The sequence below is a fragment of the Mytilus edulis genome, chromosome 5 (assembly GCF_963676685.1).
Source record: "Mytilus edulis chromosome 5, xbMytEdul2.2, whole genome shotgun sequence".
Classification (NCBI taxonomy): Eukaryota; Metazoa; Mollusca; class Bivalvia; order Mytilida; family Mytilidae; genus Mytilus; species Mytilus edulis.
The window spans coordinates 35,002,567-35,130,372 of NC_092348.1; the positions used below are offsets into that span (position 1 = coordinate 35,002,567).

The window sequence follows — 127,806 nt, forward strand, 5'->3', positions numbered from 1 at the left end:
TATGATGACATCGAGGGCTTGTACATCTTTGCAATGAATATGTTGAGACGTGACACACAGCATGCAGCAAAGTTGTAGGTGATCAAAGCAATATGCCTCGATTACTTTGGAACTGTGGACGGGACAGGCATCCGATATTTTACACAAATCGATTTTATTTTCAGTTGTCTGAATACTTTTGATATCTACAACTTTGTGATTCGTTAAAGATGTTATGAAACTATGCGTCTCGCAACAGTCGTCGCAATAGGCTTCGATACATTCACGGCACCATTTCGTCGCGGAAATGTTTTTCTTTTTTCTTTTACATATATGGCAGTCATGGTTGTGCGGTTCTTTTGTAGTTTCCATTGGAGAAGATGTAGCACCGTTACGTTGTAAGGATTCAATCCACTGTTTGGTATATATTTCTACATTTGGGGGCGTGACAGTTGTTCGACATACAGGACACATATAATGTGCGATTTTATGCCCGGCACGTCGTTCAGTTGACAGAATATACTCACTGATACATTGAAAGCAGAAAGTGTGCAGACAAGGTAGCCTTCTAGGTGATCTCACTTGCTCTAAACAGATGGAACATGTTAATATCTCTTCTTCTTTCACATGACCTGATGTGGCCATAATACACTATATTGCTTGATTGTACATGTGTACTTAATTGATATTTTGTTTGATAAAACTAGATACTAGAATTATAGATAATAAATCTCAGTGATTTTAATGAATATATATTGGAAATTAAATAGGGACTGAAAATAAAGAAGACGTTTAAACGTCCATTTAGCAAGACACCTAGCACATATGATGGACTACGATAAGGAGTTTCTTTTAGCATATATTTTACCACCCGACTGCCCTGTTAATCGGGGCCAGGGGTTACCTAGCTTAAGCGTAAGTCACATCTAATGAACTTCTTAGCTTTCTGTTACTCGTAATTGCTAAACGTCCAAATATTCCATGCATACTTAGTTTGAGATCAGGAAAATAGTATTTAACTATAATAACCTTTTTTTATAATATACCAACGAGCTCTGTTCTATTCTTAACGTCCTAGCTCACAAGGTCCAAAATACGACTTGTCAGCTAAACAGGATATATTATTCTGAACAGGAGCCAGTCAGTCTTTGCTTTGAACTTTATAACAATTTTGTTGGTTCGGTGATCCAAATTATGTTTTTGTTATTGGACCAAGTAATGAGTTCACTGGGTCCGTAGGGTCAGGTCCGTTCGACTTAAAAGATCTTTAAACTGAAATAAACTCATCATAGATACCATGATTTAAATTGTGTACGCTAGATACGCGTTTTCTTAATACATGTACAAATAGTATCTTGTTACCAATATCTTGGTCTATTCCTGACAGAATATCTCGATTATAATGAAATGGGTAAAGCTGTAGCAAGGTCTGCAAGTCGAGCTCTAAGTTTATTAATTGTAAAATGTAAAGCACATGGTGGTTTCCAGCACAGTACCTTTACAACATTATTTGATACTCTGGTCTGGTCAGTCATAAGCTACGGTGCATCCATTTGGGGTACTCGTTCTTTTTCTTGTATCAACGCTGTCCAGAACAGAGCTATCAGGTTTTTCATGGGTGTTGGCAAGTATACGCCAAATGATGCAATTAACGGGGACATGGGCTGGAGACCACCTAGTGTAAAGCAATGGACATGTGTCTTCGGGCACTGAGCAAGATGTAGTGTCATGACCAATAACAGAATAAATTATAAAGTGTTCAAATGGTCACATAAAAATGCTGTAAACAATAAGAAAAACTGGTGTAATAGAGCCATGAAAAAACTTAAAGATTGTAATTTTGATTTGTATACTAGTATTGATTGTGTGCTGCATAAGAATATTGTTCGAGAAATTGAAAATGTTTTATTTAATAAATATATTGTAGAATGGCAAACAAAAATTTTGTCACAGAGTAATGGTAACAAGCTTCGCACTTATAAGCTATATAAATCTCAATATTGTACAGAGTTATATTTAAAACAAAATATGTCTATTAAATTTAGAAGTGCTTATGCAAAATTTAGATGTGGTGTTGCGCCACTTAAAATGGAAACAAGACGTTATGAGAATAAACCAATAAATGAAAGATGTTGTTTTATGTGTAAAAATGAAATTGAAGACGAAAATCATGTATTTACTTTATGTCCTTTATATGCAGACCTTCGAAATATATTGTATAGTGAAGCTGTAAAACATAACGATCAATTTTATAACTTGTCTATTGACGAAAAGTTTATATTTTTATTCAGAAACGAAGAACTATGTCAGGTAGTTGCTAAAACCTGCTATAACATTTTATGTAGAAGAACAAATTATTTTATTTGTATATAGCTGATGATATATTTTACATCTTAGATATATGTAGTTTTAAAATTGTATAAATTTTGTATATAATTAATCTTTTAATATTAGTCTCTCATAATTCTTAATAGAATGGCACTTGTATATGTTTTAGTATTTAAGCTAATGATATTTTACTGTTAGTTTTAATATACAATATGTTTTATAAATGTTATCCAATATTTCATGTTATACGCAATGTTTTATATGTTTATTGGAATGTATAATGTTATACAAGTGGTGAGACTTTAATAAAATATTGAATCTGTATTATAAGCAATGTGTCGGCATATAAATCTCTTAGGGAGGGATAAATCCTACTTTGTGAAGAATCACTCCGATTCAAATAAAAAATTCTCTGAAACTGACATTCTCAATATACTTGATTTCTTGATTGACAACATATTTGTAACGTTTGGAGGACGTCTTTTTCAACAGACTGGCGAAATTCCAATAGGAAAAAAATTGTGCCCCTCTTCCTGCCGACTTGTTTCTTTATTATTACGAGACTGACTTCATACAGGAACTTCTTAGGAACGGAAAGATAAGTTAGCGATATCCTATTTTACTTTCCGCCATGTAGATAATGTTCTCTCATTATATAATTCTAAATTTGGTGACTTTGTTGAACGCATCTATATACCATCGAACTAAAGATAAAGGATACTACAGATACTGTTAGGTGTGCCTCATATCTTGACTTACATCTAGAAATTGATAATGAGGGTCCGTTGAAAACAAAACTTTACGACAAAAGAGATTACTTCAGCTTCCAAATTCTATGTAACTACATTCCTGCAGCGCCTGCAAACGGAGTATATATCTCCCAATTGATTCGACTTTCCCGGGATTATATTCCCTATCATGAGTTCCTTGATAGAGGATTGCTGCTCACAAGGAAGCTATTAAACCAGAGTTCCAAAAGTTGAAGTTGAAATCATCACTTCGTAAATTTTACGGACGCCATCACGAGTTGGTTGACTGTTATGTAATAACCGTTTCACAGGTGATATCGGCTATGTTCATTATGTCGTAACTATAATCCACTTCCCTTTTGCCGAATGTGATTTACCGAATTATTTACCGGATGTGTAATTACATAAACAACACGACAGCTGCCACATGTGGAGCAGGATCTGCTTACCCATCCTGAGCATCTGAGTCACCCAACAGTTTTGGTGGGGTTCGTGTTGCTTAGTATTTAGTTTTCATTGTTGTGTCTTGTGTACTATTATTTGTCTGTTTGTCTATTTTTCTTTTTAGCAATGGCGTTGTCAGTTTATTTTCGATCTATGAGTTTGACTGTACTTTGGTATTTTTCGCCCCTCCTTTATTGATACTTTGTTATTGTTGGCTTCTACCAGATGGTGTGTTCGAATAAGATTATAGAATTTATGTCTACAAGGTAAAGGTCGTCAACATAGTTCAACTTAACATTCACTCGAATATTATATATACATGTCACTCAAAACCTTTGAATACCTTTTATTTAAAAAAAAATGATGCTGCCGTTTATTAATATTACTAAAGTTTAAGAAAAAGTATGAATTTGTTAAAAGGGTATGCATCTGTCTGTCAGGATTCAACTTCCCTAGATTTTAGTGAGTCAATAGTTAACATTTACTTATAATAATTAAGTGTTTTTCGGATACAATAGATAAAATGCAAAATCAATAGTTGTATAGCTTTCGGAGTACGGGGTACGTAGTAAGTGTCTTGTCTGACAAGGTTAGTTTGACATTAACCCAATTTAATGTTTCATGTGTAAGCTTAAAAAGTTTGTGGTATCAACATATTCTGTAAGGCATAGGTATATCGCAGTTCAATCATCTTAACCAAAACTTAATAAGGATTTGCTTCCTTACAAGTAACATGTCTAAGTTTGTTTTCATTTAGAAGATACAAGGGAGCCAAAATTGTTGGTCCTTTGTCTTGTATATGATTGCACCTGTCAATGTAAAAGTGTGATATTGACTGCAAATCTTTTGTTCAGTTATCTGTAGAATACGTTTCGATGTACTCCACCAAGTTTAAAAAGGTTTTTACTGCCTAAAAAAAATACTGAAAAAATTTAAACAAATTAACCAAATTTAGTTTCACAGCTTTTACTACAAAATAGCACTCAGTGCAAAGTTGACAACTCTTACACCACTGATTGGTTAAAATTTAGATCGGAAGTTGGGATTTGTCAAAGATACAACAACACTACCAAATGGCAGAAAACCGCCAAAGGCCACTCATGGAAAATCCTGCACCTGGAGGCTGGCTTCATCTGGTCCTAAACAAAATGTGTACTAGTTCAGTGAAAATAGACATCACACTTAACTCCAAAACATATAAATGAACTACAATTAAAAAGGCATACAAGACTAACAAAGGACAGAAGGTGTCCCAACTTGGGACAGGCGCAAAAAATGCAGCAGCGTTAAGCATGCTTTGAGAGACCCATCCCCTATACCTCTAGCCAATGTAGAATCAACAAACACAGAGCAATACACACAGTAAAACTCAGTTCAAAAGAGGTCGGAGACTGATGTCAGAATAGGTAACAAAAGAAAATAAGCAAAATGACAATATAACATAAATTAACAAAGGACTACTAGAAGTTACTGACATGCCAGCTCCAGAACTCAATTGAACTGATAAAACATTTTGTATTCATCATATGAAAATCTATGATCAAATGTATGATCGCTAGGTTGATAAAAATCAAGACAAAATAAATCAGAGCGCTGCAAGCTCTGAAGGCAGTTAACCAAAAACCAAGACAAACGTAATTATGAAAACTGTGGCAATCAGGGGCGGATGCAGGAATTTTCGAAAGGGGGGGTGCTAACCCAGGGCAAAGGGGGGGTGCAGGGGGGTGCAAAACATATGTCCCGATACAAATGCATTGATCGGCAAAAATAAAGGGGGGTGCGCACCCCCGGAACCCCCCCCCCCCTTTGGATCCGCCACTGGGCAATGTTGCTTCAACATTCATGTATAGTACATTTATGTTTATCTAATGAATTAATTATTAAGGCAAAAAATGTATATGTTATCAAGATTTCAAAAGCAATGCATATATCAATGTATATTTTTTATGGTGATTCTGCAGTGGTACAAGTTCGCAATGATTGCAGTTGTTCTACTTGGTAGTTGACGTTGGTTTTAGTTGACTGCTACTAGTACAAGTTGACTTAGTACGAACATGTAATTGTATGAATGGACTTGTTTCCCTGGAAAGAAAACTGAGTTTGTGTTCTATAGTACAAAAGTTTTGAGACACGAATCAGACAAATGTTCACTACTACAGGGATCAAAGGTGAGGTCTGACTGAACTGCCCATAGTTAATGTAAATTATTTGTTATTTTGTCCCATACATGAATAAATATGGTTTAGGGGTGGGGATCTCGACGGTTTTCAAGTTCTCAAACAGGAAGTGGTAGGGTGACCCTAGGACTTCCCCTACATTTCATTTGATTTGTTATATTGTTCAATACATGAATATCTATGGTTTAGGGTCGGGGATCTCATCGGTTTCCAAGTTCTCAAAACAGGAGGTGACCCCCAGGAACTCCCCTATATTTCATTTAATTAGTTATATTGGCCCATACATGAATATATATTGTTTCGGTATGGGGATCTCAACTGTTTCCAAGATCTTAAACAGGAGAGGTGGGGTGACCAAAGGGACTTTCCCTATATTTCATTGTTATATTGTCCCATACATGAATATATATGGTTAAGGGGTGGGGACTCTCAACGGTTTTCAAATTCTCAAACAGGAGGGGGTGGGGTGTCCCAAGGGACTCCCCCTGTATTTCATCTGATTTGTTATATTGTCCAATACATGAATATTTATGGTTTAGGGGTGGGGATCTCGACCGTTTTTAAATTCTAAAACAGGAGGGGTGGGATGACCCCCAGCGACTCTCCCTTTATTTCATTTAATTTTTCATATTGTCACAAACATGAATATATATGGTTAAGGGGTGGGGATCTCAACCGTTTCCAAGTTCTCAAACAGGAGGGGGTGGGTGACTCCAGGGACTCCCCCTATATTTTTTTTTTATTTATTATATTGTCCTATACTTGAATATATGGTTTAGGGTAGGGATCTCGACCGTTTCCAAGTTATCCACCAGGAGGGGGTAGAGTGGCCTAAAGGACGCCACATATATATGTATGTATGTATGTTCTGTATCTTCCTCCTTTAGTAGGAGCACCACCATGGGTTATGGTGTAAAAAGGAAGACATTTAACACACTGTATCGATACAGATTTAATGTGAGCATTTGCCTATCCAGTTTCCCAGCCTGGCCGTGACGGGTCTTACTACCAGAAAGTTAACTTTCCCCAAAACAATAAGTACAATGTAATAAAGCATACGAACACACCCACTCACCTGACTCGCTCATCCTCAAAAATATAAAAAATGCATAATATGAAAAAACATTATATACAAAATAAAGGATAAGGTCACCCCGGATGCCGCACAAATGCTTAGACAACGAACGGGAAACCGGAGAGGACATACTTGGAATCCAAACCGATACCGCTAAATGCCCAGCTGTATTCCTGGTAGAGGAAAGCCGAAAATCCTATGATAAAGGATCTCGGAAAGAAACTACCGATCCATTAGGGGAACAGCTAAAACCCTCAGACATCAAATAGATATCATATGATTTTCTTACATTCAGGTATTATATATTATAGTTGCATTATTTGTGAAAATAAAGTAAGAAACCTCCAGCTACTTTAATTGACCCTTCAAAATTGAGGAAAAAAATACCCCTTCAAAATTGCTGTAATATGTTTACACTTTAAAAGCATCATACATGCATAATCATCATTTATCACTGATAAAGAAAATGTATACTGTGACCATGAACATATACAAGGGGGGAATCTACGTCATCACGCAGGGTGTCGGCGATTGAAATTGGACCACCATCTTGTCGCTTTGTCAACATATATTTGTTCCACCTAACAGAAGTTCCAGTGGAAACTTTGTTATAAACAATGTCATAATACCTGTACCTGATGGAACAAATATTCTATACTATTTATTCCGTTAGGAACATCTACTGTAATATTTATTCCTGTGGAAATAATATTCCAGAATATTTGTTCCATTTGGAAATTATGTTATGAAGGAACTTCTGTTCCGTGACAGCTTCGATGTAAGAATTTTACTTATTATGCCAGTTATATGAGGGTTATGATTATACAAAATAGTCCACCAAAGACTATATAAAGTAGGAAAATAAATGAGCCATCGCTCAATATTATTGGTTATCTCAATTTTGCAAACACTTCGATACTAGTTTTAGGAATTAGGTCAAACATGCAGGATATCGGCAAAAATATTCATAACAACATCTTGATTATCAAGAACAGCCTATTTTATCAACAAATGAACATGTCCGAATTCTTTATTGTACTCGGGGAAAATACTTGTTACTCACAAATATCCGTCATTATGGTCTAAAAACGTCTTATTTTTTAAAAATGGAAAAAGATGTCGGCAACCCACAACACCTGATCAATCTAATCAAGGTTTTTTATGAAAATTTCAAATGTACAGTCGGAAGTGAACAACTTTATTTTCCAATTAAAACTGCAGTAAGACAAGGATGTGTAATGTCATCTACACTATTAATAATAGCCATTGACTGGGTGATGCGACAAACAACTGCAGATATCCCAAGAGGCATAAGAAGGGGAACTTTCACCATTCTTGAAGATTAAGATTTGGACTTTGCTGACGACATTGCCATGCTATCGCACACTCATCAACATATCCAGGAAAAGTCCAGTCGAATAGAAAAGTATGCAGGACAGATAGGTCTCAAAATAAACACTACGAGAACTGAAGTAATGAATTTAAACACTAACAACCCAGCACCAATTATAATAAAAGGGAAACCATTAACACAGACCGATATCTTCACTTACCTAGGAAGTACTGTAAGATCAGATCGTGGAGCCAACACTGACATCAAACAAAGACTGTCAAAAGCTAGAGCTGCACTTAATAACCTGCAGCCCGTATGGAAATCCGGTCAATACACCATCCGGACAACAGTTGTATACTACCTATCCTGTTGTATGGTTCTGAATGTTGGCGAATGACAGAGGCAGACCAACAGAAGATCTCTACATTCTATACCAAGAGTCTGAAAATCCTAAGGATATTTGGCCACAAAAAAATCACAAACCAGGACCTCCTCATTAAATGCAAACAGGAAGAAATCAGCATACTCATTAGCAGGAGGAGATGGAGATGGATTGGCCATGTTTTACGTAAGAACCCTGAAGAACTTAGAAAAACAGCAATGTTCTGGACTCGGGAAAGAGACGCAGAGGACGACCTAAAATAACATGGCGGCGCACAGTTGAGTCTGAGATGGCAAATTTCCAACATACTTGGGGGAGCTTGAAGAAGATGGCACAAAACAGACAGATGTGGAGAAACTTCGTTGCTGACCCACACGCCAATGGGCGTAGTGGGCAGTAATTAAGCTGTCACATTGAATTGGATTTTGACATTAAAATTTGTCAAAAAGTAATTTTGAGTGTCTGTATAAAATATTTTCTGCTTTTTCTTTCTTTTACATATATCTTTCGGTTTTCAATTCTAGTTTTTATTTTCATCTATCATGCATAGATGTATTTTGGAGGGGGAGGACAGGGGGTACCCTTCTCCCTTCTCCCACCCCTCTTCTCCTTTCTCCTACCCCTGTTCTCCTTTCTCCCATTAGAATAAAACATCTCCTTTTGAGATAATTTTTCTTGAAATATTAGAAATTTTTTTAAAAGGAGAGATATTTTATTTTTTCTCCTTTCTCCAACTTTTTCTCCTTTCTCCCAGCCTTCCTCTCCTTTCTCCTACCCCCTTTCTCCCTGTCTCCCTTACCCCTGTCCTCCCCCTCATTTTGAGTGTGGATTTTTTTGTAGTTGATCGTCAAAACCCGGAATTACCCTTATCCGTTTCCGGAATCGGATCCGATATTGTAAAGTTTTGTCTTCACGGCAGCCATTGTTATGTGTTTAATGTTGTTTTTGACAATCAGATACGATTTTACTCGTAATTTACACATTATATGTCGGCGATTTTCTGTATAAAGCTAGCGGTTGAACAAAATGGACATTGCTGTCATGAATTATAATGATGAAAATAAGTTTTTAGATCGTTTATTTGGAGACTTTGGTAAAAAGGTCTTATTTTTTTTCAAGTGGAAGGTGACTCCGTCGGGCGTAGCTAGAAACCAAGTCGAATTTCCTCATACAAAACTTGAAGGTCCCACGGACCACCGCTTTTTTGCAAACCTCGTCCAAATTAAAAAGATATGAAAATTTCGTCTTCTTATTTGAAATTGCCACCAACAGCATGAACAGTTAAACTTATTATATTATCTACTGACGTAGTTGTACTACTTATTGATGACAAACAATATTCCTACGACTTTTGCCATTTTGGAAATCTAAACTACTTGTCTTAAGAGATATTCGGCGATTAAATTTTTCATATCATTATTCTTTGACATCTTAGCTAAAAGCACAGGTCGTAATAAACTACACAAGGATTCCTAATGAGCACTACTTCTTATGTGCAACTTCAAAACTTTTGGGTGATTCAATTATCATTTAAGGTTTTACTGGTCATATTTTTTGTAATCCAGAATAAAAAGTATTAAAAAAGTGTTCAATTAGTTATATATAACATAGTAACCAGCTAGATAATACCAATGGCAAGTATTTTAGCATTTATTTGGGTAGAACATAAATCTAGGGTGCTCGTATAATGCAGCTAAACTGCATAAAAAAATAAACTTAGCCACATTTTCATGTGCCTGTCCAAAGTCAGGAACTTAGTCTGTAGTAGTATAATGTCCTCTTCTATTTATTATTTCAATTTGAGGAATTTGGTGTTATTGGCAAAGTTCTATTAAATTTATTCACAACTTTTTATACTCGTTTAAACTTAAAAGTTTGACATATTGTATAGACAACTGCCTATTTTTAAAGACTGTATTGTATATAGCTCTCCAGATGCCAGTGTTATTTCAATTTTGTGCCACTGTCTCATTGATGGTATACCGTACTTCTCCTTTTATCAATATTGTAAAGGGAACTCATAACAAAAACCACATTGTATAAAATATTTTATTTTTTTCATTACAAGTAACACAACAAAAATGAAGTCAATTTAAAAATAAAAGAATAAATATGTATATTTAATGAAGTAAAATAGATGAACATAAATTCAGCAGATTCAATTTATTCCACATATTGATTCCATTACAGATGATATCTTATTTAACATCTACTTTAATGTAAAATGAAATGACATGTATCTTAATGACCTTAAATACATGTATGCACTTTAAAATGAAATAGTTCTATAAAATATGTCCATATTATACATGAAGCCATTAATTAGCTTTAAATGTAGGAGAAATTCATAGCAAAAAAGCCTCCCTTTTTAGTGCAAAATAATTCATTGCTGAAGTCAAACTTCCAATCTAAAGAACAAATATGTTTATACCTACTAATTTTATGCTTATTTGTAAAAGTAAAATGTGAATTTCATTCATATTTTTTTCTAAACTAAAATCCTAATTTCATGCAAGTTTGTTTTTAGACTTATGCTTGTTTGGAAACCAATGTTGAAAAAACAATATATTTTCAACACAGATTTAAATGTGTCTTACATTTAGGTTACCTAATGTCACATGAAATAATTCATTTATTATCCATTATTGAAAAATTACAATTGAATTACACTTGTTTTAGTTATACCTTTAATACATTCTTGTTATATCATAATTATAAAATGTTTTAATCTACAAAAATGCTAGCACATTCCGGACAGAATAATGACTTTCATCACTGATGATGGAATACCTCACGGCAGCAGAATCTTATCAACCATAAATGCCATAAACATATCACCTCCTAACAATCTATGTGATCATAAAACACATATGATTAACCCTCAAAGAGATATCTTGCAATATACCCATCTGCTTTTCCCCTTGATTTTCAATCATAAAAAGTACCACTTAAATTTTCTTTTTAAGATACCATATAAAATGTACATGATGTAAAACCTATCTGTATGTTATTTGCTATGCTAATCATGAGTTATCTTCTCCTATCTCTCATATCAGGTAACATTCTTCGTTCAGGTGATCTTCGTCTGGGCCATTCGCCCATTCTACCTCTAGGTGGTGGCTAAAAATATAAATTCAGTAATCATAATAAAAAACTCAAATTGTATATATATATATAGATTAAAAAAAAATCCTTTTGTGGCATACTTCACATTTAAATTTGAACTTCAGAATTTTATTGTTTCATTTTTGTTTAAATACTGAATTTCCCTGAACATGAAGGCTTAAATGAATTTATGTGACAACAAATACACATCTTTATATCATACCAGAAATGTTTCATATTAACTTTTAAGACAAATCTTACAACTAGTACCTTCAGCTTAATGTTTAAAATGCTAGTTAACAATCAGCAAAAAAACAAGTCATTGCACCTGGACACATTATTCTGACTCCTGATTGACATGTTTTTGCTCTCACTCCTAGATGCTGAAGCATTTTATAAGTAGAAACAGCAATATCAAATTTCAAGCCTTTGGTCGGATCCAGATGGAACCCAAGACCAACTGCACTTGGGGTCAGCACACTATGAGGCAGTTGTCAACAAAATGAAATTGACAACACTTTCATATAATAATACAACTAATTATATCTAATAATAGTTTGAACTTACACTCCTTCTTTCTCTATCTAAGTTTCTACGAGGTGGAGGTGTTGGATCTGATTCTCTCCTCTTTTCTCTTTCTTTCAATCTTTTTTCTCTTTCTGCCTCTCTTTGCTTTGCCTTTTCAGCTGCCTAAGAATCATAAAATGAACATTAAATATAATGCAATGAAAAAATAAATTGTAGTTATTTTTTAATATTTAAGACGTTTCACCATAACCCTTCTTAAGTTACTTAGTTTTGCTTTTCAACTACATGGTATACATTTCACTATCATAATAGCTATTAAAATATAAGGAAATATGTTTTCACTATTGGATTTTTAATAAAAAAGCAAAAAAGTTACTTTAAAGTTAGGAACCTTAAAAGAAAGAATTCAGAAACATGGTTATATTTGCCAGTCATGTCCTAAAGGAGTAGGTGCAGAATATTAGGTCCATAATTTCAGGATAAAAAGTGTTTCCAGTTAATGCATAAACTTGTAAGACAGTTGAATAGAATGAATTTGTTGAAACTTGAGTACTTATAAAGAATTGACATTAACACACAACACAAGTAAAAGCATTCTTAGTTTCATTCCACATTAAGTCCTGTTTTCATAATAATTTCAAGGAAAATTGAAATCTATACTAATTTTAAATGCAATAAAGAAACACTGATAGATAACTTTTGAGCAGTAAAAGAAGTTTTCCTTGTGAACATTATTCTATTATTGGCAGATAAGGGTAAAATTTTATGGTCAAGACCAGTGTCTGGCAGGGCCATACAAATTCTGAAGAAAACATTTTTGACTTGTCTGGCCATACCTGTGCTTCTGTAAATGGTAACCAGTATATACATGGAGTAGTTTTTGTTTTTTGACTGCTCTGGCCATACCTGTGCTTCTGTTAATGGTAACCAGTATATACATGGAGTAGTTTTTGTTTTTTGACTGGTCTGGCCATACCTGTGCTTCTGTTAATGGTAACCAGTATATACATGGAGTAGTTTTTGTTTTTTGACTGGTCTGGCCATACCTGTGCTTCTGTTAATGGTAACCAGTATATACATGGAGTAGTTTTTGTTTTTTGACTGGTCTGGCCATACCTGTGCTTCTGTTAATGGTAACCAGTATATACATGGAGTAGTTTTTGTTTTTTGACTGGTCTGGCCATACCTGTGCTTCTGTTAATGGTAACCAGTATATACATGGAGTAGTTTTTGTTTTTTGACTGGTCTGGCCATACCTGTGCTTCTGTTAATGGTAACCAGTATATACATGGAGTAGTTTTTGTTTTTTGACTGGTCTGGCCTTACCTGTGCTTCTGTTAATGGTAACCAGTATATACATGGAGTAGTTTTTGTTTTTTGACTTGTCTGGCCTTACCTGTGCTTCTGTTAATGGTAACCAGTATATACAAGGAGTAGTTTTTGTTTTCTTGAACAGATCATCCAATAACTTGGCAGGTGGTTCTTCATCTTCTTTTTTATCTATAAATACAGAAAAATAAATGTTATTGTAATAATGGGCAAAATAATCAAAGGCCAAGCTACAATACTTGTGGTTTGTAATTTGAAAGATAATGGCAATAGCAATTTGACATACATTATTTTGGACGCATATATTTGAAGGTCAGCAAGGACAGATATTAAATAACAATCAGTACAATTTAGCAAAACAAATGAAATTTAGTCTTTAGGGCTCATTACTGTTGACAAAATTCCTAAATGTGTGCATATAAGAGGTTCACATCTTAAATGTTTATTCACTTATTTTAGAAGAGTTGGGAGGCTCACGAAATGGTTATTTCCATTGGAAATGGGAAATGATCCTAAAAATTAACATTATTTTTTTCTTCTCCAAAAAGCTGTCAAAGTTTTCTGATTGTGCAAATAAAGTGAAGTGCATATCTTCAATGTAAAATTTATCATTCAACAAGAATGTGTCCCCAGTACACAGATGCCCCATCTGCACTATCATTTACTATGTTCAGTGGACTGTGAAAATGGGAGAAAATCTCTAATTTGGCATTGAAACTAGAAAGATCATATCATAGGGAGCATGTGTACTATGTTTCAAGTTGATTGGACTTCAACTTCTTCAAGAACTACCTTGACCAAAAACTTTAACCTGAAGCGGGACGAAGGGAACAATGGACGAACGGAATAACGGACAAACAGACGAACAAACGGACGCACAGACCAGAAAACATAATGCCTATAAAATGGGCATAAAAATGTCTAAAGACTCTAGGTTAGGTCTTCAATGACATCGTACAGACAATTGAAAAAAAATCAACTAGATCAATATCAAATTCACAATTTGTTATTTGATAACAAAACACAATTAAAATGAGCAGTAACAATACCTGTTTTTTCTTTCTTTGCAGGCCTTTCCTTATCTCTTTCTTTCTCCCTACTTTTATCTCCTCGTCGTCTGTCTTTAGTTGGTGAACCACTTGACGGTCTACGTCGTCTTTGAGGATCTTCCTTTTCTTCTGACTGTCTGATCTTATCCCTGTCCCACTCTCTGATTGGTGGAGGTCTATTCTTCTTTGCCTCTTCTTCTTCTTTTTTCTTTGCTAACCTCACTTCTCTTTCAGCCTTCCTTCTCTTTTCTTCCTCCTTTCTGGCTTTAGCTTCTTTTTGAGCTTTTTCTTTGGCTAATCGTGGTGCCTCCTCCTCATTTTTGTGATAGTCAATCTGTTATAATAAAGCAAGGTTTAAATTTAACATGTTTTCATTAAAATATTTGTTATGTTATGTAATCAGTTAATATTAATGCCTCGTCTCCATTGCAGCAATAACTGTTAATAACTGTTAATAACGCTTGATTTTTATCTCAGCATGTAACTGTTGTCAATTTTTTTTTTCAGTAAAACATTATTTTTTTTAAATCTCTCTAGATGAAATTTTATCTATGAACATCATGCTTGTAGCAGCTGCTTAAAGTTTCTGTAATAAGTTGTTGCATTTCACCAATGTACAAGGTTTTGAAACTAGATATATTATTTTTGTGGAACCAATTTCCTGGGATTTCATGGGTAAAGCGGAATCCTCAATTCAAATATTCTATAGGCTTGTATGCAGACTTTTGCAATACCACAAAAAAAATATCAATAATATACATTCTTAATCCATGAAAATTGTTTCCAATTAAAATAAAAGAATCAGCAGTAAATTAAAAACAACTGAAAACATTAACTAGTCAAATGTTTGTAATTATAAATAATTCAATATGAATGGAAAACATAAATTGTGGTAAACCATGAAGAAAACTTGGTAAAAACATTAACTAATGAGTTTTCCTGTGCATATTGCTGTGTGTTTTTTTCTTTTCTACATCAGCTAGCAGTAAAGGGGCATTTTGAGATCTCACAAAACATGTCTAACCCAGCCACATTTTTGAACCTGTCCCTAGTCAGGAGCCTCTGCCCTTTTTTAGTCTTGTATGCTTTCTAATTTTAGTTCATTTATATATTTCATTGTTAAAGTCATATGAAACCTCAAAAAAAAAAAATGATGATGCATGGTTTTTTTTTTATAACTAAATGGATAATTTCATTATTAAACTTATGAACATATACTTTTTTCTGAAGAACATTCTATAATTTGTCAAAATTTAGAAGAAGTTTACTTGTTTTAATTGCTTGCTTCCAGAAGCAATTCGCAGAAATATTTTCGGTATGCAAGTGACCTCAGCGTGACTCTTCTCATTAAATTGGGTGATCGCAATACACATGGATCTGTCATTTAAATAAACTATTTTCAGATTGTACATGTTATACACATGATTAATATCTATGCTTCTTTGTTGATTGTTTACTATAATTTGACAATTGGTAAACTATGACTTTAAAACAAGACAAATAAGCAGCTGCCATATTTTCACACAATAACAGACAGAGAGAAAAAATAATTGACGATTATACAAAACGTTTGTGAAAAAATGATAAAATGGTGCACAGAAGACTAAGTTTATGATATTCATGCATTGGTTCAAGAATTAGATAAACATTATTTTTCAACAGTCACTTGTTTCATATGACTTTAAGTATGATTCCAATATCACTGAACTAGTACACAAGTTTGTTCAGGGGCCAGCTGAAGCACGCCTCTGGGTGGGGATTTGCTCCTTGTGTTGAAGACCAATTAGTGGCCTTGGGCTGTTTTTATTCTTTCATCCGGTTGTTGTCTCTTTGACTCATTCCCCATTTCCATTCTCAATTTTATAGACATAATATGGCCTTCAGTAAACTAACCTCATCTGGAGTGGCATAATCTACTTGTAATATTTTAGGATTAGATGACGGCCATTTTTTCCCATGTAAAGCTTTCCTAGTTTCTACAGCTTGATCTTCAGTCTCAAACTACAACAGAAAATAATAGATACAAGTTAATAAAATCAAATTTTACATGAACATTGATGTTTATTTCCTTTATACAAAAAATTATACATGTAAATATAAATAAATAATCAATTTTACCCTTTAAGTATAGCATATGTTATATGTTATTCAGGTCTCAGACAGGGTATATAATGTGACATTCCCGGCTTAAGAATTAGTATCCCACGAGGCAAAGGGTCAGGGGATATAAGCCTTAAGGCGGGGAATGTCACAGTTTATACCTTGTCTGAGATCTGAATTACACATGTATTACAGATTACCCCTGTCGTAATATTTTTTCCGGTGCAGGAAGGCCTATTTGCATTCACAATGCTGCATGTATAAAATTCATTACATGTTTATTGTTTCTTAATATTTTGAGTAATCTATTTAAATGCACCATATTTATCTTCACAATTTTTATCCCCGTTAAAAGAGATTTTTAGATTTCATATTTTGTGTTTGTATGCGAATGCTGCTTTGTTTTTTTACATCACATATATTGAGAAACCCAACCATATAAGTTTTGCATAAGCATACGTAAAGGATTTTAAAATTTTATACAATCAAAACCTGGACACATTTGCAATCTGTAATATACATACATATATATACACCATAAATTACTTTTATACTTTTAGCATAATCTACATCATCTTTTATTTTTTTAATAAGTATAGCTTAAACAATCATTATTCTTTTACCAGAGCCTAAATCAACTATTTTCTTCAATCAAGCTTTTCTACACCGTCTCATTCTGTATGGCAATATGCAAGCAAGATATAAAAATTAACCTTGGAATATTTTATCATCTTTTCAAATTCAATCTTTAATTTATGAGACAAAAGAAGGCATGTTACTTAATAATTCTCTAAAAATCATTTTTGAAGAAAGGATAAGGTTCTTTCTAATTGGACAGGATGCCCTACCCCTTTTGCATCCTCCATTGATTATATTATTTTATAACTTACTGTAGCATAACAATGTGACTCAATAGAATCTATCCAGAATTTATCATCTGTCAATGTCCCTACCCCCACTGCAGCCCCCTTGGATTATATTCTGACTGACTGTAGCATAACAATGTGACTTGATAGAATCTATCCAGAATTTATCATCTGTCAATGTCCCTACCCCCACTGCAGCCACCTGGTTTATCTCATTACTTACTGTAGCATAACAATGTGACTTGATAGAATCTATCCAGAATTTATCATCTGTCAATAACCCCACCCCCACTGCAGCCCCATTGGATTCTCTCATCACTTACAGTAGCATAACAATGTGACTTGATAGAATCTATCCAGAATTTATCATCTGTCAATGTTCCTGTTCTCCTCAGTAAATCCTTCAGCTGTAGTAAGGTGAAAGGTCGTACAAGATTCCTCAAATGAACAATATTAGTAACAGGATTCCTTGCTGGTGATGGTGACCTTGATTTGACCTGGGCTGGTTCTTCCATTTCAATAAGCGGTTTCTTCTGACTCACTCTTCGTATAACTACTTGTTCAGCTGAAGAAATAATTTTTACATTATTATTTTATTGCAAATTATATGTAAAAAAAAATATTCAGCAAACAATGATTGACAGCTGTGAGTACATTCAAAAGTTGAGTTAAAAATATACAATTTTTGTAGTAGGCAGAAAATAAGGATCTATTGAGGATAAGTCAAAAGGACTGTAAAATCTTAAAACATCTTAGAGTAATTTTCTAACTTGTTTTATAAGGAATGTCCACAGTTTAAGACATCTGATCCTCTTACCCCTAGGGAAAAGACATCTGATCATCTTACCCCCAGGGAAAAGACATCTGATCATCTTACCCCCAGGGAAAAGACATCTGATCATCTTACCCACAGGGGAAAGATTTCCCACAGTGAATTCTAAACATGTTTTGTTCTTTCTTTACCCCATCCAGGATGAAACAATATTTTTACAAAATAGACTTTGCCCTAATGGTCTATAAACACAAATAATGAACTGTGCCTTTCAAATTCATGTGAGATATTGGCTGTGATATCCTTTTACATACATGTACATTTCATTAAAATCAAATGAAAACTGTTGGCAAAAGGTCAGATTGAAAAACAAACATCAAGGTCTAATACCCCTCTTTATGGTAAGAGAGATGAATATTTATATAAAAAAAAATGATAATCATGTACAGAAAGGCAAGTTCTAAGTATCCCCTCCCCATGTGTGTAGATTAAATTTGGAGCAGTCACATCAATGATAGTAAACCAACAATAGCATGAATAAACATTATCTTACTATCCGTATTTTTTCATTTTTCAACATTGTTTACCTTTTTTAACTTTTCTTTTATCCTCTTGAACCTCCATTTCATTTTCTTCTTTTTCTTCTTCCACAGTCTCTCCCTCTTCTGGAGAATCAGGGGTTTCCCCTTCCTCCAAGTCCTCTTTAGCCTCATCATCTTTAACAACCTACATAATAGACAAATGTTTATGTTACTTAATGCAATATGCTTAAACCTTAATTAGGATATATATGACGTACAAAAATCCTACTTCTGAATAAATTTAGCATAGATCAATTAAAATTCAACCACCTCTGTACAAAATTTGGACTTAATAAATATGTTTCACTATCATATCACGGTAATTTATTCCTACAGACCTGTAAACTCTTGAGAAAATAATCAATTATCAAAATTTCAAAATAATTCCAAGAGATCAAGTGTACAGATATTTTACCACAGTTCTCCTAATTGTCACATCTCTTTTGTCTTCTTCTACATCAGAGATCCTGTCATCATCATTACCAAGGTCAAGGACAGGTTCTGTCATCTTGATTTCTGGAATCAATCCCTGTTAAATACATATCAAATGTTAACCAATATTTATACTGATTCTAATGTCTTTATGAGGTTAATGAATATTCTTTTCTCTTATAAAATCTGAAAATGACACAGTATAAAATGTTTTTTTTTCTTCTACATTTAAAGATATAATCATTATATAAATAACACATTGCTGAGAGGGTGATAGAGAAGATTGTTACCCCGAGAAAACATTGTCCAATGAGACGAAGCCAAGGTTGACAATGTTTTTATGAGGGTACATATCTGATCTATCACCCTCTCAGCAATGTGTTATTTAATTTTTTATACTGAATGTCCTATCATTATTGTCTTTTACTGTTTAATTTTAAATGTTAAAAACTTAACTTTCATTAACAATGGCACATGTAACCTTAGTTTCTATGATTAATTGTTCATATCACTCTACTGTGCTGAGAAAGTAAATAATCAGTCTGACAGTAAGATCAAAGGAAAATTTCGTAAAATAGCAATTCAGAGGGATATAATCACTTGTTATATATACTTTCAATTAATCAAAAAAAGTTTTTATTTTCTTGCCATATATCTTTTAATTTCACAATGACTATTATTTCTTCTGTGTACTTTCTTTACCTTCAGTGAGTCTGTAGATATATTGTAACTAGAGATCCTCTTCGCTCCCTTTGGCTGCCCCGTCTTAGATCCCCATTTCCTCTTTCTCGCAGGTTTCTCTTTCACATTCTCCTTTTCTTCTTCTTTTTCTCCTTCTTCTCTGTCAATACCTGAATTCAAAAGTAGCATTCATGGTTAATTTTTCATTCACAAATGAATTTCTCATTAAACTATTGTTAGTTTCATTACAATAATTTTGCATTAAAACTTTTCAAGACACCACCAAATAACAAGAAACAATTTGACTATTATGATTATGGGATATGTTCTTGTAACATAATTAAAGATCAGTTACTGTCACTTAAAAATATAGGATTACCTTTTAAGCAAGATAATAATGCCATATTCGTGTAAAACCATGCCGTTCCATGGGGTTGTTTCGGTGGATTTTTCAAGTGAACTTTGTTCAATATTGTTATTTTGTGAAGTTTTTGTTTGTTTTGTTTCATACTTATTTTATTAAATTAAACTTTTTACTTTATTTGTTCAGTGTATGTTCACTTGTGTTAATTTGTCTTTTGATTGAGTTAAGTCATTTCAATTGATATTTCATAGTGTGTCTTTCTATACTCTATTGTTTCAGATAAGAGTGAAGGTTGGTACCTATTAAAACGTTAAAACCCACTGCATTTGTTTGCACCTATCCTAAGTCAGGAACCTGATGATTAGTAGTTGTCGATTGTCATTTGTTGATGTGGTTCATAAGTGCTTGTTGTTTCTCATTTTTTATATAGATAAGATCGTTGGTTTTCACGTTTAAATGGTTTTACACTAGTAATTTTGGGGCCCTTTATAGCTTGTTGTTTGGTGCACATGCGAGCCAAGGCTCTGTGTTGAAGACTGTACATCCGACTTATAATGGTTTACTTTTACAAATTGTGACTTGGATGGAGAGTTGTCTCATTGGCACTCATACCACATCTTCTTATATCTATTAGAATGTAGCCTTTGACTTTACAGGCAAGTGTACAGACCTTGAGACAAGATTTTCTTTTTCATCTTCTCTGGTGATACATCTGATTCCATTGTTGTCTCCCCTTCTGTTTCCTACAGAAAACATATCAACATATCCCTTTTCAACAGTTTGTCTATGTATTTCTTTTATAACATTGTAAAGTTTAACACACTACATCAAAGTTGATATAAACCTCATTTTGTTTCATTCCAATACTATCATTATACATATATAATACTGTAATCAGGTAATGACATTTATTAGATACCAAACTTCATGTATTTATTAATGTAACCTTAGATGGAGAGGTAATAGGGTAATGACGATAACAGTAAAAATTCTTGCCAGATGACTTTAACGGTAATTTTTGCTGTGTGACGATAAAATGCATATTTTCTTTTGGACGATAAAAAATAAGAGTGCACACGCTGAAATGTCTCACCTTCTTTACTACTCATTGTTATTATGTTGATAGTCCTAAACATAAAGCTTTATTACAACTGTCATGACTGTCACATAAACTTAACATTAACCAAGAAAACTAAACATTGACCAATGAACCATGAAAATGAGGTAAAGGTCAGATGAACCATGCCAGGCAGTCATGTACAGCTAACAATTCTTCCATACAACAAATACTGTTGACCTTTTGCTGATACATGTAGTTTAAGAAAAACAGTCCAAAACACAAAAACTTAACACTGAGCAATGAACATGAAAATCAGGTCAAGGTCAAATAAAACTTGCGCGACTGACTTAGGTCCTACTTGTTTCCGGAAAAAGGTGTACGCCTTTTGCCGGTGTCGAACGCCCGGTGCACTTGTTTCACAAAATTTTGGATGCGCACGCAATAACGGCTTAAGCCGCCCTCGCCTATCTCAGGACTCAGGCGAAGGCGGCGCATTTTCATTTCAAGATGGCGGAAAGAGTGTAAGTGAGAAAAACTAACGGTTACAAATACTGAAAAACAACCAGTAAACGAAAAAATATTATTGTTATGTGCAATTTATCTTCATACTTCGAAGATGGTGAAGAGAAAACGTTCTTTTTTTAAAACATAATAATTAATCTCTAAACCTATTACGAAACAGAAAATTTCTTTAAAAACAAAGCAACAGTCAGGGGACTTACTGAAATAAGTGATTTTTAAATCACTTATTTGAGTAGCAAATTCGAGGTTTTGTTACAAATTGTGATTATGTAGTTTTTTAAAAATTTTAAACACATAGGTTAAAATAATATCTTTTAATTAGTAAAATTTAAAAAAAATGAACTTTTTGCTTCTTTTAAGTAGCTAGGTTTATGACTTTGATGCTATCATTTAGCTGAAAATTCTATTTTAGTTGAAAAAATGCTATAATAATGGCTTTACATAATGAACTGATACATTCTTCAAAGATTTTTCCCAGCAGTGGGAGTATTTTTCCTGTGAAGTTCAAGGTTTCATCTTTCAGATTATGTAATAAAATTCTACTGTTCGCGATAAAAATTTCACTGTTCGGGGGTGTTGAAATTAGTGGGGGTTATTAAAAGAATGATACTTAAAGAAGTGATTTTTGGGAAGGAAATTGAGGTCTGATACTTAAACAAGTGATTTTTATGTCAATATCCTAGATTCAGTACAAGGTCATCACCTGAAATGACCTGGTCATCCTAGACAACACAGATGTTGGTTCTGATAAGTTTAGAAACATAATTAGTCCCTGGATCATTAGTATTCTATATTTAAAGCTACAATAAAACTTAATCACTTCTTCTAGTGATTAATTTGTACTACTTAAATAGGTGATTATTAAAGAAAGACAACTCTAACTTTCAACCTTTATGGAAATAATGTTACTTGAATCAGTGATTTAGAAAATCACTTATTTAAGTAAGTCTCCTGACTGAGCAATGACAACCTAAAATACAATTAAATTAAGATAATAAAAATATTAAAGCATGAATATTTTTGTCAATGTTTTAATAAAACTCCTTAAATATGTAATTATGCAAAAATGCAGATTTAAAGGCTAAATTATTATTTTCCTATTAATGTTGGATGATATGCCGGTTTACTTGTTTTGAGTCAAAATACGGCGTACGCCGTTAGCCGTTCGCCTATCCTTTGTGAAACAAGTTGGACCTTATAGATCATAAAATATTTCCATACACCAAATATAGTTGACCTATTGCATATAGTATTAGAAAAAAAGATCAAAACTCAAAAACTTAACTTCAACCACTGAACCATGAAAATGAGGTGACGGTCAGATGACACCTGCCAGCTAGACACCTACAAATGTACACCTTACAATCATTCCATACACCAAATATAGAAGACCTATTGTATATAGTATAAAAAATAAACAGCTGTGCCATGAGCACATGATACACCTGTCTTCTTGTGTGGAAGTTTTATGCAATAATCATAAATAGTTTCTGAGAAAGTTTTAAGCAATAACCATATATTGTTTTTGAGATACGGCGGGACATGTGAAACCCCCCCTCTTTTTTTTTTTTACAAAAACTAAATATCACTAAAATAAAATTTTGAATCAAAACAATAATGAATCAATAATGATAAATTGTTTTTGAGTATACAGATCTTTAGATTAATGCAACAAAGAAGTGTGTAAAGTTTTAAGTAATAATCATAAATCGTTTTTGAGATACAGCGCAACATGTAAAAATAACTTCCCCCTTTTTTACAAAATACTCAATTACTTAAAAATGAAATTTTGAATCATCACCAAAAAGTATACAGATCTTAAGATTAATATAACTACGAAGTGTGTAAAGTTATAAGCAATAATCAAAAATCATTTTGAGATACGGTGTGACATGTGAAAAAAACAGACCCCTGTTTTAGTTACAAAGTGCCGTAACTCAAAAAGTTTTAATCTTATTTTCACCAAAATGTATACAATTCATTTGACCATCATAAGAAACAACTATATTAAGTTTCATGAAATTTGGATAAGTCGTTCTCAAGTTACAGTGAAACATGTTTAAGTCGGACAGAGAGACAGACGGAAGGACGCCAGACATTTGTATACCATAATACTTCCCATCAAAATTTTGACGGGCATATAAAAACACACCAAAACACAAAACTTAACTGTAACCACTGAACATGAAAATGAGGTCAAGGTCAGATGACACCTGCCAGTTGCACATGTACACTTTACAGTCCTTTCATACACCAAATATACTAGACCTATCGCTTATGGTATCTGAGATATGGACTTGACCACCAAAATTACCTTGTTCACTGATCCATGGAATGAGGTCGAGGTCAAGTGAAAACTGTCTGATGGGCATGAGGACCTTGCAAGGTACACACATACCAAATATAGTTATCCTATTACTTATAATAAGAGAGAATTTAAAATTACAAAAAATCTTATCTTTTTATTCAAGTAGTCACTGAACCATGAAAATGAGGTCAAGGACATTGGACATGTGACTGACGAAAACCTTGTAACATGATGCATTCATATACAACAATGCACAAAGTATGAAGCATCCATTCTTCCGCTTTCTAAAATATAATGCTTTTAAAAACTTAGTTAACGCTGCCACCAGATCACTATCCCTATATGTCAAGCTTTCTGTGACTGTCGGTCGCAGGCTCTTTTGTCGCAGGCTCAACAAAAATCGACTGATTTTGACTAATAACATTAACATGATTAATTTTTTTCCAAAAATGATGGTAACGATAATTATTTGAGACGTCTGACGAAATCAAAATAAGAATAATTTGACAAATCATTGAAAAATTTTAACCAATTTCACTCTAACAGCAGCCAGAAATGACCATTTGAAGCCTGACGGTAAAGGGCATTACTTCCCTCTTAGAACACAAAAATATCATGAAAATATTCAACTTCCAAAAAATGTAACATGTGTAATTAGTTTCTTTGAAAAGTTTGTAAATATAACTTAAAATAACCAGTGAATTATCGTCATACACAAAATTTGGTATCCATGAATAATATATAACGATGTAACAGGATACAAATGACCTTAATTTGGAGATACATGTACGTAGCTTACCAAATTTTATTTGCTCAAAAAAAATAATGGTTTGTGGTGTCAAATGTATTGTTATGCATTGAAACCCAATTTTATGTAATAGCTGACCCAAACAATTGCTAAAACAGTGTCTTTACTTTTAAATTTTTTAAATTAAATGGCGGCCAAATGTATAAAGCCAAATATGCTACAGTGTAAATTATTTAGAGAAAATATGCTCTCACTGAATATTTCTACGTTCCTTTTTATAAATATGTACATAACATGCTGATGTATGGTCTTATTCTCACAAAAAAAAAGGTAAAATTATAGTCTTTTTCTGCATGAAAGATAAAATTGGGACATATAGTTTTAACCTAAATAGTTTATTCCTTTTGTTTTTGAAAACTTTTTTGGTTTCTACATGCATGTACATATAGCATCTGAAGAATAAGACATGAATTAGTAACAATATAACACATTTATCTTGTACAATCACATGTTAGGTTTTAGAGAGATAATAACAATTAAATTTATTGAACAGGATGAAATAATTTCCAAATTTGAGTCCTAGATTCAAAACTATTTGAAGTCTGACTTTTTCTAGGATAATTTTTAATAAATTAATGATTCAAATTATTTCAAAGATTGCCAAAACTGTTGAGTTTGACTGAACATGTGACTGCATGAATTATTAAAACGCAAGATGATTAACACAAATTAACTTCTTTCAAACAAACCAGGTGGTTACTGCCTTTTCTGCTGCTCCCGCTGTATTTAATGTTAAACAGGGAATGGGGTGAGTCAGGGAAAACCCATGTTGTCACTTAATTAGATCTGCCTTCTAACAGTATAAAGCTTCAGGTAAAATAGCTTGCTCTGAAGTGTTCATATGATCTCAGATTCAGTATGATCTAAACTGTTCCTGAATTTGCATTCATAAGTTTCGTACAAGTTTTAAATGACTAAGAACTGTAGCTGACAGTACTTAGCATGTCCCTATGCAATGTTTATACTGAATTACATCTTGGCAGGTTACATTTGACTTTCACGTATAACGTCACAGCATGATCTATCATCTTAGATGCTAAATGTCAAATCACAGCTGATACAAAAATAAGCCTTTTCATCTTGTAAGTGTCACATGAAAGAATTCCTAAAAGTTTGTACACAAATTTGGCATAACTCATACAGTGATCATCAGTTCGAAAGAAAGAGCACCATTACAGTTTAGTGCTCATCTATTCTATGTTGTGGTGGTCTTCAGAGCAGATTGCAAGTTTGAGGTTAACAGTTCTTCACAGTACAAAAAGCTTGCTGAAAGAATATCCATTCCTGTGCTACTGTTGCATGTAATTATTTGGCTGTGTTGAGAGACAAAAGAAGTTTTTCAGCTGATGGTAACAATATGACAAGTTACTGATTGTTCATCTTTGAAATTAGTAATCAAGGGTTAAAATCCACATCTTTTTTTCCACTTCCATAATTAATACTGAATAGTATATAACATGTATATTACAACACTCACTACAAGGTTTTAATGGGTTGCGGCTTCAGAGTCAATAAAACTTCATGATTCCTAGTCCCTAGTCCAGTAATGGCTTCTTCGAAAAATACAATGATTTATTCTCCAGAAAGTCAAAATAAACTGACAATACTTTCTAGCATGTAAAACTTATGCAAATTGTTAGTTTGAGATTAACGAATGCATACTAAATGCAGTCCAAACAAAATGTTACTCCAGCTTCTCAGAATTGCACAACCAGAAAGTTTTCAATTAACAAAAGGAATAAAAAGCAGTTTTCTGAAAATTTTACTTCAATCCTTTAAGAGTCAAGTGACATGTTCGGTCCAGACTAACAGATGTCTTTTTTTACAAGTCCAGATAAAATATCCTTGTCACTAACAGGAAATATAAGATATACTAGTGCAATCCTTGCAGTTTTCATAAAGATACACTCCTTTATCCAGCCCAGATAATTATACACTTCAATGCACTTAGAATTAATTCAGCAAACTGTTAGTTTGAGACTAACAGCTGCCTACTTTACACAGTCCAAAATCACTTTACGCAGTGCAAAATCACTTTATGAAGTCCAAAAAATCACTTTATGAAGTGCAAAATCACTCTTTTAAGTCCAAAACTAGATTTTATGAAGGATTCCAATACGTCACTTTCCATAGAAGGAATTTTCACTTCACACAGTTCAAAATCAAAATTTCGTCCAACTACTTGTGTAAAAGTTTTCTTTCAATGTCAATCTGAACTTTCCTACATAGCAGTCTTTGAATTTTCATTTTCAACAAAGAACTTGATGTGACAACCTTGACCGTGGGGCAGGGGTTCGGGAAGTGAAGAGAAATTCCTCAGTTTGGTCCTTGTTCATCCTTGTACCATTCGTCTTTGGCTCTAGTGAGTTGTGAAAAATTTATTTAAAAATTGTATTCTAGAGAAGGAGTTTACTCAAGTACAAAATAATATTTCAAATTACTAGAATTTACGTAATTCACATGAAATGGCAATAGTCTATAAATAAAAGAGAAACAGGCCTTATCTTTTTTAATTTCAATTTTTGTTAAATAAATCTTATTAGAATAATTGAAATTGTGCAGTTACATATACTGTGACATCTGACATTTTCATTAATATCTATCAAATGATTTGCATTTAAAAAGCAGCAATTAATTTTTTTAGAAAACTGGTAGCATACCTATTTTCTATCTTTAAAGAAGCACTTAATTCATTAAAAAACGAGTAGACATTTTTCATACTCTTATTCTTCAAGTTTTTATTTCAGTAATTATGCATAGTGTAAACACATTTGTAATTCAAATTAAGAATATTGAAATGATACTTTTGTACTGTTGAAATAAATTTTCAATATACAATACTTAAAATTGGGGTCAGGATTAATAATATATTTAACAATTATCTTCAGGTTCAAAGATGTTTTAAGTCTGAACTAAAGCAAGAATGTGTACTACTGCCATTGTCATGAGTGGTCCTTAACTTTCCATGAAATATTTTGTGAACTTTACATAATAAATATTCACCTATCAAAATATGTTTTTTTTCACAATTCAATGTTTGTAATACTCCTTCCCTACTTGTGTACAGCTGAACAGATTAACATACCTTTTCAAATACTGATTCTACAGTAGTATCTGGCTTAGTGTCACTTTCTTCTACCTCCATTGCTGAAGAGCTCCTAAAATCATTTTTTTTTTTAGAAAATAACATATATATCATGTATATTGGATAAGTATAAAATTTGTTGCAACTTGTCATGATTTCGATAGCATCTTTTTTAGTATTTTCTCATTCTGATTAAAAGGAACTTAAATCATTCAAAACAACTATCAGTGGATGTCTTTGGTTAATGTCGGTCATATTTGTTTTTTCGTAAATTGTTTTAAAATAGGCTGTTAGTTTTCTCGTTTGGATTATTTTACATTTTTCATGTCTGAGACTTTTTTAGTTGACTATAAAGAATGTTTTTTTACAATGTTGAAGTCCTTTAATTGATTATATTTACTTCATTTGAGTTTTGGTGGACAGTTGTCTCATTGGCAATCATAACATATCTCCATATTTTTATACTGATTCAAAACCTAGAACATATATATATAATATATATTTCTGTTTAATCTTCTCCTGGTTCATCAAAATAATTGTAGAAATTTTGTCACAGGTAATATAAAAGGTGTATTAGAAATTTCTTCTCCAAAAAATTGGGTTGAAAATATGAAGAACTATCATATGTTTTACAGATCAGATTTTTATCTGAAAAGTTCACTTTTGATGCTAAGTGGGTAAAATAAATACAAGCTGCAGCTCTTATGCCTATAGGTCATGATATCAAAGAATTCTTACTCGTCTTCCTTTACTTCCTCGTCCTGTGTTGATGTTGTTGACACAGCTTCCTCAACTTCCATTTTTGAAGGTATCTGAATCTGCAACAATAAATTATATGCTTCAAAAAATAAAAGACAAGTTCTTTCCAAACAGATTGTTGTTTATTAGGGTTATTGACAGGTGTTATATACTTGTTCCTTACCATAGCAATCAGTTTTATTATTAGGAGGCAATATTATGGGCAATCCCACAGGTAAAACTTAATTTTTTCTCAAGACTTCAATTTTTCCCCAAGATACTTACGAATGATAAAATACTGATTGACTTTTCTATTAGATAATTTTTTTAATAGTCTCCTTCTAACCCAAAACAGAAACTAACAACTGGTTGAAAGCTAAACTTTACAACTAAAGATGTGTTGGTGTTGTACATGTTTGTCCTTCAAGCTACGATTTTAATAAATATTGAATCTGATATCTTTATAAATTTCAGATACAGTATAAGAACACTTATTGGCACGGATAAATACAAACTGTACGTAAAAATATTAACCTTTTCAGGCACTGGTGATGGTGACCTTGACTTGGAACTTGATGATCTGGATCTTCTTTTGGATGGTGGTGATCTTGACCTTGATGATGATCTATTACCTGGTGATTTTGACCTAGATTTTCTTGGCAATTTTGGTTGGGTTGCTGCCCCTCTTGTTGGTGACTTAGATCTAGACTTTGACCTTGAACTTGAACTAGAAAAAAAGTAAAATAATAACTGATAGATTTATTTTTTCTGGAATTTTTGCATGTGGTTTGAAAGCCTACGAATATATTACAGAATATTCTTAGCATTAAAAAACATAGAAGTTGTAATTGCTCCAAACATTAAATACCATTAATCAATAACACCTCTTCATCTAGCTAAACAATTTTTCTGTTACCTTGAAGATGACCTAGATTTCCTTTTCGGTGGTGATCTTGACCTACTGCTGCTGCTGCTACTACTACTAGATGCCCTTGACCTTCTTGGTTTCTTTGACTTTTCCCTGTCACTACTGCCACTTTCAGATCGGCGACGCCCACTGGTCTTTTCCCTCTCCCTGCTGCCTTCATCTGATTTCTCAGCGGACATACTTCTTTCTTGTCTTTTCTTATCTTCAGGAGATTTTGACCTTGACTTAACAGGTTCTGCAAAAATGAGTCATTATATCTGCTTTTAATACAAATAACAATGAAGTAAGATTTTCAATATACATCAATTAGATAGCAAATCAACCAAAAACATTATTGTGTTAAAGGTTAACCCAGAAAAGTGCTTCAGCTACAGGAAATTTATAAGCTGTTGATTTCAATTAAAGGACTTATGTTAGTATTGTGTAATTGACTAATAATTCCTATTTCATTTATAATGCAGCTTATACAGGGGTTATCTTGTTCAATTAAAAACAAGGATTTCCCTTGTAATCCAATTAATATGTTCATATTAATACAAAACCATAATGCAAACAGTTAATAAATGCATTCTTAATAAATGTTTTTGTCTTCTAACCTTTAATCATGCAAAATTCTAAAAGAAACAACTTAAGTTTATTATAAATATTTTAGAAATTACAAAACCGAATGTGTTTAAAATGGTTTGCATATATATTATATCAGAGTTTATTACCCATCACCAATATTTTATATCAATTGAAATCATTACCATTTGAAGTTTCCTTTGATTCTTCAATACATATATTTTTGATTTCTGTTTTAATTTCACCTTTGCTTTTTTCTACTATTTTGGAATCCTCTGTTTTAGGTTGATCTGTATCAACAGCTTTTAAACTGATACTTGAATCCTTAGGTGTGCCTGATTCTGCAACTTTTTCAGTTATACCTGAATCTTTGATTTCTTCAGCAACCTTGACTTTGTCTGTGATCTTATCTTCCTCAGCAACCTTGACCTTGTCTGTAACTTTATCTTCCTCAGGAACCTTGACCTTGTCTGTTACGTTTTCTTCTTCAGCAACCTTGACCTTGTCTGTAACCTTATCTTCCTCAGGAACCTTGACCTTGTCTGTTACTTTATCTTCCTCAGGAACCTTGTCCTTGTCTGTGACTTTATCTTCCTCAGCAACATCGACCTTCTCTGAGACTTTTTCTTCAGCAACCTTGACATTGTCTGAGACCTCATCTTCCTCAGGTACCTTGACCTTCTCTGTGGTCTTATCCTCTTCTGTAGACTTTTCTACAATCTTAGCTGCTTGCTCGTCTGGTTGTGTTGCTTCTTCCTGTGGAACAGGACCATCTCTAGACTTTCTCCATCCTCTTTTAGGCCTTGGTTGAATTGGAGACGTCACCTCTGTCTGTGCTGTTTCCTCTGTATTGCTGTGGGTACTTGACCTTCTCCTTGAGGCCCTGGAATCACCAGCACCATCTTCTGAAGTTTTCTGAGAAAAAAAATATCTTACTCATACTTATATGGTCACAATATGGGGCTTATTATTTTACCTAAAACAGACAATTGTAGCAAATGTTATGGTTACTATATGATGTTTCTATTTCTAAATGAATGTTTACTACTGCATTGCTATCTCCCTTTCTTTGCAAATATAATGCATCAGTTGTTATCTGAATGAATATACTTAGTTAATTATTTTATTGAGAAAAATATTTACAATTCATCTCCCTCATTTTTTTCTAGCTTACTTTACAGTATAGGTTTTGCTCATTGTTGAATGCTGTAAAGTAACCTGTCTTTGTTACATCCTTGTTCATTGGTCTCTGGTAAACATTTGTCTCATTGGCAATCATATCAAATCTTATTTTTATATAACAAGACAAACAAAGTTTATACCAGCAAGCAATGATAGTCATGATTTAAAATATACTTGTCTCATTATGTCATTTTGCTTAATTAAAACATGTATAACACAAATAGGAGAAAAGTAAAGCCTCCTCCTAATACACATTGGCTCGCAGTAATTTATATCATGTTTTTTTCCTGAAGCTCACTAAGAATTGAAATTTAAATTCCTGACAAAACTCAGAAAAACAAAATTTTAGTCTCTGGTCTAACTGTGCAAACCATTCAAATTCAAATTTCAATGGCTACAGATTTTTAAAGAAAATATGCACAATGTGCAAGGCCTATGATCTCTACACTAAGTGCTCAACTTCATATGTTGAATTGCTTTTTTAAGAAACTATCATTTATATAGAATTTGTGTTTTATATTTTTTAAGGTCATTTTATCCCCTTTGAAATGATGACCTGGGGTCTTTTTGTTGATGATATTTATAAGTTCTTCTATTGATTTATAAATTCTAGCACTCAGTAAAGTTATAACAGTCATGGGCATATGAACAGATGTTGTAGGTTATATCACCTTGAATTTGTCTACGGTGCTAACCAATTACAGTAACATTTGTGTAAGGTACAAAAGATTAGCTTTCACCATGACATCACAAGTTTTGACATGATAAAAATACCTTTTCTCTTCAATAGACAATATCGAACAGTATCAACCACTTTGTCATTATGCATAAAATACAGTTGTAAAGTGTTAAAACCAAAGGAAGAGAATATTGCTGGTTTCGCTCTATAATAAGATACCTTTTGTTCTGGAGTTTTTCTAGCAGAAAGATCTGGTTTGTCTTTTTTGGTTGGACTTTGACATTCTTCTGATGCACTTTCATCTGTAAAATGCAACACAATTACTTAAATTACTAGTAAGAAATTAATTTACATTCTGTCATAACATTCAGTAAGGATTGGCTATTTGAATTGCATTTGTTTTCTTTCAGATTTTTGAAGTATTTTCTCATAACTGAGTTACTTATCTATTGAATTGTTGTACAATATTATTGAAGAAATTGATTTTTTGTTCTTTTCATACCTGATAATGAAAAATCTATGACATTTGTCGAGAAGGACAAGTTGGATAAAATATTTATTACAAACACAGTCTTTTAATCTCTAATCTTACCTGAAAATCTTCTTATTTCTTCCTGTCTGTCTGCTAGTAACTTTTTCTGTTTTTCCAAATACAATTTAATAACATCACTCTTTTCTGATTCCTGTGAAATATATAAAGAGATATTTATTTTTTTGTGTATTAATAGTCTATAGTTTTTGTTTCGGGGCCAGTTGAAGAACGCCTCCAGCTTTGGGAATTAACAGCTGCATTGAAGACCCATTGGTGGTCTTCTGCTGTTATCTGCTCTTTGGTCAGGTTGTTCAGGGGTTGACACTAACTTTTGTAGGTGCATATTCAATTAGCCCTGTTCTGTGTCAGGTAGCCCGGTGAGTGGGCCAACGGCCCACGAGTGAGCTGGCCGTAGGCCAGCGAACTTGCTAGGGGGGTCTGAGGGCATGCCCCCCATAAATTTTTTGAAATTTAGATGCAAAATCCTGCATTCTGAGGCATTCTGAGGCCTTTTAAGAAGATGTTTTTAGTCTGAAAAATAACTATTCATACTTGTTTATATCTTCATAAAAAAAAAAAAAATTAAAAAAAAATTAACATGAAAAAAATCTAACGGCAGGAATTTGATGGATATTTTTCATAGTCATGTCCAAATTGCATTAAAAGTCTTGTCTAATACCAAATAATTTAATTTACAAAAATTAATAAGACTAGATAGACATTTGTTTTTAAATATATAGTAGGAATCAATGAATTGTTTTAACATTTTTTTTATTGTCATTTTTTAACAAGAGGTCTCATTAACCCCAAGATTGCATCCACTCTCGTTATGGAATAGGTACAATACCTCTTTCAGTTTGTCTTTATGAATAACAAGTTTGAATGTTTTCTCCAGTGTTTTTTTTTTTGTCAACATGTATAAAACATTTCATTGTTTTTAATTACAAATTGCTTGGCCTGCCTTCTAAATGATCTTCTTTCATTATTATAATATCAAACTCTAGAGGGTATTGACCATCACACAAAAAGTCATATAGCTGTTTATATTCACCAATTTCCATTTTTGTTTACATCTCTGTTGTCCTGATTTAAATTTCAATTTAAAAATGTGTTATTCTGTCCCGTGAACGAAATTTCACAGAAGACACAATTTCATGGGACACTTTTTTGGCTTACAAAAAACTCATCAACTAAAATAATCAAATTAAAACGATGTTTTTGTTTAATTTTATTTACATAAATAAGTTGACTTGTCCCCTATTTTACTTTTGGTTTCTGATGCTGAGTCATGTTCCAACTGATTTGTCTCATGACGAGTATTAACCCTGTTCTTGTTAATGCATTATGACATGCATACATCCCGGTACGTGCAATGGACGCTTTCTGATACCAATGCCTTAGTCTTGTTATCATCATCACCCCTCAGCTCTCAAAAAGAAGCTAATCACATTTAATATTATTACCGGAAATTTACTTTCGTTTCAGTCCATTGCAACTGTAATGATAAATCCCGAGCAATACGAAAAGAATTATGACGACATGACAAACGCTAATTCTATAAAGACAGAGAAGATCGAAAAGTTTTCATCACCACGTGTACCTTTGGAGTAAAGGAAAATTTCAACAGGGAACCTTTCAATGCTCTATTTTAAGAACGAAAGGGCATTTCCAATTTAAACTATTTACACGACGACTATGTAATAGATAAGGCTAAACTATGCACACGATTTATCAGGATCTCTGATGTGATTATTAATAAAATATAATAAAACCAAAATGTATATGCTGTATAATTAATGTTTATTTCAAAACGGATTATCTTGAAACGTGGTGCATTCTTACTTTATGGGCCGAGTAATCTTAGGCCGAGTTGACTATATATAGCGACTGGTTTACGGTAGAAAATTTACCCTCCAGTATCTGTATCTGTATGTAAATAAAGAGGTCATGGAACCAGTGTAGACAAAATTCGACGAAGTTGTCAGATATGACCGGCGTTTGGACTGTATTTGCCGAAAGTACAACAGATTGATGTTCAATGACAAATAAATTTACTAGCCCCTCGGGCTACCGCGCCACGGACATTTACTAGCCCCACACAAAAGTAACTAGTCTCGGGCTGTCGAACCCTGTTGTTGTCTTTTTCACACATTCCCCATTTCAATTTTCTATTTTATGAATTTTTTTTAAATGTCATATATATAATGGTTATTAATTAAAATGTGCAATCTCCCCATCCATGTTTGACTCAACACCAACTTCAAGTCAAGAAAATTATTTTTAACTAAATCATGTTAAGAGTATTCCATAAAAAGATGATTGGAATCAGTTTGTGCAAATCAACATACATAATTTGTTATATTTCTGATATTACAGTTTTGTAGTTTTCATCTATATTTGATAATGAGAAAAGATGAACGTGTTTAGTCAGTTCGTTTGTTGATAATCATTTGTTTTTTGCAGTTATTGTTGTGTCTATGATTGAAAGATAGATCTGTTTCCACAAGATGACTTTGCGTGAAATAAATGAAAAAGTATGTTTGGATTTTCTCTATATTTTAGCTCTATCCTTCAGACTTGTACTGAATTTGTTGATAATTGTTTTAATGATTATTAGAATTAATCCATTCACATCCACAACCATTAATTTCAAGGCAATAATAAGATATGAAGAATAAGTCCTTATGGTAACAGTAAACTTGTAGTTTTATTGGAGTACTGATTTTTCTTACCACTGCATTTATTGGCTCATTATCATCTTGATCTAGAAAGAAAGAAAACAATACTTAAACAATATAATACATGTGGCATTCAACAAAATATAAATATACAATAAGAATCTGGATTTATTTCTGAGATTCTTATCATTGTACTGTCTTTTTCTAGAGGTTTCATTCCAGGACCTTTTTAGCTTTTTATTTGTACATGGCAAAATTTATGAACACTGTATGGTGATATTTAGTTTTTTTACACCCTTTCCTGTGATGGACTGTTTTCTGATTGGAATCATCTAGTTATCTTTATTTTGGATAATACATTTGATGATCCATCTCACTACATATTGTACATGTTATATGAGTATTGATTTGTGTAAAAGTAATAATCTAATTGTTGCTAATTGGTTCTGGTAAAAAAAAGTTTAATCAATGGAGTAAAATTTACATAATATACTGTATAAATCTCCTAATTCAAGCTGCCAGAAAGTTATTCTAAATGTTCTTTTGTATGCAAATAAAGAAAAGTCATTACAAACAATCATTCTACCAGTTACTTACTTTCAGGATTTTCATCTGTCTCCTGTTCTTCTCGTAGGAACTGAAATAAACGAAGACAAATGAGCATGGTAGTAAACCATATTATAAAGTGATTGTCACAAGTTCTAAAACCAAGAAAAAAACAACAGAATCAAGCCGACATTGTTAGTGCTTTGACTTTCTTTAAAAGAGATATTTATTGTTTTTTTTTCCATTTTTTAGTCTATAATTTAAGAATTATCTCCCTTGGGTAACAATTTTGGCTTCGACTACAATTATTACTGACATTTTAAACTGTACTTTAACAAGGTAAAAGTGTGACAGATATAGAATGATGAACATAGCTTTTTGAAATACCAAAAACTACAGGCTAGCCGCTACAGCAAATTATATTTTGATTTTTTTAATATTTTGTTTGAATCACTTTGATACACCTGATACATTTTTCAGATGCTATATTCATACGGTTTATTTTGCATTACCGTTCTGAGTCTCTCTACAATATCTTCCTTTTTTCCACTCTTAGAAAGACCCCTTTTATCACATTCTTTCTTCAAATCTACCACGCGATAGTCATTTATGTCTTTTCCCCTTAAAGTCGGAGCATCAGTGTCCGCCATTGTTGACATGTGCTGTCGTTGATTTCCGTAATAGTGAAAATTACTGTTATTTTTTATTCATTATAAGTTTCAATTAAATTAAATAAAGTAAAAACACAGTGAATTCTTTATACAATTGTGCCTACTTAGAAAAAAATACTACATTTAAATTTCTTTTGTCTGTCGATAGTTTCCGTATCCCGGAAGTGACAAAAAGCTGTCTGCAAAATAAATGAAGCTGCAGGTGCCCTAAAACAATAATCTGTTTAAATACAAACGAATATTGAGGATGACAGCTGTAAATACGACAATCACAACAGTGATGAGAACAGTAGCAGATGCGTTAAAGCTAGATGGAGACGGAAAAGTTCAAGTATATATGATAACTGTGAAGTTTGTGATCATTTCCAAAGTTCAATTAGTAATCACAAACCAACTGTTGAACAGTTGAATGATTTATGAGGAAACATGTACATTGAATTTACAAAATTTAAAGTTTCTTTAAATTTCTGCCATGCTCTGTCAGTTTCAACTTGCCCCTGTTACTGCTGACACAGTCTAGACTATGCCATTCAAACCTTATGGCTTCAACAATAATAGTGGACATGGTGGAATATTACATATTCTGTTACACTTGACCATCATGACCATTGGCCTCATACAACAGCCAAAACTTCTTTGTGTCATCAGACATCTTGTCTTGTTACTTGAAAATTCTAAAGTCATATGAAACAAATTTCTGGTGATTTAGCATAAAGGTTTAGGAAAAGTGAAACCACAAAAATGCTGAACTTCGTGGGGATTGTAGAGTGGTCAGTGGTCCAGACATACTTTTGATACAATTATCTCTGTGATAACATCTTACATTAATTTGTATGATCTTTTACAATAGATAAATCAGCTGTCAGATCTGTAACAATTCCATCTTCATGCCTTTTATATCATGTACTGTGTTACGACGCTAGATTAAAACTGACAAGGAAAGGTAACACCATGCCACCAAAAGCTTTATTATTTGTAGAGCCTAGGTGGTTGTGTGGTCTAGCCCTTATGGCATAGTGCAAGGCAAATTTGGTGCCACAATATCTCAGTGGCATGAATTTCGAAATCCTGGCAAGGGAAGATAAAAAAAATTGTGAAAGTTAAATTTACAGATCTAACATTATTGGGCTGATGTTAAGAAGAGTTATACATACTTATACATAAACATTTATATATTCATCATGTTCATTTAAAAGTATCAATGATTTTTTTTTAGGAATCATATATGAAGTATTTAGAATGTGTTTTGAGAATTAGTACAAAGTTGCTACAAGATGCTAGACTTGGAGGTAGAGTTGATATATATGATCCCTGTATTCTATTTTATAAACTGTGATATGACAATGTATGATTGTTGAGTGTTACAGTATGGTTAGCATGAAGGCTTTACTAATATGCCCACCTTAGTCACCTAATCATATGGAAAAGAAGGAATATAATTCATGACATAAGACATTTGAAAATAAACAAAAGTGCTTTTATAAGTGTCCCTATCTTTAACAGGTCGAGAACTCTAGATTTCCTGACGTCCAAATATATTTGCATAGTAATTTCCAAAACACAAGGCCAATACGGCCTTGAAAAACTGACCAATTGACTCAATGAACTACAATGCATTGTGGGCTACTATGAGTCTACACCATTTGAAAACATGTGGAATTAGTGGAAAAACTGTCCACTAACATAGTGTCTGGGACTCTGAAAATAAATGTTTTTGGTCTACGAATATGTTTATTGTAAAATATATAACATAATCTTCAATTTGCATGCTCAGATTAAAAAAATATTGTTTACAGGCTTCATGATTCGACTTTCCTTTTCGCCTTGTAAAAGTAGTTGAACAGGTTTTTTCCATTGTTATGCATTGTACTTGTGCAATAATTTCACGGCGTGAAACAGTGAAATTTTAGATGAATTGACCACTGTCTAGTATGAACAATTTTTGAGCTCTTTTAAACCTGTATAATGTCATTCCAAAAACATTTCTGTGTAGAAAAACATGAAAACTGGCACTGAAACACTTCTATCTGTACTGGATGTGTAAACTTTTTTTTATCAGGACCTGAACTAAAAGTAAGAGCACCATAATATTCAGTATGCTAGATATAAGTGTTATTAAAGCGGTGACGGTAAATAACTTAACATACATGTACTTTGTATAGTTTCATCCATCGATAATGTCTGTCTGTTGCTTATTTAATCCCAAAATATACCTCAGAGGTATTCTTATCGTTTGGCTGCTGTCCAAACGACGTCAAAATCTCCAATTATTTAAATCCTCTGGATCATAGTGGGTTCCATATTACCTATAAGTTTTTCTGAAACATGCCGTGCATATAGAACTAAGAAGATGAGGTATGAGTGCCAAATGAGACATCTTTCCATCCAAGACACAATCTAGTAAAGTAAGCAACTATTGGTTCAATGTTGAAAAGTAAGCTATAAAGGGACCAAAATTTACTTGTGTAAAAGAATGCAATTTTAACAAAACATATCAATGCTTCCACTTTGTCGCACATAAAATGAATAGCATCATTAATGGTTTTAATAAGGTTGGCAAATGTAAGAGTCCGTTAAAAAAAATCCAATGTTGCTATTAGAAAAAAATTGAACTTTGTAAAGACGAAAAACAAAATGAAACTCAGTTGCTGCTTCACTACCTACAGAACAAAAGGAAAAGTTTGAAAGTCCCAAATACTGAAATATGTCAAAAATCAATTATACCTATAGTTTTTGTTAAAACTGTCAGACAAGAATTTAAAAAGATCTTGTGCAGTTTTAATGAAATATGATGGATCATATAGGTTTTGTGCATGTTCTGTATCGCTAAAATTCTCAATATGGAAATATTACTTAAGTGTTCTACAGACGTCAGTAAATATTTCATAAGGGAAAACCGAACTTTCTGAAAAATGTTTGTATACAAAAATAAGGAGATGTGGTATGATTGCCAATGGGACAACTATACATTTAAGCTCAAATGAAATGGATGTAAGTAGTGATGGGCATCTGTAATGCCTTCAACAATGAGAAACACCCATACCGTATAATTGGTCCCTATTCGGCCTATTGATGAATATTCGTTGTTGTTTCTTAAAGACAAAGGAATAAACACATGCTTTTCCTCGATTTAAATTACTTTTTAATCATAAAAGAAGGTACAATATCATAAAATAAATTTTGTGAAAACTTAGAAAGTTTTGTGATCTCATCAGATCTTTGACAAACTCCTAGTCTTCGCCTTTTTACGAACACAAAATTCAAGGATCATATATTTTTCTTTAACTATCTTCCAGTATACAAAATTTGCTGCCCTCATGCATATTAGCACCGGCTAGTTTTGACGGCTTACTTTATACTAGTAAGTTAGTCTGATGGGTAATTGTGTTTTTCACTGTTGTTTCGCTGCTGTCTGGTGGACGAATACCTGAAATCTCGGTGTCATCATCAAACATATTAATGGCTGTACATCGGGTAATTCAAACACTTGTTTCTTGGCATAGAAACAACTCTTTGTTAATCTGAGCATTGAACGAATACTTTATATCCTGAACTATAAATGTGGATACAAAAAATGAAAAACTAAGCGAAATTGTTAATCCCACATTGAACAAAAAATAAGTTGTATTTTAATAAATAACACGCATGTTTGGTTGATTGTAAACACGTAGTAGTCCATCATGCATTGTTACTCATTTAGTGGATTGGTCAAAAACCCAGGAAAAAATAAATTGCGTCACACGTAAATAAACAATAACATTTGCTGCGTATTGCAAGGACATAAATATATATTCTCCGGGTGTGAGAATTTCTCGTTGCATTGAAGACCTGTTGGTAACCTTCTGCTGTAGTCTGCTCTATGGTCGGGTTGTTGTCTCTTTGGCACATTCCCCATTTCCATTCTCAATTTTATGCTAATTAATTCATTTCTGTATAAGGTAGTGTTCCTGACCTGTTAAAGTCATTGTGAAAATTTCTTAAAATCATTATTTTAATATTCTATCTATGAATTTTGTTGAATGTGTAAATACAGTCTCATTTATTAAAAGTCAAACTGGGGATGTAAGATTATATTTATGAGGGATACTAGTAGTATGGTATATTCTTTGGAAGTTTTAACAACCATAAGGAGTTGTGCAATGTTCTTTAGATAAACAAAAACCAATATAAACAACCAATCTTTGTGCATCTATTGGACTGTGCTGGATGTATGAATACAGTTGTGTCAAATAAAGGGGTTTCTTGAAGAGCAGGCACACTTCATTTAGGTTGAAAAACATTGAACATCTCAATATAGGTTTCTGTTTTCTAGTTTTTGTTTGCTTCAACCAAATGATATGAAACATATACAAAATGCTTATTTCCATAATCACAGAGCAAGTTTAAATTTGGGGGATGTCACTTTTTTCAGTTTTCTAGTTATGTCCCTTTATAATTTTGTATGAACACAAACAATTTTTTTTTAGGTGGGTGGGGGGTGTAAATAGATTTCCATAAATTCCATGTGACAATAACTTAGCCTCAATCTTAGTATCATGATAGTTTTATGTTCAATTCAGCAGTTTTTTTTATACAAACTTTATATATATTGATACTGTTTTTGAAGTTAGCCTTAGAAGTTTTGAATATTATCAGCTTTGCTTTCCTGTTCATATTATCTTAGAGAATTAAGCTTCACCTAGGCTGTATGCCCTTTGTTCTTTGACCACTGGGCAAATTCATTGTGAAATTTACCAATAATCACATATAATTTTAGGTAACTTGAATGTCATCATTGGAAAAGACACAGTGAAGATGGTAAGACTTGGTCAGCAGTGCATGGAAAGGGTTGCTGCAGTTGTTACTCAGATTGGTAGGTGAAGTATGTTGGTGGTTTATTATACTGGTCCACAGCCTCTTTATATGGTCTGACTTTATCACAAATTATTGTGTCTTTTTAGGTGCAAATATTAATAGTTTTAACTTTCTTTGACCATTTACACATGTTAGGAAAGGAATGTACATGTAATTAAGATATTGATATTCAGAATCAGATTAAAACTATCACAAACAATGATGAAATCAAAAATACATGTATAACTTCAGATGACATCAAAACATTTTTATTTAAGAGTAAACTATATAATGTTTACTACTCTTAACATTCATCATACACATTATTTTTAAAGAATTGTTAAATATCTTTAGTTATTAACATGATTAATGAAATCTCCTTTACAATTAATTAAAAAAGAATCATTCAAGAATGAATATTGACTAAAAAGACTTTACTACTTCTTTTCATTTTAAAGGCAAAAAAGTCTTATGATGTGTATTTTTCAAACAATTAAAGCAATGATTAATTTTACAGATGCACAAAGCAGTTCATTAGAAAGTATACAGATACAACCATCATATAAACCAAGTGGTACCAAGTCTGAACCTTGTACTCCATCAGATCAATTCCAATCTTCTAAGTGTAACATGTTCCCTGATAATGTTCTTATGTAAGTAATTTGAAAAGGATATGTTGCTAGATTTAACATTTGGTTTCAAATAACTATAACACAGCCATTAAAGTCCCATGAAACCTTATTTTTATGCCCCACCTACGATAGTAGAGGGGCATTATGTTTTCTGGTCTGTGCCTCCGTTTGTCCGTCCATCCGTCTGTGCCTCCGTTCGTCCGTCCGCTTCAGGTTAAAGTTTTTGGTCAAGGTAGTTTTTGAAGAAGTTGAAGTCCAATCAACTTGAAACTTAGTACACTTGTTCCCCATGATATGATCTTTCTAATTTTAATGCCAAATTATAGTTTTGACCCCAATTTCATGGTCCACTGAACATAGAAAATGATAGTGCGAAGTTCAGGTTAAAGTTTTTGGTCAAGGTAGTTTTTGATGAAGTTAAAGTTACATCAACTTGAAACTTAGTACACATGTTCCCTATGATATGATCTTTCTAATTTTAATTCCAAATTAAAGTTTTGACCCCAATTTCACGGTCCACTGAACATAGAAAATGATAGTGCGAGTGGGACATTCATGTACTATGGACACATTCTTGTTGTAATTTTCTTTTAAACAGTGAGTATTATTCTTATTCAAATATCTTTATGCTAATGCTATAAACAACATTTTTCAAATATAAGGTTAAAATACGTTCAGCTGTGGATATGTTTTAACAGTTTTTACTGTTTTCTGCTTTAGAACATTACCACTCAGCATTAAACATGTTAAAAAAGTGGCCATTTGGGAACTAAGGGATTACATACATGATTAAACTTATTTGAAACTTGTGGGTGATTTAAGACCATGCTTTTCAAACTGTTTTGCTTGTGACCATTCCGTATTCTCGTAATCTGATGTTCTATAAATAGAAAAGTTATATCATTCATAGGATACCAATTTTAGTGGATTTCAAAGATACAGACAAACCAAGAATTTAAATATTTAATGAAGTACAAACTTTTCTGTTTGAACTATTGGAAACAATGACTTTACAATTATCATGATTATACTTCAATCCATGAACATTGTCAATCCACAGTACTTGATTTGGCAATGTATGGATTTGGAGTTTAGTATGGTGTTTATTATCACTGAACCAGTATATATTTGTTTAGGGGCCAGCTGAAGGACGCCTCCGGGTTTGAGAATTTCTCGTTGCATTGAAGACCTGTTGGTGACCTTCTGCTGTTGTCTGCTCTATGGTCGGGTTGTTGTCTCTTTGGCACATTCCCCATTTCCATTCTCAATTTTATCCTATTTTAAGAATGACATACAATAAGTCATCAAGTCACCCAAGACTCTGATGGACACATCTGTAGTTTGAATACAAAATCTTTTCACACATAATGTTTTCTTCTTCAATTTTCTTTTCCTTGAAACTTAATTTGATGATTTATTACTGTAAATTCAGAAATTATTGCGAGGTTTTTATTATTGCGAAAATTGCGACAGAGTTGTAAACGCAATAATTTAAACTCGCATTTTGAAATATTTTATAGAAATTAAACAGGACTTTTCTCAAAATCGTAAAAATTAAAATCGCATTTAAGTCTAAAATGACAAAATCACAATAATAAATGCATGCAATAATTTGTGAATTTACTGTATATCACTGTTCATCATAAAAAGTGCTATAACAGGTGTATAAGTTATGGTTATAAAAGTGCTATAACAGGTGTATAAGTTATGGTTATAAAAGTGCTATAACAGGTGTATAAGTTATGGTTATAAAAGTGCTATAACAGGTGTATAAGTTATGGTTATAAAAGTGCTATAACAGGTGTATAAGTTATGGTTATAAAAGTGCTATAACAGGTGTATAAGTTATGGTTATAAAAGTGCTATAACAGGTGTATAAGTTATGGTTATAAAAGTGCTATAACAGGTGTATAAGTTATGGTTATAAAAGTGCTATAACAGGTGTATAAGTTATGGTTATTATTTGATAAAATGGTTACTAATAATATTTCACTTAATTACAGTCCAAAGGAACAGTCTCCACTAGAATTAGCCTACAAACAGAACCAACAATTAATGATGGCCTACAAAGCAAGGTTGGCTAGATTGGACCCCAAGAGAAGAATGGCCACTGACTATGTAATTCTTGTTTACTAAAGATATTAGTGGAAAATATGCATCAGAGCTTTATATTTTCGAAAACTTCTGTTTTATCTTAAATTTTCTAACAACCCATTCAAATTATACATTAAATACCAGATTTTTAACAGACACCAGTGTCAGCGTACCCCTCGTATCATAACCTTTTTCTTGCTGTTGATTGCAATTATTAAAATGCCATTGTCAGATGTAAAAAATATTTCTTTGAATCCATATGTAATAAATTTGTCGCCCCTTATTTAACATGTTTAAGATTCTACCAACTAATATTCATTGTAAAAGTGCCATCTTCGGGTATGAAGTATCTTTAAATGAAACAGGATGGCCGGTTTTATTTGTGCCATTTTATATATAAAATATATCATATGAAGTAATGTTGGGGTTTTTGTTTCAGAGTTTGACCGTTCAAAGGAAAATGGCCGAAAATTTAGCAGTTGCAAAAGTACAAGAAGAAGCAGTATCCTTGTTCTACAAATGTAAAATTAAACACATTACGATTGTCATAGCAAGAAAAAGTTTTGCATATAATGTTAACTGTTAATTCAGATATTAATGTGAGCATTTATTAATGTAAATAAACAACAATCAACAGTAATGCAGGATTAATTGTGTGATTTTTATTTCAAATTTATGAATTATTATTGCATTGATAATTATTTTGAAGCATGTGAAATAATGTTATGTTGTCACTAAAGTTACAAAAAATTATAATGTAGTAATTATTGTTTGCTTAAATATTTCATGGAATTTATACTTTTTTATGCTCTGCCTACTATAGTATGAAGGACAATCTGATCTGTTTTCCAGGTTAACATCCACCTGTTGTCTGTCAGGTGTCTCATAAAAGATAAGGTTTTAAATAGTTTCCATGCTGATGAGGTCACATAAACTTGAAACTTTTTTGTTGTCAGTTCAGGGCATGGTGTCCAAATGGACATATCCCTTTCAAGGAGGCTCGAGGGTATAAAAATTTCAGAAAAAAATCAAACATTTGTTTTTCATTACAAATTTTATTTATTTCCTTTTGTAGTTGTTACTTTATCATATGGTACAAAAATCATTCAAAACAATCAATTCTTGTTGGCCCCAGATGACTTTCAAAATGTATACATCATTGAAAAATTTCCAAATTATCTCCCTTTGGTGGAAAAAAGGCCATTTTTTTGGCTCTAAAATTGAAATATCTTTTTCAACTCATCGGTGACCTATCTTTTTTAATATAATTTCCATATAAGCTGTACTTAAACTAAATTATTGTAAAATTTTAGCGATTTCTGTAATAAATTTCTTTTTTTTATTTCGATATTACCTTTATTTCTCCTCTTACTTCAACAGAAAAAAAACACCTTTACAAAAATGTATGCTTCTTTCGAAGGCAGATTGTGAGCGCAAATGATCGGTGACCCCACTTTTTATTTTATTTTTCTATTAACTATAAGATAAAGTTCATTTATAGAAAAATATAGAGAAATCCTATATAAATGATTTAGACCCGCGAACCCCATTGAGGCTTATTGTTTTCTATTATATAAATTTTAGTTGCTTTACTTTTTTTATTACAATGATACATGTATTTAGCCATAACTTTGCATAGCTGAAGAAGAAAATGAATGAAAGACAACAAAGATTAGAAGAACAAGCTGCAAGGTATAGCTTGATTTTTTTAATAAGTCGTCCATGTCCTTTAACTACAGGTCTGTAGAAATCTACAGAAATAGTTCCACCTTATTTCCTGTACTTGGCATAGTGGATCAAACAATTTTATGCTACATAAATGTTTAAAATCTTTTTAGCAAAGAAGTTTGCCACAAAAGAAACACATTTAAATGTCTATTTTGTATTAAAAAAAAACAAGGAAAATACAAACACATTGTTTTATCCATCTCTGTTGGTACCAAAGTACAGGGTAGTCTCCTTTCAGATCACAAAACACTTCCCTTTGTTTGTCTGCGCTCTCGACCTTAACATTGTATTGATTCATTCATTTATGTACTTTGAGTGTTTAACATCTAAAGAAAAGACTGGATCTCACTTTTTGTTTAAACATATTTATTCATCAACATACAAAAATAAGTTAACAGTAAAATTCAGAAACTAGCTGTACATAACTTATGTTATATAAAAAAGAAGATGTGGTATGATTGCCATTGAGACAACTCTCCACAAGAGACCAAATGCTACAGAAATTAACAGCTATAGGTCACCATACGAACTACTACAATTAGCAAAGCCCATACCTCATAGTCAGCCTTTGTTTTCTCAACCTGGACCTCAGTTTTGTAAATTAATGAGACACTTTTAAAGGAACAAACACAGTGACATGTCAAAATATAGGAAAAAATCATTAAAAATGATTTATCATTGGTTTGGTTTCAGGAGATTTGGAACACCAACAGGATTAACAGATGATGATAAAGAACAAAGATTAATCTACAAAAAAGTCCTCGAATTCGAACAAGAGCATGTAAATATTTATATAAATATATAAGTGCTGCTTTTGTATGGGATTCAGAAGTGTGTGCATTCTGGTGAGAAAATGGGCAGATCCAACCATTTTATGAGTACCATTAGTGAGAGGTCTTAAAGAAAAAAATCCAATCTTATGAGAAAGAACCCCACTTTTGCATGTTTAGGTACTACATTGATAAAAATGTTATGAACAACTTTTAGAACTAGAAATAGTTATTCATTATATCCCACAAAATACTGTTTATTTTTGTTATTTGACTTGTGTGTGTGAAACCTCAAATTAAGGTAACACGATACCGAATGACGTTACACCATGAGTTATCGTTCCTGACGTTATCGAATAACGTTCACACATATAAGCCAATGCAGCGGGTTTTGTGTGGCATTTTTAACGGTAACTTTCCCTAGATGCAGAGTGCCGAGAGTTTTGATGCAATACGTAGCGGTTATTTGACATAGATTGTTTTATCGTTTTCCGGCAATCATTCTGCTCATTCGGTTAATCTTTAAAAAGTATTACTTTACTTTTTAAATATTCTGTTTCTTTGATATTTAAGCATCTTCACGCTTTATCTATATATGTTCTTATGCATAACAGACACAGTTTTATCACTTTATTTTTATTCTTGGTATAGATATAGGAAGATGTGGTGTGAGTGCCAACGAGACAACTCTCCATCCAAATAACAATTTATAAAAGTAAACCTTGGTTTATTTTTGCAATAAGTTCTTATTCATGATTCGCGCTGTATCCCCATGAAATTTTGTTTTGAAAGTAGAAATCTAATTTATAGCACAGGTATTTGGGGCATGGACCCCCCTTTTTTGGACCTCACTAAAAAAAAATTGTTTGGTGTTTTTTTTATTTATTTACAATTTTCTACAATGTATAAACATATATCAAGTCTCAAAAATCCATTGCTAGTCGATTACAATAATTTTTTTACTATCCATACGAGCCCTTCTTTTTTCACTTGGGGCTCGTATGGATAGTAAAAATTTATTGTAATCGACTAGCAATGGATTGTTGAGACTTGATATATGTTTATACATTGTAGAAAATTGTAAATAAATAAAAAAAAAACACCAAAAATTTTTTTTTTTTTTTTAGTGAGGTCCAAAAAAGGGGGTCCATGCCCCAAATACCTGTGGTCTACTCAGGACGGACAGCAACATCGGAATGAAGCATTAGAAAGTTAACGAAGGCTGAGAAATACATGGGCACTTGATTCGGCAGAAATAAAATAACAAAATTAAGGTTCCGTTAGAGTCTGAATAAAGCCCGCCCCGAGTATCCACTTGCCTCTACAAACGCAAGTTGGTAGTTGGGGCTGGCTGTAGTCAGACCGGTTCCATGTTCCCTGATTCCGTTATAATTTTTTTCTCGAAATTTACATGCAAACGACTGACTTTTTATTAATCAAACGGCAAGAGACTGTAAAAAAGCTAGATCTTGAAATCATTTAGATTTTATATTCGTGTTAATTTACGCTTGCATGGGTATTCGGTGTTTTTTTAGTTTTGAATTGGAAAGAATGTACATGTACAAGTTGGGAGACAAAACGACTGAAAGAAAATTAACAAAGTTACCTTTTAGGGCTCTGGGGGCCATATTGCTCGCATACTAGGCGTCGGAAAAGGTCCGAAAAGTTTCTTTCTTAAAATTAGTTTTTAGAACGAGTATACAAGTATATATATACATGTATAGCGTCAATTAAAATTTTCCCGACCATCATCGCGGATGCCCTGCCTCTATTGCAAAACCTACCTATTGTATTTATTGTTAACTTGTTCTCGTCCTGAGCATGCATGAAATATTTTCCACTGGACGTTAACCAACCAATAATCAAAGCAATCAATCCTACAATTTACACCCGTCACTTGGAACTTTAGTTGTTAAAACTTAAATCATTGCCTCTATTTTTTTCAAAAAATTCGAAAAAGTTTAAACGCAGACCGCGAGGAAGACCAAAATTGAACAGTTACGCAAAACTAAATATCTACGTTACCGCTTGCTCATTTTGGAAGTGGGGTAACATGAGACTTTATTTGTGAAAGTACTAGTACAAATATTTTTTTTTTTGTGTACATGTACATGTTATTTGTACAAAAGTTGGCTGATAGAATGATAAATGGAGATATGTGATATGCAATATATAAGATAGCAACAGCTGGGCATTTATTAACTGACATCTACACCTTGAAGACATCAAGAAAATCGTAATTAATGCTAATTGGAATAGTATCTTTACACTTCTTATTTGTAGTTTTAGTAAAAGTTGGAAAATTTTGAGTATGTGTAGTATAATTGTCACAGTAACATTTCAGTCTCTTGGTTAATATTAGTTTAAGTCTTTTAAAACTTTTGCCCTTCTCTAGAAAATTCAAACCATTATGAAATATAAGGAGATGCGGTAAAATTTCCAATTAATCAACTTTCCACCAAAGACGAAATGACGGAAATGCTAGCCTTCTTACATTGCTACTACATTTCAGATCTCCAAATTACCATTCCATTATATGAACTGCATATTCAAAAATATGCATTGTCACCAAATTACTTATAGAGCACGTTTCATCATATTGTTTTACATTTGTCCGTTTGACCGTTAATCCCGCACTTAGTATATATAGGGTTAATTCGGCTAATTATTTAGGACTACAGTAGTTTTGCTTCAGCTTTAAAACTATGTACCTGGTGTTACTACTCATATTATAGGTGCGCATATCGTCTGGAGTTTCTTTTTTGTTTCATGACAGGTTGCTGGATTAGGCATTTTGATAAAATACAAAGGCACACAGAGTACAGACCCCGGCTTACATCTGATACAGGTTGAATTTCAAGCTGGAACTTTTAAATTTCGCAGTTGTTTTACTTATATAAAGAATGCATATATGATTTCAAGATTTGTTATGTAAATAATTTTTCACAAATGACAGAATGTTGAAATTTGTGAAATTTTGCATACAGTTTGCTAACCCGAATAATTCAGTCCCTCCCCGTAATCGATCTCTCCTACTTACTTAATGTAGTAAGCGGAATATAACGACTGAATTAATTCGGGTTAACAGTTTGCAAGGTTTGTCCGACTTGCTGAGCAAACAAGTAACACATTTACACCACGCAGAGTACACTATACTACATGTATTGTATGTACCAAGTCAAGAATATGACAGCTGTTTATCATTCTTTTGATGTTTTTCAGCTTTTGATTTCGTCATTTGAAAAGGGATTTTTTTCGTTTTGAATTTTTCTTGGAGCTTTGTTATTCTATTGTTATTCTATTTTTTGGAATGTGTATTTTATCATGATTATTATTTTTCCTCATAATTTTCACTAATAACAGAATGTTTAATCTTTTTTGACTGGTACATCAAATGTGTATTTTATAAACAACTGTTTTCAAAATTGTATTGTATCGTCCCGAACATACATGAACTATTTGCCACTGAACGTTAAACAACCATCAAACCGAGCAATTAAAAAACAGTTAAATGAATCAATTTTTTTGAAATACTATATTTATGCATCACGGGATGCAGTGATGATACCACCATTGTCTAATATGATGGAGTTAAAAATCAGTAATGATGAATCTCACGTGAAATATTTCATTTAATTTTCACGTAAACTTAACAAAAATCTGAAGGAATTTTTTATGGTTTTAATCAAATTTTAGAACAAAGATATTATTTAAATAATTTTATTTCAAATATTTACGTGAATTTAACGTGTACAAAATTCCGGTGATTTATGCATGAACTATTATCATACGATTCACATGGAACCTGTTCACGCAAGTTTCAAGTATATGCTCGTTTGATGTGAAAATCAGACGATATTGATATTAATTCATATGAGTGAAATTCCATGTGCAGGACGAAATAAAATTATATCTGATTCAGTAGAATTTTATATTGCATTACTAGGAACTTTACGACAGTCGACAGGGGAAATGAAAATAAAATATACTCATTCAGATCCCGACACATATTTTTTTCTCCATTTCTCTGAGAAGGAATAACGTTATATTCCGTACACCATAACGTCACACGTTTTTGGTCAAATTCTAGGCCTATCGATCAACTTTGAAGCCATTTATTTCAAAAACAAGGATGGTGACATATGAGTTTCTATACGTGTATGGATTCACTATGCAATCCTGGATATTATGTTAGTTTTTTGTTTTTCTCCGTATATAAGAAAATAGCCATCCATTCGAAAATCTAAAAAGGTAAGCCGAAAAAAAGGCATTTCCCCTATATACCTAAGTAAATTTGTCGCCAAAATTGACGTTTTCTTATGAAAATTACAAAAAAACAAAAATGGTGACCCCCATTTTTTATTACATATTCCGATGTAACTCGATACAAAGAACATGTATGCCAAAAATTTGGGAAATCGGGAGATATGCCATTCGGTATCGTGTTACCTTAAGGGACAACTTATTAAAATCCATAAATAAAAAAACAAATTGTATAGATTGCAATATAGATAGCAAGTTCAAGGGATATAAGTAAAAAGAACTATGTACAGAAAAACAATTGTTTTAGTTCCTTTCTTGTATATTATAACTGAAAATATTACAATAACTCAAAATGATTTTAAAAGTCAATATTGTTTTCAAGAGTTTCAAAGTTCTTGTGTTGAATTTTATAAAAAGATCATGAATATGCAAATCTATATACTAAAACATCATTTCTGAATAAAAAAACAAGCAACCACTTTTATGTCTGTTAGGATTCATCTGACCTCGACCTGATTTTATTGGTTCATTGACCTAGTTAAAGCTGTGAAACATGTAGTTAGACCCTGAATTCTAAAACTTCAACATATTCATTCATAATCAGCAAAGCAGGTGAGACATTTAAGTGTGTCTCATATAATATACTGCAATACTGGTCAAAATGAATTCCATGGAGACTATTCAGATGAGATGGTAGTTTGGTATACACACATTAAATTACAACAGAATATCTTTAGATTGATAATTACGCTTTATATATTTGGTGTGACAGCAGGAAAGCCCAAACTTGAAATTGTGAAAGACAAAGATGTATAAACAAATGCTTGATTATTTGAGGAGCTTAAGCACAAAGTCAACTTTGTCTGATGGAGTTGGGACCTCACTTAATTATTTTAATTCATCAACAAAGAATTAAAGAAAGGAATTTCTTTTTAAAGTGTCTGAATCAAAAGGTTTGTATTTAAAAAACATATTTACAAAAAACATGCATTGATTTATTTTCCAGCTTGCTTTTAATAGTTGGAGGAAAAAGCTTGAGGAAAAACCAGATGATTCAGAACTTATAAATAAACTGATACAAGAAATAACAAGGTATTTATAAATATTCACTGTAGTGATACTGTATTTGATCTGAAATATCAGCAAAGACTAGTGTTTATACAGATATAAGTTTAACTGCATGTAGTGCATATTCTCAAAGAAGTACTGTGGACCATTATTATTTGTGAGATACCAAATTTTCATGTATTTCGTGCATCAACATTGTTAGCAACACCTATAATAGCCAGCTATTATACCATGATCAGATTATCTAAGAAAATTTAAGGGTATAAAATATTGAAGAAAAGTTATAAAACTGAGTCTGCAAACAACAATAAGCTGAATACATTAACTTTGTGCAATTTGCAGCCTTTATGCTGTCAATAACCAGCCTTAAAGACAGTTTTGATCTAGAAATGTGTTCTCCCAATTTGGTCATATTATTGAGATTAATCAAAAGTCGGGATTTTTTTTAAAAACTGTTGAAATTATTCACACTAGATTTGTAACATCAATGAACTTGTATTGAGTCTATTGACTAGTTTTTGGCTCTTTAAGATTGATTTAATGTTACTACCAAACAGGTTCAGTCATTTAGGTAACACTTTACTTTATTTTTGCTGTACTAAAATCAGCAGTTTATTTTCGACTTATGAGTTTGAATGTCATACTGTTATTGTCCCTTTGGTATCTTTTACCTTATTTGTACTGCCCCATGGTTATTTTTTCTGACATAATACCAATGATCAAGATAGTTTGTTAAAGTGCTTCTGTTTTCTTCTTCATTATTTTCAGATCTAATGAGCATCCATTAACAATGAAGATGAAGTCACTACAGAAAAGACTGTATGATAAGTTACAACACATTGTCAATGAGAAAATTAATATTGTTGATCAAATTAAAGTTCCATTGTCAAAGTCATTGTATCCTACACATCACTGGAACAAAAGCAAAGAGCAGGATAACAGTAGTGAAGACTCCAAAGATACCAGTTTAAAAAGGGAAGGTAAGATAAAGGGTCATGAAAATGAAAGTGAAAAGAGAACTGACAATGAAAATGACAGTACAGGTGATAAATGCCAAAGTGAAAATAAGACAGACATAATAAATGATGATGAAGTGAAAGATACACATGTTCCACAGGAGATGGACAATGAAAGAGAAAGTAAGCTAGAAGTTAAAGAGGAAAATTCAGATGAGGATGAAAAAAAAGATAAATGGGAACCAAATTATACCGCAGAAACACGTGACCTTTCTGAAGTACAAACTGAAGTCGAGAATGATTTGGAAAAAGCCATTGACATGGGAGAGAAAGAGAGAGAAAAATTGAGGGACAGTATCAGAGAAACAAAAGGCATTCTTCATCAAATTTCACAAGAATATGACCAATATAATCAAGATAATATGGATGAATTATTTGATGATGAAAATTCGGATGAAAGTACAGATGGTGGGAAAGATAGTGAAAATACTGAAAAGAAAAGTATTGAAATTGATGAAGAAGATCAGAAGGACAGTGGTAAATCTTTGAAGTCATCTGCTTCTTTGTCAGATTTAAAGTCGATAGAAATGAAAATTAAAAATCTTAAAAATGAGGCTTATCAGAGACATATTAAAGCAATATCACAGGATATTCACATGTACCTTGAGAAGATGTTAGTGTTGTTTACAATATGTTACGAACAATTAGACTGTATTGAAGGCAAGGACCAATGTTATGCTTGTTTGGAGAAATCCATATTTAAACCAGTCTGGAGATATTTATTGGGACTTTTCAGGTAATTGACTATTATTTTACGTTCCTCGTTAAAAAGATATGTGCTCTTACTATTCACAAAGGTCTAAATCATACTTAGTGTAGACAAAAGGGAAATTAATACAATAGAGACTACCAAAGAGTGGCAACAAAACCCATTATTTTACAAAAATGATCATAAGTGACAATGACTTATAAGATTCATGGACTTGTACAGGTACAAGGTATGTTTAAATGTGACAGGATTATCTTTGCTATTTAGTCAATCTGTCAACAGTTTAGTTGTAAAACATGTAAAATGTATAGCTTTGTTTTGGCTGAGTTGCACAATAAACTTTATAAAATGTTTGTATTTATGTAAGGTGCACTGTATACTTTCGGCATACATCAGGAGACAATAGGTTTCCATAAGTTTTTTTTAATTTCATATCTGTCATCCTCAGATTTGATATGCTTTGATATATATTATTCATAGACCATGAGTAAAAGTTAGATGTTATATTCTTTTGAGTATTTCTAATTATAGATTAGCTAATGAACCAAAAGAGTTGACCTTAGCCTATGTGATGACAGAGAGACAGACTTGTTTACCAGCAGACTGTAGTGTCAAACTTAAGCTTCAGATGACAGATTGCGAGGAACCATATAATATTGCAGTGAAACATCTAAAAATGTTTCCAAATCAGCAAACACTTCTGGATAAACTGGAATGTCTAGGTAAATACATATACCATGACATACTTTCAGTTTAATAATGACACATCTGAAAGCGCTGTCATTTGACACGTTGTATACAGACATGACAGATCAGTTAATACTTGTTATGATTCATAAGCTATATCCAAGAACTGTCTAGGTAAATACTGTATGTGACTAAAGAATCCCATCCGTAAAAGCACCAAAGAAATATATGTGCACTACTAACAAAAAGACTATATTTACTGGTAAATACTACTCAAACTAGTTCCACTGTTTCAAAAGGTTGAAAAAGAAAAATCTAAATATAACAAAATAGAAATAAATTTCATTGGTACTAACACTAGTAGCACGATTTCAGTCTGAAACGGTCATTTTGGTCTGATCGCATCTTGATTGACTGGATTTACCGCTAGAGAAATTCGTCAAGATATTTAAGGTCGTTCAGTCGTCGTTCAGATCGATAGCCTCACCAGGTAAATCAGTTCGTTAAGGCATGTCAAGACGGAAAAGACTGAATCGTCTAGCGGCTTGTTTAGATCCGTTAAGAGCGTGTCAGACCAAAACAGACCATGGATACAAAATTACGTTCAAAATTTTCAGACCCTGTTTAGATCGTTCAGTATACCGGTTTGATACCACGAGTTGCGCCCCTTCTACTCGATAATGAATTTTAGATTAATATGTATATATGTATTTTAATATTAGAATTTGAAGTATATTTTGCCGGATTATTTAATAAAAAAGATTAAATCTTCTGTTGATTCTTTATTTCTTTTCTTGTTCTGTTGAGGAACAAATAAATTATTCGTCTATACATGTTGTTTATTTTTTAATATAAAATGTTAGTTTATATAAATATATATTGAAAATAAATTAAATGCAAGGGCGTATGTTAATTGTATACACTCCAATATGTATGCCATAAATTTAACCTTAAAATGTTGTGAACACCGGTGAAATAGTTTTTCGTATTTGAATATTAGTAACGGAAAATCCTTAACGTAACCTAAAAAAAGTTACTTCAGGAGATGTGGTATGATTGCCAATGAGACAATCCACAGAAATGCAGCGGAGGCAAATTAACACATGCATATTTTTGTTTTATGTATATGACAGTTGCTTTAATTCGTTGTCTGTTGATTAATCCTAGTTTACCGTATGTTTTGTTTTTTTTTCGTGCGAGTTACTCTATTAAACTTGGAAAAAAATATTCCCGACATCCGGAAATTCGAAAAAGACTTTCCGGATTCCGAAAGCTGATCATAATACTGCAGTCAGTCTCTGTCGGGACGGTGTTAAAGTATCACCGTATACAAATTTTCATTCGAACAATGTTTCCTTCTAATATTTATTTTCTAATCTATATAATATATATACAGTACTTAGTATAAATATAAATATATATATATATATATGGCGTTAATTTAAAAAACAAAATCTGTTTTGGTTAAAATGGTCGAGTTCAATGGCACGTGCTAGTAATCAACCGGGTCAACAGGTAACAAAATCATTGATCCATAACGTAAGAAAGTACATACCTATTTTATTACTCTCATCATCATTCTTAATAAAAAGGTGCCGTAGGGCTAAACGTTAATAAAGAATTAATTAATGTGTGTATACACGTATTAGTGATGTCTGACCGTCAGTTTTTAATATACATGCTTGTTTTTTTTTATTGAGGAAAATAACGAATTTGAATCTATTATACGTTAAAGGTTCTTACAATATCATATATGTCTAAACACTATAGTACCCAAAGACCATGCAAAATATTTGAGCGCCGCATGGAAACCCATTAAAACATGTGCTGTTTCGAAAGGTTGTTTAGTATTCACAGGAAACTTTTCGCTTCTCTACTTATATAGTTTAGAGAGTGTGTCAGTTATATAAAGTAGTGTGTATTTGTATTCTATTTATTTGGCTAATTGTATCATTATAATATACATTTTGTATTTCACAACTATAGTATACTATAAGTTGTAGTGTGATTGATTGTTGTTTAAAGTCCAGTGGCAAATGCTTCATGCATGTTCAGGACCAGCTGTAAGTTTATGACATATATGGTCTCACCGGTGTGGTTTTCACGTGTTATGATAGATAAAAAGAATAATTAAGTTTTGAAATATCGAAACATAAATAAAGGAGGCAAGCTAAAAAGCGCATGGATAACCCGCACTTATCAGTTCTTTTCTCTTTTTGTCTAAAAAAATAATGTTTTTTTGTTCGATTTTTTTTTTATATGTTTATATAATTTACGATAACTGTGGTGTGTACGTGCTGTCAGACGAAAGATAAATATGTGCCTTCTAAAATTCTTCTTTAATGGATTGTTTGCTTTCGCATTGACGTTTAACACACAACTTTCATTACTTTCTGTGATGTATGTAGAAATTCAAACGTACTGGAGAATGAAGGATTCAAATCCAAGCTTTGAATTAAAATGGTAATTAAATAGCCCGGCACTCAAATAAAAGAACAAGTGTAAGTGTTGGAATGACCTATACAATATATATATCAACATGTGCATTGCCGGAGAATTAAAGTTTGATTTTACTTTAGTAACTAGACAAAATTGCAGAGAGGCAGCCCAATCTTTTCTCCTTTTTGTTACGAGTACAAATAAACCGATCTTAGTTATTTCGTACAGCATTTCCTTAAAGCTTTAAATAATAAAATCGCGCGTGATTATCTAACAAATACTCACAGTGCAGTGTACTGCTTTCGAGACAAATTACGTCAAATTATAGAGCAGTTTAATGGCTCCAACTCAAAATTTTAACCATTCTATGTTGGGGGTCGGGTCTACCATTTAGTTTGAAAGCCCTTTTTATTGTGATGATTGGGAATTTGCATTAAGCCGTTGGTGACGTGCCGAGTGGCACACGCTGATTGAAAAGTCTTTTTACTTCACAATTACTATATCTATTGATACCATTAATATGAGTTATATACTAATATTCTCTTTTATCCTGGCATGTTCTTTGGGGCCTTAAAAGGTCGTTTTTTTTAGAGTCCTGAGTGCTTAAACTTTCTTCTTAGTGCACTAAGAAATCCTTTGCGGTATATACACAACGGACGCGTTGGTCTTAGTCACTACTTTACCTTAGATTTATCACCTTAATTTTCACATGTATAATACTACTTTTTATTTGATGCATGACATATAAAGGAAGAAATTTGAAAGATTACAGCCTGCATTATACACTAGTATGTCATCGAATCATTTCAGACACTCATACACAAAATATTCTCACTGTCGTTTGCTAAATATGGACTATGATATATAGAAGCGACGTATTCGTAAAGACAGATTAAGAAGATGTGCATTGTGGTATGAGAGCCAAAGAGTCAAAAATAGTATTTAGTTGTACAATAATTGTCTGATTGGCAATAACATAGTTCCATGTTTTTAAATTCAAAGGCTCCTGGAGTAAAACAATCCCTGACTAGTCTCTCGAGCCCTGACTATACCGAACGTTGACTTATTATACGAACTAACCACTATCACACAGTTTTTACAAGCATGGCCCGTGTTATTACTTATAATGTCATACAGCCAGTTTTGTATTATCTACAATTATGTATCATATATTCGTTAATTTTTTTTTTTTATCTATTTAGTTATTAAAAATAAATCAACCTCACAACACACGTGTCAAGAAATATAAAAGGTGAATCTGGTTACAGTAAATCTAACTATTATATATATGTTCCTGCTTGGGTAATTTATACAGTTATACATATATAGATTTGGTGCCACAGATTTAATGGTTATACAAAATGCATTCATGTACACGTAATAAACGAATTTGGTAATTGTCATTGTTTGTCGGGAATACACGTACTTGTCATAATTATCCCTATATTAATTTTGAATGTTTTTCCCCGAGGGCTAATCATAACCTACGCCATACGGCATGGATAAATTACTAGAATAGTTTGAAAGGTTTTAAGCTATTATTTCGTACCAAACTGCATTTGACACAAAATCGGTTATATTGTATTCATTCTTTACACAAAAAAATAGAAATAGTCTTAGAGAACGAAGTCGACCTATGCACAAATAACACTAATTTTCAAAGAAAATTTTGTCATGATCAAGTGTTTATTTTATCTTGAATTAAATCAAAATACCCAAAAAAGTTTTTATGTCGTAGGGTTACGTATTTTGTCACGTATTTGACAATTACATTTGAAATTTTACTGGAAAATCGCCGTTTTTAGCGTCGTAAGAATATATATGCATCAACTGATGCAGACATTATTTCTCGCTGCATTGAAGACCTGTTGGTGACCTTCTGCTGTTGTCTTCTCTATGGTCGGGTTGTTGTCTCTTTGACACATTCTCCATAAATGATTTCCATTCTCAATTTTATTATAATGACTTTTGTGTGTATGAATGATATTCTTAAAAATTGTTATATATTTCAATGATTTCTAACGAAATGTTAACATAACGTTTGCCTTGAATTTTTATAATCAAATACTTTTATTGTCATATAAATAAATAAAAAACTGATCTCTGACAAACATAACATATATACAAAAATATACAGTACAATATTAAAATACAAAATGTAGCAGTTGAAATTATTGTTTTGGGTCTCCCGTCCTCAGTTCTAAAGACTCATATTAAGGAAACTGTATTTTTAATTTGACTGCGAGATGTGGCGTTTAGTAATATCCTAAGTTTAAGTGTATCATCTTTTGCAGTGTTTTTTCCACTCCGAATTGATTTTCGTTGAGTCAAAAAAAAAATGTTATAAAAATTATATTTAGAGCATTTGAGACAGAAGTGTTTTTCGTCCTCAATCTCATTACAGAATTTGCATATCTCTGATATCTAGGAATGTTTGACCTTTTCTATTAAAAGAGTGAGTTCGCTAATAATAAATTTTGTTCATAGTTTTCTGGAGTCAGAATGGTTATGTTTTAGGTAAAATTCTTGTTTCAAGTTAATCTTAATATTTTTGTATAGGAGAATTTTATTACTTTCATTTAAGTCCTTAATTTATCTTTTTTTCTAATATATTATTGAAAAAGACATTGCAATTAGATTTAATTTGCTTTATAGACATCGAATAGAATTCAGGTCATAACATTACGGAATATGATCTTCAAAATATATAATTTTATACCAAAAACATGTAACAAATACATTGTTTTTATATATATATATATTAAAGTAATTTTTCGGTCATCAGTGAAAGCAGTAGCGTTTATTTGATTTTAAAACACGAATCGATCTATACTATTCAAAATTACAATACACAAGCTGAAACCGTACCAAGTAATTATTATTTTTGCACACGACATCTAGGCTGTCGTCCCTCCTCTAACAGTAGACAGTTTTCTTGGTGGGGATATTGTGCATTCAACCGTGGATATGATAAAATATCTGTAATAAACAAAATTGTAATGTTTTGTTCGTGTAATGTCCTAATTTTAAGGTTACGCGGGTTTGGTATAAAGCGGGACAATTGGTATGAACACATTTCGATATACGTGTAAAATATATTAAAAGAGCTTTCAAACGCAAAGATATTTTCGAGGATATTCAAATATACAAATAAAGATCCTTTTTATGTTTTTAAATAAGCCTTTTAATTTAATAAATACATTTAAAGTACATGTAATTATTTATGCTAGCTAGCCCACCAATAAGGTCTCAAAACGAAGATTGCCAAACCAAATCTATTATACTATTTTGTTCGCCATTCGATTTTTCATCATTTAATTTATAAGTTCACTTGAATTGTTTAGGTTTTATGTGGTTTGCAATTGAAGGATGGAAGAGTTATCATTGATATGTTCATAATTATAAATTTAAAGTTAACAATTTTTTTTTTATTTTTGAACAAGAGGCTTTTCTATCTTAGGAATAGATCAGAGGCGGATTTAGAGGGCCCCCCCCCCCTTTTTGGGAAAAAATTTTGTTGCTTATATAGGGAATCACTGAAGCGTGACTGGAGCGGGCCCCCACTTATGAAAAATTCTTGATCCGCCACTGTAGATGACCTTACGGTGGATGTAATTGGGAATACGTATGTTTGTCCTCAATCCTCTTCAACTTCGAACTTTATTTTGCCTTTTTAAATTTTTTATTCGAGCGCACTAATGAGTCTTATTTTTTTTAGACGAAACGCACGTCTTCCGTCAATATAAAATGTCAATCATGGTATATATGATGAGTTTATATACCATAGTGTCAATAGAGAGAACATTCTTCGATTAAAACACACCCGGAAATAGCAAGAAAGTTTACAAAAAGAGTAGTGGGAACTTTGCTAAATTTTTTTTATCATACTATATTTCTGATAGTTTTCCCGAGCTATTCACATATTTTTAAACTTGAAAGGAGACCTCTTTCAGCGACACGAGCCTGGAACATGTACACATAACATGCAGTTGTAAGAAATATAGCTATATAAATATAAAAGAAAAGATGTGGTATGAATGCGAATTAGACCACTGTCTACAAGAGACCAAAATGACACAGATATTAACAACTACATGTCACCGTACGGCCGTCAACAATGAGCAAATCTCAAACCGCATAGTCAGCTATAAAATGCATTTCAAAGATACTAGAATAAGAATAAAAGGTTAACGTACTTACAAAATATGTCATCTTGTAGAATGTGATTTCACAAAGATATGATTTTCAAATTCGCAGTCCAAGTCAATGCAAGGATTTGTAGAGTAAGACCTTGGTCAATGTAAAATCGGTTACACACATTTTTCATGCTATAAATCCATTCCAACAATATCATTTTAAACACAAACTAGCTTGCCTTTTCATTAATTGAATAATACAAATTCAGCTAAATTTTGTTTATTTCCATCAACAGAGATTTCTCACACTCATCCCAGACGTTAATAATACTCATGCACTTCAATTTTGATATGAAACAATTTATTGATACGGATGACTACGTTTTACAAGTACGGTTATGCATCAGGGTGTAAACAATGTGAATTTGTTTTTAATTGAGTTCAAAGATAGATTAAACGGTAGCTTTAATAGTGAAATGAACTAATTTTTTTGAAATCTCGCCTAAATGTATGTTGCATAGATGTATTTGACAACAACAATTTATTTAGATCAAGCTGTTTTAAAATTATATTGATAAAACCATTTATTGGTAAATACCGCATATATCTGCTCACTGTTTGAATATAGAAACTTGTCGATTTCATAATATTGAGAGATGTCCGAGATTTTGTAATATGTGTGATAAACGAGTAATTGAAGATGATTATCATTTTATTTTAGTATGTGAAAAGTATAATGAACTTCGAAAGAAATTTATCAAACCATATTGTTGAAGAAAACCGTCGAATCTTAAACTGTTTAGACGATAATGTATTTGAATGGGGACATATAGTTGGAACTCGCCCCTTTTTTTGTGCTGGGATGGGACCCCCTTTTAAAGTGGCTGGGTGCTCACCAGTATCTGTTCATAATATAAAGCAACTTAACAATTCAAGGGAGGTTATTATTTCTGACTGAGAAGGCACGAAATTAAATTCATTTAAAAATGTGTTACATTTGATCATACTCTGCTGTACTGTTATATGCATGGGTATACTTACTTATATGATTATTTGACTAATTGTTTAAATGTAAATATATTTCACTGATGTAACTGAATATTTGTAATAATTATTTTTTGTAAGTTGTATTGCTTAGGAATACAAGATTATATTATTAATAAAATAAATATTATGACTTTCCTTTTTTCATTGGATGAGCATGCAGTGGTGTTGAAACGCCAAAGAACTGGAAATAGAAAGCTATTTTAATTTGATACATAGGACAATGAATCTTAACAAAAGGTTCTATAAATTCAATTGTGAAAAAAAAATTCACAATACCGTGCATTAACTCAACAACCGTCCATCGACAAATATTACTTGATATTCATTGAAATGATAACAAGTAAACAGTTATTGTAAAAACAGGGCAGCCTTAAATTCTAATAGTTTTTGTCAAAAAAGATTCAAAGTTTTACTGATGCAACGATATCTTATATATTTTGAGTTGAAATGGCCTAGCGGTAGTCGGATACGTCTAAACACCGCTCAGGACCTCCTGAGTGCACTCAGAACATACAAAGTGCACTCAGGACCCTTTATAGTCGTCGCATTTGCACACAGGATGTATGTATATATTCCTTACATGCTGCTTATATAAGAATTAAATTTTGGTAGAATTTGAAATCGAACTTAGATAGATATGTTAACTTTTTTTTAAATAATGAGGGCACGTGTCACTGATTACACAACTACTGAGCCGTGAATTATCCAATCAACAAAATTAATTGGATTATCTTTATTGATGTTTATGAATTGTGTTGTTTGTACAATGTTGCGTTTAAAATAGTTGAGATTGTTTAACATGTTTAATGTAGTTAAATTTAAATTATGCACTGTGAAAATAGTGAATTGTATGTTCATGGAAAAAAAATAAGATAACCCATTCGATGTTCTTTTTCAATTTACTTTTCATTTTGACGGCTAAATTTATATTTTGTATTCTGCAGTTTATGAATAAAGAAAATAAAAAAAAATCTGTAACAAGTTCTATTTTTGTTTTTCTTTGTTATTTTTTCTTTCTCTCCATTTCAACATAATAAACACAAACAATGTTTACTAAATATCAAATTTTATTCTCAATAAACAATACACATAGTTAAAGGGATGACATTTAAAATTGAGAATGGAAATGGGGAATGTGTCAAAGAGACAACAACCCGACCAAATAAAAAACAACAGCAGAGGGTCACCAACAGGTCTTCAATGTAGCGAGAAATTCCCGCACCCGGAGGCGTCCTTCAGCTGGCCCCTAAACAAATATATACTAGTCCAGTGATAATGTACATGTATGTACAATATTTACAATAATAATATTTACAATTTTAAAATAAGTCTAATATCTTGGCTGTGTGCGTGCTGTCCTTGGTCTTTTCCTGTTGTTAGGCTTACGAGCAAGCTTCTGGGGTTATGGCACTTCAAAATCTGAGCATGAAGACTTAGTCGTGGTTTGGATGGATTTTGTGCCGATCAACAGTCTCCGAAATAGTCTTTCTCGCTGTTCTTGTGCTTTCGAAAACCAACATTGGTACGATACGACATGTCTTCTGTACGGACCGAAAAGTTCATAATTTCCCATTCCATACATGGAACGCTTCAAATCGATTAGTTGTACATGTGCAATGTCCATTAGTTTGGTTGCAAATTTATTTTCACATCGTAATTCGTTCAAGGATTGTATTACTGGACAAGAACGACTTTAATGAGAAATAAAATCTTACTAAATGCGGATTTGTTCAAACATTCGTATTACTCGGGAATTAAATTACTGGACAAGTCCGATAAAAATGAGAAATAGAATCTAACTTTATGAGATTTTTTATTGTTTGAAAAATTTATTTTGGTCAGTACGCTTTCTATACTTAAAAACGGGCTCTATATACAAAACTAATTAACTTCATGAAAAGTAAATTTAATCTAACGCCAAACGATAGCCGGACCAGAGGTAAAAACCGCTTCTTCCAAGAAAGGGCCACAACAGACGCCTTCGGACAATCATTTTTTCCAAGGACCATTCGGACTGGAACCAACTGCCAACATCCGCAACATCATCTGACACAGTTGATGGATTCAGAGCTGCCCTGAAGGCATGCTCTGCTAAAATTTAGACAGTAACATCCTGTACATAGTTAAAATTGTATATATATAGAGAACGTTTTATCCTGTAAATAGCCAAGAGAAAACTTTCTGTGTTGTCCGACATTGCGTTAGTTTTCGCGGGATTCATACATTCAAGATTTGAATTCGGTTCCTTACCTGGAAGAAGAAGAAGAAGATAAAAAAAATTAAAAAAAAATCGAGATGTGGTATTATTGCCAAAGAGACAACTCCCCAAAAGCATGAAACGAGATTAACTTAACTGAAACAGAAATTAACAACTATAGTCACGTACGGCCTTCAACAATTTGCAAAATCCCTACTTTAAATTCTCTTTAATATTCAGTATAATTTCCTAAAGTTATTATAACCAACCCCTTTCAAGACAGACTTTGTCATTTCTGCGGCTCAATAGATATCGGTGACGAATATCATTATATCATGACATGTAAAGCGTTGGATGTAGCTATAGATAGACATTCTATACTATTCTGTACTATATTAATACACACTTAATCATGTTTTTAAAGTTAAAACTCTGAATTGAGACAGCACTATCGGTCATCTTATATACAAAAAATAATCTAAGTTCCTACAAATGTTACAGGTAAATCAGTCCTGCAAGCTACATGCAAGTTAAATCAAGTTTTTTTCAACCTAAGTGCATGGTATTAATAATTGTAAATATATATTTTCTTTGTTACTATGAAATGTAGTTTATTAAAAGTATTCTTTTTTAGAATGTCCGATTAATATGTGTACACAAACACAAGGTAATAGTTACAACAACACAAAGTATATTAATTAGGGTTGACATCTACTGACAGGTAAGTGTTCCATAGTTCCAGAGAATTTATGACAATACCCTGCACCCCTTGCCGTACACTCAGACAGAGGTATGGCCTCCCTGATGTAAGCCCCCCTCATATATAAACAATCATTTTCAAACGTGATTATTTCATAAATCATGGATACTAGCTTCAGCCAACCCGGTTCTCAACCTGCTCATTATAATCGCGCTATATGTACTATTGGATGTTTATGTTGTGCCAAACTTATCGCCCACAATGAGCCATGCAGCTGTTGGAAACCAGTCGCCACAGCAACAATCTCAACACAAACAGATCCAGGCATTAGCTACGGATACAGTTCCGACAGTTACTTCACCAGGGGCAATGTTGCCCATTCATTGCTTCATGTGAGTACACCACATAAAATATAAATGTATATAAGTTTAAGGTGGTACACACCACTTTCACTAAAATTAATTTGGCTCGTTTAATTTTCACAAAGTTTTGAAGTATTTACTTCGACCTTTTGACAAAAATATAAAAAAAATTGAACCAACCATTTTATCAGAAAAATTACACTGGTTATATAGCAGTTTGACAGACAGTAATTTTGATCATTCAGAAGCTGAATTTCCCCTTAACAAAACAACGTAATTAAAACGTTTAGCTGATTTTACAGAGCTATCTCCCTGTAGTGTTAGGTACCACATTAATAGGAAATATCTGAAATTACTGGTATTTAGAGGAATGTGGAATGCATGCCAATGAGACAACTCTCATTCATTGTTTTACATCCTGTTTTACCATGTGAGATTTGTGTTGAATTGCGTGCATATTAAATATGTGTATTTGTTCCATATTTGATTGTGAATCTCGTATTGACTTATTAGTTGTTTGCTTTACTTACAGTGGAAATGTGTTCATGCATATTCATGATGCATCATGGTAATGAATCTTGTGAAAAAAATTAAAGATGTTGCCTTATTTGTATGAGTTAACTTGTTGAAGATGGTTATTTGAAAGTCCTCCTTGTGTTTAAATTTCATTGATTTCTATTTACTTATACTAAAGTTATTGTGCGAAAACCAAGAATAATGCTTAATTAGGCCCTTTTGGACCCTAATTTCTTAACTGTTGGGACCAAAACTTCCAAAATCAATCTGAACCTTCCTTTTGTGGTCATAAACCTTGTGTTCAAATTTCAAAGATACTTATTTACTTATACTAAAGTTATAGTGCGAAAAGCAAATGTCTTCAGACGACGAAGCCAACGTGATACCAATAATTGACAAATTTTTTTTCAATTTTTGCGGTTGTATAAAAATACAAAGAATTTGAAGCAACCGTTTTTTCAAAAAAATACACTGGTTATATATATATAGCAGTTTGACAAACACTAATTTTTCCCTTAACAACACAACATAACTCAAATTTTACAGAGTTATCTCCCTGTTGGGTTAGGTACCACCTTAACTGTTTTCTTTCATATAAAAACATATGTTAGGCTTGTTCTGTCATTTTTATACATGTCCAGAGTATATTTATTCATGTGGTTTTGAAAAAAAAACAAACAATTTAACGCTCAATAAGTGTGCAGGTATGCTTAAGAGTGACTGAAAACATTATTGACCTGTAACTGATGCCAATATAACTTCTTACTTGTTTAAAAACGTTTCAGCTATATGGAAGAAGGACATATTTGTGTACAAGAATATTTTTATTCATACTATATGAACACAATGTAACAAATTACACATCTGAAAGTCAGTCAATACAGCAAGATCAAATATATAAGCTATCACATGTAAAACTACCCTTGCAAATTAAGAAATAATAATTATCAATGATCATATGATACACTTTTATAAACTTTCAATAACAAAAAACATGTTCTTCCTTACAAATAAGTTAAACTTCAAAATTTATTGTGTCAAAAATGTGAACTAGTAACCTATCTATAAATTTTTATCATCTTTATTTCAATTCAGAAAAAAACTAACTTTATATAAAATTATAAGTGTGTGATTTTGTGGATAAGTATAAAATACATGAGCTAGTTTGAAAACGTTTTTTAATACACACTGTTACAACAGTATTCACTTAAAATACAAGTAAGTACAAGTCAGCCTGATAAGCCAACTTTTATACTTATATATCCTTTAAATTTGTTTGGCTTGGCATTAATTTCAATCTTAAGAGATCACTTGAATTTATTTATAATTATGTACAGGTTCAAAGGATGTGTGACTCTCAAGATAAAATAGATTTATTTAGGTATATTATATTGTATGTACAGTTTGTACTGACAAATAGTTAAAATTCTTTAATACAAAGAATTAAAAAAAAATCTATGTACACAAAATCTGTATAGAAACAGTCAAACTCTCTGACCAAGCATGTATCATTTGTACATGTAAGAAAGAATACACACGGTCTAAATTATTTTGAAGATAAATACTCGAAAACCCTATCTTTCTAAATAGCTTTAATAGTTTAAGATTTAATTATTTAATTAACCTTACATTCCAATATATAATAAATAAAGAACTACTCATATATAAACATATCATGAATACTGTCAGGACTGTATATTATGAAATTATTTTATTTTTGCTAAAAGTCATTCCAATAATTAAAACTCCCATTTTGAAATTTTTCTTTAAATCAATAGGAAATTTCTGAATATACCATTTTATTCTTAAATGATAAAATATCAGTAATAAATGCACGCAATAATTTCTGAATATACAGTATTCAGACAGTTATATATGTGTAAATATGAACAGAATATTCTGTTTCATGTAAAAATATTGACTTTGCAGTCTGAAATAAAGATTCTTATGGTATCTTATAAGAAAAGGAGCTTTTATTTAACATTCATACACATTGGTATCAAAAAAGTTAAATTTAAACAGCAGTTTTGGAGAAATTTAAAACATTGTCTATATACATATACTTTGTCAAATAAGAAAACTGATCAATTACAAGTTAGATACATGTACGGACATAATGAAGTCTATCATTTTCTCTCCCAACAATCTGTGGAGCACTGACATCTTTCAACATAACAGCTTTCTGTGAGGTTTTATGCTCTAACACACTCCAGAATCCATCTTCATATCTTACATCATCAAATATATCAAGCAAAACCCAGGTGTATGTTTGTCCTCTCCAAACGTGCTCAAAAATCTTACAAATTGAACCAAATATTATACTGTCAACTAAAGAATCTGTTGAATTTTCATCTACAGTATACACATATGAATTTGAAGATCTGTTATTGGAAAAAGGTGAAAAATTAATTTTCCTGCCAGTGTTTCCATATGTAGTGTTTCCATAGGACCTTGTGCATGAAGCAAGTTCTTTGCCTTCCTTACTCATTCTTGCTACCAAACAAAAGTCATAAACATTGGACATTTCTCTCAAAATGTTATCATCAATAGAGAACGTTTTCTCATTTGTACTACAACTGTCATCTTTTTCATCTTCTAAAAGCAGTCTCTCTAGTTTACCAATGTCAATACCATCTTGTTTGACCTTTCCAGACATTATCATGTAGACACACCAATCGTAAATCTAAAAAATAAAGAAATGACCATGAGAAACAATTTAAAAAATGGATATTCCATTTTGCGATTTACATGCAAGAACTGAACAGAAACACTGGATTTGAGATATAAAATATAAAATAAGATTATGAATTTATATAATTGCTTTCCAGATCCTGCTTTATTATAAACCAAAGTGAAAACAGTAAAAACCAAACTTGCTGACTATTTTGTAATCAAAACACAATTCTTTAATCATGTTAATAATATTAACCATGAAATAAAATCAAGTCTAAGAATGTTCCTTGCTTTTGAATGTTTGCCTGTTATTCTGAATCCTCTGGTTTTTCTGATGTAGTGAGTGCGATTAACACATTCTGTTACCAAAACCCTTTCTTTTCCTTTTATATCTTATTAAAACATATATTGATTAAGATGCCTTATTAAAATAAAAATCCTTTAATTTTAAAGTTTCTGAAGGAAAACTGATGCTATTCATCCATTGTTAAATGCATAAAAATCTAGAGGTATTCACTTCCCACCAAATTGCTAAACGGTTAATATCTTGAAAGCAACCACAAAGACCCTACATGTTTCATGTTTTCTATTAATTCCTTGATTCATATACATTGTAATTTATAATAGTATTTTAAATAGCTTCTTAAGTAGACATCATTAAAACAGAAATTGACATGAAAATCTTGTGACAAAATTTTTCATGGTGGACTCGAGTAAAGATCTGGTGTTGAGACTGAAATATAACTATATATATATATATGATAAAGTTGCCTTATATGGCATATACTTACAGCATAAGTCTCCATGATTGTGGCTTCAATCTTATTTTTATTTAAAGCTTGACGGGTTATCCAACTGTTTACTCTTTCAAATGGAAACAGCCACCTCCCATAAAGAGGACCAAAATTTGCAAATCCTTCTGGTATATGATGAAGTAGATGTGTTGTAATAGTCTATAACACAAATAAATAACAATGTATCAGTAATGGTTAAAATTAATATGACATACACTTCAGTAAACCACAAAACACTGCAAATACAATTTTCTCAAAAAAATACTTGTAGAAGTAACTTTTTTCTTACAATCCCACAAAAGTGTTTAAGTTTTAAAAAGTAAATTCATGCCTTTAATAATTCTTCCCCAAGTTTTCTCAATTTTTGTATTAGAGTCCAATGTTTCGTCTCATTAATTCAACAAATAAACTGATTGTGCAAAGATCTTAATCATGTATTGGATTTTCCATGAAATTACACTTAAATGATTAGTAAAGACATCTGCAAAATTCTATTAGAGCAAAGAAATCATTAGAATTCAAAAAAAGAAGATAGGATGATTTTTTTTACTTCTACAAGTAAAAAAATCTGAATGTCTAAGGGACATAACTCAGCCAATATTGTTTTACCTACATGAGTACAAGTAAATAAAATTCACCTGTATAAGTATCCTACAAATTTACTTATATAAGAATATTAATATTACTTCCCCAAGTCATTAAAAATAACATGTACAAGTAGTACCCCCTGACTGTAAGCTAACATAAGCAATTTTGACAATTATCTTTTTGTGTACTGATAAAACGAAATGCACATACTAATTAAGTTTGTCTCATACCTGTAATGCAATAGGGAAATCTCTTTCCACCAATGAAACAGCTTCACTTGTAGATTCAATAATGAATTCCAATTCGTTTTCATGATAAGATTCACTGGTCAGCAACTCAATCACATTAAAAAGCTTCCCTAATGTTGTCTCTTGTTTACTGGGCAATAGTCCTCGTAGACACCAAAGTGCAGCTCCACTGGTTACAAACTGAAAATGTCAAATAAATGGTCAAATACTTCAGTGAATCTATTGTTTTGTGTTGTGCATGCATGAATACATTGTACATGTGGGTACAGAAAAAACTTTTTTTATATAAAATTGGAAGAATGTACTGTAATTATCAAATTGACAAGAAAATTCACAAATCGTACTACAGTATTACAGCATTAAAATTGAACATCCAACAACAAATTATAATTGTCTCATTTTTTTAAATTTGCAATGAAGACCATTACAAACAAACATTCTGTTAGACATAGCCCCCTACCTGTTCATTGTACATTGTATTTGAACAAAATTCTAACTTAATCTATAACTTGTCAAGGTGTAAACATAATACATCAAGGATCATAGCTCTATACAAAATCACTAGACTAAACCAATATTAAACTTGACCTGTAACTTAGAAGATGTGGTATGATTGCCGATGCAGTGAAACAACTCTCAACAAGAGACCAAACATGCCAAATGACACAGAAATTAACAACTATAGGTCAATGAAACCTGAAGCAGGACAAACAAAAGGAGGAACAGAATGAAAAACACACTGTTCATAATTGGGGCATAAACAACATGTGTGCCAGTCAAAGACCCACATCATATACATGTTATCATTCTCCTAACAAGAACAACAAAATCAAAAGTCAAAATGTATACCTGATGTTTTCCATGCATAGTCCTCAGTGTCCATGGCTTTGAAAAATGCTGGTCTGGGTGGTAGTCATATCCTGTTGGATACACCAATGACATGGCTCTTTGATCAGCAATTTTAACACTTGATCTATCAAGTCTCCATGGAGCTGGGGGTAGTTCATTTTCTGCTGTCATTGATTCTACTCTTGCTTTTTTAGCTTTTCTCCCGTCTTCTGTATTTGATTTTCTTTTGTTGCTTCCTACAACTGTTTCCTCGTCATTGATGATGGTTCTGCTGTTCCATGAATCCTTAAATCGTTGAAACTCTTCTTCTCCACTCCGTACCTTTTTCCCATCATCTTTTCCTGTTATGAGGCCAAAGAGATTGCCAATTACATCTGCAATGGTGTGCATACCGTCAGGTTGCATTTGTTCTTGACGATTATGGTAAGGCAGTCTCATGAAGCTATATTTTCCTTTCAGTCCTGTTTTTTTCTGTAAAAGAGATTTTCTGTTTTGATTTGGAAGTTGATCATAGCTGTTTCTGATTTCTAATTCTTCTTCTTTTGTATAAGACTCTGGTTTACTTGCTCTGTCCTCACCTTTGATAGCAAAATCATTCTTTTCTTTTCTCAATGGATGATTTTCTGGTAAAAAAGCTCTATTGTTGATATGAACCACTTTGTGTAAAGACTTACAATAGAATCCTTCTTCCTTACAATAAGGACATCCACGGAGTGCAGCCTGGCTTGAAACATGTAAAATCTTGCTGAATGCGGGAATGTCACACATGTAATGCAGGAGTGCTATTCGGACTGATGTAGGGGCTCCTCTGTAGGCATTAAACATTGTGCACTCTGTCAGTTCTAGCAATTCATCTACTAAAAGGTCCAAATATGGATCGAGGTTTTTTGTCTCTTCTGTCTTTGTACCTGGAACAATGCCAACCAACATCATTGGTCCTAAAATATTTCGGACATTTACAGGCAAATTGAGCCAGGTGAGGATTAATGGCCACATCGACTTCTGAGTTGCCATACTTTTGTGAGGATTAAGCCCATCACAAAAAAGTGCCAATGGAACTGTACAGCTTTCCTCCATGTCCTGAAAGACTCCTCCATCTTCATACCAAGATTTATATATCTTTCCATCAGTTATGTCAGTTAACTTTCCATTGCAAAGATCTTGTCTGGAATAAAGAATCTTACATATATTGTCACTTCCAAAAATCCTTGAAAGTCTTGGTCCAATAGGCATATACGTAAAAGTTTTTCGTGCACTTAAGGACTCTGCTTTGTATCTTGGCTCTCCACATTTTGTACATTCTCTGTCTAATGAGTGGTCATTGTCACTTGTTTTGCAGAAAAGTAAGCAGTCATTGACACATGCATCATATCTTTTTGTTTCTATAATCATCGGTTTTATCATTTGATATGCTTCCTTATAAGATTCAGGGAGGCAGTTGGGAGTTGGTAATACTGTCTTCTCATTTTTTAGGCACATGCTCAGTGCTGTTTTAGACATTCCATTGTTAGCGCTGAAATTTATGAAGTGTCTAAACAAGGAGTCAAGTAGTGTTGTACGACAACCTGGATATAGTGGTTCTTGAAGTTTTTCGCTAAGTGAATCATCATTATTCTCTATCGGTAAAAAGTTTGGCTTCAGATATGAAGATTCCTTGATTGAATTACTGATGGTTTTAAAATAATTCTGTTGTTGTCTTCTTTGAGTCCTTTTACTTTTCCCAAGTTCTGAAAGAAAAGACAGATTTTAGTGAATTTGGAATTGTGTGATTGATATTAACTCAGATCATTATAACGAAAAATTAATATATAAACATTTAGCATTCTGATTTCTGTGAGTATTGCAAATCACTACATGTACCTCAGGGATCTCCATGGCCTGTTTAATGATAGCGCCCCGCCAACATTCAAATGTCTTGCGCAATCGTCAAATGACTTGTGCCATCGTTCAATTGTCTTCTGCCATGGTTCAAAACTGGAAAGTTTTAATAGCCTGACACCATTTTATTAGCAATTTTAATCAAATGCATGTTATTGCATAACCCTCAGGCTGTTTTTATAGTATAATCCATTAGGGATAACCAGATTAAGATCGCTAATCACTTGTACCTGAGCTTGCACAGATAGATCAACAAAACAGACAGGAGAATATTATCTGAAGATAAACGATTTATTTGTCGAATTATCTAACTAAGTTTCCGCAAATGCTTATGAAAATTCAGAGATCAAATAAATAAATTGATAATCCAGTTACAAAGTTTTAACAAGATGAACACATGCTTTTATTTTGACTTGCGCAATCAGCATCCCCCTTTTTTAAGAAGTACAAAATAAGGCGTAGAACAGTAATTGTTATTTCATCAGAAATAACTTGAGTACTGCTGTATTGTAACAATAATATATAGATATAGGAAGATGTGGTGTGAGTGCCAATGAGACAACTCTCCATCCAAATGACAATTTAAAAAGTAAACCATTATAGATTAAAGTACGGCCTTCAACACGGAGCCTTGGCTCACACCGAACAACAAGCTATAAAGGGCCCCAAAATTACTAGTGTAAAACCATTCAAACAGGAAAACCAACGGTCTAATCTATATAAACAAAACGAGAAACGAGAAACACGTATATATTACATAAACAAACGACAACTACTGTACATCAGATTCCTGACTTAGGACAGGTGCAAACATTTCGTATTTTATAATCAAATTGATACATCCGCACTACTGCAAACCAGCCATACTGGTAATGGGTTCATGACTACTGAATTTGACAGTGTCCGTGAAAAATAAGCTCCACATAATTTTTAACCCCCATAACGATTACCAAAAAATAGCAAGAAAAATGCATTGGGACCTTCGTGACAGCTATTGGTTATTCTCGACTTAGGGAAAGGTAGGGGCATGAGGGCTTGGCCTTTGAAGGGTTAATAAAAACGGCAATCATTGAAAATATATACTTCTATATAGTATTTATAATGAAAATTCAAATAAATATAATTCAAATAAAATAAATTAGCATGTTCACCCATACTTATGTGGAGGGATGAAATACATTACATCGTGCTACACTGTACGGCGTATGATACAGTTTATGATGATGAAAGTTCCTCCATGGTTCAATTTTCATCCATGGAGATCCCTGGTACCTGTTACAAATTCATTTTATTGGAACAAAATCCGAACTTGATTTATAACTTGTCACAGTGTATACTTTTTGACAAATTATATCAAATCAACATCCTCAAGAAAGAAGACCAAAAGTGTTGAAAATTTATCATTTAAGTGACTATTTTTAGTCCAAAAATCATATCTCTGAAAAAAGTAATCCTACTGCACTATTCCTGGGGTATAAAAAAAAACCGCCATTTGTTTAGTAGTCATTCATTTTTTCTCCAATTTGTTTTTAGTTTAAATTAAATTAAAATCATTTTACACTTGCAGAGAGCCATAAGAACCCTAGATGAAGTGTCGGACAATAGACACAAGACAATTGGAATTGTTAGAGAGATGTTTCCAGAGATACGCTCATCACCAAAAACCAACAAAAAGTTAAACCGTGCTATTAGAAGGTCAAAAGTCAACAGACAATACTATGGTAACCTCAAGTACGTAATTTTATTTTTTTCATGAATAGTTTTGGTTTAATGACAGTCAATGGACTCTCATCATTTGATGTGTTTTATTGTTCCATGCAAGAATATATATGGTTTAAGGGTGGGGACTGTTTACAACTTTTTAACCAAGAGGGGATGGGTATGACCCCAAGGGGCTTCCCTTTTATTTCATTTCATTTGTTTTATTACCCAATATTTCTTGGTTAGGGGTGGGGATCTCGTCTGATTACAAGATAAAAGCACATTATTAAATTGAATAGGGTGAGGTGACCCCCAGGGACTTCCCTTTTTTATCATTTAATTTGTTTTATTGTCCCATACAAGACAGGGTTGGCAAAGTATTACCCGCCCGGGAATTCCCGGGTTTTCCCGGGCTGGGCAATACTCCCAGAAATAGGTAATAGTGGGCAATACTGGGCAATATGATTTTCTAAGCTTATTTTAACACTAAATAGTAAAGACTTGGTACAGTTTCATAGTATAACAGCTAAATATATACTTTTTATACAGATAACCATTGACAGTCATTTCTAGAAATATATCATTCTCAATTTCATTCTCTTCTCTATTAATTCTATATGTAGGCAGAACAGAAGATTTGTACATTTAAAGATACCTTTTTAATTACCAAACATTATTTTAATAATCCAAACTTTGAAACATGCATTTTATTGCAGTGTTGAAGTGACTTGTTAATTTTATTTGTTATACATTCATATTGCTAAATAAACACCCTAAGGGGTCATGCCAATAAAACTTATAGAATTATAAGGGCTGATTATTGTTACATAAACAAATCTGTGTTCTAATCTGAATAATTACTAATTAATTAGTGACATTATTTAATTGTAATTTTTCTTACAAAGTAATTGTTAATTCTTAAATTAGGAGTTATATCTATTTGAAAGAAAACAATTGTTTTGCTTTATATTTACAGTTTGACAATCTAGACAAATGCTAGACAAACAAAATAGGGTATAAATATCCTATTAAATATATTAAATTTGTGTATCACTGAATCTTCTTTAAAATTCAGACAAGTATTTTATATTACCCAGTATTGCCCATTATTACCCACTAAAACCCAGTAAAACCTGGGTTTTCCCAGTATATCCCACTGGGATGGGCAATACTCATAAAACCAGGGTTTTTGCAAACCCTGATACAAGAATATATATGGTTTAGGGGTGGGGATCTAGAGGGTTTACAAGATAATAGCACATTCTCAAATTGAATTTTGAATCAAAACCAAAAATATACAGATCCTTAGATTAATATAACAAAGAAGTGTGTAAAGTTTTATGCACTAATCCTAATTTTTTTTTTTGAGATATGGCATGACATGTAAAAAAAACTTCCCCTTTTTTACAAAATACTAAATAACTGAAAAATAAAATTTTGAATCATCACAAAAAAGTATATCGATCTTAAGATTAAATTATAACTTAGAAGTGTGTAAAGTTTTAAGCAATAATCTAAATCGTTTTAGATCTACAGTATGACATGTGAAAAACACACACCTGTTTTAGTAACAAAGTGCCGTAACTCAAAAAAAGTTTTAATCTTGTTTTCACCAAAAAGTATACGGATCATTTGACCCTCATAATAAACAACTATAATAAGTTTCATGAAATTTGGATAAGTCGTTCTTGACTGACACCTGACATTTTTATTACAAAATACATGTACATCTCCTCAAAATTTTGACGGGCGTTTAAAAATTGTTCTGGAAGGTCTTATCACCAAAAACATGTATTCAAATATGACAATGTATGAAGGAAGAAAATAAGTTTAAAGTGTCATTTCAATTGTCAAAAGGTCACCTTGAGATATATTTCAAGGTTATCATGGTTATAAACTAATACCTCAAATCAAAAGACCATGATTGGTCTTAATTATATTAATTTGATTTATGATAAATTTGTCTTAATCTGTTTCGATTGCGATTTGTTTTATATTTTACTTTTTTAATTACAGGCAAAGAGCTGAAACACAGGGACAAACAGTGCGTCAGATGCTTAATAAGACAAAAAGGTAGGGCATCCTTAAATCAAAATCAATGACGGACTAAAATAAAATGCATCCTAAAAAAAGCTCAACACTATAAGTGGCACTTTTTTACATTATTGAAGGTTCATTATCCCCTATTACAAACTAGAGGCTTAAAAATAGCCTACCCTAAAGATTTTATTGTCATTTTTCAGTAAGCACTGTTAAAGTCAGAATGTTGCTCCCATAGACTCAATGTAAAAAAAAACCCATAAAATAAAAAAAAATCCCTACCTACCTACCCTAACTTTTTTCAGATCTAACTGGAACCACACATACTTCTTTATTTGGCCTTAATATCCTGGTGGCCATCTTGAACAGTAAATCGACAACTAAGTTGCAAATAATGATCAGCATCCCATAAGGAACATTTATAAATGTAATGTTTGGTTTCATTCCATAATTAAGAGGTTATCTAGATGAAGACATGTGTATATATTTCGCATACAGGGTGCTTTTTAAACTAAGTTCCCCATTGTCAGCCATTTTGGTTGCTGGATTGCTTCAGAGTACAATCACCTCATTTGGAACATTCATTCCATACACATGATACAGTGGTTCTCTAACAGAAGACATTCTAATGTATTGTCCATAGGGTCTTATATGGTTAATCAAGTCCTCAACTAGCAGCCATCTTAGATAGCACAGACTCATCATAATTTCTATCATCCATATAAGATCATATTTTAGACCATTACTTCTGGACAATGGGGTATAAAATATTCAACATGAACATATTAATTCATGGAATATATTTGCCTGTTAATAATAGATATATTGTTATGTCTTAAACTAAAGTTATGGTGTGAAAACCAAGAAATGCTTATTTGGGCCCTTTTTGGCCCCTAATTCCTAAACTGTTAGGACCAAAACTTCCAAAATCAATCCAAACCTTCCTTTTGTGGTCATTAACCTTGTGTTCAAGTTTCATAGATTTCTATTGACTTAAACTAAAGTTAGAAGGCGAAAACTTAAAGTACTCTGACGACGCAGATAACAACGCCAACGTGATATCAATACGACCAAAATTTTTAGAATTTTTGCGATCGTATAAAAATCATTGTAATAAATGGGCCCTTTAATTGGAATACAATTATCTTTAATATCTTATCTTATTAATTAGGATTTTTTAATTTCAGACTTGAATCAACTTGTCCCCTTGATGACCAAACAAGCACAGACCTGATGACAATCGATCCTGACCGAGAACCAGAATTCAACCAGCAAGATGATTCTGATACCAACAACACAGACCTTGAAGCCAACACACCGGTTGAAGCAAACAAAACTGCTGGAGCCAACATAACAATTAGAGCAGAAATTCATCACAAGTCCAATGATACAGATCATCATGATCATATAATATATGAAGCAACACCCATTCAAGACTTAGATGCTGCAAAGCCAACTGATGAAATATCAACTGTTCCAACTGAAGAAAAATCAACTGTTCCAACTGATGAAATATCAACTGTTCCAACTGACGAAATATCAACTGTTCCAACTGACGAAATATCAACTGTTCCAACTGAGGAAAAATCAACTGTTCCAACTGATGAGATACCAGCCGATGAAGCTTGGGAAAAAAAACTGATCCATTATTGTCAACATTTTTAAATTATATTTCTGTTATCATGGTTATCACATGTTATTTATTATAAAATAATATATATATCAAAAATTGAAAACCTATCAAACTGTCCCTGTTTACTTGGTATGAGCAACTTTGAGAATGTTTAAGAATTTTTTTAATTGAAATATATAACTCAAATTGTTTGTGTAACCAGAACAGTTTTTTTTTATAAACCTTGTACTTTGTTCATAACGATTTTTTATTGACATATCTTATCATCATCAAGTCATCCCTAAATTAGCTAAAAAAAAAAAAACAAATGAAAGAATATTACTTTAAAACCCAAAAGACTGATATCATCAAAACCTAACTGTATGAAATTGTATGAACATTAAAGATAAATTATAGGCCTAGTTTAATGATTACAGCACCTAAAATTGTGGCATTATATTTCTCATGTTTCTACATTGTAAATGTCTAAAATAGAATGCCCAAAACTTTCATGTATTGATCTTTTGTAAATTCAACAAAACACGATACATGCATGTATGATTAAATGAGTGAGGAAGGATAAATTAGGATATACATATTTTTATATTTTTTGTATATATATATATATATATATATATATATATTCATTTTTTCATTCATGTATGATCATCAATATACATGTATATTCCACATTGTATTTATTAAAAGAAATGCCAAAGGCAAATATAACATCATCAAGTCTTTCTTTAAATATTTTTTATCTACCAGCTCAGCCATAGAAATAGAGGTTTGGCATTCACAGCACCGAATTAATACTTCACATTTTGCTTACTTACGAATGAACATATGTACTACAAACTTAACAGAAATTGACAGAACCAAATGTACATGTATATCTACACATGTTACAGAACAAGGACTGTATGTGGTTTTCTAATTTCAAGATCAGTAGTTAATAATATTATAAAACATAAAATTTGGTATGAAACTTCTCAACAAAGACTGAAATGGTGTTGAAGTTATTAGGTATAGGCCACCATACAGGTTTCAACAATGAGCAAAAAACCATACAGAATACATTGTAGTAATACTGTTCCTAATGGTTAGGTAGACTTTGTTTTACCAAGTACACAAGAGACCAAGTGCAGCATCGGTATTGAGAATCTGGTTTATAAAACAACCAATATTGAATAATAGAAATAATGCCAGAAATATCTATACTATTTAACCAGATGTGTGTCAATTCTCTTCTTTCCACAATAAATTAATCATCATGCCTCTGTGTCCTATAGGTACAGTGCATAATTGTATTTGTCATCCATTCATATAATTATTCAGATTTAGTTTTTTGGGGAGAAAAACGAGAAAAAGGCGTCCTGATATGTCAGATTAGACTTCCAGTATGTGTTTTTCTGTATACTATAAACATACATATACTACGAATGAAGTGTATTTGCTGTCTGATATTCGTCGTTAGATAATTTAAGGTCAGATTAGACTTCCAGTATGTGTTTTCCTGTATACTATAAACATACATGTACTACGAATGAAGTGTATTTGCTGTCTGATATTCGTCGTTAGATAATTTTAAGTCAGATTAGACTTCCAGTATGTGTTTTTCTGTATACTATAAACATACATATACTACGAATGAAGTGTATTTGCTGTCTGATATTCGTCGTTAGATGAAATTCTAAGTCAGATTAGACTTCCAGTTAGCGGTTTTCTGTATACTTTTGAACATACATATGAAAGTTATTCATGTATTATTAAAATCAATAGCAAACAAAAAAAACTTATTTTTTTGTGAAAAAAGCATGAGCCGGGCTATAAAAACAATAATCCTGTCCCAAATCACCTATGATTTGTTGTTCTGAAATTCTTCAGTTATCAAATTTTTTTACAAAAAAAAAGATGTGGTATGAGTGACAATGAGACAACTCTCCACAAGAGACCAAAATGACACAGAAATCAACAATGAGTAAAGCCGATACGGCATAGTCAGATATAAAAGGCCCTAAAATGACAATGTAAAACAATTCAAAGGAGAAAGCTAACGGCCTTATTTATGTACAAAAAATGAACGAAAAACAAATATGAAACACTTAAACAAACAACAACCACAAAATCCTTCCTATGACACTTTACATACTTTCAAACACGCTTTGAATGCCTGCAATTTCGCGGGTTTGTTCTAGTTAATTAATAGATGTAAACTCAAGTCGCTAGACACTGACTGAGGGGTGGATGCAATTAATACTTGCATTGTCATTGAATTGTGCGATAGCATTAAATAATATACAACATTTCCCACAACTGCACTCACTATTATCAGGATACATGTAAAAAAATGTACATGTATATATCAATGTTTTTTTTTAACAATCAATAAATAGTTACACAAATGTAGTTTCATCACAAGTAATTACTGGATATCATTTGATATATCATGGTATTTAATTTCAATATAATAATGACACTATCAATACTCATGATACTGTGATACAGGAAATATCTCTTCATGCAAGATTAAACAACCTCACATACCCCACATCCACACATTGTCTTTATAGGAGAAATTAAATAATGGTAAGAAAAATATAAAAAAAAATCCTGTCTTTATGCACATCTACGTAGTATGTCCTTATTATCTTCAAAAAGCTTCATTAAATTCTGTTACAGTGTAGTTTCAGAGGAGTTGCTATGACAAGAAACAGGACTGACGGATGGATGGGTCAAAAACATTATACTCTCTGTGTCTTCTTTCCATGGGGTATAAAAATGATAACAGGCCAGCCCCAGGACCATAAAAAAATACAGTTGTACGAATTAACATTTTTAATTATTTGTATATTGTACTTACCACATATATCAAAATAACCAGAAAAATCCATATTCATCTAAGGTAATGTAACCATCACTTTGTACACGTACAATGTATTAACCTAAATGAGACAAAAGTTAGGAATTAATTTTACATATATTTAGACAAATTTCTTTTTATGTTGTTATTCAACATAATGTTATGATCTACAAATATCCCCCCTAACCCCCTATCATATTACAAGAGTTTATGTGAGTTAATTTAACATACAAAAAATAGATATTTAACCCCTCTTTTGTGGTTATAAACATTGTGTTAAAATTTTTTGATTTCTTTTTACTTATATAAATACAAAAGTTATAATTCGAAAACAATCCGTCTTCGGACGATGTGATATACAACCATATTTTTTTTTTTGCGGACGTATAAAAAAGAATGAAGTCAGTGGGATTAAGAAAAGCATGAAATGTCCATAGACTCGAACTGGTCTTACCTTTTTAGCTTGCCAATATTTCATTATGTTTTAAATCATTGTCTTATTGGTCAATGTTTACAAACTCCTGATGTACAAAATTCCAATTAGGATGTGTATTCGAAAGTTGACTTTGCGCATGTGTGTACATGGTGAAAATAGAAGAAAACTTACAGAGGCTTGAAATGGGGAAAATGGTCCTGATTTTATGTTTGGTGATGAAATAAAGTTTATTTGAGACTTGATTTACTGATGTTAACTTATTCTATAATTCAAAGGAGTACATGTAACACTTCTTTGTGATGAAAATACAAGACTCTTATGGTAACCTTATAAGAGATGGTGAAATTGCATCACTCTTTATCTTAGCTGTAACTAAAGCTAGGAACGTGGCCATAGTTTGATAAAATACAATATTGTCTTAAGGGAGCTACCATTTGATTTTTATGGGGGGGGGGGGGGGGGGCTAGGATGAAAAATTTTGTCCTGCATTTTTTTTTAGTTGTAATCTCTGTCCTGCCTTTTTATTTTTCACTCTATTCGGTCCTGCCTTTTTTTTTATTATAGTTTATCCTGACTTTTTTTTACCTAAATTGTCATCCTGCCTTTTTTTTTGCAAAGTGTCTCATCCTGCCTTTTTTTTTACGCAAAACTCCTGTCCTGCCTATTTCTTTCAAATTTCATCCTAGCCCCCTCCATAAAAATCAAATGGTAGCTCCCTAAATGACTGCCATGCATAAATAGATTTCCAGAAGATTTTTGCTAATTGACTAGAAGTAAATCTTAGTCATATGTCATGTACATGTATGTCAGATTCTAAAATAAATAAAATACAATGTCTAATTAATGGCTCATGCTAGCAGGCGACATCAGTGTTCAAGTCGCTTTCCAATCAATTCCTTTTGCCTAACCATCAAAAGTGAAATCTAGTCATGCTGTTGTCACCTGACCATTCTCTATTTAGTTGCTTTCATGGATCATTCTTAACAAGTCAATGAAACATAATTTATTTTTATGATAATTAAAAGATTTGGACTTAAATTGTATACTCCAACTTGAATTGAACAATATAAAAAGAACATTATTTACATATATAAACTCATCATACCGGTAGACACTTAATACTATAGTACTAGAGCACTTCTCTCTCAAATCTCCACTTCTCCCTATCTGTTTCAACTAGAGTCACTTGCAATGTATCCCTATGATTCTGAAGCATGTGAGCCCTGTCTCCATGCCAGCTATTAAATTTTATCAGTGTGTTTAAATTTTATAGTTAAAAGATATCTAGTATGATTTACAATATGACAATGCCATCACAGACCAAAGGACATTGAATATAAATCAGGTAAATGTAAAGGTGAACAGCATACAACCATAAACGAGCAAACTTTTGTTCATCTTTCTATAGTTACTCACAGTGTTCTCCCAAGGGCCTTTTAACTTCATGGTAATGTGATTTTACAATTTTTAATGTGATGCTATCTGAAGTGGTTTTCTTATAAATTATGCTATGGATGTGTTGCTATACATTTTAATAACTAGATGGTTTTTCAATTTCCCCTTATTACCACGAAACAACTACATGCACTATACATACAAAAATATGTAAATTGCTCTGACTATGGTCATTGCAATTCATTTCCTTAATGACCACTCTACACCTACATGTACATTTGTATCTCCAGTACAGTCCGGTTTTATCAGACTCTAAATAAATCTTAATTTAAGGTCTTACAATGACAATGTTTGTCTCTCATGTTCCATAACTAAATGGCCAGCTATTTTTAATATATTAATTACGTGGTACGTGTACATGTACACAAATGTATATGTATGATTACTATTGATACAAGTCTCCACTAGATCAAATATTGTAGCAGTTAGCAAATATAGGTGAACATGGTAAACAGCCTTCAATAATGAGCATTTATACACCTTTTTTTCTTGGTTGAAATTTCAGGTATAAATTGCTGTTGTATATTAGTGAAATCCTTCATATAACAACAAAATTATTGGCCTAAATTATGTACAAAAAAATAACAAACAAATATACACATGATACATGGCACAGACACCATACAGAAATTGAGAATGTGGCGGGGTTAAACATCTAAGCCGGATCCTAACCATTCCTCTAACCATAGGTCAATGTAATACATAGAAACCACTTAAAATTTAAATCTGAGAAAATCTTGCTACTAAATTATCAATGCATGTACAAATATATATCAACAATATTTTCTCAACTGAGTGATGGTGCTAATCTGTAACATTTTAATTTGCATAAGGACAGTACTGGTTTATATGAAGCTGGGTGTGATTTAGATGTTAGTTACAAAAATGTAACTTGTTATAATTATTATTACTGATATCTATACATGTAAATCAACTATCAGTCATGTCAGTGTCACCAAATGAATATTACATGTACAAAAAAGCTGAGATGAATAAAATAGTTTAAAATTGAACACAATTGAGTAATAGCTAAGTATTTAAGACTCTGCTATTAAATTCCCAATTTTTCCTTTCTTAAATTAAAGAAAATAATGATTTTCATATACATGTATGACGATATTTTACAGCTTTCTGAAAGGGATTTTTTTATTTAGGCAAGCACTTTCTACTGCTTTTTATGCTTCTTATAATGTAATATAAAGGGTAGAAAAAAGTTAATAATCAAACTTCAGAACTAGAAACCCCTTGACCACCAAACTGTGAAAAGTCAACCTCCACCAATGAAACTTCAGGAAAAATTGAAAGTCTGTGTTAATGCATGTACTTTTAAGAATACATTTTTCATGTTTTTCAAAATACATTAAGTTTTAAGTAGAAGTACAGATTAGTTATTTTTCAAATAATTTATTCATATTCATTGCCTTGTCACGCATATGTTCTGAATTACACTTGCACCTTAAGAAAGTTTCTTATTCAAATATTGTAAAAAATTATCAATGACAGTGGACAATACTTCCTTTCATTCTTTTAATGTCAACAAGGCTCCCAGTTGAATGCCATAATTTGACCTTCTTAGGCCCGAGAACACAGTTATTTTGTAGTGCATTTCTTTTAGACAATAAATTCAAATTAAAAAAATCTGCACCTGCTCTTTCTCAAAATGATTTTACAGTGTAGTGTACTACCAAGTGAGACAAATAATATCAAAATTATACAAACTTCTACCAGCTCTAACTCAAAATATTGACAAATCTGTGTTAAGGGGATGTAAAATTCAGTTTGACAGCTTCAGACGTGCTAAAATTTGACCTTTTAGAACTGGACTAATTTACTTCTTAACATAAAGATTCAGCACCCAATTTTTTTTAACATGTAATTACATCCCCCTACTTAATATTGCATGCATTTAATATCAAGAAATAAATTGGGAAAGTGTATCAAATAAAACATGCAAGTTATACACTGTTTACACTAGGGACTATATTCGTAGACAACGAAAACCAAAGGACGATAACTGTGTCCTTGGACCACATGTATAATGGTTTACTTTTATAAATTGTTATTTGGACGGATAGTTGTCTCATTGGCAAACACACCACATCTTCCTATATATCTATGTATAACAGTGTGTAGAAAAATATTCAATACACTACTTTGTGAATTCTGTCAGTGAATATTTCATCAGGGGGGGGGGGGGGGGGGGCAATAGGGGTCTGTTAACAGGTTAACAACACCTAGATTTTGGCAAAAACAGGTCACAAAAAATGCTGATAACATTTAACGAACAACTTGATCTGAAATAACAGTTACCAGCACCTTGAAAAGGGCCATAACAGGTGAACACAAAAAGGTATATTTCCCCCACCCCATCCCCACCCCCTCATTCCATATATTTTTTTTAAAATAGAAAGTTCAGAAATATACTTTTGTGTGAATACAAGGGATTTTCAAGTCAGACTGAGGTGGTGATGTTTCAAACATTTATTAGCACGGAATTCACTGCCAAGTTATCAATTTTAATTTGTTATGATGGAGTGCGGAAACTGAGAGCCTCTAGGCTCTTACTCTGCAAATTGCAATATATCTATACATTTTTACATTTATAAATGATATTATAAGGCCGGTGGCAATATAAGATAGTTTTCTATTAGAAAAATCTACTTACGGGTGTCTACTATTTCCGATGTAATTTACAGGTTGTAGTTTGTTCGGCTTCAGCATCTAAAATGGCGCCAACGATAGCGTGCCTCAATCGATACTCCTCTGGGGTCACCTTAAACTACGTAGAGTATTGCAAGAGTCTTCCGAATAATTTGTGCACTGCGAGATTGATTGGCAACTTTCGTTATTTAATAGATTTTTCCTGCCTCAAATTTACCCAAAATGAAATTTATATGGAAAACATAAAGAAAATAAGTGATAATGTTTTTTTTTCATTTCCAATATTAAAAAAAAATACATCAAAATTTAATTAAACATGATTACACGTTTTCAAGTCACTATGATCATCCCGACATCCCGTATTTTTTTAAGAACATCTGTAATTCTTTAATTTATAACTGATAAGTCAAGTTGACAAATTTTTCACCACGGCACCAGTCAGTAATTGCACAAATGTATTTGCAATCACTTATAAAGTTTCAGATGCTTTAATATTCAATAAATAAATAATACTTCGGCAATCTGTTGATTTTTAACTCAAGTCGCAGCGGTTTGTGCAGCAGTTTGACTTTGAGCTACTTATTTTTTTTAATATCAAAAATATTAATTAATTAAATAGGAAGAAGCAAGAATTAAAGTTGATTATTTTTTCTATTTAATTAAGGGGACGTCATGGTACACTTTCAGTTAACATAAACCGTCTTCTTTCTAATTTTTATTTTATTCTTAAAAGGGGAGCAACCCCTGATAATCACTGTGAAAGTTTCACCCGTTTTTTATCCAAATTTTAAAAATCTGAACATGCCTTGACATGGTCTGACAACATCTTAACGTAATTTTCTATCCGTAGTCTGTTTTGGTCTGACACAGTCGTAACGGATCTTAACAGCCCGCTAGACGATTCAGTCTTTTCCGTCTTGACATGCCTTAACGAACTGATTTACCTGATGAGGCTATCGATCTGAACGACGACTGAACGACCTTAAATATCTTGACGAATTTCTCTAGCGGTAAATCCAGTCAATCAAGATGCGATCAGACCAAAATGACCGTTTCAGACTGAAATCGTGCTACTAGTGTAATTTTAATGGATTGAGAAAAAAGAGTATTTTCATTGATATTTCAATTAGTGGTTTTGCCAGATTCTTTTCACAAATAGTATAGAAAATGATTTGTTCGTTGAACATTAACCCTTTAATGTTCCTACCGGTCAATTTGACCGGTAAGCGTTTTTTAAGTCATATTTTTTATGAAAAGCATTATTATGTCACACATACTAAACGTATTTTAGCCAGGAAAGACTTATTTTAAAGGCCAGAGTCTGCCCTTTCGTCTGAATATTTTTGTTAATAGAATATTTTTATTATTTAATGCGTTTTATGAGTTTAATGCAGAGTCATTCTGTTTCAAAATTCATACGTTATTTTCAAACGGGAACCAATCTATTCATTGCCGAAATAGCGTATTTTAATGGCTTTCTAACATTAGCAATGCAAAATAAAAATATGCATTTAAAACACCAAACAAAGAGCTTTCCAATAGTTATCGATTATTGAAAGAAAACGGTATGGTATGTGTACCAGCAGAAGAAATGCGTAGCGAAAAAGACAAGGACTCACAATGCAAAAAAAAAAAGTTTTTGAGGTCTACGTAAATTATAGGAAAACGTATCTCGAAATAGGAAAATCTAAATCGAGTATTTTTTTAATTAATTTCCAAGCTTTCCAAAACACTTTTCCTTTCAAGTTTTGATACTGGAATGAGTGAGCAATTAGCGTGTGAAATTTGACAAAAATAGACTGAAAATTACGGGTTTTGGAAGCGGATTGTTTCTTACATTATCGCGACGTCCTGATTGTTGAACTTATTTTCCAACATGTTTGCGACTTGAAATTTTAACGAGACAAACTACTCATTGCTTCTTAACCTGTACACATGGATGATGAGAATGAATCTGACTATCCTCTGTCGGAGGACGAGGAGGAATATCTTGATTTGCTCCTAAATAACCAATTAGAAGAGGAAAATGGGCGGGAATATGACTTTGTGCCAGTTCTTTCTAGTCAAGGGTAAATTTGTTTCTTTGTATTTAAGATTATTATTTGTTCCCATATTTTATCTGTGTGGTAGCGAGCACAAATTTTGTTCATATGAAATTTAATATCTATGTATAATTTGCTTTTGAATTGCTGTTGATGGAATAAATAAATGAATAGAAGTGGTATGATCTGATTGTCAATGACCAAACTGTTCAAAAAGATTTTGATGTATTGCAATAAATTGTTACTTGGATAGAGAGTTGTCTCATTAGCACTCATACCACATCTTACTATATCTATTGAAATATATAATTGGTCGGTTTTGGTCATTACAGAGTTAAAAGTAAGGGAAAATATCAATAACAAAGGAATGAACATGAATATATGATTATAGATTATTAGATAAGATACACATGTATTTGGGCAATAAAGATGTCATTTTCAACCGGATTTTTGTGTCATTTTTTTCATATCAAATATATGGACTGAGGAACCAGATGAAGTTTCAATCATTTTAGCTTTCATGCAATAATGAACATTTTAACATATCTTCCATTAGATCATGTGAGGATGGTTCACAATCAACAGTCAGTACATCTGCATCCCAGGATCCCTTAGCTACATCTCTGTATTGGAAAGATGATAAAGATTTTGATGATGGAATGAAAGACCCAAGGACTTTTTCTTTTAAGCCAGAGAAGGCACCTGTCTTACAGTTTGGTTTTTTAACAAGGTTATTAAATAAAAAGTTATATATAAAATAATGTAATGAGAAAGGTGCAGTTAAATGAGAAACAAATTTTATATAACATATGCATACAAATGTACTTGTATCTCAATCATTCTAATTTGGATATATATATGGCAACTGTTATTCTGGAATGACAAGAAAGAAATATTCCATTTTTATAACTATCTCTAAATACTAGTTACATGTTACATGTATTTTTAAAGTACTTATTTGTATAAAAAACAAAAATTATAGTAATGAGTTCAAGGTTTAGAATAGGAATGTTCTTGCATTTCTTGAAACAACTAGTATTCAGATATTGAAAATATTATTTTCTAGGCAATCTTTAAAGGCATTTAAGAAACCAGTAGATTTTCTGTACCTGTTTCTCACCCATCAGATAGTACTTCAGATATGTATTGCAACTAATCACCATGCAGAACAACTAATAGCTAAGGGACAAAACTTATCCTATTCTGACAGTGATGGAGGCTGGAACCAAGTGACTGTAGCAGAAATGTATAGGTATTTAACAAATATCCATATATCTATGTTTAAAATTGATGAGTAAATTTATTTTCTGCATTTCTTTAATTTGCAGGTTAAAATATATTACCGCTGTCATTAGGTTTATCTTGTAGTACACGTACATGTATATTGACTACTACTCTTTAAGTACTCCTAGTATCAAAAGCGTGCAAGCAAGGATGGACATTATAAAAATTGGAATTGGTTTTTAGGCTTAAACTGATTAGAATAAAGAGCCAAAACAATACTTTTAATACATTGTATTAATTGCTTATTTCTAGAGCTAAATGTATTTAAATGCAGTTTGAGTAAGACACCTGCAGTATCAACGTTCGCCCTAAGGTGCAATTCATTTTCATTGAAATTCTTTATTTCACCTGGTAAAAAATATTTTCCATTTGATTTTTCCAATATTTTTTTATTTTAGGTTTTTTGGTATTGTTATATACATGTCTATTGTAAATCTTCCAAATCTTGAAAAGTACTGGTCAAGGAGTCCTTTGTATGATGCAAGTGTGGTTGACAAAGTCATGCCAATAATAAGATTTAAGGCTTTACTGTCATTTCTACAGATTAACTGTGATCCAGATAAAGGTTAGCTATGAGTATGATAATGATTTTCACTTTTCATAATAGTTATATGTCATGCAAATTGAAACCAACAACATATGTACAAAAATTTTCTAGAGGTCAACATACTGTATACATTAGTTATGTGTATATGTCTATTTTAAAGCTTAATTTGGGAACAACATTTTAAATATGTGAATAACTGCATTGCAAAGTATCACTAATCTGCAATTGGTAACAACATGAACAAAATCTGCAAAAAGAAGAAAAAAAAACATGAATAAAGAATGACAAAAATACAAATTGACATGTTTATTAAAGGTTGCATGCTATTGAAAACTCAAAAGAGTAGAACTATGTTTTTTTTATCTCAAAATACCCCTTTCAGCCTCAAAGAGGGAAACCGTCATAAAGAGTCTAGATTGTGAATAAGTGCAGGGAGAATTCATCATATTACTGTTACCAAAGTTATTTCAGTTAAGGTCGAAGGGTTGGTACCATCTTAACATTTAGTCCACCTTCCTTATCATTATTATCTATTTCAGATGACAAGCTGACAAGAATAGGTTTGCTACTTGATCATGTTCAAAATGTATCCCAGTCCATGTATCACCCTTATGAAGCAGTATCTGTAGATGAAAGGATGGTTTCTTCAAAACATCAGTACTCTGGAATCCGTCAATTTATACGTGACAAACCTATACGATTCGGTATAAAGCTGTGGGTATTAGCAGATGCCTTGTCTGGATACACATATGCTTTTTATGTATATTTAGGGAAAAAAAGAACGGTTATATGCCAAAAAAGTAAAGGTCTCGCATACAATGTTGTCATGGAAATTGGAAAAAACATTTTTCAACAGGGATATAGGATTTACACTGACTCTTTCTATACAACACAGCATTTGGCTGATGACCTTCTTACTAAGAGGACATTTTTAATTGGTGCAGTAAGGAGAACAAGTAGTGCAATGCCTAAACAGTTTAAGGACATTGAACAATTTGAAAAATGCTCTGCTAGGGGTGATTTTAGATGGCATAGGGCTAATTGCTTTGCATATGTTCAATGGAGAGATTGCAAAACAGTGACAGTCATTTCACCGATTCATCGTGGGTCTGATGTTAGTTATTGTCATAGGACTGTCAATGAAAGAAAGGGATTTAAAAAGAAGAAAGTAGTGCAGCCGTCAGTCATTCATGATTATAATACAAATATGGGGGGTGTCGATAAATCAAACCAGATGTTGAACAAGTACCCGTGTTACATAAAGTCTAAGTTCCATTGGTGGAAAGTTATTTTCTTTCACTGTATTGACATAATGATTGTTAACTCTTTTATCATACTCACAGAATTTAATCAGAAAACTTCAAACAAAGTAGAAAATATCAGTAATCAGTTAGAATATAGAGAAGCTTTAGCCTTATCTCTGATGGATATACATTCAAGTGATGAAACTGAAAAACAAACTTGTATGCCTGCATGTTTAGACAAAAGAATTGATTGTTCTTATTGCAATGCAAAAGCGTCTTTGAAGGGAAATAAGACTCCAAGCACAAAAACTAACATATATTGTTCAAAATGTGAAGTACCATTATGTTTGAGGAAAGACAGAAATTGTTTTACGAAATGGCATTCTGTTGGTGGAGAGGAAGCAAAACAGTGGGTGAAGGAAAGGGGAAGGAAAAGAAGCTTTATAAATTTGCATTAAATTTACATTATTTCTTTGATTTCTTGAAATATGTTTTTTTCTTCAAAGATATCATCAATTAATTCCAATTTCATAACTTTCATGCCTTTTGATCTTTAACAATAAGGAAATGTTGTATGTTTGTCATAGAGATTAACACAAATACACCCCTCCCCCCCCCCAAAAAAAAAAATAAATAAAAAAAATAAAACAAATACAATATACCAAAAAAAACAAAACAAACAACACATGAACAACAGAAACCTTTCTAAGGTCAAAGGGTAATATCATATGATGATTATTATTGTGCATCTAGTACTAGCTTGATGGTACTGTTTAAACATGTTCTAAATATCATAAACACATGTCAAAAGATCCGTGTATTCAAAATTTGCTACAAGACACTTTTTCTATTTATTCTAAGGGTCATATATAACACAAGGTCAAAATGGGTCATGATGGCATCCCAACAATGTTTTTGATTATAGCATAAGCATGAACAGACATGAGACAAAAGATTAATGGCTGGAAAAGACTGGTATGATGAGAAAATTTGAAAATATATATGGAAAAAATAAAAATATACGAAAAAGTATGTCTTCCTTCACCATTGCCAAATATTTTAATGCGGTTGCTATGGTAACCATTATGTTGCCATTATCACAGAATAAGGTATATCAACTGCATTAAATTGTATAATCATAAACTACCAATAAGAAATAAAATAATATCCAAAGAATACATGAATTAGTCAAGATTTTATACAAATACCATTTTTTTAATGAAATTTGACGGGTAGACCTATTGCTTAGCAACCAAAAAAAAACCAATTTTCTCCCTGAAGATTTAAGTTCGGATACATTTTTTTATTACTGTGGTATGAGGTGTTACTAATTATAAAGTCAGCTGTATCTATTTCCCTATGGTGTTGGAGATACAGTTACTGGAAAAAAAATTATATATGTTTAATGGGAAAAAAATGCCTAAATTGTGACTTTTATATCATTCCCACGTGACTGGTAACCATGGAAACACATATTTTTTTTTTTGAAACAACAGTCTTAATATATGTCTTTCATAATATATAGGCCATTACCAGTTTTTCCTAGTATTTTGTACACTAAATCTAAACAAAGTTAAACTCTACTTTTTAAGAAAAAAATGCAGTAAAAACAGTGAATGTTAAAGGGTTAAAACTTAAGTTGAGGTTTCATGTAATCAACGAAATCAACAAAAAATGGTATCCTACAAATTAATAATGAATTCACATTGACTGTAACACATTATAAATAACACTCATTGCAGGAAACAATTTTAACAATTAGACATTAATGAACTACAAGTGTTATGATGACACACTGGTTGAGATCCAACAGCTATCTAGTTTTATGGAATACTTTTCCAACTTTTGTTAATAATAATATTTACATTTCAGTAAAGTGTTCCAGATTAGTGTGTCAGTGTATTGAAGATTACTTTAAAAATCAGAAAATTCCTACTATGTAAGTTTCCATCCATTATTTTATAGCCATGATAGATATTAAGGTCCTTTAAATTTGAAAATCCAGTTTCATGCATATTGATGATGAGAACAAATTGAACAAACAAATCAATAATGTGGGTCTAGTGAAATGGGTTGACTGGGATGAAGAATGGTGGAAAAGGGCTGCCAATAGAATAAAGGCTAGAAAATGGAGTAAGGCTTAGAAAACAACCGAAGAAACTCTTGTGTGAATTACCAGTATTATCTATACATCAGTCATTCATTAGGCTATATTCTAGGATGCTAATTGTCTTAACTAAATGCATGTTTTCAAATTCTGAGACTTTGAATAGTTATCGACTGCGAACACATTTCTATTAATCAAGTTACAAATACATATATACATATCAAAAGGAATCATAACAATATACATATGATCTTAATGATCTTAAAAGGAGTCATTTTTATGTAAATCTATTTCTTACTAGTGAAATGATTTCTATACATTTGTGTCTTACAGTGGAGCTGATGATTTGTTACCTATCCTGTGCTATGTTATCATTAAAGCTGGACAACCACAAATACTATCTGAATGTCTGATACTGGAGGAGTTTATTCATGAAGGGTAATGATTTTTAAATGCATATTTATGAAGGATATTTTAATAGGATGGCAAACTTAACCATATCTGTTCACTAATGGTGACCAAAGGTGAATTATTTCATGAATTTTTAGGGTCATTTTTAGTATAAAAAAAGTGCCATTATGGTAAGCAAAAGCATAATGCCATGTTTTAACTCTGATTAACTCTGGTAAGTTTTATGCATAGATGCCAGATGATTCATAATGTCGCCTTTGATGTTCCAATTTCAATATTTTTGCAGTTCTAATATTGATCAAATTTGCATATCACACTTTCTTATGCATAAAAAATATTACACTGAAATTTTAGCTTAGTTCAATTTACTGTACAGACTTTTTATAATAAATAGTGAAAATTAAATGTTTAATGTTCCTGTCTCTTTTTATAGGAATTTAATTCAGTAGCTGACAAATGCATGTTTTATTTTCATAGGTATATAATGGGTGAAGAAGGATATTGTTTGACATCCATACAGACAGCTGTAGGTTATCTGGTATCCCAGGGAATGGCTGCATAGACTGGAGACCAGCTTATTTATAGCTATCGGTTGTTATTACCTCCCCTGATAAAGCGAAATATAATGTGAAGAAATTATCAGTTTTGGGTAGGAGGACTGTGATATAAAGATGCAATGTTGTTTAACAGTGAATGATTCCATTTTATTTGTGTAGTTGAAGTTTGTTTTATGTGATTTTGATATCATTTACAAATAATTGTAGATATGTGCCATTTTTTTTGTTTAAAGAACATAAATTATATATATATTTTCATGAATGAGATATTGTAAATAATATTCATTTTTATACTACTGTATAATAGTATTTCTAAATAAATATCCCTTGAGTGGGAAATGGATTTGAAAAAAGCTGTGAAAGAAACATAGTGTGGGAGTATTCACCCTGATATATGTTCAGTAACGTTTGTATTATACAAATGAAAGGATTAGAAAACAATTTCCCTTTTTTTGTTTGCATCCCACAATTTTCCATTTTTGTCGAGCCTGCAACTTTTGTTGCAGAAAGCTCGACATAGGGATAGTGAACCGGCGGCGGTGTTAGCTAACTTCTTAAAAGCTTTATATTTTAGAAGGTGGAAGACCTGGATGCTTCATACTTTGTATATAGATGCCTCATGTTACGAAGTTTCCGTCAGTAACATGTCCAATGTCCTTGACCTCATTTTCATGGTTCAGTGACCACTTGAAAAAAAAGTTCAAATTTTTTGTAATGTTGAATTCTCTCTTATTATAAGTAATAGGATAACTATATTTGATATGTGCGTACCTTGCAAGGTCCTCATGTCTGTCAGATAGTTTTCACTTGACCTCGACCTCATTTCATGGATCAGTGAACAAGGTTAAGTTTTGGTGGTCAAGTCCATATCTCAGATACTATAAGCAATAGGGCTAGTATATTCAGTGTATGGAAGGACTGTAAGGTGTACATGTCCAACTGGCAGATGTCATCTGACCTTGACCTCATTTTCATGGTTCGGTGGTTATAGTTAAATTTTTGTGTTTTGGTCTGTTTTTCTCATACTATATGCAATAGGTCTACTATATTTGTTGTATGGAACGATTGTAAGGTGTACATGTCTAGCGGGCAGATGTTATGTGACCTTGACCTCATTTTCATGGTTCAGTGGTCAAAGTAAAATTTTTGTGTTTTGGTCTGTTTTTCTCATACTATATGCAATAGGTCTACTATATTTGTTGTATGGAACGATTGTAAGGTGTACATGTCTAACGGGCAGATGTCATGTGACCTTGACCTCATTTTCATGGTTCAGTGGTCAAAGTTAAGTTTTTGAGTTTTGGTCTTTTTATCTAATACTATATGCCATAGGTCAACTATATTTGGTGTATGGAAATATTTTATGATCTTTATGTCAGTCGCACAGGTTTTATTTGACCGTGACCTCAATTTCACGGTTCATTGCACAGTGTTAAGTTTTTGTGTTTTGGTCTATTTATCTTAAACTATAAGTAATAGGTCAACTATATATGTTGTATAGAAGCATTGTTAGCTGTACATGTCTGCCTGGCATGGTTCATCTGACCTTGACCTCATTTTCAAGGTTCATTGGTCTATGTTTAGTTATCTTGGTTAATGTTAAGTTTATGTGACAGTTGTTATAAAGCTTAGCTTTATACTTAGGACTATCAACATAATATCAATGATTAGTATAGAAGGCGAGACATTTCAGCGTGTGCACTCTTGTTTAAGCCATCTGCAGGCAGGTGAGATTAGTGCAGTGATACATTTTCACTATTGGAAATGTAAAACCAATTGTTTTTGTGCATTAATAGAATTTGAAACAAAGAATTTTATTCTACAGACAATCTTTGCAAAATCAGGGTTCGCCTAGTATGAGAGAGATGGAAAGCATTTATAATATATCATGATGTATAGTTGGTTGGATTTTGTTTGACTCTTTTTCATGACAAACAAATGCAATATCTTTCAAAATAGATTTATTTACATTGGTGTTGGGTTAGATAAAAATAAGTACCAACAACCACTGCATATATTTTTTCAGAATTAGCCTTTACTTGCAGTTTCTAATGAACTGGTTTTTTCTCTAGTACACTTTATTAACTCTTCCATTAGATGAATGTTTCTTTTCATGGCTGTTGCTTGAACTTTTTTATGGTATTGTATTTGATTTTAATTTTTTGTCTGTGATATTTGAAAATTGGCTGGTTTTACTTTAAGTAATCATTTTTGAAGAGGCGAAGGGGAAGGTATTGACTTCTGTCAATTATGCATTTTATTTTTTTCTAACAATTGTGGCCAACCATATTATGTATTTTTTTAAATCAGTTATAAACATATGTTAAGAATTAGTAGTTGATAAAAAAAAAAGTCCGCTGAAAATAAAATATGTCAATTCTATTAACATATAACTGAAGTATGGAACAAGTGCCATGCTTTATAAAAGATTGTGAATTGCATATTTTTGCTTGATTTATTGGGAAGTTGGTGCAATATTTTTTTAATGTTTTATATCAGATTCAATCTTGTTAACCAGCATTACAATTGCTTGCTATTAAAATGCAGTACTATATGAACACCTTCAGGAGGAAATATGACAAAGAGTCAGGAGCAAGATTTGTAAAACAGTTGGGAGCATCTGTTTGATGATATGAAATACAATTTAAATTGCCATTTTTTATCCTAATACATGTATCTACTTAAAGAAAGGATATTTTGGTGAAAGGAGATTTGCCTGTTATTTGACATACAGTAGGTGCCATATAGTTTTACCCTTGTCCGTCATTCCGTAATTCCGTCATTCCGCAACAAACCATTATGTGGAGTTTTTTTTTTTCTAAACACCTTCAGATATTAGGCTGATTTTTATACGACCGCAAACAAATTTTGCGTTCGTATAATGGTTAATGTTGTCTGCGTCGTCTTCCGAAGATACATTTGGTGTCCAGACAATAACTTAAGTTTAAGTGAATGGATCTCTATAAAATTTATTAAAAAGGTTCAATACCTCAAAAGGAAGGTTGGGATTAATTTTGAGGATGAAGGTCCCTACCATTTTGGAATAAGGGGCCCAAAACAAGCATTTTTCTACTTTCAGGATATCAACTTGTGTATACCCGGTAAGTATTTCAATTGCTCTGAAATTGTACCACAATGTTTAATACCACAAATAGAAGGTTTGGATTCATTTTGGGGTTATGGTGCCAACAGTTTAGGTATTAAGGGCCAAGAAGGGGCAAAACACTAGCATTTTTGTAGTTTCTTGACAATAACTTGTGTGTAAGTGTATAGATCTCTCTTATATTGTACCACAAGGTTCCATATAACATAAGGAAGGCTTGGATTGAGTTTTGGGGTAATTACCCTATTCATGCGGGAATTATGGGCCAAAAACAAGCATTTTTTCGAGTTTAAATTGGAGTTGTCTTCCTTTGTCCATAATTATAGTTGATTCAACTACAATCAATGCTGTTTAAAATCTTCTTTGAAAATTGGAGTTATCTTTCTATGTCCAGAATAGTAGTTGAATCAACTAAAACCAATGCTTTATACAATGCAATAATAAATTTTATTACCAACTGATAAATAAAAGCAACCTTTATCTTTCAGTGCTTACAAACACTTGGATAACCATTCTAGGGTTATGTCAATTATGGAAAAATTGTTGTATTTTTTTGTGTCTGTTTTTTTGCCTCAACTAAATTTAATGAAATGTATATATAATGCTTATTACCACTAAACTCAGTTTAACAGTCTGCACCAAAAACTTTTTTTCAACTACTAGTCCGAAGACCAATATTCTGACATTTTTTTTATTTGGCCAAAAAAGGTTTTGCAAAATCTTACTAGTCCGAATGAAATTTTTCTAGTCTAGGGCATCGGACTAGTGGCTTACCGTGCAGACTGGTTTAAGTTCAAATTTTGGCAGCTTCACTTTTACAGTTCTTGATTTATGTCCCTTTATAACGTTATATACTAGCAGGGGCATCATCTGTGTCCCTATGGTCAAATTCCCCATTTATTTGATTAATATTCAACAGCATAGTGAATTGCTCAAAAGCAAAAAAAAAAAAATTAAGTTCATTAGACCACATTCATTCTGGGTCAGAAACATTTAATCACAATCCAAATTCAGAGCTGTATCCAGCTTGAATGTTGTGTCCGTACTTGCCCCAACTGTTCATGTGTCGACCTCTGCAGTCGTATAAAGCTGTGCCCTGCGGAGCATCTGGTTGGTATGTGAGTTAACCATAATGAGTTACAGATCAAGTTTAAGTTTCGTTCCGCTCGCCTAATTTTTGCTGAAATTACGGGCTTTGGACTTTGATAAATTGTTGAAAATCACAGTTATACAGACTTTTTTCGAAAAGTTTTCAGATATTGGGATGATTTTTGGCATGTGAGTTACAGATCAAGTTTAAGTTTTGTTCCACTCGGCTAATTTTTGCCAAATTTCGGGCTACGGACTTTTTTCTAAACGCTTTCAGATATTGGGCTGATTTTTGGTATGTAAGTTACTCATGATGTGTTACAGATCAAGTTTAAGTTTTGTTCCACTTGCTTAATTTTTGCTGTAATTTCAGGCTTTGGACTTTGATAAATTGTTGAAAATCACAGTTATACGGACCTTTTTCTAAACGCTTTCAGAAATTGGGCTGATTTTTGGTATGTTGAGTTACAGATCAAGTTTAAGTTTCTTTCCGCTCGCCTAATTTTTGCTGTAATTTCAGGCTTTGGACTTTGATAAATTGTTGAAAATCACAGTTATACAGACCTTTTTTCTTAATGCTTTCAGATATTGGGCTGATTTTTGGTATGTGAGCTAACCATGATGAGTTACAGATCAAGTTTAAGTTTCGTTCCGCTCCGCTAATTTTTGCCAAAATTAAGGGTTTACAACTTTGAAAATTGTTGAAAATCACAGTAATACAGGTTTTTTTTTTCTATAAGCCTCCAGATTTTGAGCTGATTTTTTATATGAGAGACTACCATTATGTGTGAGTCCACATGTGTTATAGAAATTGCAGATTTTTTAACTTTTTGAGACAGTGCCATTTGTGTCGCTTTGACACACTAGTTTTGCTTTGTGATAGTCACTGGTAAGCTTCATTTTATCAATCAAATTTCAGTATTTTTAAACTGATTTTGTATTTTACTAGCTAGGTCATACGAACAGATTTATTTGAGCTCAGTATGTTTAGTTCACTTCCAGGGGTTGTAGGAAGTAGATGATTTTTATATGATTCCAGATGTTAAATGGTTGTAAATCATTTCAAAATCCATTAAAATTGTGATTTTGCTAATATTTTCATGGGTAGTTAATGGTTTAGATTTTAGAATACAGGTATTTATTTTTGGAGCAGTCTGCCTGTGCCTTATATCTCTGTTGAAGGTATGTTTGATTTAAATTCAACCTAGTTCCTATTATTTTGGAAACAATGGCAAGGAAATGCTAAAAAGTTGAAAATCAAAATTTAAGGAGTAATAACTCCAACACAGGTAAACAGACTTTTCTAAACAATTTAGAGTAGATTGAACTTGTCCTGTCTGTTCTCTCTGATTCCTATAGTTTGAAATATTAGCCAAATTGTTTGAACTGTGACCCCTATATACTAATTTTAGACAAGGTTGCTTGTTGGTTGATCAATACTAAAAATCACAAACTTAAAAGTTGATATTCAAATGTTATGGCAAATAAACTTGAGTTTTAGAGAAGACTTTTGAGGGAAATATCACAGACAAAGGACGGACATACATAAAGTAATGTAGAAAGGTCAAATGGCCTTTTAAGGTAGGTGAATTAAAAACAAGTATTATGCATATATAGATTCTTACACTGCAACAAGTGTATTACGATATTTCTCCACTCGAGACAGTTAAATTTTATTATTTAAAGCGCGAGGCTTGCCGAGCTCTTTAAATAATAAAATTTAACTGTCGAGAGTGGAGAAATATCGTAATACACGAGTTATAGTGTCGGAATCTGTTTCTCTAATGCTTTTTTATCGTTCTTTTTCATAGATTTTCAAAAACTTGTGCTCTTTATATGCGACGTCATTAGGCATTGTCGCTTTTTTTCATGACGTCACAATAGGAAAATTCAGAAGAAAACAAAACATTTAGACGTCATAATCAAATTTCGACTAATCATTTGCCGAGAACAGATTTTTCACTAGTGAGGAGAAATATTTTTCTCACACCGGTCAGGAAATGTGAAAATAGTACAAAAATTAGAGAAAATATATTAACATACACTTTCAGGGTCACTTGATTTCATGTTATCCTACATAATATATCTATACTGTATATATTTTATAAAGAGTTATTATTCAGATTTAAGTAAAACCTAACTTGTTGTAATTTGATAACTTTAGAAATATTTATATCTATACATTGTTTAATTTTATTGTAAACTTTTAATATGAAAAATGAAATGTTATTGAAAATTTTAAATACAGATCATGTGTCACAACTGTGCCAACAAGGATCTGACAACACTCCTGTTGTACCTTCTGTTCTGGTTATTAGTCCCCTACTGACGTAGTTTGCACTCTGTCTATCTTTCAATCAGTCGGTCGAAGTAGAACAGTGTTTTCAGCTCCTTGTAAGAAAAGCAGTGTCTGTATATTTTGATCAGATTGATGAATAAATGTATGTTAATATCATATTTGCATAATAAAAAATGCTAGTTAAACATTTAACATGTTTGACAAATGATGCATGCTTGAATTATAAATTACTATTATATATGTTATCCTGTGTTTTGTTTAGTGTCAATATAAAAAGAAGAAGATGTGGTATGATTGCAAATGAGACAACTCTCCACAAAAGACCAAATGAGTAGAACCCATATCCTTAGTTATCTATAAAATGCCCCGGAATGACAAATACAAAATTTTTAAATTAGAAAACTAAGAACCTAATTTATGTACAAAATAATGAACGAAAAATAGCACCAAAGACAACCACTGAATTACAGGCTCCAATTTTGGGATAGGCACATAAGAATTGGGCAAGGTGAAACTACTTTGAAGGTGCCAACCATCCCCTAAACTGGGACAATGGTATAATAGTACAATTTAAGAGAAAAATATGAAAATCAAGGCTGAACTCATTAGATGGATACAAATAGAAGTACATCAAATTAAACAAGGAGTGGATGTGGACAGGTACATACCAAAAACAAAAAGACGCCAAGTCAAGTGCAGTACACATCTGAGGGTACTCTCATTTACTGACAGCTAGCTCAAAGACAATAACAACCCCCCAAAAATGTATCTTTAACTAAATTATCAATCAGTACACATCTAACATCCGATGAATTTAGTGTAAAGACGTCATATTAAACAGTCAGAACAAAACATGACCTTGTGCAATGCCAAGACACAGGTATTGACATATCGTAGAGCCCTGAATGTGTATATCTAACAATATGTTTAGTTTGATTTTAATTTACTGATATCAAAATCAATATTAATACCAATAAAACAATATAACAATATGTTTAGTTTGATTTTAATTTACTGATAACAAAATCAATATTAATACCAATAAAACAATATTCAAATACAATGTATCTAAACTACAGTGTTTAATTGGTAACCTTTTAAAACAAGTATATTTAAAGGATCAATAAGTTTACTAGGATCATTACATAGTTTCCAGGCCCAGTAAACAATATCTCCTTAAAAATGAGGATGTGCCATCTTTTCGTTTGAAATCAGTTTTCTTCAGTTACATAAAAGACTTTAAAATGTTTGTTACCTTGACATTGCAGAAATATTCCAACTTCATTTCCGACACACCCTCTGTGATGAGCAAATATCAGAAAGTATCATTAATTCAGTGATGTAATTAAATATCAGAAAAGGGCCTCAACCAATTACTTCATAACATCAATCCAAATAAGGCCATAGGCTCTGATGAACTATCTGGAAAGGTATCAAAGGAAATGAAAGATAATCTTAGTCCCATCATCACACTCATCTTCCAAAATTCAATTAACACTCATTATTCAATACATACAGCTTAGAAACATGCGAATCCCTGTCCTGCATTCAAGAAAGGAGACGAACATAATGGCATGCCATAAATTACAGGCCTATTTCTCTTACATATATACATTGCAAAATAATGGAGCATAGCATAGTTATTCCAATAATGGAACATCTTGAAGTCATGGCAAAATGTTCAGTTTGTTTATTGTGGCCATTATCTGGCAGAAGAAGTAGAATAAAAAAATATATATATTATATGATCTACGAATAAAAGCAACAGTAGTATACCGCTGTTCGACATTGCTTTCGATCGAAACGATCTTGTTAATATCTTTCATACAGGACCTTGCAAAAGACGATACCAATAAAACTGATGTCGTTGTGATGGTATTTGACAATGTCCCCCACTAAAGACTACTGTAAAAATGACGATACTACGGGCATAGACAATAATACTTTGGAATGGATTGGTGATTTTTTACATCAGCAGACACAGACAGTCATGCTAGATGGACAAAAATCAGAAAAAAATCAGGGGAAACATCTGGAGTGCCACATGTCCTTGGCCAATCGTATTTCTCATTTACATTAACGATTTCACAGAATTCTAACAACATAGTAACTTAAGAGTATTTGCCGATGACACCATCATCGCCATCATCTATAGAAACATAGATGCATCGACGTAACAACAGAATTAGATTTAACAGAACATTGAGAGAAAAAAAGATAACCAGTCAACCATGACTACATCCTTCATGGTCACATTTTACCACCTGAAACAGCTTCAAAATATTTAGACCTAACCATCCAATCAGATCTTAAATGAAATAAACATGAAGATAATATAAGAGCAAATGCAAACCGACACATTAATTTCCTAAAACGTCACCTAAAAGTATCTGCCAAACAAATAAAAGAAATGGCATGCGTGTCATTTATAAGACCTATAATTCAAGCTTGAGACACTCAGAACAAAAATGTAATCAATCAATTAAGATGGTTCAACGAAGAGATGCCCACTATACATGTAATGTATACCACAATGCCAAGCCATGTCTCAGATATGCTTGAACACCTACAGTAACCTACATTACACTTGAGATGAATAAAACCAGAATAGTGGTTTTCTATAAAATTATACACAAACATTTAACAATCTACCCTAAGAATCTTCTTATTACATCACACAGCAGAATAAAACATTGGGCATTCCTATATAGGAACAAACTGTGCCTCTCCTTGTCGACCTCTTCTTATTTTCATATGAATCGGAGTTCCTTCAGACATTTGTCTAAAACAAGAAGATATAAAAAAAAAACCTAGGTCATTCAATTTCACATTCAGTTTAATATATTGATAATGTTCTTTCAATTAAAACTTTTTTTATGGTTCCATTCATATAGGCACCAGTACTATAAATTAAGGAAACAACAGACACGGCTTCCTTCGCCTCATTTTTATACTTAACTAGTACCTCGAATTTGACATACATGTTCATCTCAGTACTAGAATCTATGAGAAACGAGACGATTTTGATTTTGAAATTATCAATTTCCCCCAACTTCACCTAGGCCTGCTTATGGGATATACATTTCACAACGTATTCAGTATTCAAGAGCTGGCACTCCTATTCAGACTTTGCAAAACGTCACCAGTGTATGGGCAGAAAGTTGATGAACCGAGGATATGTAAAAGAACATATCGTCCTTTTTCTAAAAAAAAAAATCATCAGAAGGTACCATGGAAGACCATGTTGATAATATTCCGTATCAACTTTCACAAATAATATACGATAGTCTTGTAGAATATGTTCTGGGTACTGACTTTGTTTATCATCTTAATAACGTATTATATATTCTTTCATTTGTCTTTAAGACTATTACTTTTACTGTTTGGTCTGTTGTTTTTTGTGATATCCATTTGACGTGGCTCTGTACTTATACATCCGTCACTGTGTTATTGTAACGTTCTATGGTACATTTTTTTTTTTGCATTCTTGCCTTTTAGTTTTGTTATTGAGCTTTGTCTATATGCCTTTTTATGTTTCTTTGTTACATATGATGTGACTCTGTACTTATACATCCCATCATTGTGTTATTGTGATATGGTAACTTTTTGTATCCTTGTCTCTCATGTTTGCTTATGTACTGTGTCTATATCATGTATATCATGAATATGCCTTTTGATGCTTCTTGTTACATTTTGCTTCGCAACGGTTTGCTGTGTTCACACATCATTGTCAATATAATGAAATTTTATACGACTGTCATACAAGATATTCGTCTAGCTATAAAACAAGATTTAATCCACCATTTTCTACATAAGAAAATAATTGCATCAAGTTATGAATATGACAGTTGTTATCCATTCGTCTGATGTGTTTGAGTTTTTGAATTTGCCATTTGATTAGGAACTTTCCGTTGAAAATTTTACTAGGAGTCCTGCATTTTTGTGATTTTACTTTATACCAACCACTATCAACAAAGAAAAACTTTCAAACTCCTATCTCAACCGCATACAATAATACACTTCTAAAGTCATCAATTCTTTGTACAACAGTTGACGGCTTCAAAGAGCAGATCTCTATATCTGCTCTTCCACCAATCTAATTAAAAAACCGATCTCTCATCGCTCCCGTTTTCTGATCCTATTAGCGCGTATGTACCCGTTCCAGCGCTCGGTTAATACCCTGTTACTTATCATCGTTCCTTATTCGATTTTAATACGCGTGGTATACGTTGCACCTTAAAATAACTCGATTGTCAATTGTGTTCATGTCACTGGTGGTATCTATGTGTACTTAGAGATGAAATAACCCTATAAGCGCGTATTTACCCGTTCCACCGCTCGGTTAATACCCTGTTACTTATTCGTTCCTTTTTCGCTTTTCATACGTGTGGTATACGTTGCACCTTGAAATAAATCGATTTTCAATTGTGTTCATGTCTCTGGTGGTAACTATGTGTACTAAGAGACTATTTACCGGATTTTTTTTATTACATAAGCAACACGACGGATCTGCTTACCCTTCCGGAGCACCTGAGATCACCCCCTAGTTTTTTGTAGGGTTTGTGTTGCTGATTCTCTAATTTTCTATGTTGTGTCATGTGTACTATAATATAGTAATATAGTACACATGACACAACATAGAAAATTAAAGAATCAGCAATGAGGATGTTAATCTAATCTGTTGATATACTAGTTTAAACAATATTTTATTCGAATAAATTGAATTGGATTGGGCAACAGGCATAGCCTATATAAGCCCTCTCCACAATATACTGATTACAGGCATACATAATCGGTAATAATAAAGAAAGATTCGTTATCATGGATTTTTTTTTGCAGTAAAGTATAAGCAGCAACAGATCTTTCAAGGGCCTTTTCACGATCATTCAAATACAGTACCCGACATTTCACGATCCGAAATTGTCGCAGAAAGCTTGACATAGTGAAGTGATCCTGCGGTGGCGGAGTTAGCTGACTTCTTTAAAGCTTTAAAATATTTTAGAAGGTGGAAGACCTTGATGCTTCATACTTTATATATAGATGCCTCATGTTACTAAGTTTCCGTCTGTCACATGTCCATTGTCCTAGACCTCAAGTTCATGGTTCAGTGAATACTTGAAAAAAATGTAATTGTGTCGTAGAGTTAATTTCTCTCTTATAAAGATAAATAGGATCACTATATTTGGTATGTGCGTACCTTGCAAGGTCCTCGTGCCCGTCAGACAGTTTATACATGGTCATTTCATGGATTAGTGAACAAGGTTGAGTTTTGGTAGTCAAGTCCATATCTCAGATACTATAAGCAATAGGTCTAGTAGATTCGGTGTAAGGAATGAGTGTAAGGTGTACATGTGCAACTGGCAGGTGCTATCTAACTTTGACCTCATTTTCATGGTTCAGTAGTTATAGTTAAGTTTTTGTGTTTTGGTCTGTTTTTCTTATTCTGTATGCAATAGGATTACTATATCTGGTGTATGGAATGATTGTAAGGTGAACATGTCTAGCTAGCAAGTATCATCTGACTTTGACCTGATTTTCATGGTTCAGTGGTCAAATTTTTATAGATTTGGTCTTTTTTATAACACTATATGCAATAGATCAAATATATTTGGTATATGGAAATGTTTTAGGATGTACATGTCAGTCTAACAGATTTTATTTGGTTCATTGCTGGAGAGTGTTTTTGGTTAAGTCTGTCTCATAGAAACTATAAGCAATTATAGGTCAACTATACTTAGTGTATCAATGAATGATTGTAAGGTGTACATGTATTTCTTGTTTGGTTTATATAACCGTGACCTCATTTTCTTGGATCATGTTAAGTTTATGTGATAGCTGAAGGAAAGCTTTATATTTTGGATAATCAGCTGAAGATCAAGGATTAGTAAAGAAGGCGATACATTTTAGCATGAGCACTCTTGTGTAAAAACTTTCATGTCTTGACTTTTCTTGGATACTAATCAGAATGTTGAATATAAAACAAAATGTGGCATGATTGCCAATATGACAACTCTCCACAACAGACTAAAATGACACAGAAATTAACAACTATAGGTCACCGTACAGCCTTCAACAATGAGCAAAGCCCACACAGTCAGCTATAAATATAAAACAATTCAAACAAAAAAATATAACGGTCTAATTTGACAGACAGTTTGTATCCCAATAAACAGAATGACACCCGTAATTCCTACATTTGCTACATTATTTATATATTTTTCTCCGGGAAAGCAATATAAATAAAGTTTCATGCAACGACAAACTCACAAATTAAACAGTTAAACAGTGAATAAGTAACGAATAAGTAACAGGGTATTAACCGAGCGCTGGAATAGGTACATTACGCGCTAATGGGGTTATTTCATCTCTAAGAACACATAGTTACCACCAGAGACATGAACACAATTGACAATCGAATTATTTCAAGGTATACCACGCGTATTAAAAGCTGATAAGTAACGAATAAGTAACAGGATATCAGTCAGGCACTGAAACGGGTACATACGCGCTAATATGGTTATTTCCCCTCTTAGAACGCATAGTTACCACCAGAGACATGAACCCAATTGAAAATCGATTTATTTCAAGGTGAAACGTATACCACGCGTATTAAAAGCGAATAAGTAACGAATAAGTAACAGGGTATTAACCGAGCGGTGGAACGGGTACATTCGCGCTAAAAAGGTTATTTCATCTCTAAGAACACATAGTTACCACCAGAGACATGAAAATAATTGAAAATCGATTTATATCGAGGTGCAACGTATACTACGCGTATCAAAATCGAATAAGGAACGAATAAGTAACAAGGTATCAGTCGAGCGCTGAAACGGCTACATACGTGCTTTTATGATTATATCACCTCTTAGAACCTATATCTACCACCAGAGACAAGAAAACAATTGAAAATCATTTTTTTAAAAGATGCAACGTATAATACACGTATTATAAGCGAGTAAGAAACGTATTAAACAAGGTATTAGTCTAGCTCCGAAACAATGTACACCCTGCTAACATGTTTAACCCCGCCACATTATGTAAGTATGTGCCTGTCCCAAGTCAAGAGCCTAAAATGGAGTGGTTGTCGTTTGTTTTTGTGTTACATATTTGTTTTTCGTTTATTTTTTGTATATAAATAAGGCCGTTAGTTTTCTCGTTTTTTACATTTTACATTGTCATGTCTGGGCCTTTTATAGCTGACTATGTGGTATGGGCTTTGCTCATTGTTGAAGGACGTACCGTGACCTATAGTTGTTAATTTCTGTGTCATTTTGGTCTATTGTGGAGAGTTGTCTCGTTGGCAATCATATCACACCTTCTTTTTTTTTTTATACATGCGCTAAAAGACTGATTTCACCTCTTCGAACCAAGAACCATCTTCAAACATACGAATATAAAGCAGGTTTAAAAGGTAGAACGTATAAAAATCAAATAAGGAACAAATAAGTATCGAACATAAAGTATAAATAGGTGATAAAAGGGTCATTTTACCTCAACAAATTTAGAACTATTACCAGAGATAAGAATATAGACAATTAAAAACGGGAAAAGGCGGAAGGATATCAAAAATCGAATACGTAATGAATAAGGAATAAGTAACGAATAAGGAATAAGGAATAAGTAAGGAATAAGGAATACGAAACGAATAAGGAATAAGTAACCAACTTGACGTCCATTGTTAAACCTCGGTCTGTTTTCACCCGACTTGAAATTACTTGTAAATAAAATTCCCACTTCGAATTCACCAATTCTTTCAATGATTTCGGTTGCTTACCCTTCCGGAGCACATAAGATCACCCCAAGTTTTTGGTTGGGATTGTTTCAATGCTAAGTCTTAAGATTTTGTCGAGTCTGCGACTTTTGTCGCAGAATGCTCGACATAGGGATAGTGGCGGTGGCAGCAACGGCGGCGTTAGCTTACTTCTTACAAGCTTTATATTTTAGAAGGTGGAAAACCTGGATGCTTCATATTTTATATATAGATGCCTCATGTTATGAAGTTTCCGTCAGTCACATGTCCAACCCTTGACCTCATTTTCATGGTTCAGTGATTACTTGAAAAAAAAGTTAAGATTTTTTGTAATGTTAAATTCTCTCTTATTATAAATAATATAATAACTATATTTGGTATGTGCGTACCTTGCAAGGCCCTCATGCCCGTCACACATTTTTCACTTGACTTTGACCTCATTTCATGGATCAGTGAACAAGGTTAAGTTTTGGTGGTCAAGTCGATATTTCAGATACTATAAGCAATAGGTATTGTATATTTTGTGTATGGAAGGACTGTAAGGTGTGGTGTCATCTGACCTTGACCTCATTTTGATTGTTTTAGTGGTTATATAGTTAAGTTTTTGTGTTTTGGTCTGTTTTTCTTATACTGTATGCAATAGGTCTACTATATTTGGTGTATGTATTGATTGTAAGGTGTACATGTCTAGCGGACAGGTGTCTTCTGACCTTGACCTCATTTTCATGGTTCAGTGGTCAAAGTTAAGTTTTTGAGCTTTGGTCTTTTCTTCTAATACTATATGCAATAGGTCAACTGCATTTGGTGTATGAAAATATTTCATGATCTATGTGTCAGTCGCGCAGAATTAATTTGACCTTGACCTCATTTTCACGGTTCATTGCTCAGTGTTTTGTGTTTTGGTCTGTTTCTCTTAAACTATAAGCAATAGATCAACTGCCGGTATATTTGTTGTATGGAAGAACTGTTAGCTGTACATGTCTACCTGGCATGGTTCATCTGACCTTGACCTCATTTTCATGGTTCATTGGTCAATGTTTAGTTTTCTTGGTTAATGTTAAGTTTATGTGACAGTTGTAATAAAGCTTTATATTAAGGACTATATCAACATAATATCAATGATTTGTAAAGAAGGCGAGACATTTCAGCGTGTGCACTCTTGTTTATGTTAAGTCTTGTGTACTTTATTTTGTCTCTTTGATTTTTTTCTTTTTTTTGCCAGTGCGTTATCAGTTTATTTTCGATTTATGAGTTTGACTGTCTCTCTGGAATCTTTCGCCCCTCTTTTGTTGTTAATTTGGAAATCCATGAAGCTTTCAGCGCTGTAAAAAAAAAGTATTTCCACATAGAATAATATATTTAACATGTTTAGATAAATATATATACTCAAAATGTCACAGTATAGATTTAATTTAACACGTTAAGCATATTTATTTCATAAAAAATTTTATTCAGATCCTCAATTTGATGATCCACATAGTCTGGATAAGCAGATGACACAAACAATATTCTGAATGTATATTTCCCCATACTTTATAGTGTTTTTTTTATGAAAAAAAAAAGATTTGATTGAAAACGTCAAAAAAAACTCAAATAAAATCTTTTATCGCGAAAATCATTCCCGGCTCAGACAAAAAAAAAACGCCCCTGCATTTGAAGTTTAATGTTTGCAGTTATAATTATAGATTATGAAGTGCATTTATTAGGTACATGCACCTATACAAACCAGGAAGTTATTTACCTTTATGTTGTATTATGGCGACATCAGGTCATGTGAAAGAAAAAGATATATTTACATGTTCTATCTGTTTAGAGCAGCTTTAGTCACCTAGAAGTCTTATATGCTTACACACTTTCTGTTTACAATGTATCAGTGAGTATATTTTGTCTGCTGAACGCCGTGCCGGGCATAAAATCGCAAATTATACGTGTCCTGTATGTAGGACTATTGTAACGCCCCCTAATCCAGAGATAGATACAACACAGTGGATTGAATCTTTGCCACATAATTTTACTATCTCTGCTTTAATGGAAACTACGAAAGAGCCACAGCCCCAAGAATGTCATATTTGTAAACGCAAACAAAAATGTGTTTCAGCGACGAAATGGTGTCGTGATTGCAGTGAAGCTTTTTGTGACAATTGTTGTGAAGTACACAGTTTGATAAAATCATTGATGAGACACAAAGTTGTAGAAATAGCAAGTATTCCAACCAATGAATGTGGAATCGATTTGAGTACAATATCGGATGCATGTCCTGTACACAGTTCTAAGGTAGTAGAAGCGTACTGTTTTGATCACCAACAACTCTGCTGCGTGTTGTGTGTAACGTTAAAACACAGGAAGTGCGAAGATGTCCAAGCTATTGAAGACATAACAAGTAAAACAGACGACAAGAATTCATTTGAAGCAAATTTGACTAAAATTCAAGCAGCTACTGAAAACTTACTACAAGAACAAAAAGATGAGAAGGCTATTTTGAATAAATCACTGTCTACTATTGAAAGTACCGTCATCGACTCAGTTAATGCTGCAAAAAGTAAATTAGATAGTTTGTTGGTTGTATTTTTGAAAGAATTCAAGATAATAGAAGATAAAACACAAGGCGATCTTGATTCAAAGTTAAATTTGGTCGAAAAACTTTTAAATCGCATCAAGGATTTTGTCCGAATTACAACATTTATTCGATCTTATGGTTCAAAAACACAACTCTTTATTCATCTCGAAAAATCCGAAAAGGAGTTTAATTCTGAAATCGAAAATGCTGTAGCGTTATTACGTCAGGTCGGTGGCGTAGAAGCAAGCTTTCTGATTGAAAATTCACTTCAGAATTTGATGGAAATGCAGAATCTTGGAGAAATACATGTTAAAGAGAAATGTAGTAAATCTGTAACAGAGTATGAAGGGATATTATCAGATAACATGAGTTTACCAGCTGGTAAAATGTTTGATTCTATTCAGTTGATAAAAAGGAAATTTGTTCAAAATTCTGGATTCTGGAATGGGGGTATGTGTATTTCAGACCAGATAATGGTTCTAGGCTCGTCAAGCAGGCTGATTGTCACCGATATATTAACAGGAAAAATAAAAACAGAATTTGCTTTACCTCAAGACGCTAAAAGAATAGCATATGCTACTGAAAATCAGACATTATATATTTCTTGTTACAGTAATTATTTCTACAGTGTTAAATTTGATCAGAGCTTCGGGCAAAAAACAGAGTTAAAAAATGCTTCGCCTTATAACGGTGGTGTTAATATTCATCAACATAATCTTTATATGGTTGTCGGTAAGGAAATCATGAAAATGAATTTAAATCAGGGCAGTGGATTGAAAGCAGCTTTTCCAACCGATACAGATTGCACAAATCTGAATGGATTAACGATTGACCACAAGAAAGATCGTTTAATACACACAACTAAAGATTTTGCTGTTGTCTGCACGTCACTTGACGGGAAGCCAATATTTTCTTTCAAAGATGATGCAATGAAGACAGTTACCAGCTTAACTATCAATTCTATTGGTTTGATATTTGCTGGTGATGAAACTGGAATCGTACATTTGATTTCTACAGATGGGAAACAGAGAAGAACCTTACTGGACAAGTGTGAGAACATAACAAAATTGTGCGATATCTGGTTGGACAAATCAGAAAAAACTCTGTTTATTTGTGGAAACGAGTTTGTAGAAATTTATGATATAAAATATTGAACAGATGAAACTCGAAAGACATGTACCATTTTAACCGTGTAATATGGAAATTTGTATAAAGAGTGAACATTTCAAATGTTTGGCTTTGAGCGTTCCTGACGTAGGTAAATCCAGAAAAGCGCTTCGGACGCATGAAATTTTTAAAAGTGTTGTTTTAAAAAAAAATTATTGACTATTTTGTGGTTTTGAAGTTAAAAAAAGTTAAGATAAAAAACATCTGTTTAACTATAAAGGTAATAAAGGATATTAAACTGTAAGGTAAACAAAAGTGTTACAAGAATACTGAACTTCAAGACAAATTAAAAAAAGGGGAAAGTCCATGAAACCTGAGAAAATCAAACGCTAGCTGTCATTCAACGAAACAAGTAAAAACAGCTACTACATTCTTGACATGGTACCGGCATTTTCTGAAGACAATGGTCCGTTATAAACATGATTTTCTACCTCAGGAATAGATTACCTTATAGCTGTATTTGGCATAAGTTTTAGGAATTTTGGTCATCAATGCTCTCCAACTTCGTACTTTTTTGGCCTTTTTAACTTTTTTGTATTCGAGCGTCACTTATGTTTTAATCCTGGTTTCTATGATGATTTTATTTATAGGTAGGTAGATAAACGTCAACTTGTATGACAGTTATTTTTAGTTTCGTTATATTGTCAAAATGGGGAGAGCAGCCCATTTAACATAATACTAAAGTGACAATAATTGGGACCAAGCAGACAAATCTATACATGTGAACACAACACAGACATACACCACAACTGACTACAAAATTCGAACAAAGATGCCAATAGTACGAAAGCCTATTTAGGACGTCCCAAAAATATCATTTTAATTCGAAATAACGAATTTAATTAAATTTGTGATAACGAATTTGTGAAAAAAGTTATTACAGATTTTTTAATTCGTTATTACAAATTAAATTCGTAATCACATTTTATCGTAATTTGTGATAACGAATTAAAATCGTTTTAACGAATTGTATAATTGGTCATAACAGATTCTATTCGTGATAACGAATTGGTTGAATTAGTTATCACAGTATTTTTTGTAATTTGTGATTTCGGGTTAAAAAAAATATCACAGATTTTTAGTTCACTGGAACCACAGGGTCATGTAGATTTTTCTCCTCATTTTGCACCCGTCGTTGTTCATATCTTTTACGAAAATCTACTTCACTGAAACCTTTTGGTCAAAGTGAAACAAACTTGACCATAAAATCAGTTTAGTTTTAACGCATCATATTTGTAAAATTAGCAAAAGAATTGGACACAAACTGAAGCAACATTAGTACCTTATACATGTTATAGTGTTAAATTTTGCTTTAAAAAAATATGATTTAAAACATCAAAAACTCAAATAAAATATTTTTCATTGCGTAAATAGTTTAAATGTTCTATCGTATTAGAGAAACTTAAGTTACTTGAGTCTACCATGCTTACAAACTTTCTGTTTTTAATGTATCAGTGAGTATATTTTGTCTGCTGAACGCCGTGCCGGGCATAAAATCGCAAATTATATGTGTCCTGTATGTAGAACTATTGTCACGCCTCCAGAGATAGATACCACACAGTGGATTGAATCTTTGCCACATAATTTTACTATCTCTGCTCTAATGGAACCTACGAAAGAGTCACAAACCCATGATTGTCATATTTGTAAACGCAAACAAAAATGTATTCCCGCAACGAAATGGTGTCGTGATTGCAGTGAAGCTTTTTGTGACAATTGTTGTGAAGTACACAGTTTGATAAAATCATTGATGAGACACAAAGTTGTTGGAATTGCGAGTATTCAAACCAGGGTTTCCCCTGGGTCAATTATTTTTTTCGCCACCTCTTTCGCCAAAACAATATATTTTTCGCCACTTTATTATTTTTTTCGCCAAGTAACATAAATTATATTTTTCCTGTTGTGCCCTTTTGTACTAAGAAGTAATTTTTACAACAAAACAAAAGCTTTTATCACATGAAATTGATCCCTCATTTCATGTGTAGTCATTACATTGAAGGGTTACTCTCATTCGAGGGGTTGTTCCCAGCCTTTTGGATAAATTTTTTCATAACGACAGTTTTCTTTTCTTGACCATCGTAAATGAAAAAGTTGAGACGTACAAATATGCTTGAAACACGTGCATGTGTCACTCAAACGACTTTATTAAAGTCCAAGGATAAAAGAATTAAAGTTTTAAATCGGAGATTTTTCTTGCTTTTGAACAATTTTCGTCACAACAACAGCTTTCTTTTCAAAACTATCTTTAAAGGGAGAGATGTCAAAAGTTTGCTTCAAACACGTGCGTCGCAAAGATGTAAATAAATTATGTATGTGACATTTATAGCGGAAGCCATTTGACCATATCATTTTGTGAAACAATTCAATCAACACCTTTATTAATTAGTCCTTTGTTGTCGATAGCTATAAAATGCAATCAGCTGATTATTGATTTTCTGTCTAAATCTTAATGAGGTCAAGGTAAATTCCGAGTATTGTCTGATCAGGTAAAGTCCGAGAAACTCGAAAAAAAAAAGTAAATAAACAAGATGGAGGAAAATAAATCGGTTTATATATTTCTTTCGCCAAATTCTTTCGCAAATGACGAATTTTTATCGCCACAATTATTATTTTTTCGCAAATTGCGAAAATGGCGACCGCCAGCGGAAACCCTGATTCAAACCAATGAATGTGAAATTGATTTGAGTGAAATTTCGGATGCTTGTCCTATACACAGTTCTAAAGTGGTAGAAGCGTACTGTTTTGATCACAAACAATTATGCTGCATAATATGTGTAACTGTACAACATAGGAAATGCGAAGATGTCCAAGCTATTGAAGACATAACCAGAAAACAGGACGATGAGGATTCATTTAGAGCAAATTTGACCAACATTCAGTCAGCTACTAAAAAATTACTACAAGAACAAAAAGACGAGAAGGATATTTTGAATAAATCGTTGTCTACTATTAAATGCACAGTCATCGATTCAGTTGATTCTGCTTAAAGTAAATTAGATAGTTTATTGGTTGTATTTTTGAAAGAATTAAAGATAATTGAGGATAAAACCCAAGACGATCTTGATTCAAAATTAGTTTTGACCGAAAAACTCTTAAATCGCATCAAGGATTTTGTCAGCACTACAACTTGTTTTCGATCTAACGGTTCAAAACACAGCTCTTCATTCATATCAAGAATTCCGAAAAGGAGTTGAATTCTGAAATTGAAAATGCAATAGTGTTATTACGCAAGGTTAATGACGTCGAAGCAAGTTTTCTTATTGAAAATTCACTACATAATTTGATGGAAATGAGTAGTCTTGGAGAAATACAAGTTTCAGAGAAATTTAGTCAATCTGTAACAAAGTATGAAGGAGTATTATCAGATTATGTGTGTATATTAGCTGGTAAAACATTTGATTCTATTCAGTTGAATAAAAGGAAAACTATTCATCATTCTGGACATAGTTTATTTGGGGGTATGTGTATTTCAGATCAGCTAACGATACTATGCACGTTTAACTCACCATACAAGCTGGTAGTCACCGATATATCAACAGGAACAATAACAACAGAATGTACTTTACTAATAAGCTCTAAACGATTAGCATATGATACTGAGAATCAAACATTTTATATTTCTTTATTCAATAATTATTTTTACAGTGTTAAATTTGTTCAGATCTTCGGAAAACAAACCCAGTTAAAATATACTTCTCCTTTTAACGGTGGTATTTGTATTCACAACAATATGCTGTATCTGGTCGTCGGCAATGAAATCATGAAAATGGATTTAAATCAAGGCCGTAGATTGCAAACCGCTTTTCCAACCAATACAGATTGCATAGATCTTAACGGATTAACGGTTGATCACAATAAAGATCGTTTAATACACACAACTAAAGAGTTTGCTGTTGTCTGCACGTCACTTGACGAGAAGCCAATATTTTCTTTCAAAGATGATGGAATGAAGAAAGTTACCAGCGTAACCGTCAGTTCTCTTGGTTTGATATTTGCTGGTGATGAAACTGGAATCGTTCATTTGATATCTGCAGATGGGAAACAGAGTAGAAACTTACTTGACAAATGCGAGAAAATAACAAGATTGTGTGATATCTGGTTAAACAAATCAGAAAGAACTCTGTTTATTTGTGGGAACGAATTTGTAGAAATTTATGATATAAAATATTGAATAGCTGAAGCTCTAAAAATATGTACAAGTTCAACCGTGTAATATGGAAATATGTATGAAGAGAGAACATTTAAAATCTTTGACTGCTTTGTCGGTTTGATGTTAAAAAAAAGTTGAGGTAAAATAATTTCTGTGTAATTCTTAACTATAAAAGTAATACAATGTAAATGATATTCTAAACTGTAAGATAAAAAAAAAGGAAGTCCATAAAACCTGACCAAATCAAACTCTCTCATTCAACAAAACAAGTGAAACAACTGCAATATTCCTGACATGGTACAGGCATTTTCCAAAGAACACGATCCGTTTATCATGGTTTTATAGCTAGCTAAGCGTCCACTTGCAATTGTACGACAGTTATTTTTAGTGCCGTTATATTGACCAAATTTGGGTAGCATGCAACCCAAACAGACATAAAACTACTTTAACGTGACAATAATTGGGAACAAGCAGCTAAAATCTATATGGGATTAATTAATTGTATTATCTACCGGTGTTTCTTCTGAATCAAACAGTAAACCAAATATATCGTATAAATTTCGTTGATCCAAACTAAAATCTAACTAATGAACTGGATGATTAATTATCGTTACCATAACACGAATTCAACAGGGAAAAATCAGATTTACAACTTCAAACGTTAAGATATTTGACAAAATCCGATGAGAATAACAAATATAGCATTAAAACTAAATACATGAATTTTGAATAGAAAAGTACCGTGACACGTACGTCTTATAGCAATGCGAATTCACACTCAGCAAAACAGTCACAATCGGGAATAAGTCACGTTCGATAAATAAAAGATCAGACGACGTAATGACAAACCACAATTTAACAGTTGGTAAAAATGTCCTTAGTTAGTTTGGACAAAGACACATCGTATTGATCAACCAATTCTTGATGGTGTCCGGAAAATTTACGGAGTGTCATTCTTTATATTTATTTTTTGATAACACCATCATCTATATAGAAACATCAAAAACAAGTTTTGATGTATCCAAATTACAACAGGACTTACATATAGCGGCACAATGAAAAATCAGTCAACCGATTGCAGTGAAACTTTTTGTGACAATTGTTATGAAATTTTCGATGAGTCACAAAGTTGAAGGTATTCAAACCAATGAATGTGGAATCGACCTTTAAGAACTCAATGTGGACTAATTTGATAAAGGGCCCAAAAGTAGTATTTTATGCGTTCTACAAGCCTTAAACCTCGGACGCTGGACGCTAACGCTATATTTAGACCTGCGCGCGTACACTAGCGCTATATTTGGACCTCAGCGCGGACGTCAGAGTTGGACTTGACATTGGGATGCATACCTAAGGATATGACTCACGCGAACGCCATATTTGGGCGTGTACCCTGGACGCTATACCTTAATGTTGGACCAGGCTACCCTCCAAGGTGGACACTTTTAATGACCCTAGAAAATGGACGGGATACCCTAAAAACGGACGCGAATTTTTATTAGATAAATGCCAACCCTTTAAACCCAATTTCTAGAAAATAAGTCTGTGATAAATCTGAATAGAATATTCTACCTCTTAGATTAGTTACTACTAAGACAAGCTTATAGCAACTGCAAGAATTCTCCAAGATACACTATTTATATTTAATCCGATAAACTGTCACTCAATTTAGTAGGCGGTATTAAAAATAGATGCACGCGTAAAGATAATTGGATTAAAATGTTTGATATCAATACATACAATATTTATCTTTCTTTTTTAGTTTTTGGATTTCTTATCTTAAAAACATGACAACCGTGAAACATTCAGTAGTATAGCTTTCCGATTTCTCTGAACCACTTACTTAATATCATATGGTCCTGATTAAAATGACACCTCAAATATTTAGATTAAGAGATAAAGCACATCTGGTGATTAGAATAAGTATCTTTATACACTTTCTTTCAATAACATGTTTACAGGTGTACACTATTTTATCTGATCCTAATTAACGGACATAATTAAGCAACAGTACTAGAAATATCGTCTGTAACATACAATATTTATCTTTAGTTTTTAGATTTCTTATCTTACAAGCACGAAAACCGTAAACATTCAGTAGTATTGCTTTCCAACTCATTTGAACCACTTATTATTAATATAATATAGTCATGATTAAAATTTCACCCCGAATAATTAAACCAAAACCACATCTTGTTAATAAAAATCGTTTCTCATTCCCCATGCTCAGTTGAAAGATCGACTTCACCATCTCATAAAACAAAGCTTTTTCTATAAAAATGGGAATCGTAGATACAAATTTCTTGTTTTGGGTTACAATAATTCATATTTTGTGAAGAATCACACTTAATCTTCCAAAAAATATACTGAAGATGATATTATCAAAATGCTGGACTTTTTGATCGACAATAGATTTGTTGAGTTTGTAGGATTTATATTTCAACAGACAGTCGGTATTCCAATGGGTACTAATTGTGCAACCCTGCTGGCTGATTTTTTTTTTTGTACTCGTATGAAGCAGAATTCATTCAGAACCTTCTAAAACACAAAAAGAAAAAGCACCTTGCGAAATTCTTTAATTTTACTTTCCGATATATTGATGATGTTCTATCATTGAATAACCCATATTTCAGCCAATACTTACATCTCATATATCCCAGCGAACTTGAAATTAAGGATACTACTGATACTAGAAGGACTGCTTCATACCTTGATCTTTTCCTCAATATTGACGCAGATGGACGGCTTCACACGAAAATCTATGATAAACGGGATGATTTCAACTTCCCAATTATCAATTTCCCATTTCTCATCAGTAACATACCCTCTGCCCCGTCGTATGATGTTTACATATACCAATTGGTATACGTTATTCCCGTGCTTGTTCACACTATACGGACTTCATATACAGGAGTGTGCTCCTTACACAGAAACTGCTAAAACAAAGTTATGAGGAGGACAAATTAAAATTGACACTCCGTAAATTTTATGGACAACATCAAGAATAAGTTGATCCATACGATGTGTCTTTGACCAAACTAGGACATTTTTACCACATGGTAGATTGTGGTTTGTCATTACGTCGTCTTATGTTTTAATCACCGAACGTGACTTATTCCCGATTGTGACTGTTTTGCTGAGTGTGAATTCGCATTACTATAAGACGTGTTACGGTACTTGTCTATCCCAAATTCATGTGTTTAGTTTGATGTTGTATTTGTGGTTCTCGTCGGATTTTGTCAAATTTGTTGACGTCTTTTCTATTATATTCATGTGTTATGGCAAAGAAAATTAATCACCGCCTCCATTTATTATATTTGATTTTGTTCAACGTAATCTACGATAATTTACGTGTGAAGTTGGATTCAAAACAAACTGGACATATATACATGTATATATTATAGTTAATTGCTATTAATAAGTATTGCAATGTGCACTGTGTTTAAATGTTAAATCAGTATTTAGTTCTATTATAATCTTAAATCAATCCTAATTCTATCTTACTTTTGAGATATAGTTTTTCAAATGTGACGTCATTTTGGTGATGTTTCAGAAATTCAAATGTAATTTTTGTGCCTTTTCACCACTTCGTATGTGACGTCATTTTTATGATTTTTTGCGTTGAGGCCTGAACTTAGTCGGGTGTGTCTATTTTTCTGTGTTGGTATTTGCATTATGTATTCGGGTTTTGTTTTCTGTAATTAGTCATACTTCAGTTTCATTATCTATATCTTTTATATTCATTTGATAAAAGTTACTGTTTGCATAGCATAAATTGTTCTAAATAAAAAGGATGTTCTTATCCCAAGCATAAAAACATAGCCGTATTTGACACAACCTTTTTCAACTTTTGATCTTCAGTGCTGTACAACTTTGTACTTTTTTTCACTTTCGATCTTTTATATCTGGGCGTCACTGGTGAGTCTTGTGTGGACGAGGCGCGTTTTTTGCGTATTGAATTTTAAACCTGATGCCTTTTGTAATCTATTAATCATGTGTTTCTTTGTCTAATTACGTTCTCCTATTTATTTGTATTGTAGTCCTGTAATATTATGTTGTCATAACAATGTTATATTTAACATTGCCAATAAAGTGCGAGGTTTGGCATGCCACAAAACCAGGTTCAACCCACCATTTTTATCTTTAAAAATGTCCTGTACCACGTCAGGAAAATGGCCATTGTTATATTATAGTTCGTTTCTGTGTGTGTAACATTTCAACGTTGTGTTTCCGTTGTGTCGTTTGTTTTCTCTTATATTTGAGTGTGAATTCACATTACTATAAGACGTGTCATGGTACTTTTCTATCTCAAATTCATGTATTTGGTTTTGATGTTATATTTGTTATTCTCATCGGATTTTGTCTAATGCATAGTCCGTTTCTGTGTTTATTACATTTTAATGTTGTGTCGTTGTTCTCCTCTTATATTTAATGCGTTTCCCTCAGTTTTAGTTTGTTACCCCAATTTTGTTTTTTGTCCATAGATTTACGAGTTTTGAATAGCGGTATACTACTGTTGCCTTTATTTATCTTATCAAAAATATTGTGTATTTTCATCATAGACATAGGAGAGAACATTCTGGTTTAATTATTTATTTTAGATCGGAAAACAGAAAAATGATATTATTATCAAACGTATTTAATTTGATTAATTCAAACGAAATCAAAGAAATATGTCTACATGATACACAAGATATATACTGTATTTATTTTTTCTGTAGAAACCAACAATAATGACAATAATTGTAGTCAGTGGCAAATTATTTGGAAGAAAAGATAATCTACTAAGACACACTGAACAACATCATTAACAATATGGAGGAAGATTAAAAAGGCCTGCAAGCAATGAGAAGAATGAAGAACTCGTGCGTAAAAAAAAACCTTACAGCACATAATAATCCTGAGGATTATTATACCATTAGAGTAACGAAAGAACACCATATTCCGAAATTCAATACCACCGCTCTACATTGCAAAGTCGATGTAAAAAACTTAAGAGACTTACCGGATATCCTTAAAACATTTAAAATGCTTTTCCATTCTATAATAACTAATATTACTGAATCATGCAGCCAAATGACCTTGTTCGTTTTTCAGTTCAGTGTCCGGGGCTCGACTTTCCAATATGGCCCGAGAACACAGTTATTTCGTAGTGTATTTCTTTTAGACAATAAATTCAAATTAAAAAAATCGCACCTGCTCTTTCTCAAAAAGATCTTTACAGTATAGTGCACTACCAGTGAGACAAATAATATCAAAATTATAGAAACTTCTACCAGCTCTAACTCAAAATATTGACAATTCTGTGTTAAGAGAGTGTAAAATTCAGTTTGACAGCTTCAGACGTGATAAAATTTGACCCTTTTGAACTGAACCAAATCACTACTTAACATTAAGATTATGCACCCAAATTTTTTTAACATGTAATTACATTCCCCTACTTAATATTTCATGCATTTAATATCAAGAAATAAATTGTGAAAGTGTATCAAATAAAACATGCAAGTTATACAATGTTTACACTAGGGACTATATTCGAAGACAACGAAAATCAAAGGACGATAACTGTGTCCTTGGACCTATCTCTACCATTTGTCAAGTCAAAAGATCTCACTGCTGAACGTATCCTCGCCGAAATAGAGAGAGTAGTACAGTCTTACGAACAATTCGTGTTAGATGAAACACTTGAAATCGAATTGGTGCATGTAAGTTTGCCAGATGGAGGTGTCGGACGATCTGGTAACTTTGTTGACTTGGATAGACTAATCAAAGAAAAAAGAAGTTTGATAAGAATTCAAAATGATGATAACCTTTGCTGCGCAAGAGCATTAATAACAGCGAAAACTCGAATCGACGGTCATGACAAGTGGGAAAGTATCAGAAAAGGTAGAAAGATCCAGACAGACCTAGCAAAGGAATTACATTATGAAGCAAATGTTCCATTGAAACGATGTGGTATAGAAGAAATTAAACAATTTCAAGCAGTCTTAAAGGATTGCCAAATCCACGTTATTTCAAAAGAACATTTTAATGCAATAGTTTGTGAAGGTCCTGTTGCCGATAAAAAGCTTTATATTTACTTACACGAAGATCACTATGAAGTGATAACTTCAATGTCTGGGTTTTTGAACAAAAAATACTTCTGTCTTCAATGTAAGAGAGGATATGATAAGAGAGAAAAACACAAATGTAACAATCCTTGTCATTGTTGTTTACACATACATGAAGATGGTATCACAAGTTGGAAACTTTGTGAAGATTGTAACAGATATTTCAAGAATAAAGTCTGCTATGGGCTTCATAAGAAAGAAAAAGCATCGGGGAAATCAACTTGCAATATCCACTATCGGTGTATAGCTTGCTCTCAACATATTAACAAAGATATGCATAAAAAAACCCATACATGCGGTGAGAAGTACTGTAAAATTTGCAAGGATTTTTATGATGAAAGCCACCAATGCTATATCAAACCTATAGATCATCAACCATTCACCAGTCAATATACCAAATCAGATTCAGGAAAAAGAAAAGACATCAAATCGTATATATTTTTTGACTTTGAATGCACTCAAGAGGATATACTACAATGTTAGAAGGGCTATGAAAAGATTGAAAATGGATTGAAATGTAAGAATTGCCAAAAAAGAAATTGCGGAGTATATGAACATCGACCAAATCTCTGTGTCGTCCATAAAGTGTGTGAATTTTGCATGAACAACGATATAACTACCACAACTTTTTGTGATAATTGTGGTGAAAACGAGCACGTGCTTAGAGGACCAAGTACGACAGATGATTTCTGTCGTTGGCTTTTCTCTGAAATAAATACAGGTTGTACAGCGATATCTCACAATTTCAAAGCATACGACAGCTATCCAATATTAGAGTACCTACATCGAAATGCCATTTTACCTGAGGTTATCTGAACTGGATCAAAATTTATGTCCATTTATGTACCAGAATGCAAACTCCGAAAGATCGATTCTTTAAACTTTCTTTCAATGCCACTCTCAGATCTCCCCAAAGCGTTTGACGTTGAGGAAATAAGCAAAGGATATTTCCCGCACTTATTTAACTGAAAGGAAAATTACAACAAAATCTTTAGAAGTCTCCCTGATATGAATTTTTACAATCCCGATTCGATGAAACCGGAACGAAGGGTAGAATTTGTGGATTGGTATTTTAAACACAAAGAGGACCCTAGCTTTTGATTTTGATTTTGAACTTCTTGGATACTGCAGGTCTGACATTGATATTCTGCGGAAATGTTGTCTAAAACTCAGACAGATGTTTATGGAAATTACGACACAAGACGACATTAAAGGGATCGATCCTTTTGAACAAAGTATAACAATAGCGTCTGTGTGTAATTTAGTTTACAGAACACTTTACCTTAAATCTGCACAAATCGGTATAATCCCACCACATGGTTACAGACCCGAACAAAAGCAGTCTATCAAAGCGTTGTATTGGCTAAACTACATCTCTTAAATTCATGACGTCAACATTCAGTACGCTTTTAATGGTGGAGAAAAACAGATAGGACCATTTAAAGTATATGGATATAGGGAGACTGCCTCGGGTGAAAAAATAGTTTACGAGTTCAATGGCTGATTTTGGCATGGCTGTCCAAAATGTTTTTCACGAAACACTGTTAATCCCGTTAATGACACGACAATGAGTGACTTACATATGAAGACTTTAGACAAAATGAAATTCCTTCAAGATAAAGGATACACATACGAAAGTATCTGGGAATGTCAGTATGACCATGAATGCAAAGTTAACGACGACTTAAAATGTTTGTTTTGTCTACCGAAATAGTCCCGCCATTGGAACCAAGAGATGCATTTTTTGGAGGTAGAACCGAGGTATTTACTCTTTTCAGTAAGAGTGACAAAGATTGCAAAATTAAGTATTATGATGTTACGTCATTATATCCATTTATAAATAAAACAAGAAAAGTTCCTCTTGGTCATCCGGAGATTATAACCGATGGATTAACGGATATACACAATTATGAAGGCCTAATTAAGTGCAAAATTCTTCCAAAAAAGGGGACATATATTCCAGTTCTACCGCATAAGTCTAATGGAAAACTTATATTTAGCTTATGTCACACATGCACAGAATTAAAACAAGAGTCGCCTTGCAACCATTCCGATGAACAACGTGCTATTACTGGAACGTGGGTCAATGATGAAGTTAAAAAAAAAAGCCATTGAGAAAGGATGTCAAATTCTAAAGATTTATGAGGTCTGGCACTTTAAAAGTGTAGCACAGTATTATCCTATTACGATATCTGGAGGAATATTCATAATAATACATTTATGAAGATAAAACAAGAGGCAAGTGGGTGGCCTAAATGGTGTAGATCTGAGGAGGACAAGCGGATATACATTAAAAATTACTACGATCGAGAAGGGATATGGTTAAATGCAGAAAATATTAAGAAGAATCCGGGGCTACGACAACTAGCAAAGTTAATGCTTAATAGTTTCTGGGGGAAATTTGGACAAAGAACAAACCTACCCCAGAAAACCTACGTGTCAGATGTCACAGTTTTCTTTGATATGTTGACCAGTGACAATTAGGAAATAAAAAATGTTAGCTTCATAAACGAAGAAATGGTACAAATGGACTGGGTTCATACGGAAGATTTTTCGAAACATCTGGAATTACTAATGTAGTGATCGCAGCTTATACAACCGCACAAGCCTGGCTTAAGCTGCATCAATATCTTGAACGCTCAGACAGAAGAGCTTTGTATGCAGATACAGACTCAATTGTATTTACGGTTGCACCAGGAGAGTGGGAACCCGAGTTGGGGGACTACCTAGGTGATTTGACGAATGAGATACCAGATAACGACATAGATGTTTTCGTTACAGGTTGACCAAAGAATTATGCTTTTAAGTTGAAAACTCCTGATAATGAAGGCATACAAACTTTCGCTAAATTCAGAGGTATCATACTAAACCACAAAAACTCGCTTGATATAAACTTTGACACCATATTTAACATGGTGGTGAATAATAGAGATGGACATATAACAGTTCTGGACGAAAACAAGATAGCTCGAGATCCGAAAAAATCAAAAATCATTACAAGGACTGAAGCAAAAGACTATAAAATTGTTTTTGACAAAAGAGTAATCCTAAATGAACTATATTCAATACCATATGGTATGTAATTTTTAGTTATAAATATATATAAATGTATTTATCAACAGTATGACTTAAACATATTTATGCCTCTCAATATAAGGAAAAACCAGGTGTCCTGTAAAGTAAGCATTTTCCCATCTAAATATTTATTAATTCCAATTTTATTTTTACAACTGTAACAGACAAAATATGTAGTATACATACATAATGCAAACATACGCTACTCTTATTAGTGCACATCATTATTAAACATACAATATCAGATGCACAAAGTAAAATGCTACAATTAATACGAGATTGACCAATGTTGTGTTTAAGATTGTTAATGATAGAATGGTACGCTTTTTAGCTTGATACGAATGTTTAAATCTTTAAACCGTATTTGATCAAACCATTTAGCCTTTAGGAGATATACTATCTGTTTTATTTATTTAACGGAAATCATTACTACTGGAGATTAGAAAGATAATTTCCCTCTAAGAACAGACGGGGGATTATACAAACTAACTTATAAAGTCAAATACAATGCATAACAAAATTAAATGACCACTTTGTCCATACTTACAGGTGACTTTATCAGTATGATCGTTCATCATAAGAATACAATTGTCATTAAATGAAGAATATGATTCATAACGTACATTAATACACTGACCAGACAAGTTATTTCGTCCTTTTAATTTTTAATCTAGATTATAACAGATATAATACTAGATATAAGAAGAATTAACCTTGGTATTGGACTTGACCATTTAAATCTTGACATCAATGTTATTTATCGCTTCAAAATAATACACAATCATTTACTATCTCAAAAGGGGATTATCAATTCAAATGCATTAAAATATTATCCTCACATTTATGACTTCTGCGTAATAAATTACACAAAAGAAGAAAAAAATAAAAAACACCCAACAACAGCATGTACTGTCGCAAAAAAGAAAAAAGAGAAATAATATGAATACAAATAGTCGCTGCTTTGAAAAAATACATACATGACAACGAAAAAACGACTAATGATAAAAATTAATTACACTTTTTAACAAGTGCAGCAATTAAAATGTGCATACATCAATTCACATAAGCTAATCTAATTAATACACATCATAATTAAACACATACTAGCAGTTGCACCAATCAATTGGAAAATTCCTCCTCCTCCCTATGGGCATTTAACCGTTTTGGAATTCTGACCTATATTGTATATGGGGGTCCTGTACTACTCAAGGTGAACGAGACAGGCTCTTTAGAGCCTCTAGTCTTGAAAATTATAATAGATAGAGATAAACTGTATACAGCAAAATTGTTCAGCAAAGAAAGAACTACAAATAAGTCAAACATAAACAGAATTTTTTTTTATCCCTTTTTCCCTTCTTGTATATGTAGCATTTTCTTGGTTGATTTGGCGTGTAGAGAGTACCACACTCATAAAAAGTAAAAACAAAAACTTTTATGACTTGACAACATTATCATAACTAAAGTACCCCTTCTAAATAATTTTGTTTATATGTTTGGTTAGCTTAATTTTTAGATGAATCATCAATGACGGCATTTTTGTGTTTAGTATAGAATATTACCATAAAAAAAGTTGTTTTACATAATGGAAATTATAAAAAAAAAATGATCCTTTATTGTTAGATTAGAACAAATTGATTGGGTTATTCATTACCAAATACCACATTTATGGCAAATTTTTTTGTATTATATGTCTCTGCTTGAAGTGATTAACTCCAAACTAGGCAAAATTAGAGACTTGGATTATTTCATAGGTCCCAGTGAAGAATGACAATAACTGACCGTCTTGACATTGTAAATTTATAGTCTAAATCACTAATTTTATCTCACTCAGAAGATTTTTAATACATAGTAAACGAATCTACGGAAAACAATGACAAATTAAAAGAATGAAAAAATAAAGGATTTTGGAAAAAAAAGTGGTGAGGGCTTTAAAAAGTTGTCCTTTCACTAAGTACCTATGATAAAAAACAGAAAATGAAAATAATGAATAGAATATCATATAGTAATATCACAAAATGGAAATGTAAAACCACAAATAAACATCGAAAATAATAACCCCCCTCTCGGTCATATATTGACTAAAAAAGGCCATAATAAACGATGTCACGCACTCCTGTTCAGCAGTTAAACATGGACATAATAAGACATTTTATTTCACTAAAGCCCCCACATGGGTATGTTTGTACAACATTTTTGAACAAACAAAAAAAGTGTGATCATATTTTAATACATTAGAACAACATGGTTAACAAAGGTGCAATAATAGTATATATATAATACAGATATTTGACAGGAAGTACAAATTATAGTAACATGATTAAGCCCATGTTTTAAAAGGTTTTAATAAAACTTTTGCAAAATTTTGCTATTCCAGTAAGTGTTAATAAATCTGATGTATTCATCAATTCTTTAAATTTTAAAACATTTGGGTTATTACATGTATTTAAGAATTGAATGCTCTTTTTTGTAAATTTATTGGTGTGTAAAAGCGTTGACCGAAGTACATTTTGTATGAAGCGCGAAAGCGCTTCATACTAAAAATGTGCGCACGGTCAACGCGGCTTTTACAACCCTATAAAGTTACAAAAAAAAGCATTCAATACTTATAATTACATTTTTACCTATAGGATCATGAAAACACGCCTTTTATCAAGTTTTTATTTCATTTACCTGTGCACTTTATTGTGGGACCTCGTGTCATCATGAATGAAAAGTTTAATTGTGTGATACAACTGCTTAAGGAATAA

General features: G+C 32.4%; 7 protein-coding genes across 11 annotated transcripts in view; 4 read left to right on the forward strand and 3 right to left on the reverse strand.

Moving 5' to 3' along the window:
• LOC139523541 (uncharacterized) overlaps positions 1–566 on the reverse strand; it is a 2,073-nt gene extending 1,507 nt beyond the window's left edge. The window contains exon 1 of the mRNA XM_071317643.1: positions 1–566. This exon is cut by the window's left edge and continues 1,507 nt beyond it. Coding sequence (XP_071173744.1) covers positions 1–453 — 453 coding nt within the window. The 5' untranslated portion in view covers positions 454–566.
• A 9,936-nt stretch (positions 567–10,502) lies between these two features.
• Positions 10,503–36,576, reverse strand: LOC139523543 (apoptotic chromatin condensation inducer in the nucleus-like). 5 transcript variants are annotated; one of them, XM_071317648.1, is made up of 21 exons: positions 36,417–36,576; positions 35,956–35,995; positions 35,413–35,444; positions 32,741–32,831; positions 32,368–32,450; positions 30,837–31,202; positions 30,650–30,800; positions 29,712–29,958; positions 29,330–29,522; positions 28,796–28,875; positions 28,058–28,130; positions 20,945–21,017; positions 19,932–20,080; positions 19,213–19,326; positions 18,804–18,942; positions 17,768–18,009; positions 16,372–16,479; positions 14,479–14,812; positions 13,497–13,600; positions 12,140–12,262; positions 10,503–11,587 (listed from the first exon to the last, which is right to left on the reverse strand). In XM_071317648.1, the coding sequence occupies exons 1-21, from the start codon at positions 36,561–36,563 to the stop codon at positions 11,498–11,500; spliced, it is 2,979 nt and encodes a 992-aa protein (XP_071173749.1). In that variant the 5' UTR covers positions 36,564–36,576; the 3' UTR covers positions 10,503–11,497. The 5 variants fall into 5 exon arrangements, with proteins under 5 accessions (XP_071173749.1, XP_071173745.1, XP_071173748.1 ...); XM_071317644.1 differs by having other exon boundaries at positions 29,330–29,516; positions 30,473–31,202; XM_071317647.1 differs by having other exon boundaries at positions 30,650–31,202; positions 36,417–36,573.
• Positions 36,577–36,721: 145 nt separating this feature from the next.
• On the forward strand, positions 36,722–94,203 carry LOC139523545 (VPS9 domain-containing protein 1-like). The gene is made up of 14 exons (XM_071317651.1): positions 36,722–36,906; positions 37,792–37,864; positions 41,332–41,427; positions 41,926–42,061; positions 44,044–44,158; positions 44,574–44,636; positions 45,774–45,826; positions 46,556–46,643; positions 51,902–51,987; positions 52,732–53,715; positions 54,220–54,410; positions 92,560–92,626; positions 93,128–93,232; positions 93,683–94,203. The coding sequence occupies exons 1-14, from the start codon at positions 36,823–36,825 to the stop codon at positions 93,765–93,767; spliced, it is 2,226 nt and encodes a 741-aa protein (XP_071173752.1). The 5' UTR covers positions 36,722–36,822; the 3' UTR covers positions 93,768–94,203.
• Positions 67,733–85,656, reverse strand: LOC139523544 (uncharacterized). Its single transcript, XM_071317650.1, has 6 exons — positions 85,575–85,656; positions 81,019–81,100; positions 70,925–72,651; positions 70,058–70,255; positions 69,237–69,398; positions 67,733–68,455 (listed from the first exon to the last, which is right to left on the reverse strand). Exons 2-6 carry the CDS (start codon positions 81,053–81,055, stop codon positions 67,868–67,870), a joined length of 2,712 nt encoding a protein of 903 aa, XP_071173751.1. The 5' UTR covers positions 81,056–81,100; positions 85,575–85,656; the 3' UTR covers positions 67,733–67,867.
• Positions 74,406–78,310, forward strand: LOC139523547 (nibrin-like). The gene is made up of 3 exons (XM_071317653.1): positions 74,406–74,533; positions 76,520–76,576; positions 77,731–78,310. The coding sequence occupies exons 1-3, from the start codon at positions 74,436–74,438 to the stop codon at positions 78,206–78,208; spliced, it is 633 nt and encodes a 210-aa protein (XP_071173754.1). The 5' UTR covers positions 74,406–74,435; the 3' UTR covers positions 78,209–78,310.
• LOC139523546 (piggyBac transposable element-derived protein 4-like) lies at positions 87,396–91,164 on the forward strand. Its single transcript, XM_071317652.1, has 5 exons — positions 87,396–87,639; positions 88,169–88,342; positions 88,679–88,864; positions 89,295–89,461; positions 89,983–91,164. The coding sequence occupies exons 1-5, from the start codon at positions 87,506–87,508 to the stop codon at positions 91,143–91,145; spliced, it is 1,824 nt and encodes a 607-aa protein (XP_071173753.1). The 5' UTR covers positions 87,396–87,505; the 3' UTR covers positions 91,146–91,164.
• A 15,560-nt stretch (positions 94,204–109,763) lies between the features above and the next one.
• On the forward strand, positions 109,764–111,971 carry LOC139523525 (uncharacterized). Its single transcript, XM_071317594.1, has one exon. It carries the CDS (start codon positions 110,032–110,034, stop codon positions 111,712–111,714), a length of 1,683 nt encoding a protein of 560 aa, XP_071173695.1. The 5' UTR covers positions 109,764–110,031; the 3' UTR covers positions 111,715–111,971.
• Positions 111,972–127,806: the final 15,835 nt, after the last annotated feature.

Coding starts and splice junctions, on each gene's coding strand:
- LOC139523546 (XM_071317652.1), top strand. CDS start 87,506: ATGGATGATGAGAATGAATCTGACTATCCTCTGTCGGAGGACGAGGAG. Junction 88,865..89,294: donor ACTGTAGCAGAAATGTATAG/GTATTTAACAAA, acceptor TTTTTATTTTAG/GTTTTTTGGTATTGTTATAT. Junction 89,462..89,982: donor TAACTGTGATCCAGATAAAG/GTTAGCTATGAG, acceptor TATCTATTTCAG/ATGACAAGCTGACAAGAATA.
- LOC139523543 (XM_071317645.1), bottom strand. CDS start 36,563: ATGTCAACAATGGCGGACACTGATGCTCCGACTTTAAGGGGAAAAGAC. Junction 32,451..32,740: donor AGAAATAAGAAGATTTTCAG/GTAAGATTAGAG, acceptor TGCATTTTACAG/ATGAAAGTGCATCAGAAGAA. Junction 28,131..28,795: donor GAGGAAGTAAAGGAAGACGA/GTAAGAATTCTT, acceptor AAATGATTTTAG/GAGCTCTTCAGCAATGGAGG.
- LOC139523525 (XM_071317594.1), top strand. CDS start 110,032: ATGGAAACTACGAAAGAGCCACAGCCCCAAGAATGTCATATTTGTAAA.
- LOC139523547 (XM_071317653.1), top strand. CDS start 74,436: ATGTTTCCAGAGATACGCTCATCACCAAAAACCAACAAAAAGTTAAAC. Junction 74,534..76,519: donor CAATACTATGGTAACCTCAA/GTACGTAATTTT, acceptor TTTTAATTACAG/GCAAAGAGCTGAAACACAGG. Junction 76,577..77,730: donor ATGCTTAATAAGACAAAAAG/GTAGGGCATCCT, acceptor TTTTAATTTCAG/ACTTGAATCAACTTGTCCCC.
- LOC139523544 (XM_071317650.1), bottom strand. CDS start 81,055: ATGAATATGGATTTTTCTGGTTATTTTGATATATGTG. Junction 72,652..81,018: donor TGGTTATTTTGATATATGTG/GTAAGTACAATA, acceptor CTTTTCTTTCAG/AACTTGGGAAAAGTAAAAGG. Junction 70,256..70,924: donor CTATGCATGGAAAACATCAG/GTATACATTTTG, acceptor TGACATTTTCAG/TTTGTAACCAGTGGAGCTGC.
- LOC139523545 (XM_071317651.1), top strand. CDS start 36,823: ATGACAGCTGTAAATACGACAATCACAACAGTGATGAGAACAGTAGCA. Junction 41,428..41,925: donor TGCAGTTGTTACTCAGATTG/GTAGGTGAAGTA, acceptor TTAATTTTACAG/ATGCACAAAGCAGTTCATTA. Junction 92,627..93,127: donor AATCAGAAAATTCCTACTAT/GTAAGTTTCCAT, acceptor TGTGTCTTACAG/TGGAGCTGATGATTTGTTAC.